General features: G+C 39.6%; 8 protein-coding genes and 1 long non-coding RNA gene across 14 annotated transcripts; 6 read left to right on the top strand and 3 right to left on the bottom strand.

Moving 5' to 3' along the window:
• The first annotated feature begins 481 nt into the window (after positions 1 to 481).
• LOC129731287 (apoptosis inhibitor 5 homolog) lies at positions 482 to 3,824 on the top strand. Its single transcript, XM_055691151.1, has 9 exons — positions 482 to 704; positions 770 to 931; positions 991 to 1,143; positions 1,261 to 1,434; positions 1,498 to 1,701; positions 1,763 to 1,963; positions 2,029 to 2,225; positions 2,287 to 2,479; positions 2,546 to 3,824. Exons 1-9 carry the CDS (start codon positions 624 to 626, stop codon positions 2,834 to 2,836), a joined length of 1,656 nt encoding a protein of 551 aa, XP_055547126.1. The 5' UTR covers positions 482 to 623; the 3' UTR covers positions 2,837 to 3,824.
• An 83-nt stretch (positions 3,825 to 3,907) lies between these two features.
• Positions 3,908 to 4,699, bottom strand: LOC129731288 (probable DNA-directed RNA polymerases I and III subunit RPAC2). The gene is made up of 3 exons (XM_055691152.1): positions 4,540 to 4,699; positions 4,379 to 4,479; positions 3,908 to 4,204 (listed from the first exon to the last, which is right to left on the bottom strand). Exons 1-3 carry the CDS (start codon positions 4,555 to 4,557, stop codon positions 4,009 to 4,011), a joined length of 315 nt encoding a protein of 104 aa, XP_055547127.1. The 5' UTR covers positions 4,558 to 4,699; the 3' UTR covers positions 3,908 to 4,008.
• A 135-nt stretch (positions 4,700 to 4,834) lies between these two features.
• LOC129731289 (uncharacterized) lies at positions 4,835 to 7,217 on the top strand. The gene is made up of 3 exons (XR_008728991.1): positions 4,835 to 5,466; positions 5,524 to 6,033; positions 7,111 to 7,217. It is a non-coding gene; the product is annotated as an uncharacterized LOC129731289 (long non-coding RNA).
• Positions 7,218 to 23,316: 16,099 nt separating this feature from the next.
• LOC129730898 (protein diaphanous) lies at positions 23,317 to 39,559 on the bottom strand. The gene is made up of 2 exons (XM_055690499.1): positions 38,970 to 39,559; positions 23,317 to 27,612 (listed from the first exon to the last, which is right to left on the bottom strand). The coding sequence occupies exons 1-2, from the start codon at positions 39,322 to 39,324 to the stop codon at positions 24,659 to 24,661; spliced, it is 3,309 nt and encodes a 1,102-aa protein (XP_055546474.1). The 5' UTR covers positions 39,325 to 39,559; the 3' UTR covers positions 23,317 to 24,658.
• A 4,607-nt stretch (positions 39,560 to 44,166) lies between these two features.
• On the top strand, positions 44,167 to 50,070 carry LOC129728357 (uncharacterized). Its single transcript, XM_055686794.1, has one exon. The coding sequence runs from the start codon at positions 44,167 to 44,169 to the stop codon at positions 50,068 to 50,070; it is 5,904 nt and encodes a 1,967-aa protein (XP_055542769.1).
• A 4,805-nt stretch (positions 50,071 to 54,875) lies between these two features.
• Positions 54,876 to 57,974, top strand: LOC129731035 (prohibitin-2). 4 transcript variants are annotated; one of them, XM_055690751.1, is made up of 6 exons: positions 54,876 to 54,984; positions 55,077 to 55,264; positions 55,589 to 56,247; positions 56,323 to 56,419; positions 56,873 to 56,917; positions 57,282 to 57,497. In XM_055690751.1, the coding sequence occupies exons 2-5, from the start codon at positions 55,132 to 55,134 to the stop codon at positions 56,899 to 56,901; spliced, it is 918 nt and encodes a 305-aa protein (XP_055546726.1). In that variant the 5' UTR covers positions 54,876 to 54,984; positions 55,077 to 55,131; the 3' UTR covers positions 56,902 to 56,917; positions 57,282 to 57,497. The 4 variants fall into 4 exon arrangements, with proteins under 4 accessions (XP_055546726.1, XP_055546724.1, XP_055546727.1 ...); XM_055690749.1 differs by lacking the exons at positions 56,873 to 56,917; positions 57,282 to 57,497 and adding an exon at positions 57,644 to 57,974; XM_055690752.1 differs by lacking the exon at positions 56,873 to 56,917.
• Positions 57,975 to 59,045: 1,071 nt separating this feature from the next.
• LOC129729339 (kelch-like protein 17) lies at positions 59,046 to 142,824 on the bottom strand. Of its 3 annotated transcripts, none has more exons than XM_055687851.1 (10): positions 142,650 to 142,824; positions 112,663 to 113,243; positions 91,795 to 91,987; positions 91,511 to 91,607; positions 91,076 to 91,197; positions 90,868 to 90,982; positions 65,492 to 65,598; positions 64,046 to 64,521; positions 60,814 to 61,326; positions 59,046 to 60,756 (listed from the first exon to the last, which is right to left on the bottom strand). In XM_055687851.1, the coding sequence occupies exons 2-10, from the start codon at positions 112,686 to 112,688 to the stop codon at positions 60,546 to 60,548; spliced, it is 1,860 nt and encodes a 619-aa protein (XP_055543826.1). In that variant the 5' UTR covers positions 112,689 to 113,243; positions 142,650 to 142,824; the 3' UTR covers positions 59,046 to 60,545. The 3 variants fall into 3 exon arrangements, with proteins under 3 accessions (XP_055543826.1, XP_055543829.1, XP_055543828.1); XM_055687854.1 differs by lacking the exon at positions 142,650 to 142,824 and adding an exon at positions 126,510 to 126,793; XM_055687853.1 differs by lacking the exon at positions 142,650 to 142,824 and adding an exon at positions 126,281 to 126,452.
• LOC129729340 (uncharacterized) lies at positions 97,868 to 103,408 on the top strand. Its single transcript, XM_055687855.1, has 2 exons — positions 97,868 to 98,735; positions 99,046 to 103,408. The coding sequence occupies exons 1-2, from the start codon at positions 98,644 to 98,646 to the stop codon at positions 100,556 to 100,558; spliced, it is 1,605 nt and encodes a 534-aa protein (XP_055543830.1). The 5' UTR covers positions 97,868 to 98,643; the 3' UTR covers positions 100,559 to 103,408.
• LOC129729341 (nucleosome assembly protein 1-like 1) lies at positions 115,125 to 116,096 on the top strand. Its single transcript, XM_055687856.1, has one exon. It carries the CDS (start codon positions 115,137 to 115,139, stop codon positions 116,052 to 116,054), a length of 918 nt encoding a protein of 305 aa, XP_055543831.1. The 5' UTR covers positions 115,125 to 115,136; the 3' UTR covers positions 116,055 to 116,096.
• Positions 142,825 to 144,179: the final 1,355 nt, after the last annotated feature.

Genomic DNA, 144,179 nt, shown 5'->3' with positions numbered 1-144,179 from the left:
GACATGTAGCCAGGATGCCTGACGAGAGAGCCGCCAAAACTATCTTCAGTAGAGAACCAGGAAGAGGCCGTCGACTCCGTGGTAGGCGTCGCACGCGGTGGATGTGCGCGGTGGTAGAAGATGCACGATCTGCTGGTGTACGGGGAGACTGGAGAACGGCTGCTCAAGACAGAAGACGATGGACATCTCTAATTCGTTCGGCACTGGACCGGTGAACGGTCCGTTAGCCAAAAAAGTAAAGTAAAAGTAAAGTAAGTAATATTCAAGGTTATCGTGGTTTAAAAATAAAAAATACCTGAAAATTGACAAACTCCGCGTTACGTAATATACGAGTTTTTCCTTAGGTGAATTTTGAATAGTTTCTGCTCACAGTGAAACTAAAATCTATTTAACGTGCATCTTTCGGTTTTTTAAATATATTGAAATGGCACCCCTGTTCGATTCGCGACTGTTTGACGTTTATAGTTTGCTGTATTCACCACTACACCCATACTGTTACTTTGCTAAACGTAAATTTGCAGCTGAAGTTTCAACGCGTGTACTCATATTTTCTCGGAAATAGCTAGATATTTTCTTAAACTATTGAATAAAGTGTGTCCAAAATCAGTAAAAATCGGCTCATTATGGATTCCAACGGAGATCGGATAGAAAAGCTGTATAAAAACTACGAAATTTTAACCGACGCTAAGGAAAAAATTGGGGAGGTAAGCTTCGTAATGGCGTACTTCAAAATGTTTTCAATCGATATTGAAAAATAATATGTTTCCAGCACGAGTTGGAGTATCGTGAAATTCTTGATGCCGTTAAGGGTACGGCGAAGGAAAAGCGATTGGCTTCGCAATTCATAGGAAAGTTTTTCAAGCATTTTCCTGCACTAGCCGAGATAGCCATTGATCGGCAACTGGATCTGTGCGAAGATGAGGATGCTCAAGTAAAGAAGAAGCAATATGTGAAGATTAGTGGCGGATTGATTGTTGTGTTTTGTTGTAGATTCGGAAACAAGCAATCAGAGATCTTCCCCAACTGTGTAAGGACTCGAAGGAACACACACCCAAAATAGGTGACATTCTTGCCCAGTTGCTGGTTACAGAAGATGTCACCGAGTTACAGCAAGTGCACCAGTCCTTGCTTACATTGGCAAAGGTACGTGTCTGATACTGGACTGTAGTTCAATAACTAAGAACATATATATTATGATAATTTTTAATGCACTGCTTTCGAGATTATTGGTTGTTGATCCTCGTTTTGTTTACCTCACAGTTTGATGCCATTGGAACATTAACCGGAATCTTCAGCCAAATTGTGTCGGGAGACGAAACTACACGTTATCGTAATTTCCAGTTTATTCTTAACAAACTAATGAAAGTTGGATCAGATGTCATTACAAAGGAGGTGGAAGATTTTGTTATTGCTGAAATCAAAAAGATTCTTTTGGTTTGTATACGATAGGGCTATGACAGTGTTTATTTTTGATTGATTAATTGTACTTTTAAACAGGACGTCAGTGCCGACGAGTTCCACCTATGTATGTCAATTCTCAACCAAACAAAGCTAAGCAAAACGGTAACCGGTCACGCTGAACTGGTTGCGATTGCGACCGAGCAAGCGGATCTGGATGCCGAACTTGGGTCACTGGCTAACGACGATGAAACTGTTGAGAGATTCATTCAATGTGCTAGCGAAGCGCTTCCGTATTTTTCAGTAAGTTAATAGACTACTTGAAGTTGAAAACATCTCACGACTCCGTCTTTTTTTTATGCAGTCTCAAGTTGAATCAACTCAGTTTATCAAATTTATGTGCGAGAAGTTGCTGCCACTAAATGTTTGGAAGTCAATTGGAGCTGGGGAAGACCAGCACACAACCCAATTACGTCTCCTAAAAGTGTTTGCCGAAATGTGTGCTTTTTGTGGATCATTAGATAAACCGACAGAGAACGTAGAGGCAATCTACAATGTGCTATTGGTCAGTAAGCAAGAAGCGTTTTTGAATTGACAAAATTGTGTTTATTTTACTTTCGTTTATTATAGGAATTTATGCCACTTCCACCGCTTGATGCCGATATGAACGAAACGCCATCGTTTCAATTTTCGCATACCGAATGTCTTTTGTATGCTCTGCATACTTTGGGTAAACAAGCAGCCGAGTATTTAACATTTCCCAATGATAATGGCAAACTAAAGGACTTCCGTTCAAGGCTACAGTATTTAGCACGAGGTACACAAGGGTAGGTCCAAATATGCGTTCTTAATTGATTAGAAATAATAATCATTTTATGTACGTTACAGCTACATCAAGAAGCTTCAAGAGACGGTAAAAGATAAAACTGCTGAAGAAAAGAAGTCCGAGGAAAATCAAATTAAAATCACAGCGCTGATAACCACATCCAACATCAGCACGCTTATTCGGGACCTGTTCCATACACCACCAAGCTTCAAATCAGTCATCCACCTGTCATGGGTGGCACCCAAGCCAAATGGGGTAGTTGTGGATTCTTGAGGTCGACAGCGCTTATTTTCAATGATCAAGATCTCGTTATTTTTCAAGGACTCCAAGTCACCGGGAAAAAGACACGCGGCAATAACCTTTGACGAAAACGGCAAATCCAAAGATTCCAAGGGACCGAAGCACGCAAAAGGCAGCACGGGAGCACAAAAAGTCTACACACCTCCTTCGGGCAAATATTCCGGCAAGGTGCAGAATTATTCTTCCAAAAATGGTGGCGGTAGCGGTAGTAGCAGCGGAAACAGTGGTCGTCGTTCGGGCGGCGGTAGTGGAAGTGGATTTCGACGCAGCAGCTTTGGCGGACGAGGCAGCGGCGGCAGGAGACGATACTAAGCAATCGCTGCTGATTGCGGACAATTGCCTCTAAACGGGTGAGATTGAAACACAAAGAGTGAACAGAGTACGAATTTTAGCGCTAACTTTGTCCTACTAACAGCAAACAAGCTATGGGAAAATTTGGGGGTAATTGGTTGACGGTGTTTTTATTCGGTAAATTTAAACTTATGCTGCAGTTTGTCGTAAGTAAATCTCGACGAATCGCCACCACTGGATAACTGGTGGAATCATCAACATGGGAAGCCGGTTTTTGAATCAGCTTGCAATAAACTTTTAAACATTTCTTTTTCAGGGCAGATGCTGTATCGAAAATATTTTCCACTCGTTATTTATTATTCCGACTTTATTGTTTTTTTCCTTTAAATCATCACATTAGTTGACAAACTTATTTAATGAAATGACCTTTCTCATATGTTTACCACATTCCTATTCTCCTATTCTTTCCATACCATTAGAAAGCTAAAAATTCGTACTCTTGTTAAATCGCCGAAATTTTTGAAAGAAAATACTCACCGTGGGACAAAATACAACAAACTATCTCTGGCTCAAAGTGAACCGGTTGATTCTATCCAAAAGAGCGACAAACAGTAAACTGAAAAAAACTCAAACAAGAGTGTGTGCAGCCGAAGATTTAAATTCTGCTCTCATAAAATAAAATGCACTCGCTCCAAGTGTAGTTTGTATTGGCTTCCATTTATCATTTTAAGCAGCAAACGAAGCCTATACTATGCATGACAGTGATTTCTGGCGCAGTGAAAGTTTTTTTGTTAAAAAAGCAGTTAATGTAACCGATTTGCACACTTTGACTTCAAATTTCGAGCCGCTGATTACAACCGCAACAAGAGCAACAGCAGTTGTTGGCCGCAAAGTACCAGCCTCACGGAGTTATTCTGATTTTGCACATGTTTTAAAATATTTAATTAACCCTTATATATGGCAATACGATACCTAATATGCAGGTTAATACATATTCTAGTGAGTAGAATGGTAGTGCTTCAGTTAGCTACAAGCATTCCGAAAACTGCAATTTCAACTTCAGCAGTCCATTAAAATATCAAAAACCAACAGTTTCTCAATTGAAAAAATATATATTTATGGTTGAATAGCTTACAATCCTTATACTAAACAGGTCCTTAACTCGTTTCCATTCAGTGACTGCGAACGGAAGTTTAGCTGTAGTTCTCCTGATGTATCGCTACCGCAGCCTCGAACGTGTCAATAGTATGATCGCAAATTCGTTCCAGGTCTTCCAAACCGCGCCTTAGTACGTCTATCGCACGAACATTCTTCGCAGCTTGAATGCGAAAATGCATTTTATTCTCTGCCGGGTGGGGCACTGTATATCCACAAAAATTCACATCAGGACTGCAAATGAAAAAAAAAACACCTTTTAAACTATTTTTTCAGAAAACGACGTTTTATTTTGATTATGTTGTATTGCACTGCTTAAGGATATAGTAATTTCTGCTGTGCTTTTGTGATAGCTGTGTAACACAAATTACACAGTATTAAAAATTACCAATTTTACGAAATACTTACTATTTACAAATGATACTTTTGAGAACGTTGCCCAACGTGTGGCCTTCGTCTTCGAAAACAAATGTCCGAGAGCTTTCTCCGGTACTTTCATCTCCAGCGAGCTGCGAAGAATATGTTACTACATTTTGTTTATTTCATGCTATTAAAGATAAATTTAATACCTCTGCTAAGATAGGCATTCTGGTTACACTTAAGGGATTAGAAAAGGTTTAAGCAGTTTAGATTTGGTCGAGTTGAGTACTGCTGAGGTTATTTATTTATATTTATGCTCCACCAGTTTCACGCGGAGCTGTCGAGTTGCCAGATTATTTTATTTTCAATTATTTATTCTGACAGGTTATGGTGCTGCTCTGCCAATGGAATATAGAATGGTACGGAGATGGTTTGAATCTCGGGTTCAAAAGGCTTAAATTGAAATAGTTGAAATTATTTTGAACCGAGATAGCTGACATTGTTTTGGACTGGAAAGTGAAATTTGAACTTTTATAAACTGTCATGTCCGATTAGCTCCGGTTCGATTGGCTTCGATATCAGAGTCCGCCAGACTGTTCATAGCAAGGGAATGGTATGGTAGCCTTCAAGCGTTACGAACATCTATTTCTGTACCGTTTGTCACAAAACTACTTTTTCTGCTGTCACAGTTTGCTTCACTTAGCTTTGGGACACAATTAATGTACTAGAAATTGCTCAAAACTGTCTGATCTGCTATTATTAATTGCAGTCAACATTTAGCCGGTTTGCCCGAATCTACATGAGATAAGGGTAAACTGCCCATTTTTCGGGTGCCAGTGCCAGTGATGTTGGTAACGCGTCAAATGTATGGTAGCTGACAGCGATGCCATTCCCGTGGTTCATAGAGAGACTGTTTTTCCTCGCCGGTTCGTCTACGATGTGTCGAAAGCAGCAGTCGAAAAACTGCTAGAAACAAATCAAAGCAAACAGTCGTAGACAAGTGCTGCGATTGTTTTCCTTGAGAATTGAAGTGAAAATATCGTTACTAAGCAGCCGAAACTATAATCAACAAGTCTTAGAAAAGTTTCATATGGTTTTTTCTTGCGGAGGAGCAGAACCTATTCGAGTTTCGCTAGGTAAGTTTACGATCCGATGTTCGATGGTTCAGGTTAATTGATTTCATTTTTTCACAGGTAATTCTTAGAACTTCTTTTCCAAATATGGTCAACATACCTGGAGATGAAGAAATTCCACAGCAGGTTCATATCTTCCTCCAGCATGATACGACTTGTGGCCTTAATACCGGGAGAAGGCTGCCCGCAACTTGACATCCCGCCTAATGAAGTCCCCTAGCTCCTGCAACTATGAAGAAAAGTGAATTTATGGTATTCAAACGCGCGCTTCTGTCAGCCACGGTTGGCTTGATTTCCTTCTTTCGTTTGTGGACGTCCAGCTTCTAGGTGAAACTTCAGAAAGGCGCGAGTTCGGTTCCGGATCCCACCATAATGATCGGCGTTTCGATCGACTTTTGCAAATAAAGATCAGCACTCTTGGCAACGGTTCCCCATTGACCGGATGCTTCTAGACGATGAATTGCTCACAGCGCCCGGTTTCATTCATACTGGAACGGGTTAAACGAGAAAGAAATCGAACAGTATCTAGTTATGATCTTATTTGTGATTGTTTTATCTGATCTAATACAGGTACTAATACTTTTTTGCTTAAAAAATTATTGAGTCCATTTAGCGTTACCCAGGTTGCACCACGGGGAGGCGGACTCTTTTGCAACCCACACGCACACACACTACAGACATACATGATACATACACACTTTCATTCGTTCACTACACACGCACACCTATTTCTAACTTATATTCCTAACTTTGCACTTCTTATTTTGTACTTTTAATTTCGAACTTATAATTTGTTATCTCACTTCTCTAATATCCAATTATTTATCATTTTCCTAGTACACAATTTCAACTAAATAATCATCTACTTAAAATTTTGAATTCAATTTTTATGATTTAGCCTCACAACTTTCAAACCTGTCCCTTGTAATTTCAAATATCTTATTTTTAATTACTCTAGCTAATACTATTTTATCATTACAAACTACAAACATATTTATAAATACACACACACATGATAAGAATATAAGGATAGGACGTAGTTCTCCCTCGATGATTCTACGCCCATTATCCTTCCTCCATTCATTTATTATCCAACCATCCATCATCCGAACGTTCTTCTGTTTGCCCATACAACACTCAAGCACACGCAAAAACAATTCTAAAACAAACTAACAACAAACGAACAAATAAATTAACTATAATCAACAACTAAAAAGAACAAACAACAACGAAATTGAACAAACACCTGAACAAAACGGAACTCAAACAATAGTAACAAAAGTAACGATTTCGACATCGCAGAACGACTCTTCCACCGTCCTAAAATCTGAAAAAAGATCCTCAGGGTACTCGAATTCGTACCGCTGGTATGAACAATCGTCATCGGTATCATCATCCCGGCATGGGACACAACATGCCACGAACTTCTGCATTAACTTTCGCCAAAAACTCATTTTTTCGACAGCTAGTAAAGAAATGCGTCCGTTCCCACCTTATCCTTATCCTCTTATGCTGATAATAGCGCTCGTCAAAGCCAGGTTTGCTGCGATTGAAAATCGGTAGTTTTGTTTGTTCGTCGCTAGGTCTATTTTGCATTTGCAACATCGCTTCAATTGCACTGTTTCCTATGATAGTTTTTTTTTTCAGCTACACCTGCTGCACAAAGTGGACCTGCTAAGACTTTCGGAAGAATGAATACATTTTGGAAGCTGTTTTAGAAATAATTTTATTGAAAAATAAATTGAGATTTTTTAGCACACACATATTTTATCTTATTAGTCGTTTTGATTGCCGAGATTTTACGCTCCATGTGATCTACTGCACCGCAGGCTAAGACCAAGTACCAGGAGTGGATCTGTCGAAATTGCCGAAATATTGTGCTGGATTTTCCCTCGTGTCATCTATTGATCGATAACATTTGCTGCTGCCTCGATGCTATGCAGCCGTTTAAAACCGAAACGCGCCGTTTACACAAAGGAGTTGTTATATCGTTGTTACATAGCCGAATATAATTAACAAGGAATTTGTCATTTCGTTTTTTTTTTTCGGAGGAGCAGAACCTGTTAGAGTTAGAGGTAAGTTTTGATCCGATGTTTGATGATAAATTGATTATTTTTTCTCGTTTAGGTAACTTGGTAACATAAATTTTCCACCCGCGGTTAACTATGGAGAAGTCTGCCCGCAGCTTGATGACAGCCAAAATACAACACGGTCTGCCCGATTTCCTTCCAATCCTGTGTGGAAGTCCAGGTGAAGCCTCGGATAGAAGCGAGTCCGATTCCTCGCCCTAACATGATGATAGTCAATTTCCGCCTTTGTCGGTAACCGAAACCGGCTCTTGCGAATGAAGAACTGCATTTGTGGCAATGGTTCACCATTAAACAGATGCTCTAAAGCGACGAATGTCGTTGCAACACCTTTGTGTGGACGGCGCGTGTTTTGGTTTTGTACTGAAGAACGGCTGCATAGCATTGAGGCTGCAAACGGCAGCAGCAAATGTAAGGGGAGATCCACCAATGCATGCACAATATTTCAACAGATCAACTCCTGGTACTTGGTCTTTGCCTCCGGTGCAGTAGAACACATGAAGCGTAAAAATCCTTTTTTTTTCGTCGCTGCAGAATTAAGAATGTGCGTTCTCGGTTAAGCTGTTATCTGCAGGTAGTGTGTCAGAGCAGTGAGATAAGTGCTCGGACAGGAGAATGGATGTTTTTGCAGTGATGATCTGCGAAATGATAACGGCCAAACAGCGTTTCGAATTAAATTTTTATGATTTGCACTCCATTAGGAATTTCGTTGGTACACACGGCACACTGCCCTCCTGAAACATTCTGGGGACTCGATATTGCTGTCCGATATTCTCGGTTGCCATCAGAGGAGTGCTGCCGTCGAAATTTTGCCTACCAATCATAAATTCATCATGGTATCAAAATTAAATTTAAAATGCTTACACGCAATATAAGATTTTCATTGAAAGTGCACATTATACTGAAAACAAACGTTAAGGCTTGGTTTCTCCATTGATAAACATATTTATTCGAAAATAGGTCAATAGCAATTAAAGGACGTTTACTCTATTTCAGCTATTTTAGGGCAAATCAACTAAAAAGTATAGGTACCAGAATTGTTGGTACTAGAATCAATAAGTGATATATGGAAAATGTAAGCAGTTCGACAGAAATATGGTTGCAATATCTCCATTTTTATTGACAGCATGCTTAGAGCGAATTTCCAGAAATTTGGGTGTGGAACTTCTCGGGGCAATAACCACCACATTAAACCGATCAAATGCGATGCCTTGGTGTTGCATTGGGATGGCAGAATCGATGAATTTCAGTAAAGAATCGGTGTTACATAAGCGATAACATGAATGTTCAGGTAGGATGCTTCAGTAACTGGCTGGTGATTAGCAAATGGATCAGTGACGATTAGGATACGCGGCTCACGAAACATCGGTTTAATCTGATTGGAAAATGCACCTTGCGTAAAGCGATCAGCAATCGGCCCGCTGTCGTAACGGACGAGATGAAATAGCAAACACTTCGCCGGAATATTCAATACTTAGGCATGAAACATGCTGAACGCCAACGCGACCGATCGGGTGAGATTCTTGCCGTAGGTTAATGAACAACTCTACTCACGGCTGTTTATTAACCTTCGGCAAGAATCTCGCCCGATCGCTCACGTTGGCGTTCAGCTTGTTTCAGGCCTAACAGAAAGCCAACCCGGTGGCATCACTGACGTTTACGTTCAACATGAGTGAAGCAGGAGGCTCTTGTGGCTGTCAAACTCCATACATTTTCCATCTACCACTCATTGATTCTGATACCAGCGTTTCTGGTACCCACTTTTTGGTTGGTTTGCCCTAAAACAAGTGAAATAGAGTAAACGTCCCATTTTTTCGGTAGACTTATTCTCGAGTAAATGTCGTTTTAGATGGAAAAAACAAGAGCTCAACATTTGTTTTCAGTACAATGTGCACTTTCAATGAATAAGATAAGTTTTATAAGTATTTGAAATGAAATATCACCGCCGTGATGAATATATGATTGGTAGGCAAAATGTTGACGTTTATAGGACCCTGGAGTGAAGCCAGCATTAGCTGGATCACTGGATCAGTTTTACATGTAATTTGACAGCTGATTCATCAAAACACGAAAAAAAGCAGTTTTCATACGTGCATACAGTATCGGTGTTCAGCGGCAGTGTGCTTTTGTATTGTTTTCGGGTGATGTATTTATTGCACGAAACGTCGAGTGCTTTGCTTGATGAAACAATAAAAAATGCGTTGCATTATTTTAGAATGTACACGACGTTTATTCTTGCCGATTGCGAACGGCGGTGTTTCCTGCAGGCAGCTGACATCGCGCGATGATTTGAGGAACAACATTTCAACGTACGTGTAAATGAGATAGCATATCAGCGCCACTTTTAAACATTTACAAAGCTAAGCTAAGCTTTATTTAAATAATTAAATTGATTCAAGCGCATAACTCTGTGCAACATATATTATGCTTCGCTCGTTGCGCTCACACTGCTGTGTGAACAAACCTTCAAAAACATAAATGAGACTAGCGCCACTGTCTTTCACGGCAGCTTCAGGAAACAAGGCCGATGCTGAAAGCCAAACAAAAAATATACACTAAAGTCGCTTTTTAAGCGGGGGTTACGTGCCGCGTAAAAAAAAACCGCGTAAATTCCGGAATCCGCGTAAAAAAAAAGCGTAAATTCCGGAATCCGCGTAAAAAAGCCGCGCAAAAAGCGACCTTAGCGCATAAAGAAAAATATCGATAAAATATCGATATTGGCGCGCAATATCGATTTTAATATTGATGCCGCTTTTGATATCGATAAAGCAGATATCGATATTCTATTTTTAATATCGACAACCCTAGTAGCAATACTCAGAGGGAGAGATATGCGAAGAGAATGTTGTTAGCCAAACGAACATGTCAAAATCCGAGCCGAACACCATCTGCTGCCGTGTACGCACTGCGTCCTTTTTTCCGACAACAGCGCTTGCGTATGTGCATGCATCAAATTGGGAACCACAAAAAATGAATAAGCACAGATAACAGACATCCAAGCTAATTTTGCTTCATGTGTAAAAAGACGCAACGGTTTTTTAGCATGTCGCAATACGCAGTATGGTGGCGCTAAGATCACTTATAGCGAATTTCTTTATTCCACCAGCTCACCTCGTTTTGACCAGGAAGCGCACTAACTGCTGTCAAAACCCTTCTTTATTCGCTCGATTTTGACCCAGTTTTGACCTGCCGTGCTGCCCGAAGCGCACAGTAAAATTTGTCAGCTTCAACCCACCACCGCACGTGCTAAGTTCGTAAACAATTATCTGGCAAAATCTCGTGGCGTCTTAAATGGCGTTGACGTTTTATTATTACTCGGCAGTTTTGCCCGCACACAGTGGAATAAAGAAATTCGCTATTAATGGTCAATGATTCGATAAAATCGTTAGTTTTCCAGCTCTTATCGATATTATTGCAATAAGAAGCGTTGCCGTTTTTTAATGTAGAAATTTTGAGCAGTCGTAATTTGTACATAATCGACAATTTTGTTCAATCCCAGTTTATGTTTGCGATAAATTTGTTTTTTTTTTTAGTGTTGCTATGAAAAAAAAATACACAAACCTCACAAAAACAGTGTTGTATCGTTGCAAAAACAGCGACTCTACTATTTGTGAGAACTTTCATGCGTCTGGCAGCTTTGACTATAATCGAGCGCTGGCATCACTAAAGTGGTTCAAGTCGCAAGTTGCAGAAAGATGTCGTTAGCATTCCAAACGAGTAAGAATTTGAAATCTTACTCACGATTTCTGGAGTTTTTGTTCTAGCTTGGATATCTGTTATCTGTGGTATAAGATTGCATGACAGCGCCCCAGACGGCGTTATCGTGCGACGACCGTTATTCGCTCTGACGCCTTCAACCTCTGCCATGATGAACGCGAACGCGAGCGATAGGGCGAGAAACTTGCCGTAGGTAAATGAACAGCCGTAAAGAGAGCTGTGTATTTACCTACACGGTTAAATGAAGCTACCTAATTATGAGTACGAAAACTAACTGTTTTTGAGTTCGCCTGAGCGAAATTCGATTTTGAGTAACTTTGATTAAGTGAAATTGGTAGAAAAAACTCACATGATGGATTAATACAGTATACTTATTTTTGAGTGAAATATTGTAGGTTGTATGAATTATGAAATTGGTAGTTTCCTTCGATCCCTTCCATCAATAATTTTTGCTGCTCGAGGGGTTTTGTTTTACCTAATTTTGGATGAAAGTTTTTCATTTGCCAGTGCTGTCAAGAAAGAAACATTTGTGAAATCAAGAGTGTTTTTTTTTCTACGAGTGCTAAAAACTCGGTTTTCTTGTGCAAAAAGGTTTAATTTTGTTTGCTTTAAAATATTCAAAGTGAATGTAGAAGGTAGAATCTTCATCGATTAGCGAAAGGTAAGGTTTGAGATTTTTAAATGCGAAATTCTCCATAGTCTAATATATAATAAATTCTGTTCCTTGTAGACAGAGCCGGATTTACGATTGTGGGGGCCCGGGGCCCAGTTTACAGTGGGGGCCCCAGAATATAACAAACCCGTTTTTTATCGTACGAGTTAAAAACACTTATTTCTCATTGGAAAGTTACCAAAAATTTGCTAGAATTTTTTCTTACGAGTTTTTTTTGCAGAGAACTTATTGATTGAATAATCAACATTCAGCTCCTTCAGAATATTGTACTCTCAACTTGACAATGCTAAGTTTGACAGCCTTTCACTCTTCATAGTCGTACGCAACCTATTTTCAATCAGTTTCATCTTCGATAAAGACCTTTCTCCAGTTGCGTTCGAGATCATTAGGCTCAAATAAATAAATGTATGCAACTGCTCGAAATCCGGGATTTTTTTCTTGATATCTGAAAAATAAAAACCTACCGCAATTCGAAAAAAATGCGATCCGCGAGCAAAAATTTGCACACAATTTGAGAAAGACTGCGCAAATATAAGGTTACGCTGGCAATAATCTACAGAACCTAGGAAAAAACTAGGGGGAAGCGGGGTAAGACCGCCCCCTTAAGCAATTCTGTTTATAGAAAAAAAAGTTGCGGCTGCAATTTTATTTTTTCTTCGCTAAGAGGTTCTTCTATTCAATACCCGCATTTAAAAAATAAGAACTGAAATATTTTTGTTTATTTTCCAGTTTTTTTTTTCAATTTTTAAAAATTCATTGAAAATGTGCAGGTCTTTTTCATGCGGGGTAAGCCCGCCCACCAGCGGGGTAAGATCGCCCACCATTTTTTGAGGATAAACAATATTTTTAGGGCCGAAACGGTTGATTTTATCGGTATAGTGTCTCTGACAAAGTTGTGGATGGTATTTTTTTTCTTTTTAAATAAAATATACACTGTGGAAAATCTGAAAAAAAATTTCTAAGTTCAACTTACTTTGTTTTCTGATTATTCAAGTTCAGATCAATGTTTAGGTAACTTTTTTGGTTTTCAAAATAAATAGATTTTTCAGAATTGGGGGTTTTCAAGATATTTAATTCATAATATACCTATCTTTAAGCTAAAAATTAAAACTCATTAAACCTGTCTGTATGATTCTTTTGAAGACTTATTATGTATAGAAAAATACTAATAATTATTCTTTCGTTTATTTATATTTTCAATTTTCTATGTTTTTTTTTGAAGAACAAAATTATCAACGACTCTATACACCAAACAAACCGTCCAAAAAAAAATTCTTCACAAAAATTTAGCTATTAATATTTCTTTTACTCCATGATCCAACAACCATAAAATTTTAGCTTACCTTTTGTAGATTTTACAGGCAAAAACATATTTTTTCAAATAAATTTAAAAAAAAATATATTTTTAATTCTATTCTTATATCTTTTCTTTAAATTTTTTTAGAGTGTGTATTTTTTTCGGAAGTAAAAAACTACTATTTTCAATTCTGCCAGAGACGTCATACCAATCAAACAAACCGTCATGGCTCTAAAATCATTTTGGTTCATTAACACCATTTTCACACAGGTTTACTTTTTTCAAAAATAGTTCTTGTTAAAATATATTACTAGAAAAGCTTCAACCAAATCGAAAATGGTCGATTAACATCGATGTCTTATGTGGCTTGAAGTTGCTTTACTGATCCTGTAAATATTCCTTTGTAGTGTCGAGGCATTTGGGTCTTGAAGTAAAACAACAAGCAGTTGGATACGTGGCGGTTTTACCCCTTGTATAGTGGGCGACTTTACCCCCAGTGGAACATTTTCATATTTGACCGAAAAAGTAGTCAAAATTACAAGATTACTCATGGCCTTCGATATTCCCGAAAGAAGATAGATTCAGGCAAGCGATTAAACGTATATTCACGAACAAAACAATAGATTTTTAGACTGAAAAACCTTAAGTCCCGTTGCCGCAAAACAATAGCGCATTGACTGGTTGCCAGCTGAAAGGTTGTTTTTGATTATTTCTGCGACCGTTCGCGCACTATCAAAACAGAAAAACGTGCAAAATGCTATGTAATTATACTGTGACAGACACGTTAAAGAAATTTTTCAATTATTTTATAACTTGGTAGTAAAACTACAGTGGGCGGTCTTACCCCGCAGGGCGGTCTTACCCTGTTTAACCCTACACACTTCTGCAGGTCAATAAAATCTGCACACGGACTCTGAAAATCTGCATTTTGCAACGCAAATCTAGTATCCCTGATTCGGACAGGTAAATTTATTTTCGGAATCAACAGCAATGTATTAAAAAAACTTGTGGATTATCTTCTTTCCTGCTTGATTTCCCATGCGCGCTGGTTCGATTCAAATGGTGTGTTAATGTGTGTCATTCCAAGAGAATCGAAGGTGAAATCTTATGGATGTGGTTGTGATATTGGCGTTCGCGAAAAAATAACACTGAAGGAAAGTTTCAGATTGAAATGGTCTGTTCAAATTTTCTTACTGTAAATTGAACTTTTGATTGAATCTCATTTTTGATAGAGAAAAGAACTTTTTCTCGTTTTGTGGGGGCCCCAAAAATTTGGGGGCCCGGGCCCCCTGGGCCCCCCCTTGAATCCGGCTCTGCTTGTAGACCTCCTTTCGAAGGCAAAACCAACCGCGCAGAAAGTGGCATCGCCTGCGGGGACACCAAACTGTTGGTGTGCGCCAGTGTGGCAAGGGCCGGATTTTGGTTTTCCGGAAATTTATAGCGTCGAAGATCCCACCAGGAAAACGAACGGCCGCACCTCTAAATCGATTGTGTGATAAGCAACTTTCGGTGGTTGAAGGGAAAATAAACAATGAAGTGTTGTCTTGAGTGTTTTGAGTCTTATTTATGAAAAATCAAAATTTTCAATTTTTATTGCAGGAATTCTCAGTGCTTAATTTGAGTATTTTGAGCTTTATTATGGGAAATTTTATCGATCGTTGAGTAATTTCTACCCAGTTTGCAGTTAATACCAGATGTGTAGGGATACTTTTGGGTACTCAGTACTATCGAATTGAGTAAAAAAAACTTAATTTTGGGTTGAATTACTTATTTTTGTAGAAATATGTTATTACAAGTTACTTAGTTTTGGGTGGAGTTTACTCACTGATATGTTAAAACTACCCACTTTGCATTACCATTGATCTGTAAAACAAACAGGGGCTAGAAGTGGCTGTCAGATTACATATAAAGTGAGCGTAACAAGAATCGCCGCCATGCTGAACCAACCAATGGTTCCTTGACGTTTCTTTTCACGCACAATAACGAGTAGGGGAGACTGGTAACCGTGGTTACATTTTCATACTTCCGAGTTTGTTTATTTAAGTTTCGGGTTCCTTCGTTAATTTTGTTGCGATTTTTTATAGAATATACCGTTACTGTAACGCTTATCGTGTGATGTTGTGAAAGATGAAGTACATTATTCCGTCCTGTGTGTGCTTTTTGCATGGAGTAAAGGTGAAGTTTCAACACACAGGTGAATAGTATAGATTGAACCACATGTAGGTCTTACTAATAGATTAACATTTAAGATTTCCAACTTATCACAAAAGAAAACGTCGTTGATGTCGAATTCTCTCCATTTCCGGACTATCAAATCTGCCTGCTGCTGGGAGCAAAACAAGCGCAAGGATTTGTTCTCGCCACTTCTGCGAACAAGATTTTTTTTAGTGAACGGCAAGCGTAAGTTATTGCCAAGTGCAGTTCCGATTGTTGATAGCAGATATCAACGAGTTGGATATCACCGAATTGGAAGTTAATTCAATTAAATAGAATTCTAGAATTTCCAACACCACAATAGAGGGTCAATCTCCCCTAATTAATGTAAACAAACGACGCCATATTGTGTTACGATAAAATCACTTGTCTTCAGGCCCCTGAAAACAAACTAGATGTAGGTTAAATTGACGAACTTAATCGTTAAAATTACCTGTTTTTGTTGATGATCATGAACTGAAACATCCTAATATGCGTTGAAACTAGTCATTTTTGTACCTGTTTTATCTCGTATGCTACCAATTTTTAAGTATATTTCGTTATGCAATTATAGGTATGATCATATAACTCAAAGGTAGGTACAGCCTCTCTACTCAGATTTTGAGTTTGTGCGCTTTAAGGGGATTTTTGAGTCATTTCTACTTATGTATAGGTTATTCCCGGTGAGCGTGCACGGCAAGTTTCTGGCCCCATCGCTCGCGTTCACGTTCACCGGCAGAGGCTTCTGACGGAGCTACGGTGCTGCCACCTTCAATTTGTTTACTCTATGAGTGCAGAGGATAGGAATTTCTTCAGAGGGGAATGTGATAACAACCATTAGGGATGGGCGATACTGTCTGAAGTATCGATACCTGAGTACTTGAATACTTTTGCACAAAACGATACCAAGTATCGTGGTATCGGTATAGAAAGTATCGATGCCAAAATACTCGATGCCTTTGGCCAAAGTATCGATACCGTTGGTATCGATACTGGAATCGCCTATCCCCAATAGAAGGCATTGGTGGTATCGGTATCGTTTCAAAGTATCGTTGGCAAAGTATCGATACCGCTACTCATCGCTAGCAGCAAGTATCGATGCCGATATACTCGATACTTCGGTTCCATGTATCGATACCGTTGGTATCGATACAAGTATCGCCCATCCCTAACAACCATTTTGGTATTCTCTCTAAAATTCGCTTACGGACAGTTCAATGTGTGTGAAGATGATTTAATTCCGTCAGGGCGAACTAGAATGAAAATTCGAAATGGTCGTTTTTTGTGGCGATGGAGTTTGGTTTCAGTGTTACGTCTGTGATTCGAGTAATAATTGGTTTGTGCAATGGAAAATTAATTTTTGGCAACATTTGAATCTATACGCACGTTTCCTAGATGATTCCGGACGAGACGGCCGAACGCCGCGGTTGTCATCTCACCATGAAGTGACTCCTGTAATACGCCCCAAAATGAAATGTATCTAATGTCGCATTCGGTTTTTTTTCGGAGCAGCTGTTTTTTTTTGATAATTTTTAAGACATCCACAGATTACGTAAGGACGTTTTTCGAAAAATCAATCTTTGCTCTAAATATTTACTGTGATTTATGTTTTTCATAAGGGCCTAATCGGAATATATATAGTTTCGTAAGCTGTCAGTGGTCACGCACTCGCCAAACGCAAGCTACTAAAACTGTCTTCTTTTCTAGCAAACTATGAACCTGAGTTACACCAAAGCGCAGACAGACGTCCAAGCTGAGTTCCAAACTTGTGTGAAGATTTTTGTAGTAGCAATTCGTAACCAGATAGCGCTACCAGTGACGCCAGCCTCATACACCAGCGAAAAAAATGTATTGTAGCGATAAGGTCACCAGGCGGCGCTAGTATACAAGTGATTTATAACGCAATTCTCTTGGAAAATTTACACGGAATTTTCGATCAATTTTGTTCTTGCTTGGACGTCTGTCTGTGACCAAAGTTTGTTATTTTTTTATGTGTAGCAACTACAAGTTACCATTGATTGCATTTAGTCCTCTTCACACCTCCTCTCGCCTGATACAGACCCATTGAAGCGTGAGGAAATCAGAGTGAACTGAGTTTTAACTTTCTTAGACACACGTGTTATTATTCGCACATGGCTAAATGTTCTGATCCAGTTACATCGACAAAAACCGCCAAAAATATAATGTTTCGCTGAAGACAGAGGAAGAGGTGTGATTTCGGGATGTAAAAGGAACGTAGTGTCATAAAAATTCAGCATGTCCCAGAGATTTTAAATTAAACAAAATACTATCAGTTGATTATGAACGTCAATCTATAGTAACATATCCAATTAGTCCTGAAACATTATACAGCTTCATCAAAATTAGGTTGTTGAGTGATCATAGGCGTAGACAGAGGGGGGCAGGGGGGGCCGTGGAATAAACGTAGCTTCGCCGCTTCATTCAGCTGGCCTGCATCGTTCTCGAAAAGGTCTTAGTAGCAGTTAAACAACAACGTCCGAACGTAACTCCGTTTTCTTCGTCAAAGACAAACTCGATGATGTTCGAAGAGATGGACTCCAAAATCTGCTCCCGGGTTTGATACTGACGCTGCTGCTGCTGGACCGCTACCCGCTGTAAAATTTGGGTCATCTTGTGAATCATATCTTGAATTCCCGGTTGCGGCTTGGACAAAGAATAATCAAATTTTCCACTCTGATGTCAAGGACAACTTTTCACTGGTTGCCTTGATGTGACAATCACTGAAGACTAGTATTTATTTCTATTTTTCAAAACACACCACGGCGTGTAAAAAGAACAACTTTATTTTTAAAAAATGGGCATCGCCAAAATCTTCACCATTTGAAAATATAGCTTTTTACCTTTCATTTGGGACCCTCCGGAAAATCATCCATCGCGGGCTTTCGAACAACTTTTTTTTTTCTTCAAAAAGTATTCTGACAGCAAAGCGTTTAACTACCGAGAGGATAGTACGGTGCTACAAATGAAAATAAAAATGCAAGAACTTTCGAAGTGACGCAGTGAAGATTGTAGGTTAAGTCAAGTGCAACTTTCGCTCATACTAGATTTTTTTCAAACACCCCTAAAATTTGAAATTGTGGTCAAAATGCTGGTTTTTTCACCTCAGCGCATGAAAATTGTGTTTAATTCATTTGTTTTTCAACCGATTTTGAATGTTTTAGCCGTTTTGGAAAGGGGAAAAATAGAGCTTTTAAAATATATACAGGTTTGTACTAACTTTATTAAAATATGTGAGTTATTCGAGCGTAAATCTAATTTTTTAAACTTCTCCATGCAAATTTTCAACTTCACTTAAAATTTGTCAGTTATTTTTGTAAGAAAAGTACTACAAGTACACAAACACTTTGAAACTATATTCAATATCGAATAAAATAGAAGCTGTTCTATGTGAATCAGGAGATATTTTGCTGAGTTATATGTTTCTTAAGAAAATCAGAACTTTTCACTCTCATCGAACAATAATATTTAGACTGTTAACGGTTATTTTACGGTACTATGAATGGAAAAGAATGCAAGTACTTCTAATGTGACCAAGTGTAGGTTGTAGCTCTAGTCTAGTGTGTTACTAAGGCCCAAACTTGAAGTTTTTCAAGTACCCATAAAATTTGAAGTTATTGCCAAAACTCCGCCTTTGGAACGTGGTTTACATGTTTATTTTCAACTCTGTTATTTTTCCATCAACTTTTTATATATAGATCGCTTTGGAAAAAGAACATCCATAAATGACGTAGCTTTTTTTGACCCCTCTCCCCCATCGTAGCAGATTTCTTAGTTTCATATTTACTACGTAACTTGGCTTGACCCCCCCCCTTCTTCCCCCCGTAATTTCGTCACAAAACTGCAACCCCACTTCCCCCCTCGAATGCTACGTTATTTTTAAATGTTCCCAAAGGCGAAAGATAGGGCTTTCAAAATGTATAGATAAATCTATAAATTTCACAGGTGTACGTGTAATGAGTAGTTTTAAAAATAATAAAATATATTATGTTTTTTTTTAATTCGAGAACAAATTTTCACACATCTTTATAAAAATGTACTTTAAATGCTCTATAATTTGTTAGAACCTACACTAGGTGGCATAAGAAGTTGTTGCATTTTCTTCCATTTGTAGCACCGTGGAATAAACAGCCCAAATATTATTGTTCCATGAAAGTCAAAAACTCTGCTTTTTCGCTTCTCTTTCGGTTCGGATTGCGACGCGCAAGGCGATACCTTGTTGCTTCACGAAATGAGCGAGACACCCGTGCTGTACATACTTGATACCAGTGTTGTTAGTCTCACTCATACTGTCGGTGCGTGCTTGCTGCTATTCAGAGGAATGCATGAAGAAGAAAAAGTATCTCGAAAGCGTGTGTGCAAAAGGCTTGAAAAGCGTAGCATATGTCTCGTCCTCAAGCAGAAAGGAGGAGAATGGTTTTGCTTCTCGCTCGCTTTGCAATGCTGCTTGAACTGTTTAGGTGTAGTAGTTTGAAGCTGCCAAATACATTGGAGAAACGCTAGAGCATTAATTGCGTTATGCCCAACACGCAATCATTGTACTGGTTCCGAATTACATCAACAATTGCTTTAAAAACGCACAATTTTGTACTGGTTTCGCACCATCCAACTTTTGCGTGATAGTGTACTTGTAGTATTTTTATAACAAAAATAACTGACAAATTTCAAGTGAAGCTGAAAATTTGCGTGGAGAAGTTAAAAAAGTTAGATTTACGCTCGAATAACTCAACATGAAGTTAGTTTTAATGAAGTTAGTATAAATCTGTATATATTTTGATAACTCTATTTCTCCCCTTTCCAAAACGGCCAAAACATTCAAAATCGGTTGAAAAACAAATGAATTAAAAATAATTTTCATGCGCTGAGGTCAAAATACCGGCATTTTGACCATAACTTCAAATTTTAGGGGTGATTGGAGAATTTCTAGTATGAGCGAAAGTTGCACTCGACTAACTTACAACCTTCACTGCGTCACTTCAAAAGTTCTTGCATTTTTATTTTTATTTGTAGCACCATTCTATGTTCTCGGTAGTTAGACGCTTTACTGTCAGAATAGTTTTTTATGAAAAAAAAGTTGTTCGAAAGCCCGCGATGGATGATTTTCCGGAGGGTCGCAAATGAAAGGTAAAAAGCTATATTTTCAAATGGTGAAGATTTTGGCGATGCCCATTTTTTTAAAATAAAGTTGTTCTACGATACACGCCGTGACACTAAAGTCGCTTTTTACGCGCCGCGTAAAAAAAACGCGTAAATTCCGGATTCCACGTAAAAGAGCCGCGTAAAAAAACTCGCGTAAAAAGCGACCTCAGTGTACCATTTTTTACTTCTAAAATTTTGAAGAGCTTGACCCCCCACCCCCCCCCCCCCCCCCTATTTGAAATTCTGGCTACGCCCATGTGAGTGATGGCATAAGACAGTACCCGACTATGAATAAGTCAAGTACATCATGGGTTATTTAAAACAAGAAATCCAACGTTCAACTATACTCTGACGTTCAAACTGTACGGTTATAGCGATAATTCATTTGCCGATATGTAAAAATATCACCAGTCAATACGTTATTAAATAATAAGATATTATGACATTGCTTTATAAATACAGATACAGTATAAGCTTACACTATTTGTCATTACTTTGAAACATGATGTCAAATTTGATTAACGGTTTTTATTTTAGATGTTTGAAATATCGCCATGTAGTTTTCGATTTTTCTAAAATCCAACATAGGTACTGTCCTATAAAAACTAAGCTTTTGATTTGTTTAAAAAATAACAGGAAGGTTGTGTGCAAAGCCACGACCGCAAGGTTGAAGTAGAATACTTTTACAAGAACGATCACCCGGCTGCTTGCGTGTCGGTCATTTTTTCAAGTAAATAAACGTTGACTAATCAGATCAATCGAATTTTGCGCTTCAACAACTTGACCAATTTCAATAATATAGTAAGTTGCTTGTCATGGTTGGGGCTTGACAATTTTTACATTTTTAGATGATTTTTTTTCGGATGTCGTGCTCATGACTTGAGGAAAAGATAATTCAGTACGTACTGAGACACGAAAATAAAGTAAAATTTATAACTTTTACAAATTTAAAAACGTGAATTAACTCATTAGAAAATATTAACTCCTCAATCAAGTTTTTATTTCATCCTGAAAAGGACAATTTAATGTTCATTTTAGTATCGGATAAGATGCCGGTCACATCTTTGCGTTATCACTGACAGGGCGAATAAAGTATTCCTTGTGATGAGGTAAACAATGAAATGCTGATATAACACTCAAAACTAGGCGGCTCACGTGTTGTCAAAATGAGTCAACTTTTCATTGATTGCATTTACTAGTGCCCACTATCGCACAGAAACTGAGATTCGCTGCAACTAGTTCGCCATCCATCGCCATGCCACAGTTGTGGCCGCTATACGCTGCCATTAGTATCCACTGTCCCTGCATCAGCTGGTCCAGCTGCTATCGTTGCTGGAATCCGCTACAATTAGTGCGCTATCCATTGCTACGCTACAGCTGTGGCCGCTTTCCGCAATCGCTGGTATCCACTGCATTGTTAGTGCTGCCCTATGTAGCCGAACTTCCAGAAAGAAGTATTCTACTTCAAAAAAAAAGAACAAGACAAATTCCGAAGTCGACGTAGAAAACCACACGAATTACGAAATTCGCTAGAAAACTTCATACTTTCGAAAAAGGATTAACAGCAGTGTTATTTCCACATACGAACTGAGCTGAACATCGAGGAAAAATATAAAACGAACGATCCTCAGACATTCTAAATAAGCGGTTTTAGATTTTTTTAAAATGCCGCGTCAAAAACGACTTTTCTGAAAAATCTGCGTAGAATCCGAAAGCCGTATAAAAAACCTGTTAATTTCGAAATCTGCGTAAAAAGACCTTAGTGTATTTCCTGTTGAAACCCTTATGCACATTCAAGGCTTACACTTCACACTTCAGGTTTAAAACCAGAAACAAGAGAACGCGGGGACAGGCTTTTCATGCGCGAAATTGATAATGTGTGAGGTTTTACCGGAGTATCAAAGAGTGATTTGAACAACCCAATAATGATTAGAAGACGTCAGTACCCAGTTATTCTAGGCTTTGCCATGACTATCATAAAGTACGGAGGTCATGACTATTATAAAGTACGGTTTGTTTTGTAAGTTTTACATGAAATGTAACATCATACAAATGAAAAATTGAACTCTTTTAAATTATACAGCTTAAACGAAAATTAATAAATCATTAGAAATTTTTTTAGAAAATGGTTAAATAAAGGAAAAAAATGTTCTGTGCAGTGGTTTCGTATGGGAGGCAAGATATTCATTCGTCTTCAAATAAACGATTAATCCAAGCATTTGCATAATACACTGAAAGAAGGATGTTTCTCACCGTCAAGATTAACATTTGAGTTCAAAATTAGTGTTGATCATCTGCATCGAATTGTCATAGTTGAATCTTGATTCCAAACTAGATTTTTTGAAGAAGCTTCACCATTTTAGAATAAATACCAGTATTTGTAGTGGGTCGAAGTAATAGTCCAACATGCATTTTAAAAGTGGCTAGCCACTACGGGTCAACTAGTAATGAAAATAAAATCAACAAAAATGTGACATCAATTTTTTCTCCGTCGTTCTGGAAATTTCGGTCAATGCTTCGTCTGGGTGAACTAAATAAATGAGGTACTTACGAATTGGCAACTACGGCCAAGTAGCGATCTACTCTGTTATCTCATAAGATTACGGTGGTTTTCGATCCTTCTGAAATCTGCTATGCGTAATAAGTCTACCTACAACAGCATTTTTTCTCAATTTTCACAATGGACTGTGATATTGTCTTATTTCACGTGACAACGGAACAACACCGTATGCAATAACATGGTTTAATTTGCTTAATAATATTTACATTCCTAGTAAAATAAAGTAAACATCTGTAACTTTAGCTTAAACTGCTACCAGTATAGAATAGTTTGTATGTGTGTAGAATGTTTTAGAAAATATATATACTCAAAAAATGGGCCGTAAGTATTTCAATACACTTATCACTTGTATATGGTACATGTGAAGCATTAACTATATTTGCCGTTGGTAAAAATGTACGCAAAAACATACGCATACTGATTCCATAAGCCTTACGTTTTGTTAGTATCGAGCTATAAAAAGTATTACGAACCTAGCACTAGAAGCGCCATTTTTCAGTAACCGGTAAATAATATTTTGTATAATTTATACTGCCATTGGAAATGTCTTTTAGTAAGCGCAAATGAGCTCCTTTTATTATACAAATGATTTGTTTATTACAATAGTTTTATGTAAGATATGTGGTGTTTATTTTTGACACAAGTCGCGTTAATGCGCTTTTGGTGCATCAGCACACTTTTATTATATTTTTAATGCCGTTTTATCGAAAACAACCTTCTCAGTTTTAGTCGATAAATCATGTTTCAACAATAGTATTTATTGTTCGTTTTGGTAAGCGTAACAAATCGACTACGCAACACTGCTTCGAATACACCGGCTGAGCTGTGTTGGATATTTGTGCATAATTATGCCAGGAGGTGACCGAAATATTAGCAACTTGGATAAACTACTATTTAGCATGCTGTCAATCAAATAAAAATATCGCAGTGGTGCCCGGGTTTTTTGAGCCTGTAAAAAATGTTTGAAAGCTTCTGGTAGATAAATTTCATCACAAATGAAAGCCGGATTACTAACCAACATGTACATGTAACATGTAATGCCTAGTACTTTAATTTATTAACATAGATGCAATCATTCCGGCTTTACCGGAAACACGACGAAAAGCTTGAACAGAATTTATTGTTAACTTATTCTCGACGAATACAAATGAGTTTTTGCATCCAAAAAACTGACAAAATGATTATCAAACGACAAATTAAGCATTCCTTTAACTGTTCTGAATAGTTTTATCATGTATTGTACAAGCTTAGCAATGCAACTAATCGGGAATGGTTTAATCTGACAGCATGTGTATTTTCAGTGTCATCGTTCACATCTTCATCGAAACTAACATATGTTTTCATGTCTATCTCGGTCACCCGTAGATTTATCAATATTCCTAGCCATAGGCAGGATTGTAGGACTGATAATTACTTTTGATACAAGTGGATCATGTTTTTTTTTTGTTTTGCAGATAACTATTACAATTATAAGACAGGCACATTGCGTTGTAACTTACTTGGACAGCGTTTTACGCTGGACCTAACAATTCCGATAGCATTTCCCTGCTGGAGAAAGCATTGGCTGTTATGCCGGTTCTAGATCGACTTCGATTTAGCTGAGCTCTTCTTTCAGCACCGGCAGGTCGCGGTCCTCTTCGTCGCCGTTGATCGCGGTTACCAAAGGCTGAACCAGTCTGTAGAGCCTCCAGCAAACTGTCCATTACACCTTCCTGGGTTTGTACAGCATCGATATCCACCAGGGCCAGTTTACGCTGTTGCCTCTCCTGCATTTCCCGCTGCGCCCGCTCCTTCGCTTCGGTTGTTCTACGTTTCTTGTCTTCTTCGTCACGCTGCTTCATGTTATCGGCATGTGCTTGTACAAACGAATCCTTAAACGTTCTGATATCGGTGAAGAACTCCTCCATAGTGTACTTGGCAGGATCGAAACAGTAATATTCGGACAGATTCTGGAACAGAGACTCCATTTGTGACAGCATACGTCCCAACACTTCCACCTGGGCGCGGCATTCGATGGCAAATTTTCCCATGACCTCCATAAACCGATCATCATCACTTTGAGGAATTTTGTTATTGTTCAGATCGGATTCCAGATTTTTAAGTGAGTTGTTTATCTGCCTCATCGTTTTCTGGATGTTGTCCAAACTAACCCGCGAGGCCTTATCAACGTGCGATAGATCTTCGTAGAATGTAAGTGCTTCGGGGAACTTTTTCTCCACGACATCTGCTATGTAGTGCAGCAGGGTCTGCTTATTTTCGTAATCTTTTGTGCTGCTCAACTTTGGCAGAAAACTGATTTCAAAACCAAATGCCGCTTCTTTCTTTGATCCAGAGTTCATATAATTGCCTAGTAAAAGGATCAATTCTAACACCTTAGCAAACTTTTTACTCGTTTTAACTTCCTCACAGGCAGCCGTTCCTGCTACAATGTCTGGTTTACAGTCTTGTACCATATCTGGCATGTTAAGTCTGAAACTTAAGCTTTGTAATCGAGCGCCTAGACGCTTGATGTCACCTATCGTCGCCGCGAAAGCCTCCGGTCCCGCTAGAACTTCTCCACGAGCTCGAATTTCTTGCAGCCGCTTCAGTTGATCAGGCGGTGGTATATATTGAATGAGCTGTTGCAATACGCTCGGCCCAAGCACTGTTGTATCACATCGTAGAAGGCACGTTCGAATTTGTTCGTGAGATAGATGCTTCAGAGAACCACAAAGTAAGATGGATAAATTTTGTGCGGTTTTAGCATCCAAGACTCGAAGATCGATGTTTTTCTTCGATGTCGGCGGTCGGTCAACCGAATCTTTATCCGCAGGTTTCATTGGTTTCGAGGAGAACTTAGCGGCCAAGCCCGACAGTATTTCATCGTCTGCCAATTTGTCTTCCTGCACCTTCACCCAGAAGGAATTTTCAGACAGTTTTTGTGGAATAATCGCTTTCCAGTTGGCCCGTTTCATGGGGCCGTCAGTGTCCCATTTCTTTTTCGGTTTCAGTCCGTGTGGTAGTGGTGCAGGTATAGGTGCCATTGGACGTAAACCTGGTGGTCCCATCATTCCAGGCATTGGTGGAGGAGGCGGTCCCATTCCCGGCATAGGGGGAGGAGGTGGACCCATTCCAGGCATTGGAGGAGGTCGGGGAACTCCTGGCATCATCATCGGAGGCGGTGGAGGTGGTGGTGCCCCTCCACTCCCTGGTGGGGGCGGAGGTGGAGGCGGACCTCCCATTCCAGGCACCTGCGGCGGTGGAGGAATATTAATTTGAGGTAGTTTGCTTTTCCCTTTAGGAGATATCACTCCGGTGGCTTCGATTTCTTTTAAGCGGTCTTCCAGTGAAGCTGCTCTAGCTTCGGCTTCTTGCTTAGCAGTTTGCAGCTCTTCCATTCGCTTCTCGAAATCTTCACTCTTTTTAATCTCCAGTTGCTTCGTTTTTTCGGCCATGTCTTCAAGCAGAGTCGATGTGTCTATGTGGAAATCTCGACTTTCGAAGTTCGGATCACACCCGCTTTTGTGTAGTACAATTTGTGAAACGCACTCTTCAATCAACTTAAAGTATGCCGGCCGGTAAACATAATCGTCCCGGATAAACAGGAGATGCTGCAATATCGATAAGAAGTACGGTTCACTGCTGGTATCGACGACCAGATTCTTCAGCAACTCAAAACACTCGTGCATATCGTCCAGATCTAATCGAACATTGTCAAACCTGTTACTGAATTCTTCGAAATCATCCTCCCGAAAAGCGTTGAAGATTTTGAAATGCTTTTCCAGATTTTCGTTGCTGCTTTTTTCCACAATCTCTGCCAGCTGATCCAACCTATCGTGTAACCCAGCACGCATCATTTCGCACCGCAGATGCAACCGAAAGTTTATATCCGAAGGAGTGTTAATCAGACAATTTATGAAGATCATCGTGTTACTTGCCAACTCCCAGTTTCGATCATGTTCTACAAAAAGACCTTCGACGATCGGCCGAAACCGATCACCACCTCGAGCCATCATCGTTGCGTTGGTGATCGCCTTCAGTACCTTCTCGTAACCGTTTCGTTCTTTCACCAGGCAGATAGCAGCCAGCAGCTTGACCGCTTCGCACATTGTGTGTGGCTTGCCAGCATCAACACTTTGCGCCAACAGCAGAACCGCCGCATGCTGATCCGGCGTTAGAATCACATTCAAACCCCAGGAGTTGTTCATAATGGCCTTCAGACAACGCAAACATTCGTATTCGATTTTCTCAAATCGACGAGGGTTCGATTTGCAGTGCCGCAGCAAGTTCACGATTTCGTCGATTCCGGTCTCACCGAATTCCTTGATCCAACTGATTGGATTACTGGTCAGCGCTACCCGCAGACTCTCCATGCATTGCAGAATTTTCGGAATTCGGCTGATGAACTCACCGTCACGCAGATACTGGATGTAGTCAACGGGCTTCTCGAAGCGCGAGTTGGCACGGTGTTCGGTGTTGGTTTTGCCTGGAAAATAGAAGATGCAACATGTTATTAGAAATGTTAATGTAAAAGTACGAAAGATAGAAACTTAGGTTTCTAGAAAATTTTCAATACTAATTTAACCCCTAGAGTAGTTAATAAACTTTGCTGCGAATGCTGTACACAACGGAATGGGTCAGTAACGCCAACTGGCAAGTTTTGCGGTTGAAACTAAATTCAATGGTGGTTCGCTTCGCTGTCTACTAAATAAGCTGCACCACTGGTATTTTTGTTAAAAAATTTTCTCGAGAGCGATGCCAATTATCATGTAGTAAAAGCAGATGACGACCTTGGGTTGTTCCAGTCCAAACCCGTGTAACACCTGCTCCAGCTGCTGGTTCCAAACACGGCTGGGTACAATGCTCTCTGAAGTCAGCACAAGGTGTTGTGTCTTGACTGCTGCATATGGGTTACTTCATTCTTGAGCTTCCTTGGCAGGCATGTCGTGGCGTCCATTTGGTCCACCTTAAGGTCAAACTTTGTGTCCAATGCCATCAGGAATCTTATCGTTGAATACCCTTGACGACTAAGCGGGCTTTGTATCGCTCAATCGACTTCCCGATTTTGAGCAATTCTTCAAGTGCCCACGTCTGGTTGATCTTCAGTGCGGTGATTTCGTTTCTTATAGCTGCCATCCGCAACGTGGTCCCGAGCTGCAGCATTTCGTGAATGAGAAACATGTTGGCCATTATACGTACTATAGGTAATGAAGTCATTATGCTTGCTTAGATGCCGGCGCTCTCGCCAGCAGCACCTCAATTCTGGCTGCATATCAACCAATTATTTAAGTTGTGGCGAGAGCGAAATTTTGTCGTTCGCATCTTCGAATCCATCCTAATTGATCTGGTTGATTGTCAATTGCTTCACTACAGGTCGTACTGCAGTCTGCAAATCACCACACGCTTCATCGACTGCCGCATTGAAAGATTCGATCTCCAAAATGTTAACTGGTTCAGCCTGCTCAGGTCTCACACCACATCGGCCTACTTTCACACGATCTTTACATCACGGTTTTTTTTTTTCCTCTGTGTGGACTCATCACTGCGACCAGAGACATTTTGATCTATTGTGATATTGCCCAGGTGTTTTCTGTACTCCGCACTTCATATTATTGGCAGTATCATTATTGAAGTGAATGATACGCTTTTTTTTATTTATTTATATCCGTGCTTGTGTGTGAGAGTTTACCCTTTCATTTCAAGCTTATTTCTCTACTATACTGCCGAGCCTCTTTTCTATCCTACCAATATGGCCATATTACAATTCCCTGTAGAGGGTGAATATTTCTGAAATCAGTTTTATCATAAGAAGGACTTATTTTGTCAAGAGGAAGGAGTATTATCGAAACCTCGTTCTTCCAGCCAAGACCGCGTAATAATTACAATTCCCTGAAAAGAACTATTATACGTTACTCAACACAGTTTTATTATAAGAGGGACTTTTTTGTTAGGATGAAAGTTAGCAAGGGGTACTATAGAATTCAGCTTGAAGGAAGGGTATGTGATTCTACTAAGATTCGAACCCACGACCACTCGCTTATCAAAGCGGACTCTGTAACACTGCGGCTACGAAGCTCTCTTTACATCACGGTTAATAACGGGTGTTAAATAAAAAATGAGAATCTTTTCAATACCTTTCAGTAACTCAAATACAGAGCGTAAAATTTTCTTTCTCCAAGAAAATTGCTCTTTGGGCTCCCTAGAAACAGTAGGCGTGTTTGGTTTTGCTAGTTTGAATTTAGTCAAAGCAAAGATGGCGTCGAAACAGCACGTGCTCCGCGAACGCATTGTACGGTTCTACGAAACGCATTTCCAGCAAGGAAAAAAGTTCACGGTGACACATTTTAGGGAGGAAAATGTACCTGTCAGTACGGTATATCGTATCCTGGGTTCCCTGAACGTAGAGCGGAAGGTCGGAAGTGGTCGTCCGGTGACGATAATGACGAAGCAGAGGAAGACATCGTTAAAAAAGCTGTTTGACAACAAGGACGCAACCAGCCTGCGTGACGCCGGTCGGAAATATGGCTGCTCCCACGTATTGATCCATCGGACCCTCAAGATGGAAGGAATCGTCTGCAGGAAGAAGACGAGGTCGCCGGAGTACACGAAGGAGCAGATTGAGACGGTTGAAACACAGTGTCGGTGGATGACCAAAAAATACCGCGGGACGTCTTTCGTTCTGGACGACGAAAGCTATTTTTCGCTGTCCAAAACGCATATTCCAGGAAATGATAATTACTACTCCAGCGACAAGTCATCCACACCGCCTGAAGTGAAATACAAGTTCAAGCACAAGTTTGTAAAAAAGGTTATGTTGTACATCGCCATTTCCGACCGGGGCATTTCAAAGCCTTGGTTTAAGCCGAGCGGTCTGGCAATCAACCAACAAATCTATCAAGAAGAGTGCCCCGATAAAATCCTGCTGCCGTTCCTGAACGAGCATCACGCGGATGGGAAGTACGTCTTCTGGCCAGACAAGGCGTCTTCCCATTAGGGAACATCCATAAATGACGTAGCTTTTTTAGATTTTTTTAACCACCTCCTCCCCCATCGTAGCATTTCGTCACAAAGTCAGGACCCCCCTCTAGATAAATACGTAGCTTTATAACGACCACATTTCACTAACCAAAACATACCTTGAGTCATAAATGAACAAGAGAAGACAAGGAAGTAAACAAAAATGACCCTTGACAGACAAAACAGTGATAAAAAAGAACAAATCCAATTTTTTTCTTAGTTTCATGTTTGCTACGTAGCTTGGCTTGAACCCCCACCCTCCCTCTCGTCACATTTCGTCACAAAACTGCAAACCCCTCCCTCCCCCCTCAAATGCTACGTCATTTATGAATGTTCCCTTACGCCAAGAAGACGCTGGCGTATCTTGAGCAGAAAAAGATACCGTTCGTGCCGAAAGATCGTAACCCAACAAACTTACCCCAGTGCCGCCCAATAGAGGATTTCTTTGGCTCACTCAGTGCCCTAGTATATAAAAACAATTGGAGGGCCAAGGATACGAAGCAACTGATGTAGTCCGGAATTGTATCCGGAAAATGGACGTAAGTGCCGTACAACGTTCTTGTGAGAGCATCGCAACAAAGTTGCGTCGAACAGCAGACCACGGCCCTTACTCAAACATTCACTGATATTTTTTTGAAGAAAATACATTATGTTATTAATAAAAAATACTGAAATCGATGAAAAAAAAAATTTTTTTTTATATGTGATTTAAAAATTCTCATTTTTTATTTAACACCCGTAATGACTTCGTTGATCTTCAGGTCGTATAATCTGTAGCCTTTTTTGTTTTCAGTATATCCAACGAAAACACATTTCGTCAATTTTTCCGGCAAATTGGCATCATTTAGCATGCACCTCACTTTCGGCAGCAATGCAGTGGTTGCCTAGGTTGCCAATTTTGCACGTAAATGAATAATTGAGCAGTGATTTAAGTGTTGAGATGAATATGGAAGCGTTGTGAAAAATGGTTTGTTTTACAAAATTCAGGATAAATTTAGCTAAGTTTACTAAATTTCCAATGCTGGACGATTCCATAAGAGCATGTCAGCGTATTTTGTTTATTTGTTCAATGATTTCGTGAAAATTTGGTGTTCAATCGGGGCATTCTTCGTGAATATCGGCCTAATGAGAGGAATAATGGAGCGGTTACCCTATTTAAAACAATATGTTGAAGGGTGGAAAACTGGCAGCCGCAAGGTTACAGAGGCTGCTTTGATAAGCAGATGGTCATGAGTTCCATTCCTGTTAGACGCAGGCCATTTTTGATTGTTTGAGGACTTAAGCATGGGTTTATTCTCAGGCTCCTCACCACCACCACCACCTCACTTGGTCCGAACCTGTTTGCTTTCTCACGATGGGGTAGAGAACATTTAAATGCTTCTGAGACAACGTCGCTCTCGCATCGATAGAACCGCGATACACATACCCCATCGCATCGCATCACAGGACATTTGTACGTCTCTGTAGTTGGGTACAGATGAACGCGCGTCCTCGGTCTCGCAATCGATCACTTATCAAGGTGAATCCTGATTCAACATTCACCCTTCCCTTTTAACAAAAAAATCTCCTTCTTGTGATCTTTGTGAAAATGCAGGTCTACAAACAGCAATTTTTACAACTGATTGCAAGGACGTGACCGGCGCCGTTATTGATCATTGAAAAAGTGTTGGGTCACTGAAAACTTGTACATTGAGAATGGTCGGTCACTCCCAGCCCCATTCAATTGATTCACTGTGCAATTTTACTGATTCGGATCAATTACGGAGTATCAACCATTGATATGCGCAGTCAGTCAAGCTAAGCAAGTAACCATTTAAAACAATATGTTGAAAAACAATGTTCTGGGGCAAGAAAAAAAATTAACAAAAATTTTTGACATAATTTCGAAACTTTCCTGGAAGTTTCAAGTTGATATTATTTTCTGTTAAAAAAATATGGGTTTCGAGGTTGGTGACCCAACGAGTTTTCAAACGAGAAGCGAGCGTTCGATAGAAATAAATTTCAGTCGTAAAGCGGTCAGAAAATGCTTAGTCTGTTTTCTAACTTGGTGATGAAGACAGTGCACAATGGTCCAGAAACAAAAATTGGGGGGAAATTTGGATCTAGAGCTCTATAGCAATATTTTGGAGAAGAACTTGATCCTAAAAGAAAAAAATTTTATCCTAAAATATCGAAAATCGATCAACTGGTTCAAAAGTTGAAATTTTTTGAAAATTATATACATCAAATACAGCCGATTTTCGATTTTTTAGGATCAAATTAATAGTAATAACTTCTAGTTTTAAGAAAAAATACCAAGAAAATAAACCGGTGTGCTTTTATATGCATAATATATGAAAATATTGAAACTTTTGCCATGTTCTTAAATTGAATTTACCCAAATTTAAAAAAAACATATTTTCAAAAATTTCTCCATTTATAGAGTCAAATGTGCCCTGTTAATTGAAACCAAGAGATATTTTTATGTTTGCCCCAAAAAGAATGACAAAAAAAAGAAAAACGCATATTTTTTGATGAGAAACATTAATAACTTTGAGCAGAATTGAGATATTCACGATGTCAGCATTGTAAACTGTTTCTCTTAAAAAGCCCTTAAAATCGTTCAAAAACGGTTTCAAGATGAAAATTAAAATGTTAGAGCGCAAAATGTGTTTTTTTTTTTCAATATAAATCGGTTGTTTTCAAAGATAGAGAAAAACTTTTTTTTACAAAGTTACTTAAAACTAACGGAGCTATAACATTGTAGAACAATTTTTTCTTCTATCTTTAATTTTTTCTATCTATCTTAAATTTAAGATGATTTTTCTATAAGCGCTTTAGCATATGTAACAACTTTGAAGAAGAAAGTTTTTCTACAAAATATTGCTATAGAGCTCTAGACCCAAATTTCCCCCTAAATTTTGTTTCTGGACCATTATGCAGTGGGATTACATCGCCCATGCTATCAATAACAGTCATTATTGGTTTATTTTTGGTATGAGAACTTAAAAAAGCTGGGTTTAGGAGCGTTTCTCGTTTGATAGTGCGTTGCAGCACCAACTTAGAAACCAAAACATAACACCAACTTGAAACTTTCAGTTTTGAAATTGGACTAAAAATACTCGTGTTTTTTTTTATTTTTCGGTGCCACAGAACATTATTACCTTAAAAAACCTTCATCAAATTCGATGGAGTATTTCTAAAGATACGCTTACTTTTAAGAAATATTGACAAAATTTCAAAAGTCAATAACAACTTGAAAACTTACTTAAATTCAACAAAAGATGGAGAATCAAGTTCTTGGGTAAAACTCTTGAAGTTTTTAATATTCATTTGAAATAAAAAATAGACATCGCTATTTTTAGTTATCCACGAATTCTGACCCATTGGTATTCGTAATGCGCAATGATTTTATTTGGCTTTCGCAGTCTTTTTTCACAAATATATTATGCGACAATTTATCTTAATTGCCCGACGTTTCTGCCGTTGTTGGTGATCTTTTGAAAAAAAAAAATTATTTATCTCGTATTTGTTTAAATAGTTGTTATCCAACAGTACGAGATCCTGTAAAGCTCTCGTATAGTTTATATTCAGCGACCATGTATTTTTGAAATACGATGATAAAACAAAACTTTCCTTCAAAAAGACCACCAAAAACGGTCGAAACGTCGGAAATTTTCATCACATGTTGCTTAACATATTCGAGTGTAATCCTTCAAACCTTGGTATTCTTTCACTAACTGTTCAATGAAAACAGCTATTCTGGAGATCTGTTCCATGTCAATACTTGGTCTTACGATAACCGGCGAACAAATTATCTACGTTCAATCCTCCGGATGCGCAAGAACCATCATCGTTGATTTGCATTCTGAACCAGAACAGTTTGAGATTGTAAGGCTTGGTAGTTTTAAGTAGTAGTAGAAGTAGTCGTTGACAACGTATGGTATGCTCAAGTTGATTGTGAAGGAGTCACTGGAAATTAGGTGGTAGAAAGCTACCATACTTAAAACAACCCATTAGTGGGAAGAAATGTTTTATTTCCGAACTAATTTTTCGCTCGGTTTGATACGGATTATTGGGAGTAATAACAGTTGCTATATTGCTTTAATAAACTCTTGTTTCAAAGCAAAAGAACGCCATCGACACGTAGTTCTATTATTGAGAGCAAATTTTCTTAACTTAACAATGGGGAAAAACACCGGATGAATGGTAACCGACTTTGCTGATTACGGATAATGGTAAAACAGAATAATGGTCAAAAACTAAAGCTGAAAACTGCAGTTTATAAAAGATTTCAAACCGAAAACAAAAAATGTTTCATTTATTTCGTGTTGTTATTAATCACGGTTATCACATATTTGAAGCCAAATGTGACCACTAATGTTTCATGCCAATCCAATTACAAGTATCCGACCGCCTTTGTATTCATTAATGCAAATTGAAACATAGCAGAAATAATTTAAAAGGAAAATCAATATTGTTGGTTGCTGGTCAATTAGTGAAGCCTATTGAGTGATTTCCTATTTAAGTGAAAAGAATCTTTTCCCGCAAATACAGTTGTTGTTTTGGTAGGAAGCGCACAGTTTGATTTTCGAAAAATGTTTGGCAAATTTTTCTTATGGATGGCCATTACCGTCTTTTACTTGATTTCGGCGATGGAAAGTTCGCCGACGTTTGGCTTGTTAGCTGATTACGTGCAGATGGAAGATTTGGAAAAAATGGACAAGGGTTTGGATGTCGCTATAAAAGCGGTGGAAGCTGCCGATAAAGTAGTCCACACTGCCGATGATGCCGCACATGGATTTCTCGACACTTTGAAATCGGTCAAGGAATTGGCGAAACCGGCGAGATGAATTAGACAGCGTGGAAATATGATTTTAAATACCATGTCATGTGTATGACTGATGTAATGTAAATTAAATGTATTTAAAATCACACGATTGCAGAATTTAATATCACATTCCTAATCAGAAACTATTTTTCTAGACTCAAACAGTGTCAAACGCTTAGTGGTAAACTACTAAAGCCTATAGTTCATTCACTAATGACAAATCGTCATGATTTATATGTGTCAGCAAATTTGTCCAATTCATCAATCAAAATATGATTGGAAAATGCAGGTTTATGGTATCGTAGAATACAAACAACCAGGTTCAGCTTAGTTTGTGTTCCCAAAAAAAAATTTTATTCTTTTTAAGCAACTTGCGCTGAATTGTTCCTAAGTACCATCTTCAAACAGTAGAACTAATACCTATAGTTTAGAACTTCGCTGGTTGCAGTGTGCACAGACAAGGTTTATCGGAGTTCTTGTATTTCCTTCGAATAGCACTTGGATTCTATCATATTTTCACGTGCACCGTTTTAACAAATATCCTATGTTTTATGCAACTAGAAATCAGTAATTGACTAAAACTAATTTGTCCAGCGAAATGTGACAAAAATAATGCCTGATCTAAACAAACAGAATATAACTTTTTGATCATCTCTACAAGAGATTGCCTGCAAATTACACTTGCTTAGTGACTTAGTTAGCTTTGTAAAAAGTACATGTACCGTTACAAATCAATATGTTCAAGGCGCTCGTTACAACGAACTATTTAAGAAAAAACGCACATACAAGGTTTTGGAACAGTCAGTACAAAACCATTCCTCGGTGCTAACAGGTTAAACCATTAGTGTAATCAAAATGCCCAGTAAAATCTCACTGATGGTAGTGATTGCATTAAATTGTGTACTTTTTCAATCGCTTCAAGCTGCTCCGATACTGGATTCCCTAATCCCATCGTTCATTCGAGATTATTTTAGCTCAATATCCAGCAAAGATCCTACCGATGAGTTGACTGCGCTTAAAGCTAAAAATGCAGCAATGGAAGCCCAATTGGCTCAAGTGCACGACCAACTAAAAAATGTTACGGAACAGATGGAAAAATCCGAAAAATCTGGGGCACCAACAGCTGCCGTACCGGCAGTTGATAATAGAAATGAAAAATCCTCAGCAAAACTACCAGAAGCGACAGCAACGAAAGCGCCACCAGTAGCGACTACAGAGACCGCAACAGCAGCCTTAGCAACAAAAGTATCATAATCAAAACTCCGAAAAGAGAGAAACAATAAAGGGATGTGTTATTTTATATCAATATTTTCCTCTAAGAGTAGTGATCGACTTCTAAAAGTTAAGCCCGCGTTCTGTTACTGATCCAAATATGAGTGCAAAATCTCACTCAAATCAGAAAAGAAATTAAATTTTGCGTATTTTCATGTTATTGTGGCAGATAATGCTCGCCAGTGAAATCTATTGACCCGCCGATTCTCTAATGAATTGAGTGCCGAGCTGTGGTGCATGGAGTGGATTATATGATGTTTGGCTATTCGATTGTGCTGGCGATATTGGTCAGTCGAACTGAAATCATTGCAGGTTGAGATAACGCGCGAATTTAATTTAAGTAAAAGCCGCGAAGGACCTGCCGAATAGCATAACATAGCAATTTCACTGCTGATACGTGCTGTTGTGTTAACTAGTGTGCGTTACTGTATAGGAACTTCGTTTTGTTTGATTCTATCGGTCATTTCTTATCTCAAAGATTTGCTTAATGAGGTCGAACTGGTCTTGAATATTAGATGCTTTCGTTTTGTGGTTTTCGATACACTCAAAGACATCTGATGTTATTTACAAAAACAAAAATTTTCACTGCAGCATTGCACAAAACTGCACTGAACTGTACGCAAATAATTTTTCTGTTAAACTCTGTGTTTTACCCATCAAAAGTAACCGAGAAATCGGAACGCAGTAACGCGCACACAAGCGAGCTATTATTGCAGGGACAGCACGTGTCCTTCACAATCGCCGGTATGCGCAACGGTGCCAATCAAAGTGGTGACAAGCCATGAGTCAGCAGCCGATAATGAATATTTCTTATAATGCATTCTCGTTCGCGTTGTGGTAACATTGGCACTGACGACGACGTGTCAGGCTTATCATGTTCAACAGACAAAATTGCTGAACACTTTTCACGAACGGAATTCACCTTAAGCTTCAGTTCATCTTAGATTATCGCAACGGTTTCGGAAAGAAACAAACCTGTCTTAGGTGGTGCATCTTCATAGCGGGAGCGATTCTAGCGCAGTGTCTGATAAGCGAGGAATGAACAAAGGCGTGTCCACTCTACGGACAGTGTGCGACAATAGAGAGGAATTGCTTTTTTTAAATACCTGCGATAATTTCTTGCATCATTTTATACTTGAGTTTTAGGCCCAGTCGATTTGATTGCGGTTCTATTGTGGTCCAAATTTGTATATAAAACGTTGAGCTTTGATAAGCAGAGATAAAAATATCTAGTGTAGTTCGAAAAGCAAAACGGCGCTCTTTTTTTCTGACACAGACTGTAAGAGTAAGACGATAAGGTTCGTTAATTGGTCCACCACTTTTTAAAAGGTTGGTAAATCACACTACAGACTGTTAAGATTGGAAATGTGTCATTCTTAAGAAGAAAAACGACTTCAAAACTGTCAGCAAACAAGTAACTGAAAATGATGTCTGTAAATGGTGGTAATGAATGAAGCACAAAGAATTCAAATAATAATTCATCCTACCAAGAAATAGAGCAAATTGCTCTGCATGAATATTAACCCATGCGCAGCCGAAAATTTTCAAAAAATAACCCAATCCACCAATTTTAAAGCTCATAATAAAACGGAATAAATTGATTGAACGATTATTCAAAGCAGCTGTACCGCGAGCCGACTGCTTACATCATCTACTAAATGATCACCGTCGCGGTGATCAGCCTCTCGGCAGTCATCGCTTTTTAAAGGTAAAAGTGCTAATGAATCAGCTAGCGTACCTTCCTACAGCGAAAGAAATAAAAGAAACTGAAGAAAGAATCATCATCCACATCACTCTGAGAATGCGAGTTCGCATTCAATATTCAATACCACAAGACAGCGAAACAGATTGAAAGCGAACCAACAAAAAATGACTTGGGTTTAAAGATTATCGACAGTTGAACCACAACAAAGTGTTAAAATTGAACTGGGAAACAGATAATTCTGTGTTTAGTGTCTTTTCGGGTTCACTACGCAATGATTCTTTAGTTTTTTTATACCAAGATAATAACTAAGATAAACATAATGTCAGATTATTGTTTATTGTACTAATTATACTGGTTGCGATGATTAGGATGATTGCCCATGGCCGCTTAAATACAACAAGTAGAACACATCAAACTTCACACTCAATCAATAATATATTGTTATTTAATAATATCCGATCGGTAGACGAATAATGCAAAAAATAAATCAGACATCGATTACAATTTCTCTATGTTATGCGCAAAACAAATTAAAAGCATGGGAAAAATGAAAAGCAAAACCATTCATGGCACCCACGGCGTATGATGCACTCTGTATGAATAAGCTGTTTTGGAAGAATACCAGCGGCAAACACAGCGAACAGGATTGCTATGAGACAATCTTTAATTTTATCCCATCTGCATTTTGCAAGATATAAATACACATTACACGAGTGAATCTCATTTGGCAGGAGTAATTTCACGCTAACTATTTGCGACAATCCAGCGACCGTTTCCAAGGACTCACCAATACAGAACTATACAGAATCAAGGTCCCTTGAGAGGGATCAACAAAGAGCAGTCGTTTTTGTTTGCTTCCGCATGATCATCATGTATTGCAATCGATCTCGTTCGCCTTGACTGTGTCTCGCAAATCCACTTGTTGATATCCAAATCCCTCCAAAAATAATGAAAAACTCCCACAACTAGACCGATGGTTTGCGCACCAAAACAAAAACAAATAATTTGCCCCAGCCCCCGCCTCAGACCACTAACTAACCTTTCACGTGCATAAGAATCATTTTTTTCTTCTCGTCTAGCGATTTCAGCAACAGTGGATCGCGCTTATCCTTTGGGATATTCATGTCTTCCAGTATCTCAAGGAATTTCTGATTGACTTCCGCCTCGTTCATACGCTTCATATCGTTGTTCAGCTCATCGAGGATGGCCAGTTCAGATTCCGCCCCAGACAGCGGTCGGCCTCCATTAATGCTGTAGCCACCGTGGCCGCTTCCACCGGCTGGACCACCAGCTCCGTAGTTACCGGAGCCGCCACGACCACCTTTTTTGTGTGGTCGACCGAAAAACAGCGTATCGAGCAAGCCACCCGATTTAGCACGATCATGTTTCGACATTTTGCAGCACACACCCAGCACATTAAATATCACCGCCTGGACAAATGCCTGGCCCAGCACACGACGCACACACTAAACAGCAGATTTTCCCAAACACGACTTGATCAAATGCGAATTAAGATTTTACAAAACGCGACATTAATAACTGACATCATTTCACTCCGCGGACTTCGTCACTCTTTTGACATTCTACGATTAAAACAGGTTCGCCAGTGGATGATGCTTCGCATTTAAAAAAAACATTCCACTGCTGGCGATTACGTCAACGGTAGGGTTGAGTTCAATGCTGGCAGCATTGTTTACGAAAATCGACAAATATTGTACGAAAGTTCAGAAATGAAACAAGTTTACACGGAGAAAATTAAGCTTTCGAAGAGATGGGTAAAATAATACTAATCCCTTAAACAGAGTGTTGAATAGTTTGTATTTTTGCAATTTTTGACGTTGACTAACGTCTATATCGAAGTTAGGAACCTGTTTTTGAAAATCTAGTAATTCAACCAGGAATAACCAGGGAAAAGTGGTCAGGTTTTGAGCGCTTATTTTTCAGTCATCTATAATCAGGTTTTCGAGGTTTTGGCATCAATCGATCAGAATTTTTTTTACGGTTTAATTTATGTAACAAAAACAAACTATTGTTTGAGATACACTATTGAAAAATTGGTAATTAATATCGATTGTCTAAATCATACCGCACAGCCAATCACTACCTCTCTTCCCAAGCACAGTCGACACTAATGAATACAATCGATTTGACTTTGTTGTTATTGTTGTTGTCACTTTCTGTTTCCGATGTTTATTTACGTTCCTTGTCATTTCATTATCTACTAAAGGGCACCGTTCGAACATTTCACCCCATCAGTTTACTAGCAGCAGGCAGCAGCAGCGGACATCAACACCGATGGCAGTAGGCGAAGTGGATCAGCACCGGGCAACAGCGGCGGTGGTAGTGGTTAGCTGCAGTTCTTACCTCTTTCAGTTCGGCTTCCCTTCGATCTGAGTTGGACCCCACCAGCGGTAATCCGATTCAGATATCGTTGGGTGAATACAACCCGAAACTGAAAGAGACTCGCACCGCCAGGTGGTTTGAGATGCCACCATCATCCAGCGTATGTATATATACGGGGTGTGTGCACATAACGTTTGTGAATATCTGTAGCGTGTGTCCCTAATATATAAGGTGTGTGGCTTGCTATATAGTGTGTGTGTGTGTGTATGTTTATGGCGTGTATGCATGTCTGTAGCGCGTGTGTGCATGTTTATAGCGCGTGTGGCACCGCCAGGTTTGAGAAGCCACCATCATCCAGCGTATGTCTTTGGGCTATATAAGAGACTGTTTCTCCTCCAGCAAAGCAGAGGGACGAATGACCGTTTGGGGTTAAAGTTCCTTCAAAAGAAATCAATCAATCAAACCCCATCAGTTTCATTACTAAATCGTACCGGTTACATACGGACGCTAGGTGTTGGCAGCTGAAGGAGGAAAGACAAAATAGCACCGGTCATCTCGTGCCGGTTTCACCCGTAATACTGGTGGCTGTTAGTAGTACATGGCTACTGCAAAATACTAAAATGTCTGGAATTCTGGACGGACCAACCAGTAAACAAGAATAATCGGCAACTGGTGCCTTTTGGTGCCTCGAAGTTTTGTAATAGAAGCGTTGCAATTCCCTCTACTATTTGTTTTAATGGAATATAAGAATACGGTAGTTAACGTCAACGTCTTGAATACCACCCTCCTACTATTTAATTACAATTATCTTATTATTATTTTTCAACTACTTCAAAAGCAATTAAATTTAGTCGTAGAGAGCAAACAAATCGTAACATAGAAACAGGAACCTATATCAAATCAATAAAAAATGTAAATATTTGTAATTAAAATTTGGAGTCTCGATTTTAATTTAAACTACATTCCCTTACAAAATATCTTGATATTGTTTTGGATAAAATTGGACGGAAGATCGCATACCTATGCGAGTGAGATAAGAAAATACGTGCGTCTAAACAGGCTTGTCATTTCACTAGCCTGTAGGGGAGAATATCTTTCACTAGGAAAACAACTGCTCTCACACTGGTGGACAACAATTATCTTTGACAATTTTTTTATCTGTTTAAAAGTGGCAAATATTGGACGCTTGGTCAAAGAGTAAATTAGAGCCTTAAGGCTGGTCAAAGATAGTTGTTTGTCATTCTCCAATTTTTACATGTGGCAAACACGGGAAAACAACAATCATGATGTCAAAAAACTTGGACTATTATGTCAGAAGGTCAAATATTAGACCATTGATCAAAGAGTGTAATACAGACTTTAAAGCCTGTAGTGCACTCTTTGACCAAGCGTCAAATATTAGTCACTTTTTGACAGAGAAAAATTTAGTCAAAGATAATTGTTTGTCACTCTTCAATTTTTACATGGGGCAAACACGGACAAACAACAACCATGCGGTCAAATAAATTTGACCATTATGTCAGAAGGTCAAATATTTGACCATTGGACAAAGAGTGTAAATCCTGTAGTACATTCTTTGACCAATGGTCAAATATTTGACCTTCTGACATAATAGTCAAATTTATTTGACATCATGATTATTGTTTGCCCGTGTTTGCCACATGTAAAAATAGAAGAGTGACAAACAATTATCTTTGACCAAATTTTTATCTGTCAAAAAGTGACAAATATTTGACGCTTGGTCAAAGAGTGTAATTCAGCCTTAATACAGGCTTTACAACCCGATAAAAAGACCCTCATATTTTTCCTCATATCTAGTACATTCTCGTAGGCACAATTGCCCGATTTCGATTCCGACGAATCAACTGATTGTTGCAACAACTCTTATGGGAGTTTAACAGGGGGGTTGACTAAAGCCCTAGAGTTAAAGTTTGGCCGACTGTCACTGAAAAGTTCCAATCGAACAGTCAACAGTTTTTTATCATAGTTTTAACATTGCTGATGTTCGATTGGAACGAGTTTTGACAGTTCGATTGGAGTTTTTAGTGACAGTCGGCCAAACTTTAACTCTAGGCCTTTAGGGTTTACCGATTGATCAGTATACGACAGGGCTGCCAAGTATACAGATTTTTCTGTATTATACAGATTTACTGACCACGATACAGAAATTATACAGAATACAGAATTCATACAGAATTTTGATTTATAATACAGATTTATACAGAACTTTAGCAATCGAATTTTTTAAGTTTCGGTTAAAAATCGTGATGTTTCAAAAAAATGCTCGAGCAATGCAAAAAGAACTGCTACCTCTGCCTCACAAACATTTCATCCGAACATCAGTTCTCAGTTTCCGAATGGGGTTTCCACATAGCCGCCAAACTGGCCGATTCGCTTAAGGTAATCCACGGGTGACGCTTCGTTGCTTGTACGTTTGTTATTGCTGCTGTTTTTCAAGTTGCAAAACCAAAATACAACCGAACACGAAATTTTTTAATGTCGGAGAAAAAAATCTCTAATCTTTCAGACAGGACGAGGAAAATTTTTTCTAAGTCTAAATCATTCAAATAAGTGCCCGTTTCCGCATCACATTTTTCGCTTCCTCGAGAAAATCACATACATTGTTGTTTGAAGGATTGCCATTTGCAATACTAGAGCAACCGATCGGACAACGTTTGTATTTCACGCTTCTCGATCCGGATTGCATCCAAGTTGCGATCACTTGAACCAACTTGAGGCTGATCGCAACTGTCTCGTGGATTACCTTATCCACAGTACGCAGTGTTGTTGCAAATAATTTTGTGTGAGAGAAAAAGAGAGTAATATTTTTGCTTTGTTTCCTCGGTTTTCACAAGCAGTCTGACTGTTTCGAATAAGAATTTTTATAGGTGCGAACGAGCTATTTCCTCGTCCAAAGTGGAATATTTGCAGCTGATTATATTTATATTGTATTTGCGTTGACGACAATCAACGCTCTTCTTTTGCCGACAATCACGCTTTTCTTTTACCCTTTTATTGCTTCTGTTTGACTTCTGCTGGGCGTCTGGCATTTTACTAAGCGGAAAATTGCTTTTCCTTGATTTCTGGACATCCGACATTTGGCTAAATGGGAAAACTTTGGAACAAAAATACCTGATTCCATTGCTTTCATAAAAAAATAAAACCCGGCTGTAAACAGAAGTTTTCTTTCAAGAATTTTACCCAACTTTTTACGATTTCAGGCGAGGTTTAAGGTCGGATTCCAAACCCAGTAACCCCAAACCCGAGCACTTCCAGGCACTCGAATTAGATACAGTAAAATTGTGGTGACGAACCCCCCGTTGCAGCAGCGCTGTCCAAACGCAACGCTTCTACTGACCATCGCTGACCACTTCAGCTCGCTGACCGACAGAACGGATCAAGAACTGTCATAAAACCGAGATAAAAGAAAAAAAAAACGAGGAGAGCAAAAACGTGCATAGAAAGCGGACTCGTGCAGTGCCTCATCATAATAATCATATTCATTTAAATTAATACTTATTAAATATTATTCCATACCGTAATTGATTTACCTACATTAAACTTACCGCTAAACTTATCCTACGAGAGTAAAAGTAAGTGGAATTTACCTAAAATTAATCTAAAACTAAGCAAACAATCTATCTTAACCTAACTTAGCCTAAAATCATCCAGGATCAATTAGAGAATCCGACGACTCACCGCGTTAACCCGTATATAGTCGGTTTACCAAAATTGTAAGTGAATTAAAATTAGGAATGATTAACGTGCAAATAAAATTATTTAATTTTAGCTTAAAGCTAATCGCAGACAACATTTCGCGTTTGCTGTCGAGATTTGGAGAAATCCGTCAAACCCCACAACTTCACCCGTACATTCTTTAAGAATTTTGTACCATGTTGTGTCGGAGTAACGATATGGTGAAAGACCGTCGAGTAAGTCCACTCAACTGCCAGTCCTGCGATGCCCCGGATGGCGCGGAGGCTGAGATGATAGAATGCAGTGTCTGCAAGCGCTGGGAACACCTCGAATGTGCAGGTGTCAACGATAAGGATGAACTCCAAGATAACCAATACATTTGTAAAACGTGTATCAGTAAGCAAGGAACAAGTTCCAAATCACGTCCACTTTCCGCTGTTAACATACAGCCTGCTCGTGTTACAAGGGCGAGTTCGAAGAAAAGTAAGCAACAAGCAACGTCGGTTGCTAGTGTCTCGTCGAGCGTGCGAGCGACTATGATGGAAGCCCAGTTGAAGATTGCAGAAGAGCAACTTCGTCATCAGGAGCAAGAGCTGCTTGAGCAGGCAGAGATGAAAAAGAAGGAACTAGAAGAATCTGAACGTCAATTCGAAGAGAAAAAGAAGCTGGCAATAGAAGAAAAAATCCTACGCGAACGCAAGTTGAAGGAGGAGAAGGAACTTAAAGTGATGCAGTCTCAACTGAGGAGAGAGTCGATGCAAAAGCGGCAGGAAATTATTCGGCAAGCAGCAGAAGGTAGTAAAAGTCGATCGATTCCGGATTCCAGTCAAATTGTGTCTGATTGGCTCGACCATCAAACTGGTGCGGAACATTTAGATGGGAGTGAACATTCTTTGAAAAGTAACCACTCACCTCGGCAGCAGTCAGAATTTTCTGGTGAATTTGGTAATAGGGCCAAATCAACTCCACAAATCCACACGAAACCTAATCGGGATAATCAACATGCATCCAGACATGAACCCGGCGGTAGACAGGCGACGGATTCGGTTCCTGCTATGCTTACACAGCAACACCTCGCTGCGCGCCAAGTACTGGGCAAAGAGTTACCAATATTCAGTGGAAATCCTGAAGACTGGCCCATCTTTATCAGCAGCTTCCAGCAGTCTACAATCGCCTGCGGGTACACGGATGCAGAAAACCTCATCCGCCTTCAGAAGTGTTTACGTGGCCGAGCTTTGGATACGGTTAAGAGCCGATTGCTTTTACCGTCAGGGGTGTCACATGTCATAAAGACTCTGCGCACGCTCTACGGGCGACCCGAACTTTTGATCCATTCACTAATCGACAAGATTCATCACGTGTCGGCGCCTAGGCATGACCGACTAGATACCTTGATTGATTTTGGCATTTCGGTGCAGAACCTTGTGGACCACCTCGTCGCAGCCGATCAGAGTGATCATCTTTCAAATCCGGTCTTGATGCGAGAATTAGTGGAAAAGTTACCGGGCTCGATACGACTGGACTGGGTCACCTACAAAAGCCACTTTCGGACAGTAAACCTGGAAACGTTCGGTAATTTCATGTCGGGACTAGTAGACGCAGCAAGTGAAGTTACTTTCGACCTACCAGGTTTCGCTAGCATTCCTAGGTTGGACAAGCGGAAGCAAAAAGATACAGGGTCTATTCATACCCACACTCCTGATTCATCAAACCCTTCAACTTCGGGCGGATCACATGTAAGCTCAAGCAAACCAGCCAAGCCTTGCGCATCCTGTGGGCGAGACGGGCACCGGGTAGCAGATTGTCGGCAGTTCAAGTCGGCCAACTTGGATGAGCGCTGGAAGCTCGTGCAACAGAAAAACCTGTGCAGAACGTGCCTCAACAGCCACGGCAAATGGCCCTGTAGGTCATGGCAAGGTTGCGGAATAGAAGGGTGTCGGCAAAAACACCACACACTACTTCACTCTTTCCCTGCTTCTGCTGATGTCAACATATCAGCAAGCCATGTAACATTTTGTGAGCTCTCGTGGCCGCTCTTCCGCATCTTACCGGTCACTCTCTTTGGAAATGGGAAATCACTAACTGTGTTTGCTTTTATCGATGAGGGTTCATCGTACACACTGATAGAGGATTCCGTCGCGGACAAACTTGGTGTTTCGGGTCCGACGAAAGCACTCACTCTTCAATGGACAGGAAATGTCAAGCGAATCGAAACAAAGTCGCGCGTCATTGAGGCTGAAATCTCGGGAAAAAATAATTCTTCCAGGTACAAACTGGTCCATGCCCGGACAGTTAGTAGCTTGGTACTGCCATCTCAGACTCTAAACTACCGTGAACTCTCTCAACGATTTCCTCACTTGCGCGGCCTCCCAGTAAATGATTACGAACTTGTTCAACCAAAGCTTCTGATCGGGCTTGACAATCTCAGGCTATGTGTTCCACTTAAGCTTCGCGAAGGGGGTAAAGATGATCCTATTGGGGCCAAGTGCCGCTTAGGATGGAGTATCTACGGGTGTATTCCAGGTCAATCAGCCCCCCAAGTTTTCGTCAACTTCCACGTGGCGGCGGCGCCCAGTCATGATCAGGAAATGAACGAGCAAATGCGCGATTATTTCACACTTGAGAGTGCAGGAGTGACCGTTTCAAATGAAAAGCTAGAGTCTGAAGAAGACAAACGCGCGAATAGAATCCTACGTGAGACGACACGACGAACGATGGATGGTTCCCGCTTCGAAACGGGATTGCTCTGGAAGGCGGACGACCCGGCTTTCCCCGACAGCTATCCAATGGCTGTTCGGCGGCTGGAAGCTTTGGAACGAAAACTCCAAAAAGATCCACTGCTGGCTAGACGTGTGCGGGACCAGATAGCTGACTATCAGCGCAAAGGCTATGCGCACAAAGCTTCCCTCGCCGAATTGACTTCCGTTGACGCTAGTCGCGTCTGGTACCTTCCACTAGGTGTCGGGACCAGTCTAAAAAAGCCGGACAAGGTTAGGCTAATTTGGGACGCGGCGGCCAAAGTAGGAGAAACCTCCTTCAACTCCAAGCTCCTTAAAGGACCGGATCTACTGACTCCGCTGCCGAAAGTCCTCTGTCAATTTCGACAATTTCCCGTCGCCATTTGCGGAGATTTGATGGAGATGTTTCACCAGATAAGAATACCGTTTCCTGACTGCCAGTCTCAACGGTTTATATTCCGTGATAAGCCCACCGATTATCCGCAAGTCTACGTCATGGACGTGGCCACTTTTGGGTCGACCTGTTCTCCAACCTCGGCCCAATACGTGAAAAATCGAAACGCCCAAGAATTTTCCACGGAATTCCCTCGAGCTGCTGCGGCAATTGTCGATAAGCATTACGTGGACGACTATTTGGATAGCTTCAGAACAATCGACGAAGCGATAGAGGTGGTGAATGAGGTAAAGATGCTGCACACTAAAGGCGGTTTCACTTTGCGGCACTTCCTGTCCAACAAAGTGGAGGTTCTGCGAGGAATTGGTGAAGTTGCCGAAGGAGGTAGCAAACACTTGTCGTTAGAAAGAGGAGGAATATTTGAGTCGGTACTGGGGATGAAGTGGCTGCCCAGAGAGGACGTATTCACTTATTCTTTCGCGCTGAGAGATGATCTTCGATCGGTACTGGAACAAGGACACATTCCATCGAAGCGCGAGGTCGTCAAAGTGGTTATGACGCTCTTCGATCCACTAGGGCTGATCTCGTTCTTTCTCGTTCACGGCAAAATCCTTATTCAGGACATCTGGGCCAGAGGTACAGACTGGGACGAGACTATATCCGAAGATTTATACGAACGGTGGCAGCAGTGGACGAGTCTTTTTCCAAAACTGGATAAACTGCGCATTCCTAGATGCTACTTTCGATCTGCAATCCCAAAAAACACTAACTGTTTGCAGATGCACATTTTCTGTGACTCCAGTGAAGCAGCATACGCTTGCGCAACATACTTGCGCTTGGAGACAAGCAGTGCGGTAGAAGTGGCACTCATCGGCTCGAAAACGAAGGTTGCCCCACTTAAGACCCTCTCCATCCCGCGACTCGAATTGAAAGCCGCGGTTCTGGGGATTCGAATGTTGGAAACTCTTCAAAGCTACCACTCCCAGCTGCCGATTTCTCAAAGAATCCTATGGAGTGATTCAAGTACCGTGTTATCCTGGATTCGGTCCGATCACCGACGGTACAATAAGTTCGTTGCCTGTCGAATAGGGGAAATCCTAACAGCCACCGATCCGACGGAGTGGAGGTGGGTCCCCACTAAACTAAACGTCGCCGACCAAGCAACCAAGTGGAATAGTGGGCCACAACTTTCAACGGATAATCCGTGGTTCCGGGGACCAAGTTTCCTCTTCGATTCTGAAGAAATGTGGCCAGTCCAACGCCCGATTACGCCGACAAAAGTAGAACTCCGCTCAGAAAGCAACTTGATGTGTCACTTCACAACACGTGTGAACGTTCCGATTAAGATTTCCCGTTTCAACTCGTGGACGAAGCTACAACGAACGGTCGCATTCGTATTCCGCTACGTGGACAACTACTGCCGGAGCAAGAAACAGAAACCATTGCAGCGAGGAGCCCTCACCCAAGATGAACTGAAACGTGCCGAAGAGCTTCTGTGGAAGATCGCTCAGAAAGAAGCCTATCCAGAAGAACTGTCTATCCTTGTTGAGTCGCAGGGACCACCGGAAAAACGCCACCGCAGCGTTCACAAATCCAGCCCGATCTACAAAACATGGCCCTTTCTAGACGACCGTGGGATCCTGAGAATGCGCGGCAGAATCGGTGCTGCCCCTTACATACCAACCGAAGCTAAGTTTCCTGCAATCCTTCCAAAAGCTCATCCAATAACGTTCCTCATCGTAGATTGGTTCCATCGCCGCTTCCGCCACGCCAACCGCGAGACTGTCGTCAACGAAATTCGCCAGAAATTCGAGGTCCCTAAACTTAGATCGTTGGTTGAAAAAGTCATGAAAAGCTGCATTTGGTGCCGGGTAGTTAAAGCTGCTCCAAGGCCTCCTGTCATGGCCCCGTTACCCAAGATGCGTCTAACCCCTTTTCTGCGTGCCTTCACATATGTTGGACTAGATTATTTTGGACCAGTTTACGCCAAAGTCGGTAGGAGCCTCGCCAAGCGTTGGGTCGCCCTATTCACCTGCCTCACGATTAGGGCAGTTCATATGGAAGTGGTACACTCCCTTAGCACGGAATCGTGCATAATGGCCGTGCGCCGCTTTGTGTCTCGCCGTGGACCTCCGAGAGAATTTTACACGGACAACGGCACATGTTTCCAAGGCGCAAGTCGGGAGCTCAAAGAGGAAATCGATCGGAGAAATCATGCCTTAGCCGGGACATTCACAAGTGCAGAAACAAGTTGGAAATTCATCCCACCGGCTGCGCCCCATATGGGGGGTGCATGGGAGAGGCTTGTCCGATCGGTCAAAGTTGCAACTGGGGCAGTTTTGGAATCAGCTCGCAAACCAGATGACGAAACACTGGAAACTGTCATTCTTGAAGCAGAGGCTATGATCAATTGCAGGCCACTCACATTCATACCGCTTGAGTCGGCCGATCAAGAGGCACTAACGCCAAATCATTTTTTGCTGGGCAGTTCCTCCGGGGTCAAATTACTTCCTATGACCCCAGTGGATAATCGATCCACGCTCAGAAGCAACTGGAAACTGGCTCAGTGCATCTGTGATGAGTTCTGGCGACGATGGGTGAAGGAATACTTACCAGTCATCACCCGTAGGTGTAAGTGGTTCGAGGAGTCCGAGAATCTGGCAGTTGGTGATCTAGTGTTTGTGGTTGGTGGGTCGGCGAGGAACCAATGGCTACGAGGGCGGATCGAGAAAGTGTTCCCGGGGAAGGACGGAAGAGTTCGTCAAGCGTTGGTGAGGACTTCAACGGGGGTTATTCGACGACCAGCTGTAAAGTTAGCTGTTTTGGACGTCACCGATGGTGGCAAACCTAGTCTAGTAGATTCCGGATATCCAGAAGGTAACCAAGGTTTACGGGCGGGGGTATGTGGTGACGAACCCCCCGTTGCAGCAGCGCTGTCCAAACGCAACGCTTCTACTGACCATCGCTGACCACTTCAGCTCGCTGACCGACAGAACGGATCAAGAACTGTCATAAAACCGAGATAAAAGAAAAAAAAAAACGAGGAGAGCAAAAACGTGCATAGAAAGCGGACTCGTGCAGTGCCTCATCATAATAATCATATTCATTTAAATTAATACTTATTAAATATTATTCCATACCGTAATTGATTTACCTACATTAAACTTACCGCTAAACTTATCCTACGAGAGTAAAAGTAAGTGGAATTTACCTAAAATTAATCTAAAACTAAGCAAACAATCTATCTTAACCTAACTTAGCCTAAAATCATCCAGGATCAATTAGAGAATCCGACGACTCACCGCGTTAACCCGTATATAGTCGGTTTACCAAAATTGTAAGTGAATTAAAATTAGGAATGATTAACGTGCAAATAAAATTATTTAATTTTAGCTTAAAGCTAATCGCAGACAACATTTCGCGTTTGCTGTCGAGATTTGGAGAAATCCGTCAAACCCCACAACTTCACCCGTACAAAAATACATCTGGCAGCTCTGATCCGTTGAGATATCGAATTTTGCCGTCGGATCACTAGCACTAGATCACCTAAAGCACTTGATTTCACACAAACTTCTGCTGGGCGTTCGGCATTTAACTAAGCGAGAAATTGCCTTTTTATTTCTTCTGGACATCCAACATTTGGCTACGCGGGAAAGTTTTGGAACAAAAATACCTGATTCGATTGCCTTCATAGGAAAAAATACGGTTATAGACTTGAGTTTCCTTCAAGAATTTCACCCAACCTTTTTACGGTTTCAAGCTAGGTTTAAGGTCGGATTCCAAGCCCAGTTACCACAAACCCAAGCACTTGTAGGCACACGAACAAAATACAGAAAAATACAGATTTTTCACGGGTGCATACAGATTTTTCAAAATAAAATCTGGCAGCTCTGCATCTGTCAACATTTTTATCGGGAATTTCTGGCGTCGTTGCATACAAGTTCAAAAACCGACAGCCTGTTTTGCACAGCCGGAATACAAAAATTGAATACACGGCAATGATGCCAGCTGTGAAGACATCCTGGTTTGCAAAGGCAAGTGAAAGATAATGTAAGAAGATATCCGCAATTTGCAAAAGTGGCGACCTTTTGTCCCAGCCTCCCGATGGCCAAAGAAAGACATTGAAAAGAATCACTTGGCATTTCTGATGTTAAAACTGTAAAAACACTTATGTTCGGTAAGCGGAAACATTTCAAAAAATGACTTGGCATCTCTGTTGCACGGCTTTAGTGATGTTTTGTTCGTTGGTGTTTGTTTGAGAAAATAATAATAGAATGTTTTGAAGTAGAATACTTCTCTCGGGAAGTTCGGCTACATAGGGATGTGAAATGAAAATCTAAAACCGAAAAAAGTGGAAAATATGTCCAATTTCAAATGCTAATAAATCGGTTAGTATTCGATGGATTTCCTTCTTTCTTGCAGCAATAGATTGAAAAATCTTCTTAGATTCTTCCCAAGAGAAGATAATTGTAATTTTTTTATTCACACTATTGTACTATTGAAAATAGTCAAGCCTTGTCAAAACGAAAAATTCGACCTCTGATTGGTCGTTATATGATTACTTCCCAAGCACGGTCGACAGAATCATATACCTTACAATTTAAAACATGCTATTTGGCCTATATAAGAGCCTGTTTTAGCCGTAGCCGCTCATAATAGGTCTAGACAGCGACAATAGCAGTCGTCCTCCCTTAGCTGCAGCACTAGCAGTGCAGTGGATACCAGTGATGGCGGAAAGCGGTCACAGCTGTGACGTAGCAATGGATAGTGACTATTTGCAGCGGATTCCAGCAACGATAGCAGCTGGGCCAGCTGATGCAGGGACAGTGGATACCAATGGCAGCGTATAGCGGCCACAACTGTGGCATGGCTATGGATAGCGAACTAGTTGCAGCGGATCTCAGCATCGATAGCGGCTGATGCAGTGAGGCACTTTAGTGAAATGCAGTCTCTGTACTATAGTGGGCACTAGTAAATGCATTCAATGAAAAGTTGACTCATTTTGACATCACGTGAGCCGTCTAGTTTTGAGTGTTATATCAGCATTTCATTGTTTACTTTATCACAAGGAATACTTTATTCGCCATCGGCATCTCATCCGATACTAAAATGAACAACAAATTGTCCTTTCCAGGATGAAATAAAAACTTGATTGAAGAGTTAATATTTTCTAATGAGTTAATTCACATTTTTAAATTTGTAAAAGTTATAAATTTTACTTCATCTCCGTGTCTCAAAACGTACTGAATTATCTTTTCCTTCAGTCATGAGCACGACATCCGAAAAAATTTCATCTAAAAATGTAAAAATTGTCAAGCCCCAACAATGACAAGCAGCTTACTATATTGAAGTAGAATACTTCTCTCAGGAAGTTCGGCTACATAGGGATGTGAAATGAAAATTTAAAACCGAAAAAATTGAAAAATATGTCCAATTTCAAATGCTAATAAATCGGTTGGTATCCGATGGATTTCCTTCGTTCTTGCAGCAATAGATTGGAAAATCTTCTAAGATTCTACCCAAAATAAGATAATTGTAATTTTATTATTCACACTATTGTACTATTGAAAATAGTCAAGCCTTGTCAAAACGAAAAATTCGACCTCTAATTGGTCGTTATATAATTGCTTCCCAAGCACGGTCGACAGAATCATATACCTTGCAATTGAAACATGCTATTTGGCCTATATAAGAGCCTGTTTCAGCCGAAGCCGTTCATAATAGTTCTAGACAGCGACAACAGCAGTCGTCCTTCCTTAGCAGCTAGCCCTGTGGTTGGTCACCACGTCTCAGGAGCAGCGCGGTTCTTCTCAACTTGGGGCAGCATGAAGATTGCCATCAGGAAATTCAATTTCGAAAATCAAAATGCCTTTTTAAAGGCAAATAAACAAGTCATTGAAAGTTATTAATTTTTCACAACGCAAGCAAACATTCTGTGTTGGATCCTAGCAATTTAAATCTGTCGCACCCGTTTACTGAATGTGAAATAGCTTCCACAGTGCATGTTGTCCGTGTATCTTAATTCCCCCACTGTTAGGGCAGCTCAAAAGTTGTGATCAGCAACCGATTTTAAACCGCAAAATGCCTTTTTCAAGGCAAATAAACAAATAATTGAAGGTTAATAATTTTCTGGCATGAACACAAGCAGACATTCTGTGCGGAATGCAATCAAGTTCTGTTGTAGTTGTATATTTTTTTTTACTTTATTTAGTAAACCCCCCACTGTAGGGGCAGCGCAAAGGCTGCGATCAGCATAACCGACTTTGAATAACAAACTACCCTGTTATACCGCATTCACAAAGACAGTTAGGCCTCTGCGAACGCGAGCGATGGGGCAAGAAACTTGCCGTAGGTGAATAAAAGGTTTCTTTACGGCTGTTCGGCATTCTGGATTTTGGCAATCAAAACTTCTGCTGGGTGTCTGATTTTCAGTGTGAAAACAGCCTTCAACTTTGTTGTCAGAGTGCCTGACTACGATTTGGTAATATTGTTTGAGTCAAATGTTTACAACATTTTGCAATATTCCTCTTTCTCCCATTTAATAAAACAGGTAATACGATGCCTTCGTCATACGCAAGTTCACCATAACTCCCGCTATCGGCGTAACACAGAGATGCAATCAGCGGCATATCCGATTTTAAATTCAACAACAAACTGTCCTTTTTAGGACAACCAAACAAATGAATTGATGATTTAATATTTTCTCGTTCTAAGCTTTAACCAAAAGTTATATATCTTAATTTGAATTCACATGTACATGTACTCTGACTGTTGAAACTTGTTTGTGCCGCAAAGAGTTTGTTCTTTTCCTGTTCAGTGAGGTCGTATTTATATGTGCAAACTGAAATTGAGTAGTACTTCAACTTTATTTGCACAGAATTTTCAATACTGCCATTGAGCGGTCAACATTTATTTGCTAGGAAAAAATACCGACACGCAAACAAGCCGGGTTATCTTTCTTGTAAAAGTATTCTACTTCAACCTTGCGGTCGTGGCTTTGCACATAACCCTCCTGTTATTTTCTCTTTTTTACGTGTATATGACAGTTTGTTAAGGGAATTTGTAGTGAGTGTGAGTATGACTATAGACTTTGTAATACATTATATTGATCGCAATACTTATCTAGTTGGTGGCAGGGATGCCACATGTACAGATTAATCTGTATTTTACAGATTTTTGGCCGAAGTAACGGTACAGAATCTGTATATATCAGGGGCCTATAAACGTCAACATTTTGCCTTCCAATCATTAATTCATCACGGCGATAATATTTCATTTCAAATGCTTACAAAACTTATCTTATTCATTGAAAGTGCACATTGTACTGAAAACAAATGTTGAGCTCTTGTCTTTTTCCATTTAAAACGACATTTACTCGAGAATAAGTCTACCGCAAAATGGGACGTTTACTCTATTACTAGGGCAAACTATTATTAGGGCAAACCAACCAAAAAGTGGGTACCAGAAACGCTGGTACCAGAATCAATGAGTGGTAGATGGAAAATGTATGGAGTTTGACAGCCACAAGAGCCCCCTGGTATATACAGATGTATAGATTTTCGTCAAAAAGTACAGATATGCAGATTTTTCGAAATTTACATAAATTTTTATAAACACTCCAAATTTTATTTAATTAAATTTTAAGCAAATTGAACATATTTTCATCTCCTCACACCTTTTTTAGATAAAAATTATGTTAATGTACCATAAAAACTTGAAAAAATACAAAGTTCTTTATGTTTAAACAATACAGATTCTTTTGTTCTAGATACAGATGCTCAGATTTTTTCAAGGGAAAACACAGATTTAAATGTGGCAACCCTGGTTGGTGGTGAATAATTCTTGTGGTGTGTTGCGTTGCGATTGCGATTTCATTGCGCTAGGTACATATTTTATTCGTTTTGCGTTTCCCAATATTTCATCATAAATATTCGGAATTTTTAAAACTGCAATTTTTTTCCCTATATGTTTGTAGCTTAAACGTTGGAGTGTAGTTCGCGTATTGCTGATACTGAGCGAAGAGACAAAGTATGGCTCAAAGTAAATTGAATGATTTGGCCGGAAAGTTCGGCAAAGGTGGTCCACCCGGTTTGACAACAGGGCTTAAAGTACTGGCCGCAGTAGGTGCTGCAGTATATGGTATCAATAATTCTATGTATACTGGTAAGTACCGGTGGGAGTTTATTATGAGCTCCGTCCCATATTCTCTCGACACACATAACCTCAAAACACCCGGTGACTATTCCGATTGTTACTACACATGTTGATTACACAACTAGGATGGTTTCTACCATCCTTAGCGATCTGTCGGACTCTAGTGATTTTAGGCAAATAGATGCGATGTCCTTATTTCGACAGAGACTAAATTTCAGTAACATTCAGCAAAAATGAAATAAAAACAAGATTGTTACATAACATGTCGGGATTTCAGTTGATAAACAAAATTAAATTTTTATACCTATTAAAATGAAATCTATATTTTTTTAGTTGATGGTGGTCATCGAGCAATTATTTTCAATCGTATCGGTGGAATCGGGGACGATATCTACAGTGAAGGTCTGCATTTCAGAATTCCTTGGTTCCAGTATCCAATCATCTACGATATCCGATCACGCCCAAGAAAGATTTCTTCACCCACGGGTTCAAAAGACTTGCAGATGATAAACATTTCATTGCGAGTTCTCTCCCGGCCGGATGCTCTTCGTTTGCCAGTAATGTATCGGCAGTTGGGATTGGATTATGACGAGAAAGTGCTTCCTTCAATTTGCAACGAAGTGTTGAAAAGTGTGGTGGCCAAATTTAACGCCTCGCAGCTAATTACACAGCGACAGCAAGTTTCGTTGCTCATCCGTCGAGAGCTGGTGGAGCGTGCAAAAGACTTCAATATCATTCTCGATGATGTTTCGCTAACTGAGCTTAGTTTTGGCAAGGAATACACGGCAGCCGTTGAAAGTAAGCAGGTCGCTCAGCAGGAGGCACAGCGGGCCTTTTTCTTGGTCGAACGTGCCAAGCAAGAACGGCAGCAGAAGATTGTGCAGGCCGAGGGAGAAGCTGAAGCTGCCAAAATGTTGGGATTGGCGGTCAGTCAAAATCCAGGTTATTTGAAGTTGAGAAAAATTCGTGCTGCCCAAAACATTGCCCGAACGGTAAGTTTCAGAACACATCATTTTCTTTTTTATTACATTATACAATGCTAATCTTGTATTTGTTTTTCATTACAGATTGCCAATTCACAAAACCGTGTCTACCTCTCAGCCAACAGTCTGATGCTAAACATCTCCGATGCTGAGTTCGACGATATGTCCAAAAAAGTGTCAAGTAAGAAATAATACGGCATGCTGCTCGATTCCACATCATTAGTTTATCATTTTGCACAATGCTTGCGGGCAAAAGTGGCAAAGTTGCATTTCATTTGTTTTTCGGTTGTCGGTTGCCAAGTCGTCGAATTATCCCTACAGAATAAGGCTTGAGACGTTTGTTGTTATTCGCGTTTAAGCCTTAACGAGTGGTTTAACGTTATGCAAGAAACCAGTTAAATTTCTTTTATTGATAAACTCTAGTGACTCTCTGTGATCAAACTGAGTTCCATGAGTTTTGTCATTGGCATTCTACTGTAGACAGTTTCAATCTTAATTTGCAATTTGAATGTAGCTGGTAAGCAGCTGATATAAGCATTTGGGCATAAAGTCACTAATTAGTTACAAGTACTCGAATAAAAACAAAAATATAACAATTTATTTTGTTTATTTTTTTCAATATTTCGCGAGCTAGCAATGATGACAGTTGAAGAGATAGAATAATCTGATCAAATATTAGGTAATTACTGATTAACGTTTTCTTTCTTTTGTGGATATGTCATCACAAAGCATTATTACATTTACGGTTCAAATTACACAGATTTTATGCAATTTTAATATATTTTACAACAACTTTGCGTATTTTCTATAGTTACTAGCATGTTTTTAAACCCGTTTTTTATAAATAATCACCAGCTCATTGAATGCGTGTCATGATTTATTGCATTTCATGTTTCATTATCATTCTGAACATTGAGTAAGTACCTATTCAGTATTTCAACCAGTTTCGTTCAGGTGTTGTAGACATCACTCTTCTCATTTCATACAGGCAAGAATCGTTTGACTAACATTAATACCTACCTATTTTTTAATTTTTTTCGAAGATAACTAAACATCAAGGATCAGCACTGCCTCGAAATGAAATGCTTGATACATTTTACGATTAAACAATTGGCACTGACGTAAAATGCACTAATAAGATTGAAAAATTTAATTTTCCGACAAGGACCGTACAACTGAAAAGTTGAGAACAGTTTGAGCGTTTATAGTTAGCAATACAAATATAGTATGTTATGGAATAAAGATACGTGCTAATCATGCCTACTGTCGTTTCGACAACATTGCCTTCGGTTCTTATCTGGATCAACATTTCATACATTTGACAAGTTCGTTAGTGTCGGTTTATTAAATCTGTTTATGTTTTTTCTTTCTTTTATCGTTACAAATTGTCCGTTACCTGATCCAGATGAGACTCGAAGTCGATGGTACCATCCGGTACAAATTCCGAAAGCCTCAATCGAAAGACCTACAACAGTGATTAATAGTAATGCTGATGAGCAGGACTACGATACTGGTTTAATTACGGTTATCGCGGAAGCCACTGCAAATAGGATCAGTAGCAATCACTGAAATCAAGTTTAGCCATAGCCACATGCATAATAGCACAAAGGTTAAAAGAGTTTATCTATTGCTTTATTTTGAAATAATGGACTTGCATTTTACATTGAAATAATTCCTGACAATGTTTTTTAACTGTCTATAATACATTCTATCTCAATCCGTTTTTTTAATTTTAATCTCTGCAGCTAGTTTCTGCGAAAGAAATTTCCTTTTTTCAGTTTCCTATTGAAAAAAGTCTAGGCATATGTCTATGCAAGAAGTTGTGATTTTTTATTTTAGATAACTCATTTCGCTGTTCGCTTTGGTAATTTTATGTGAAAGCTGTCGGTTTCACTCTTGCTTTCAAACTGTTTTTTTATTATTGTCCTTTTTTTGGTTTGGTAGTAATTTCTTGATTATTTGTAGTTGATTTTGAATCCACCATGCCACCTCCCTACACCTAGGTGATGGCTAGTCTCGTGACAAGACTGACATTTTGGGTGGAAATGGTAGTATTTCGTAGATCTACCACCAGCAGCAGAGCAAGCTCTATAAATATGGTAAAATAGCGAAAGCGCACTGGGTTATCGGGCTGCATTAAGTACATGAGGGCACGTTTCGTGAGAGAGAGAGAGAGAGAAACATCTGTCTTCCTCCTCGGTTTATCGTAACAGGCTACGATCTCGAGGTGATCGACGAGTTTGTGTACTTGGGATCACTGGCGACCGCCGACAACAACACCACCTGTAGAGAGATCCAAAGGTGCATTTCGAAAGACCTATGATTAAATGTGTGATCCTGTATAGCTATGCTGCTCGCACTGATCCTGAGCGTCCTTGGAGTTGAAAACGGAAGATGCTACGGACTATCAACCCAAGACAGAATGGAGACGAATCCTTGATACAACACGAGCCTCTGCTGAGTTAAGGTAAGTCATGACTTTTTATTGTATGAATTTTGTTGAAATTTTTTTTTATTTGTCAATTTGTGATTCTTCTGAAGGTTTATAACTAAAAAGAACAATAGATGTATCTTGTATTTGAAATTTGGATTCGTTGCCACTAATCTGTCAATAATTTCTTTGTATATTCATTGGTTAGCATTTTGAACTGACAAGCGAACAAAATTATGTTACCCATAATGTTAAAAAAAAAATTCAGATGACTGTTGAAGGTTACGTGAAAAGTATTGTGCAACTCGCGCCGGTAATCCAACATGCCCCCAACTCCCATCCTCAAGGTTTTTCTCAATTTAATAATCACACCGTATTGCATATTTGAAACATTTTATTTAAATTCGCTAGCTCGATAATTAATAAGAATTGTGTGTGTGTGAAATTCCGTCTGCTTTGTTTAAACTTTGCACCATATGTTATGACGCGTGTAGAATGTCAAATGGAATGCTGCTTAGTGTTTTACCTTGGAACTGTTATGTTAGACCTGCTTTTGCTTGCTTGTTTTGTTTCACAATTGAGAATAAACTGTTCCCATCTGTTTTTTATAGGCTATTGGTATGCTCCTGGTTTCAGTCAGTTAGTTTGGAGGTGGTTTTTGTGAAAGTATCTTTCAAAGATTTACATCGACTAAACTACCCTGAATTACAAAGATAGCGGCAGTGTAGTGGTTTCACTGTTTTCAGTTCAGTTTTCTATTTGGTTTCTTCTTTAGAGTAAATGTAATACAATGTTTTACTTTTATGATTTTATGCATATGTAATATGTATACTGTGAGTTGGCCTCAGGCCAGCTAGCAATTGTCATCCGTTTTGCGAATCCCGGATACATTCTTTTATGGAAGCCATTAATTGTAGAAATTTGAAATTTGCGGTTCGATGTTTGATTAAAATTTCCTAAATGTTTTCAAAACAGATAAAGATATTTTTGCGCTTTATTTTCCAGAATAGCCTAGTGATGGTTTGGACCACAAAGTGATATTTTCCTACAACTGCAATGGTATTTTTTTTGTATATGTCGATATAGAGCGAACTTTGTAAGGCTTCTAATTTTGTTTCACTGTATGCTGTATCTGTTCGTTAACATTTTGTAATGTAAACTAGCGGAGTGTTTTTGTAGGGATAAGAGTTATGGTGGTATGTTCGTTTGTTATGTATTTCGGAGGCTTGGCAGATGCGTAAATAGGTAACAAAGATAAGTATCACAGATAGAATTCGAAAGAGATTCAAAATCAATTTATGAAATAGTAGTTGGAATGCAGAAAGAGGTTATAACAATGTATGAATAATCTAAATTCGTTTACAAAGGTGCAGTTGCTTAAAAAAATAGAATGAGAAAAACAGTGATTTTTCCTGCTCTTCATCGGGCTCCTGTCTTTAGTAGTAGAATTTGAAATAATACAAGAAGAGTAGAGCATAGCTATTATGAATTAAGTGAAAATTTTGCTTCCATTTTTGCTTATTGAGAACAACGAAAGTATAGTTTAACAAACAAATTGCGATAAAGTTATGCGTGTTACTGCCTAAATTGGCTTCTAAAGCTATTCAACGGGTTGAAACCGACCGGTGGCGATAATGTGGTGGTTATGACACTTAGATTGCAATGCTCGCATTAGCTAGCTAAAATGTAGTTGAACTTTATCTAGTTGACAAAAATGACGATGCACGAAATTACTATGCTGTATTTGGGATCCTATTTTTATTCATATCAGCATTTGTACTAAGGGGCAGCCGTTTATGGTAGTTGTTGTTCACTCGGATGCACTGCTACCGCTGGTTCCATTTGTATCTTTACCGGCGGAATGGACGATTACTGGTCATATACTGGTTTGTAATAATCCACGCTCTAAGTTGAAACATTCCAACACAGAGGCGCCAATGGAGCTGCGTCTTGTCAGCATCGATGTTACGAGCGTCCATTTATTGAGCTTCGGTTCGTATCGTTCAACGGAGTTAAGAGAGGAAGAACCATCGTTTCCTCCCAGAGCGTAAAGAAATCCGTTCGCTTCGACTACTTCGTGAGTTGATCTACGGTGCAAAAAAAACATTACTTTAAATATAAGAGTTTTTTTTTTATTCGGTTACCTTCTGGAATGCATTTGACTTATGGGTTCCCAACTGTTCGCCCTCAGGTTGAACCTTTCCCCTGTCTGCATGCACATCGTTCCATCACTACCACCAATGCAGTATAAATACCCATCTAGAGCGGCCACACCGCAGCTGCTTCTCCTCGAGGTCATGCTCGGAACAGCTGACCAACTGCCCACTCGGGGATCGAAACGTTCCACTGACGATTGATAGTTACTAGAATCGAAGCCTCCCAGAGCGTAGATGCAGTTGTCCATCACTGCAACCCGACAGTATCTTCGTCTCGTGTTCATAGCTGGGCATGAAGTCCAAACCGCAGTTAGGGGGTCATACCGCTCCACACTAGCCAGACAGGATGCTCCATCGTAACCTCCGCACACGTACAACAGTCCATCGAAGGCGCACGTTCCCAGACAGGAGCGTTTCGTACCCATTGGTGTTATATTGCTCCATTCATTCGTAAGCGGATTGTAGCATTCGGCTGATGCCAAATCATTTTCACCGTCATATCTAGTGGAGAAAAAAAAGGTTTGATATAAAACTACGATTGGTAGAAATGATTGGTTATGTTTGAAAAAAAAAATCTAATATTTCTATTTAAATAAGATCAAACCTGATGATTCAATACTACTATCAGTTGTATTTACGAAACTTCAGTTAACGAAGGCAAATCTATACGCTTTTAGAAGGTTTATCAAAAAAACTCCGTTAGCAATCAACCTACAACTTTCAGAAATTTGAACATTTGTAGCGATTCAATGAAACTAGCTCGCAGTAAAAATAATAATTCTCACAGCAATATTAACAAAAGCTTAAAAATCTTATTCACAAAAATTTATAATTTAAAAAAAGTTTTTTCCTTCAAGACATCAGTTCTAGGTAAATGCAAACTGTTAATCATTAAATTGATTGAGACAACAAACTTGTCAAATAAGCTTCACTTTCGGGTCATCGAACTAGTGGAAGCAGACATTCGACCCGTTGGGATATTCTTCTGATTTTTTTTTCACTAAATCACAATAAGGTAGGGCTCATTGATTGCGTAACTTTTTGTATAAAGTTTATGGACTGTTCTCGAAAAAAATACAACAGACAAAAAAGATCGGACTCGGTTATCCGGAGTATCGCAATTTTTTCACCCCGGATAATCGAATTTTTCGGATAACACTGGTCGATAAAATGAAAAAAAGTGCATTCCAGGACTCGAACCGGTAAAATTTAATCTTTTATTAATTTTGGCTATTCAACCATTCCTTTGAATTTTGATGCCCTAGCCATTACCAAAACGCGTTAACTCACGTGAGAGTGTCGCATAGTAATTTCTCGCCGGGTTCGTCGCTTTAACGTTTAATTTACGAGAAAACTCATTTAAGTCTCTAAAAAAACGATAGTGGCTAGGGACACTTAAATTCACAGGAATGGTTGAATAGCTATAATCTTTCATTTTTTTCATTTAAGCTTTTGAAGTGCACTTGTGTTGCAGTGCAGTGTAATCGAATTAAAAAAAAATTATTCAAATCTGTGATTTTTTTTTCTTCATCTAAATTCAAATTTGTGATCAACGAACTTAAAATAAATATTTCTTCTTGTTTTTTCACCTGCATGATGCAGTGGCCAGAAATTACTTTCGAGGAGAAAAAAGATGGGCATTCGAACAAAAGTAAAATGTCTGAATAATTAAAAACGAACGGCAAAGAAATATTCCGGATAGTTGAGTCTCTGGATAATCGAGCCCCACCTGTACTCTTCTGGTACCACAATTCTATACTGCAGCTTTCGGCGAGAATGTGAGTGACCACGAGAAGTCGACTGAGGTGGAAAAATGAGCCAGAAAGAGCTTGTGTGGCAGGTAATCTGCTCCTGCGGATTGAAGTCGGCGAGTTTCTTTATGAAAGGATCAATAAATGCCGATATTTATCCGAAGCAGTGTTTGCAGAAAAGGTTACTTCAATCATATAAAAAGCATAAGACTCCACCACTGTTCTGGCCGGATTTAGAGCCGACCCACTACGCTAAATCCACCCTTAAATGGTTTAAGGACGAAGATATCGATTTCGTTGAGAAAACATTGACCCACCCAACTGCCCTCAGCTTTATTCCATAGAACGATATTGGGCTATCGTCAAAAGGATTTTCAAGAAGGATGGTAAGGCCAAAAATACCATGGTAGACTTCAAGGAAAACTGGAATGCCAATATGTTTGATCAAACAGCTGTACAAAACCTGATAACCAAGTCGAAAGTCTGAGGATATTACCAATAAGGTATTTTCCTTTTTTATAAACTGTAGGAGTAAGCTTCTTAAAACACTTCCGAACTGTTTCTTTGTTCGAATGATTAAAAAGATGAATTCTGTGATAATAAATAGGGCATAAATTTTAAATATGAAACCAAGGCAATTTTAAATTAAAACTTATGCTGAGAGGAAGGTATAAATATACGCCTCGAATATATTTAAAAAAAAAATTTCAAGCACCTCTCGAATATTTCATTCCAAACAATTTAAAAATTTTCATAGAAAAAAAACTTTGAGATCTTTGAAATGTGCAATTTCGACAAGTATGGGTTTAAAATAACGTTCTGATTTGCCGTATTAAGTTTTCGTCTTACATGTGGTGAAACAGTGAGGGTTATCAGATTTGGCAGTTTTCAATGAGAGGATTTCTGATAAAGAACGATAGAATTTCGCACATTCCATTGAAGAATTTGAGAGCAAATAAAACCTAATTATTTTGAAAAGCTTAGAACAAACCTTTTTAATGGTTGCATTCTTAGTGAATCAGTACATTTTTGGACTGCGAACGAAGACTACATTTTTAATAAAAATATCACAGATAGCAGGTTGCAATAATACGATGACGCACAACGCAGATCATTTTCAAAGCTTTCTTTGTTTAGTTTGTTTTAATTTAAAAAAGACAGCGACAGTGATTTGGTATTAATTATAATTGATAAGCAATGGTAACAAGTTTGTTCAATTTACTGATCAAATCTTCTAAAATGTAATGAAATTTAACAATGTTTTATGTGTTGCCTAATCCTAATGATCACTTTCTGTCTGAGAAACTAGCCCCGTAATCATATTTCAAAATGAGCTCCGCACAAAAACTGTTTATGCAATTTTGAATTTTCACGCTGAAAGTTAGACGTAGTTCTACGTCACAAAACCACATACCAAGCGTCTCCACGGAAAAATATTGTAGGTATACATTTGATGAACACCAACTTACCCGCCAACAACGTACAACAACTTTCGCAGCGCCGTTACCCCTGCCCTCGATCTTCTCGAGATCATCGGTGAAATTGTCATCCACCCGTTCGTCTTCGGGTTGTAGCACTCACATTCATTGTGGATGGCAAACAGGCTGCCTCCACCAACGGCGAAAATGTACTGTCGCATACCCTCGGGGCGGCGTTCCAGTGTGCGCTGGCTTACCAGTGAGCTCCGTTGCTCCGGTAGCAAATGATACTTCATAGCTTCCAGCAGCAACTCTTTGCAGTGGGAATCCTCCCGAACTAGGGGTTCGGTTTCAACGCAGCTCATCAGAAATTCGCGGTTCACCAGAGGCAGACGCACGTGCGACATCAGCTCCGAGATGTGCTTCTTGCGCTCGTTCAGATCGTGTTTCACCCAGTTCAGAACAGCCATGAAAACCTTCTCCTCCGAACATATATTTAATTGACTGTTTGAAATGAGATCTTGAACCTGTGCAGTGGAAAGTGGAGAAAAATTAATTATAGCATGGCTTTAGTTACGCTTCCGTTTGTAAGTTCTTGTTTTGGGCAGTTCTAGTTGCTGTTATGATAAATAAATTTCCAATTTGTTTCTGAATCAGATTTTAAGAAAGATTAGGCTTCAATTGTTGACTAGAGTCGACTTGTTTCGATTTATGCTTCAAAATCGAACGTAAAAAACATCAAACTTTTACCTCAAATATAGCCATAAAGACGCACTAGACCATTTTCATATGTATGTGTGTGTTTGTATACATATAATAAAACGAGTTAGCTCGGTCGTATATTTAGGACAGTGCGTGACGAACAACAATACATCCCACGGGATGCTCCATTTAGCTATAACCGTAAACCAGACAATGGAGCTCGAAAAACAACAACACTGTGGGAGGTTTTGCTTCTGATACTTATCGGTGCGAAGCATCATGATTTAGGTAATTTACTGTTACACTTCGTTAGATGATTACTGGAAAAAAAGGATTCTCGAAGAGTGGATAGTACCTTGAAACAACATTACAAAGCAGGAAAGGTTTGACTCTATGAATAGGGTCACTGATAGCTAAACTGTAACATAAATTTTTACATTTGTTGTCTGTATTTACCTGGAAGAATGGGCATTTGATGGCAAAGCTGGAAAATTGGCAAAAATGGTTTGACAAAGCTTATTTGCAAAAAGTGTTGTTGGAGTACAGGGGTTAAACAACAAAGTATAGTTGAATGTTACAATCATTTAAAGCTTGTTTTTCTGAACTACAGGGTTTTCAACATCATGTTATCAAAACGAATGTGCCTAAGAAGGATTCATATCTTAATCCTACAGTTATCTTAACAGCAACGCACGTTTGTGCCACCCATAACACAGGCCCCGGGCCCCCTCTAGCTAATAACGCCAATGCCCTCGAGACTGAATCGAGCGAAAAGGGAATGTTTAGTTTATTTACCTCACAAAATCCTAGTAATAAAAATTCCTCCGTGCCGACAACTTGTTGAAAGTTTTGTAGAGCATAACGATGGGAACGTGAGTGGAGTTCCTTACACGAATGGGCATCTGAAACGAACAGAATGTTAAGTGTGAGTCACGACAGGAACAAGCATAACTCGTGTAGAGATACCATCGCTCGGTTGGAATGGAAGACACCTCCCCATCCTTCCAAACGGAACGAGGAATATGTTCTGCGGGTCTGGAATATGTGACGGAGAAAGCTGCTGAATAATGTATGAACAAACGAGCATGAAAGCGTTCTCTTTTTTTTTGAACTGATGGTAACATATGTTGGATATGGAATAATTATTCCATAGAGAGAAACAACAGAAATCATAAGCGATTATTCGGTTCGATTATTGCTTATTGATTTTAGCCCTATGACTTTTATTTATGTTAGAAAATTTGGATGAACTTAAAAGAATGTATAATTGTGATGCTAAATTATTAAACTTCATAAAACGCATGGATTATAAATTGAAAGAATAGTATAACTAATTTATGAATATAACAGAATCCTGACAGATCAAACAGGAATCATGTCTTCAAAAACAGTGAAGCACATCATGTGACAACGATTAATCACTGCTATCAATCACTCGAAATAACGAGTATGGAAATGCTCCTCTCTCGGCTCCCGGGGGAATGGTTGCAAAGTTTTTTTTTTCTTTTTTTCTGTTAACACACGGACTTTTCGAGTTTTTGCGTTTCCCTCGATACTTGTACTGACCGAACGTTCTGCTGTTGAGTGGCAACTTATCCTCAACTCATCACGCAAATTGAATTGGCACTTTACCGCGATAGCGAACATGTTCCTATGTCAGTCAGAGGTTTTTGGTGATTTTGAGCTTCAAATCTTGTGATTCATCGCCGACACGCAACGTGTTTGAATTAATTTGTTGGCCAAATTGGGTGGATGGTTATTTTTTGATACGTGTTAGCTTATTGGCGTATGAAGACTTGTGGTTCTTTTGATTGAGTGTCTATAAGATATTTGCGTATACTTTCATTACTTAAAAACATTTGACATGAACTTAGTACGAACATTCGCGCTGATTAACGGGTTACTGAAGCACGTTTATTAATCTTTGTATAAGCAAAAAATCATGGAAGTTTCAAACATTAAGATTAGACAATGCCCGTACGAGATTAAGAATATGCCCGTATTTAGTACCTTTTTCCAGTATAATAGCAAAAAAAAAAGTGTTGAATTTATTTATAGTAATCTTAATTGAAGGTTAATTACTTTAAATTTTGAGAAGTGAGTAAAGTTTGATAAAAGCTTTAAAAATATAATTTTCAATATTGGGTATTCCATATCATTGAAGTAATACTGATGAATTCGCAGGAAACCACAAAGATTTTCATTTTAGAGCTAGTTTTTGAGGTTTTGCAACAAACCGAATAGAAATCAATCTAACGATGATCAAATGACAGCAAATTTAGCAAACTGCAGCTCGTGAACCAAAATTAATAAGTTTCGTTATTTTCGAAATATCGTTATTTTCGTTTTCAAACTAACTGTGATTGATATTTTTTAGTTCAGAAATCATCATTGAAAATGAATTCATCGAAAAAAGAGCACATTTCTTATAGAATGTATGGATTTCAAGGGTGATCAATTTCACCCCGATTTATCTCATAGCACCTTATAGAATTCTCCAATTTGTTTTATGAAGTACACAATAGAAATTTCACCAATAGCCATAGAGGTTTTCTAGAGCACATACCAGTACTTGTTTTAAAAATAAACTATTTCTGGAAAAATGTACATGAAGCTAGTTAATTAAAAAATATTATAAAAATTGATCAATTTCACCCCGTTCCATGGTACACCTGGTGGTTCCCTGAACAAACAGAACCGCGCTTCTCGAGTATCACCGACGTCAGCACCAACCGAGGAACTGACATCGAATCGATCCACTACCTAGTAATAGTGTAGAAGTGCCCGAAACCTAATTATAAACGGCAGGACAATGCGTATTATTTGTACATTCCGTACTTGCAGGTAGAAACTACATCACTTGTGGTCCATTAGTTTTTTGTCCCTACATCCCCGACTGGTGTACGAGTAACCTTAGGAAAGATAGGGTATCCAACCCCAGTGGGATCTCTAGTTGTATGTTGACATGTAAAGGAACTTCTTCACGATCCGAGCGACCTCCATGTTAGGAGCGGTTCGAAACAACATCTGTTCTCCATTGAAGGAGCAGCTTAATTACTGTCTTGTTAGTGCACTCACGACTTTAAACTCGAAAGTCGAAAGTCTTGGTGGTTTTCGGGACTTAAAACAGCGGTACCACGTTGGTTATGCTGTCAGACAGTGGGGTTGGTTGCGGGCCTTGCGAGCATGCGTGGTACGTACGTCTCCAATCGCCCCTAGTATCCACTGAATGGACATTCTCATCCACATCACACATCCAATGAGTACGGGATCTACCACGGAGTCGTCGACCTTTATTGGGCTCTGTGCTGCATATTGTCTTCGCTGATCGCTCCTCCGACATACGTGCCACGTGGCCAGCCCAGTGTGGCCTGCCATATCCGCATGTTGGTATGTTTCCCAAGTAACACACGTTGTTAAAGAGCAGTTGAGATAACTCTTATAATACAACCTTCAGTTATAGATTTCAGTTGAAATTACCTTTTCCATGACATCTCTATCACCAGAAAAGCGCAAAAATCGAAGGCTACTAGAACAAGTACTGGTGCTATATGAAGTATTATATACCTTCATGAAAGCAAGCCAACTTGCTAGACTGAAGCTGCAAAATACATCTCGAGTACCAATGCGGTTAAAAACATGGAAAACAAGTTATTTTCAAGTTGTAATTACTAACTAATGAAAACATCGTTGAAGCAAGCATAAAACTTCAAAATAAAAATATTGTAGAACAACGCTGCTTTATATTAGGAACTACAAAGGAAAAAAATAGTGATTATGGCGTATCGAATATTCACCAAAAATAAACAATAATATGAGACCAACTATTTGATGCTTGTAGTACAAAGTTCTACGTGCGCGTCAAATTTCACGGTGAAACATTGCATTTTACTTCTGAAAAAATTATGCGCCATTTATTGGATACGGTTTTCTGTTTGTAAATCAGTGGAAAATAGATTATTCATTACAGAATGGTTGCTGATTCATTTAATTGCGAAGAGTCTCAATTTAGCCCAACACCGCATGAGCTTAATTCGTAAACAACTATCTGGCATCTCTTTCTCACTTGCCTAGTAAATCGCAATGTCGTTTCTTTTTTCCTATGTTGATCTGCACTGACCTAATGGAATAAAAAAACTCGCGCATTCATATGTTTCAATTTCAGATATATTCGAACTTTCGAGTCATCATGAAATGAATTATTGAAGGTTTGTAGTTGCCTTTATATAGTTTTTTGTCAACCTATAATGTGTCATCATATTTGAGGTAGAATCTGAAATATAGTTTTAATGTTATTGTTTGTGATAAAATATTTCAAATAGGAACATTGTTCAATTAAAGATTAGTTGGTCATGTTCCCTTTCTAAGAGCTCCTCTTGTTTAATTTTATACCATTTAACATGAATACTAAACGCTTACTTTTGTTTAAAACACTGTTCACCCAATAACAAATTGTTTCCTAATACTAATAATTATTTCCGAGGGGTCTTAATACTACTGGACGTCAGTTTCAAAAGGCCCCCGAACACAATCATGGTCGTGTTGCATACATCGGCATTCAGCAAAGCGTATTGTAGGAAAAACATTGATACGGACTAAGGCTGTGCGAGATTTCGAATGATTTCGTATAATTTCGCAAAACTCGAAATTTCGTTGAATTTCGCTAAATTCCGCCTAAAATTTCGCGAAATTAATCTTCCAATTTCGACGATTACGAAAGACCACGAAAAATCACGCGGTGGTGTGGGGGTTAACGAATACCACGTAGTCTTTTTTCTGACTATAATTTATTATTGCCACTAAGTCAAGACGAAGCTTTCGCAATTTTTTAATTAATAAATTTATTTGACACGACTTGATAAATAATAAGTGTCACGGAAAGTTTGAGAGTTGTCAGCAATTAACTGTAATCAAATTTTTGAAACATATTTCAAATTTATCCGAACGAAGAAATTTTTTTTTGTTTTGAACAGGCTTTGCCTCATATGGAATTTACTTCTTTAGAATAATAGTTCTATTTTGCAATGCGTCGGGATTTATGACATTTTTCCTGGAAGTATATTTCAATACTCAACGACCGGTAAAAAAATCAACGTTTTGGTCTTTAAAACAATATATAAGACCTGGATGCTCGTGAACTGAAGGAAGAAAGAAAATGTTTATATTTTGTTCGACATTCAAAAACTTTGTAATTTATTATAAAAACACTAAGTTACAAATCCGATACCTGAAAATCACTAAAAGTAAGGTTTCACTTATTATCAACTAAATATTTTTCTAGATGATTTTTAGATGAGTACACAGTTTACCATAACTATAAGCGAAAAATTGATCGTAGATGATCAAACTGCTTAAACAAATTTTATTTATTTTGATACTCAACAACAAATTAAAAATTATTTTGAATATACTCAACAGAATAGCGTATTTAAAATTACTTTCAGGTAAGGAAATTATTATATTTGTTAAAGACAATAAAATTTTTTTAAAAATTAAACAACCATTATCTATTTTGGTTTTGAGAAAATGATATTACTGAAAATTCTATTTACAATTTGCGCAATAACTAAAAATCAGTTTTCTTAAACCCTCATTTTTTTTATAAATTTTTCATACTTTATTGTACATATATTTGCAGAATAAGATCACAAAACAAAAGAACACGAAAGACCACGGGGGAGTAGGAGGGTATAAAAGGGATCAAAATATGACCCCGTAGTTTAGGAATGGTCCCAAATGCATTTTATTATTTTTGGTATCGCAGAAAGTCACAGGGCACATTTTTTAGGACAAAATTATTTTCTAAAACCTTACCAGAGACACTAGTTATGCCAGTCAAACAAACCGATTTAGCTGAAAAAATAATTTAAACTCCAATTGGGCACTCTGTGGGTAATTAAAATATTTTTAAAATCGAAACAGTTGGTTTGATTGGCATAAGTTGTAGATAAAAATATTGTCTTTCCAAAAATAAACATGTTGTAAATTTTTTTTTTGAAAAAATATAACTTTTTTTTGATTTCTTCATCGCTTCGGTATTTTTTTTTGTAATTTTTATACAAAAAAATAAGATTTTTGAAAATAAGCTTTTTTATATTAATTTTAATGTTTTTTTACATTAAAAAAATGATTTTTTTGAGTTTTTTTTATCGGAAAGATAAAATTACTATCTAAAACTTTTCCAGAGACGTCACACTGATCCAAAAACTTTTTGCCTCTGAAAATATTTATAATCACAATAATCCTCCCAAAATAGCATTTTAAATAGCTGCTCAGCCTATAGAAACGTTTATGCAAAGTTTAAGCCAAATCTAAAATGACAAAAAATATTGAAACTGGGACATTTTTTGTGGAACTGCTCAGTTAAAAAGTAATTTTAAGTTATATTAAAAAATGTGCAAACATATTTAAAACTTCAAAGTTTACAGAATAGTTAACTTAAATTTTGTTTTCCTCGAATTGATAAAGATGTCACTTAGTCTAGTCTGACTGAACGTTGTTAAAAAAAATCAATAACACTGGTCGACAAAAGCGAAAAAAAAGTTGACCTAAAGCTCAAAATGGTTGCCCTCCAAAGGTTTTACAGCTTTTTAACCATTTCTGTGAATTTTGCTGCTTTTAGAGAATGCAGAAATGCATCAGAAGGCCGCCGAGGAATTGCTTATCGGATTCGACGCTTTTACGTTTGCATAGGGAAAAACTCTTTGGAAAAGTTATCTTTGCTAGGGACACCAAAACTCACAGGAATGGTTGAAAAACCTACCTACCATCTTTCATTATTTCCAATTCGAGCTCTGGGACAAAACTTGGATTTTGAATAATGAAAGTGCTATGAAAGAAGGATTAAGGTGCCGCCACACGGACGCTGATTCCCTTAGTTTCTAAGTCTTAGTTGATTGTAAAAAACATTTTTTCAACACTGAATAGTAGGCTATGAACTATTCGGGCATGCCGGAGTAGTTCAGGGTTTCTATGTTTTAGCTTTTGACAGTACAATCCCGCGTTATGATGAAAAAAATGCTTTTTACAATCAACTATGACTTAGAAACTAAAGGAATTAGCGTCCGTGTGCCTGCACCTTTACTATTTTAAACATAGTTGCATTCAAACCAAAAGAATCAGTTCAGAAGTTTATTGAATTATTATTTACAAAGACATTTCGAGTTTGACCTTCATATCATTTGTATCTATCGCGCTACTATTACCTGCAATATAATCTGTATAAATGAGTGCATCAAGATTTTAGTTTTTAACATTTTTGATTTTCTCGTCATTGTCGGTTTATCGATATCTGAATACCTACGTTACTCATCGTCGACCAGGTAAGCACCTTGCGATCAGCTGGTGAAGGGAACTTCGTTAGCGTACGCTCCAACGTTTCAAATCATTGTAATGCTATGTTTCAGAAACATTTATTTTATTTTTCGAAATTTCGCGAAATTTAGAGACCAATTTCGTTTTGTCTCGAGAACTCGAAATCCACCTTGATTTCGTTTCGACTAATTTGGCGAAACCGAAATTAAGGGTTAATTTCGTTTCGTTTCGTTTCGACACCAGAAAAGTCAGTTTCGCACACCCCTAATACGGACACTGCTGATTGACGATTTTTTGCATGAATTGACATGAAAACAATCGTTGCGAAAACTCGAATTACACGGTAAGTCGCAACTAGTAGCAGCTGATTTTTGGTTTAGTACTAGCCAATACCTTGTAATTTAGTGCAATAATAGTGTCGTAGCAGAACAACGTAGAACTTTATGTTTTTCATATTGCCGAAAATGAGGAAAAATTACAAAAAAAACTTGTTTTACACACTATGCCTCCCACGAACCTATTTTCAACAAATCTGTCTTAATATCACATTACCTATTAGTTTATACTGTGTTTCATGAGGATCATATGAGTTAGCTAATTAATTTCTAAGTATTTGCATGCCCTACTGGAAAATATCTGTGAAATTTTTTTCTTCCATTTTACAAGCCTTGTAAATCCTCACTTTCATAATATTATAGCCATGGGCGCAACTAAGAAAAATTCCTAGGGGGGGCTAGTTTTCATACACTTCATTTAAAAAAAAATAGGAAAAAGAGTTACAATGCGCCTATTTAAAAACGCATAAAGTAGTGTCGTAACAGAAGACAAAACCACTTCAATCGGGAATAAATCTCCGAAGATGTATTGAATATCTTGACCATCTCTTTCAGCTGACACTGATTCGATATTAAGGCGAACTTGGTTTGGTAAACGGCTGGGCAGTGCGTACCAGCAGTACACCCGTGCTAGTCGGCATAAAATAGATCCCAGTGTGGTCCAAGGCATAATGCCATATTCTTAACTCCACGTGGAACCGACTGGAATACGAGCAATCATGAGAAGATTGGGGAACCGGTGGGAACTTGGTCGTATGCTGACAGGGAAGCGGTAGTTGTTCTCCTTGGAGAGCAGCTTGTCTGAGCGTCTGTTTTTTCAAGATGGGGGCGGCTCAAACAGCGACTGATCCGAAGTGGGCGGTGAACTGTGAAATGCGGTGTCTCGCCTCTACACCCAAGACGGCGGCCCCGTCGCGAGACTAGGTATGGCAGCCCTAGTAAGGCAGCATGCTAAAATAAACATACTACGAACAATCAAGAACTGAAAACGAACCGGAATTACCCGCAATGATCTAGTGACGCTTATTTCGTCACTAGATCATTGCGGGTAATTCCGGCCGACGATTAGAAGCACGGTACATGTAACAGTAGATCGCTTAACGCCTCGGATGCCGACCGGATCCTGCTGGATCAGCTAGAACTTCACCAGTTCGGCATCGTTGCGGCCCAGAAGCTTTACCGAAAAGGAGAGAAGGTACGGCCAATTTGTGGCCGCAGGGCGGCACAAACAATGAGCTGGGTACCGGTTTTATAGTGCTGGGCAGGATGCAGAGTCGTGCGATCAAGTGGCAGGTGTTCAGCGACACGTTGTGTTTGTTGAGAATAAAAGGCCGGTTCTACAACTACACCATCCTCAATGCCTACTGCCCTCTCGAAGGACGTCCCTATATAGAGAAAGGAACGTTCTACGCACAGCTGGGGAAACTCTACGATAGCTGCTCGCGTAGAGACATCAAGATCGTCATTGCGGACATGAACGCTCAGGTCGGTAAGGAAAACATATATAAGCCATATATTAGCCCGCACAGCCTGCACAACGTCACGAACGACAACGGCCAGGGATGCGTCAACTTCGCAGCTTCCCGCAGACTGGCAGTCCGAAGAACCTGCTTTCCCCAAAAAGACATCCACGAAACCACCTGGAGACCACCTGACCAACGTACAACAAACCAAATTGACCATGTTTTCATCGACGGCTCTTTTTTCTCAGACATGCAAACTTACACACCAATTGTGGTGGTGGTATTGGCATGACCACTTCGATCGAGTCTAGTGCGACGAAGTGAAAAGTTGACGATGTAGCTGATACGACCGGTAGTTCTCTACGGAATCGATACATCAACGCTTCTGGCCTCAACGCTCTTGGAGTTTTCGAACAGAAGGTGCTGCGGACTATCTATTGTGGAGTACAGACAGACGACGGATAATGGCAACAGTGCATGAACCATGAGCTGCACGCGCTGGCGAAAGTCAATAGGTTGCGGTGGCCCGGTCGCGTCGTAAGGATGCCGGACGATGATCCTGTGAAATCACTTCTCTTCAGCAACCCTGTGGACTAGGGGGCGCAGCGTGCGCGATGGCTCGACCAGATCGAAAGAGACTTGCGGGTGATGAGACGTCTGAGGAACTGGCGAAACACAGCCCAAAACCGAGCAGCATGGCAACAACTCCTTGATACAGCACGAGCCACCACGGCACTCGTCTTATTAGTGAGGTAAGTAAGAGAGCTAGGTTTGAGAATCGATCCTGGGCACAGTACTAGTTCTCAGCCAATGAATGATGACTTCTCAATTTGTGTTGATTTTGATGCTCTGATAGGAAGTATGGGATGTATTTATATTGACTTCAATTATTCTCTGGGAAATTCTAGGGGGGGCTTAAAACTTGCTAGGGGGGGCTGTAGCCCCCCTTAGCCCCCCCCCCGTAGTTGCGCCCATGATTATAGCACATTTTCTAAATTATTTTTCAAAGTGAATTATCATGATTTCCTGTCGATAACATGTCTACTGCAAGTAGAAAATAAAATGAGGCATGAAAACTGAATTTCATTTTTTTTAGTTTTGTCGTGACTTTTCTGGGTTCTGCCCCACAGTGCGACGTCAGCACCAACCGAGTCGCTGACATCGAATCGATCCACTACCTAGTAATAGTGTAGACGTGCCCGAAACTCGGTATCGGCGGCTGCAATTCGACGTCGCTAAGAACTACGCGTACTTGTTCGAAATCGCGCTGCTGGGAGAGGGTGAACTGATTAAAACCCATCTAGCGGACTATTGGAGCAACGTGAAATCAGCCATCAACAGCGTAGCAGAGTACGTTCTGGGGTATGTAGAACAAAACCGACGGAATGAGTTGTCCGACGAAGAGTGTCGGCAGGTGTTGGACGAGAACAAAGCTGCGGGGGTACTAATGTTCCGTCAAGCTACCCGTAAGAACGTGGAGCGATACATACAGAAAAGGAGACAGCAAAACCAACTCTTCCAGGAGAAGAAGTACCGTCAGAAAGAGGAAGTGTTCGTGGAACTGGAACAGCTAAATCATTCTTATGTGACATGAAAGTTCTACCAGTAGCTCAGCCCGCGAACCGCAATTTGCCGAGATAAGTAAGGGGGTATTCTGAAGAACGATCGTGAGGTGACCAAAGGTGTAATGGCGCGCAGTAGTAAAAACATGGGACCGAACAAGCTGGTGGATTAGAGGCGGAGGCCTAGCGTGGCTGGTAACGTCTCCGACAACCACGCTCGACGCCTGTGTTCGAATCCCAACGCCGACATAGGTGTCGATGGTTGTGGGGTGGCGTGATCCACTCACAGCCAACCCAACTGGTCTAGATTCAACCCTAGCCGATACTGGGAGATTTTCTGAGGCGAAAAATCTCTGGGATCACGCCTTCCATCGCATGAGGAAGTAAAGCCGTTAGCGCCGGTCCGTAATTCAACAGGTCTTAAGTTAGGGTCCTGGGTGGAGTCTCCCCCCCCCCCCCCGGGCGTAGGTGATTGGCACAACAACAGTGGCGGTACTAGAGCGACGGCAAATAAGCGAGATTAAAAAGAAGTTGGTGGATTGTCTTACTCGACTGATTGTCAAGATTTGGGATACCAAACAGCTGCCAATGGAGTGGAATGAGGGAGATGGGACCTTATTTACAAATAAAAAAACACGAATAACTCGAGGTGGTCGACGAATTTGTTTACCTTGGCTCACTGGTACACTGGTTTGCACTGGTTCACTATATACTCGATTCGGAGGCGTATTATTAATGGAGGTCGTGCATATTATGGGTTCCTCAAGCATCTCTGATGGAATACGCTTAGCTTATAAGAACTGTTGTCCTCTACAGGTACGAGATGTGAACATTGCTCGAAGAGGACCTTAGAGCACTAGGAGTTTTCGAACGACGCACGCTAAGAACCATTTTCGGCGGCGTGCAGGAGGACGGTGTATGGTGACTCGAGCAACTCGAGCAACTTGCATGCGAACCCAGTATTTCGAAATTCTTCAAAGCCGGACGGATACCTTGGGCTGCCGAACAACTACCCTGCAAAAGTAGCGTTCGCTGGGAATCCGTTTGGTACATGACGAAGAGGAGCTTAGCACGCAAGGTAGTTGACCAAGTGGAGTAAGGCTTGGCGAGCATAGGATGCCCGCGGGATTAGAGAAACGCGGCCGTTGGGAAAAAATGGTCACCCAAATTTTCTGCCTAAGATGTCACTCAGTCACGCTATGGTTGCTTGAGTGCTAATAGTCGCTGGGTGACTGTGAGAATGTGAGAAAATTGGGGAGGACGGACAAGCTGTGGTGTGGTCCCCGTGGTTCTGTGGTTAGCGATGTCGGTCGGCTAGCTCTCCCACACGGTTGTGTTATCGGGTTCGATTCCCGATTGAGTTGAGGATCTTTTCGAGCTGGAAATTTTCTCGACTCAGCACTGGGGCACGGTGTATCGTTGTACTTATCCTACACATGCAAAATGTGCTAAAAACAATATCGATAACGAATTCTCTCAACTAATCTAGTTGATCGAGACCGCTATTAGCCCCAAGGCTAAGCGTGCGATATTGTATTGGACAAGCTGTGGACCCACCAACATTGGACGAGGTGAAGAATGCTTGCAAAGAGCAAAAGAACCACAAAGCCACTTGGAAGGACGGCTTACCGATCGAACTTTTCAAAGTTCGGAACGTGCGACTGTGTAGTGCAATTCACCAGATTATCCTAAGGGTATGGTCTGAGGAACAACTACCTACGGACCGGTTGGAAGGACTCATATGCCCTATCTACAAGAAGGGACATAGACTTGACTGATCTACAACGGACCAGATGTTTACCTAGAGACAGATTTTCGACAAGTTACAATAACACAACTTGCAGACGCATCATCTGTTTATTGACTTTAAGGCGGCGTACGACACATGTCCCGTAGCCTACAGATCCGTACGAAATTTGCACTCTATAGGACTCTGATCCTCCCGGTAGCGCTCTATGGACATGAATCGTGGACGTGGAAGGAGGCCGATCGACGAGCGCTTGAGGTCTTCGAGCGTAGAATCCTGCGATTAATACTCGGAGGCAAACTAGAGAATGGGGTGTGGCGCAGTTGCATGAATCACGAGCTGTACGAAGTATACAAACACGCTGATATTGTCAAGCTGATGAAACACGCCAGGTTACAGTGGGCTGGCCACGTAGCACGGATGGCGGATGAGCGACCGGCAAAGATAATATTTAGCAGAGAACCGGATAAAGGCCGACGACTTCGAGGCAGACCTCGCACGCGCTGGATATGTGCTGTTGACTAGGATGCCAGAGCAGCGGGTGTAAGGGCAGACTGGAAAGTAGCAGCCCAAGACCGAGTTTTGTGGAGACGTATTCTGGATTCTACATAGGATCTCAATGATCTGTCACCATAAAAACAGAAGAAGAAGACTGTGAGAATCGCAAAACAATTTGCTTCTTTCTCACTACGATTGGTGATTACAAGAATAAGGTCCAGTGTTCCAATAAAGCTTTTTTTTAAGAGAAGAAAAACAGAAGCTTGTGCTGGTTTAAAATCAAAGAGTCAAACGAGTTTGCAGTATCGTCAAATCGCTGAATGATGAATGATATATTCTTTCACCGGATTTTCGAGCGTGAAATAAACGAAGATTATCCTGTACTATAACGTGTATTGCACAAATCCCCGGTTGCATTAAATTCTAAAAAATTTGTTTTGCAGACTATTGTGTAATTTTACCAACTTAGATTTTGTGTAAAAACACTTCGGAGTTCGCTAGGTCTTGAGTTAGATCAATTGGGTCTAGGTTCAAACGACACCACCAGAGAATATTCGCACGCCGGAATGCTGCTACAAAACTCTGTTAGACTGGTTCACTGTGATCTTTAACGAAGGAGTCTACGCATTTTGGATATATTGGAAGGACTTTTGTAATCTTATTTTGTAATCTATTTATACAGTCCCTCTACAATTATGGGTCAGTCAACGTGTTGTCTGAATTTTCAAAAATAAATATAAAATCGTAAAAATTATCAACAACGAAAGTTTTACTATCTATCTCTGTGTTCTGATGTGTACTTTCGATTTACAGATAGTTTCACTGCAGTTGATGCGTGTGAATCGGTTGGGAAGAAAAATATCACTCACATAGCAAAAGACACAATTATGGGTCACTTTTGGCATCCAAAATCATTTAGTCGATAAAATCGTCAAAATACATAATGCAAGTTATTTTATTGTTGTAAAAGCTTGATAATTAGTTATTTTATTAAGTCTTGATGCATTACCATGTAAAAGTAATAAAAATAGCCAAAATATGGACTGACCCACAATTGTGCACCGCAAAATGTAACATTATCACAATTATGGGTCACTTCACTTATTGCACCGAGCAGAATTATAGTTTTTAGTGACATTTTCAACTTTAAATTATTTTAGTCGTATAAATGAGGTTACAAGTGAGTTATAAAAAATACCACTGCTAATGAAAACTGTTCAGTTTCGTGAGAATAGACATATTTGCGTAAAAGTGACCCATAATTGTAGCTGACCCATGACTGTGGAGGCACTGTACAGTACGTCCCAAAAAATGCGAAAATCCACACCTCAGTTACAAATAAGTGTTTTTTCATAGAAAATGATACAAAAAATCATAATTTTATTTTGAAAATCGTTTATTAACAACATATGCCAATATTGTGTAATTCAAAGGGTTCAAGTCCGGGCTGCTAGGAGACCAAATATCCTTTGACCAAAATTCCACGTTTTGCTTCAGCCACGCTTGAGTCCTTTTTGAGGTATGACACGGTGCCCCGTCCTGTTGGAAAACGACGTGTTGGCGTGCTCCAAAGTAGGTCTTCATCCATGGTAGATCGTGATCCTTCAAAATGTTCAAGAACAACTCGGTATTAATCGGCCATTGAACGAAACTGCTCCGAAAACCATGAATCCGGCCGGATGTTTAGTTGTAAACTTGAATTTCACGTTCTTTGGAATATCCTCAATCTTCTTCGGCAAAATAAACCTGTCTGTACGTGTGTTAGATCGATCGATGATAAACATTCTCTAATCGGATAATACGATGGTATGCTTCTTTTTTAATACTGACACCACAAGTTTCGAGCGCTCCAGCCGTAGTTGTTTGATTCTCAACTTTGTTCTTTGCGAACCACTGTTTTGTTTACATCGTCTCAGAGTATAGAGTCAGATGATTACACACACGCATCAAAACAGTAGAAATAATGTTTAAAGCTGCCCAAAAATAAGTATTAAAAACTTTCGCATTTTTATGGGACATTCTGTATATAAATAAAAGTAAGTTGGAACGGACAAGTGAAGTTAAATGATTCTTTCTATGTTAGATTTTTTTACTGAAAAAAAAACTCAAAAGGTTTAAAATTCGTGGAAGATTAAATGTGTTACGTTTTGAGTAACTTCTACTACAATTTCTCGTACGTTTTCGCGACTCGAATACTTGCCCGCTCTGGGTCGTCACTTTTGGTCTCCTGGTGGATAATTCACTGGGCGGACTTTCAACCCACCTATGGTCACTGAGTGAAAATTTAACGAATATTTCAAGCAGAAACAAGCAAAGAACTTAGAAAAAACAGTTAAATTTCGTTACTAGACCAGACATGTTTATTTTAAACTGTTTGTATTAAACACTATTGTTAGTAAGTGGGGTAAATTTTACTTGCGCATATTGATGAAAAATCGTTGCTTCAGCACACCGCGTGCTGTTGGCTGCTGGGCTGGTTGGTCGACTGAAGGGATGCGAGGGGGCTCCGGAACGATGATCGATGCTCGTTGTTGAAGTTGTCTCCGTGATGCAACGGACGCAGTGGCGTCCCGCTTCAGGTACAGGAAATCTCGGATTTTCAGCCAGTCTTGGCCTGATGACGAACGGCCGATGATTGCTGGATTTACTGGCGAATATTGGCCTAATGACGAGCAGCCAATTCACCGGAGGAGTTGCGGGCACGATGAATTTCTTCCCACCGGTTGGTTGCATAGGCTTGATGTCCCAAAATGGCGTAAAAGTACCGCCAACGAACGAAATGGCGTTTTCGAGCACACACGACACTAACTTTGTCGAATAACTTGCCTTGGTTGGCCACACACAACTTACACCTCCGGGTGAAATATTATCAAGAGAGCGAGAGTCTGTTGTCCGCCCCCTTTTATCCCTTAACAGTCCGCTTTCCATCGCAGACCCTCCCTGCCTCGCATCGCACCGCCCTGTCCTTCTCGCCGTATCAGAGTTTAAGGGTTTACAATTTTTTTATCGTTTTTGTTTGGGTTGGTGTCAGGGTTGAATATAGAATTTTATTCTAATTTTAGAACACATGCATTTTGTTTTGTATACTAACGCTTGTTTCGTTTTACCAATACATATTTTATTTTAAATTTAGTTACATGAAAATTTATTTAATAGATTTTTAGCATCATATTTTTTTTTTAATTACGAGAAACGCAAATTTAAATATATATAATATTAAAGAGAAAAAATGACGTTTGACCAAATGAATCGAATATTTACAAACCTTAACTCTAATGACACCACCCGTGGCTATTAAGCAAAAATTAAACATAACTCAAACATAAAACTATGGAGCGTTGACAAATAATTTTAGCTTAAACATTTACTGACAACAATTTTTACACTTAAACTATTAACAATATAAATACATGTAACGATCTAGCCGACCCAGTGACCAAAGGATTATATTGTGACCGTTGCAAAAATTGCGTCACAATTTTCCCGGAACCGGATAAAAAAAAAAACTGGAAGTTTTTTTTTTTTCGAGTATCGACTTCTGATGCGACTACTTCTCTCTTAGCGTCTGTGCAATTTGTGGGATGATTTTTCATGGCAATCAGAGGATCTCTTTCCCACCTATTGTAAGATGCTAAGACAGTGAGCCTGTCCACCTTCAGTCAGCGTCAGATGCGACTACTTCTCTTCCAGTTTCAGTGCAATTTCAGGGATGATTTTTCCGAAGGCCAGAGGAGCTCTTTCCCATTAATTGTGTGATACTAGAACAGTGAGCCTGTCCATCCTCCTCAGATGCGACTACTTTTCCTTCAGTTCCAGCTCCATTCGTGAGATGATTTTTCCGTAGGCCAGAGGAGCTCTTTCTCACGAATCGCCTGATCCTAAAGCAGTGAGCCTGTCCATCCTCCTCAGATGCGACTACTTCCTCTGCAGTACCAGTACTACTCGTTGAATGATTTGTCCGAAGGCCAGAGGAGCTCTTTCCAACGAGTTGTATTGGGCACTACAGCGGTGAGCCTGGCCACCCAAATACTCTATCCGAAAAGTGTCAAAATCAGAATCAATCAAAACTCTCCAACTATCAGTATAAATGGTTTAATTCGTTTCGAATCTAGCAGTTGCGTCAGATAACCGCCTTTCCCGCCGCCGCTTATCATGTTGAGTAGAAATGCCAAATAGTACCGTTTTACCTTACTCAATTTAATTACAACTAAACATCATTTGTTTTTTCTATCTCTTTTGTCGCAAACTTTATTTTATTTGGACCACACTATAATTTTTTGTTTTAATCCTATCTCGCTCACGCGGTCTCATGTCATTCATATTATTCCACATTCTTATATCGCATTCAACACTACGTTCGCCATTATATCATTCATCTCATTCATTCTCTTTTTCCATTTACACTTCACACCCAAAACCACTTCCACTTGTTCACTCATTCATCTCATTCATTCTTCTACACACACACACAACAACCTTATTCTCTCTTTCACACAAATACACTTTCCAACCGAAACTAGTAACCTATTTGTTGTTGTGCAGCTATTATGCTAGGGCGCCCTATAATTATTATTTTTATTATTATTCGTATCAGAAACAGGATACACAATGTGATCTAGTTCACTCTTCACGAGCTTCAAAACTCCCTCAACTAATGAGGAAAAAAGCAGAAGTACGCAGAATGTTACTATTCACAAATGAGAGTGCATAGTCGACTTTGCTGCGTACGTGCGCAGACTACCTCATAGTCAAACACAACCTACCATAGTCGACTAAATGTTTACATGTTATCTGGTACTGTCAAAATTTTCTCAACATGAATCTCGACTCGATCTACAAACGTGGTTACTCGCTCCAGCAAAGAACGGAGTGAAAAAGGAATTTTGGTAAGTATAACTGCATAATAGTTAGTTTTTTTCTTTTTTGTAGGGTTAAACGAATAAAGGATCCAAAACAAGTACCGAAAATTGGATGGATGAAGCAATGACGGCAAACTGAGCGTAGAGGAAAATCTAATTTTCACCAAGAAACCAAGAATACACGATGATTTTTTTTTTTTTTTTTTTTGACACGGAGAACATATTCGCGAAGTTTTTCGAGTCAACCGGGTTTCAAATGTACCGCTGGCCAAACGCCGAGACTTTTTCCGGTCAGATCCTCTAACTCATAGGAGGAAGAGCCTAGCTTTGCCTTCACTCGGCACGGTAGATACTGTGGCCCGTACTTCGAGTTATAATTATTCGCTGCGCTGGACGGTTTCATATTTTTACGATATACCAACTGTCCTTCAACGAACGATTTCGCGAACCGGCGGCTGCGTAAATTGTACCGATGCTGAGATGATGCATGTGCCTTATCAAGATTTTTGCGTACGGTCTCGAAGATGCGATTAAACATTTTCTCACGACGTTCGTGCAGTTGCTCGGGAGTTAATTTTTCGTTAGTGCGTTCTAGTTTGTGGTCGATTCCCGCTTCGAAAAATTCATGTCCGTGTGTTATAAAAAACGGAGTGAAACTTGTCGAAGTATGCACACTAGTGTTAAGTGCCATCTCAATTTCGGAGACTCGTGTGTCCCACAGACGTTGATCTTCTCTTACGTAGGTGCGGATAGCTGCGTTGATTGTACGGTTTACGCGCTCCACAGGGTTGGCCTGGGAGTGATACCGTGTGTTCAACCAATGCGTGATTTGGAACCGATCTAACAAACTTTTGAACTCCTTGGACACGAAGCTACTACCGTTGTCCGAAATTATAATTTCCGGGACGGAATTACGAAGGAACCACTGGTCTCTTAAGACCGTGCACATCGGTGCACTGCTGACATTTTTAGTGGGGTGGATCATCACCCACTTGGAAAAATAATCGCAGACAACCAACAAGTGTTGATTACCGCGACGACTGCGTGGTAAAGGACCGATAAAATCCACCGAAATTATCTGCCAGGGTCGAGTGGCAATTTTCATCTTTCCCATTTCTGGCACTACAGGGACAGAAGTGGCCTTTACTTCCTTGCATACACCGCACTGTTGGACGTATTTTCGTACTTCATTAGCCATTTTTGGCCAATAATACCGCTGTCGGATCCGCCCTACAGTTTTTTCGTAACCGGGATGAAAAACATCGTCATGGCATCTTTTCAAAATCGTTTCGATGTCTGATGGAGGCGGAATTTGCTTCCACTCGAACCGCGAATCATGAATTTCAGGTATGGAGACAAATTTAAACAATTTACTACCGTCAACTTTGAAATCTACAAAATCATCGGGTCGGTTGGACACTTTATCGAGCATGTTAGTGAACCACGGAGAGTCGGTAACCGCAGCGATACTTCGAGAAAGTGCATCAGGCACTATGTTTTCTTTGCCTTTGCGATGCCGTACAGACATGTCGAACTGCTGTAAATTTAACGCCCACCGACTACACCTTGAACCTACCTTCCACTTTGTGGTCAAGATATGGGTTAGTGCGGAGGAGTCGGTTATCAGGGTGAAATGATACCCTTCAACGTACCCTCTAAAAGCATCGATGGAAAGGATGGCCGCCAACGCTTCCTTTTCTGCGGCATGATAATTCTTTTGTGGCGTCGTTAATTTATGCGAATAGTAGGAAATAACGCGTTCCTCTCCCTCGTGTTCTTGTGTAAGCACTCCCGCAATTGCCACGTCACTCGCGTCCGTTTGGATTGTAAACTCCCTACTGAAATCCGGGCTGCCCAGGACGGGTGACGAGATCAGTAGCTCTTTGATAACGCAAAATGCTTCCTCAGCAGCATTATTCCACTGAATGTTTTTAGTCTTGCTCTGTAGGAGATCCGTCAGAGCAGAGGTCACCCCGCTGAACCCGGGAATGAACCGTCGGTAGTAATTGGCCATTCCTAGGAATCTCCTTAGTTTTGTTATGGTATTAGGCCTTTCGTATTCTACGATCGGACGAATTTTGTCAGGATTGACACTAAGACCGTTAACACTCAGGAGATAACCTAGGAATGGGATTTCAGACACCCCGAACTTGGATTTCTCCAGATTTATGCTTAGATTTGCCTCTCTCAGCCGATGGGCAATCTCTTTGAGCAGACGCAAATGTTGCTCGAACGTTTCCGTGACTACGACGATATCGTCCAGATACACGAAAACGTGCGGTTCAAGTACGCCATGGCCAAGAACCTTGTCCATTAGTCTTGCTAAAGTAGCAGGGCTGTTAATCAGCCCAAAAGGCATTCGGGTGTATTGAAACAACCCTTTCCCTTGCACACTAAAGGCGGTATATTTCCGTGATTGCTTCTCTAAGGGCACCTGTAGGAAAGCTTCGGAGAGGTCTATCGTGGATAAATACCTCGCCTCCGGAAGCTGTCCCAGGATTCGCCCAGGATGGGGTAACGGGTACGCATCTCTAACGGTTCTTTCGTTGATCTTACGGGCATCAAGGCATAATCTAACTTTGTTCGGTTTGATCACCGGCACACAGTTCAATGACCAATCCGAAGAGCTTCGTTCAATGATTCCGAGATCAAGCAGACGGTTAAGTTCCACCGCGACAAGTTCTTGCGTCTTGGGGGACATTACATATGGGAATTGTCGCACGGGTGGTTTGTTTTTCCACTCTTCTCCTAAAACTATTTTATGTTCTGCCCCCTTAGCCAGAGTTAACTCTCCCTCTCTAGCAGGCAGAAACATTTTTCTAACGTTTTCGATAGCAGCGATTTCTGTCTCGTTTAATATTGAAGCGGACTCCTGGTTTGATGTCTCGTCAATCGTAGTCAGTAGTGTTTCCTTTATTTCCTTTTGCATAATCGGTTGAATTTTGAAGCGGTTCCAAAAATCCATTCCACAGATACAATTAATAGAAAGGTTTTTGATCACTAAGGTAGGTATCATTTTAATGCTCCCTTTAAAGTTAAATGGAAGTTGAGCTTGCCCTAGGATGTTAAGCTCATCTCCACTAGCAGATCGTAGAGTTACCCTTTTGAACGGTTGCTGTAACTTTTTGTTACTGAGCTTTGAATAAACGGTTTCACTAATCAGGGTATAGTTACTACCGCTATCCAGAAGCGCGTGTAACGAATATTCATAAATTTTTATGTTAACGAACGGTCGGTTGTCATTCGCTACCGGGTAAGAAATGTGCAAAGTTTCTGAAGTGTCAAGATGCGAAGCATCGTTCGCGGGTATCCAGAACGGTGGTGGATTACTCGCTTCAAGGTAAGTATGTTTTACGCGTCTGTACTTTGCGAACCGCGATTTTGGGTCGCGCGCGGACCGTTTTTTAAACAGTAGGGGCAATAATTTGTTGGAAAACCGCGAAGTCCACACAAGCTACAAAAGATATTGCGTTGCTGCCGGCACATAGCCATATGATGTCCGGCTCGGCCGCAATTAAAGCAGGTGTTACTAGCTGGCGGTACGTGTGCGTTCACCAGGTTTTCTAGGTTGAACTGTTTTTGGGGTCCTGAAGGTCCCGCAATGGGCTCGGGCCTAGAGGAACTATTCGAGGAATTCGGTTTTTCTTGTGAGTTTACTGTTTGTTGATTATTTTTGGAAGACTGATTAAATCGGGAGTTACTTTGCGCCAGTGACTTTGGATACTGCTTGATGTGGCCGGGCTGCGAACTAACTGCCGCTTGCGCGATACTTTTCTGAGTCTGTGGTTGCTGTTTGTCTTTCTTTTTAGATTTGGAACTCGTATCTTCGACAATTTGCACCGTCCTTTCGTTCCCTAAAAATTTATGGTAAGATGAAAAGTTGATCGAATCTAACTTTTGAGCAGCTGAAACCAGCGAGAATAAGTCTACGATCGGAGTGAACGCTAGGGCACGTTTGTAGTCCGGTCGTATATTTTGAAGTAAAATTTGTAGTTTTTCGTATTCGGGGATTTGTACATTCATTGTGCGAAATAGTTTTTCGACTTCAAAGTAGAATTCGTGAAATGATTCATTTCTCTGCTGAAGTCGGTGGTAAATTTTCTTCTTTATCCAGGCGTCGAGCTCTGGATGCATGAATGTGCGTTTGAGTTCGAATACTAAATGCTGCCAATTAAGCAGTCTACCGGTTGCTCTCTGTGTCATATACCACTTAAGGGCAGAATTAGCGAATAAATGAATCGCTGATTCGAAAAGTTCGGTTTCAGATACATGTTCGGCTTGCGCAAGTGCGTGAACTAGTTCTAAGAACTCGTTTAGTTTCCAGCCTTGATCATCGCCACCATACTTGGCTACGTTCCATTTTGAGACGGGTAGTGTGTGTCGATTTGGCATCGAGGGTAAGTTGGGATTAGGATGAGGTAAGTTGGGCATAGCGGAGGAATATTGGGCAGGATTTGGAATGCTGGATCTTACAGGATACTCTGGAATATTTGAAAAGTGTGGATAAGCAGAGACCCTAAAAGGATTAGGATTCGAGAAATAAGGATAGTAAGGGTGATGTAGAGAACTTTGAAGAATGTGGGGGTTATCGGGAACTGTTTGTCTTAGGATGGGATTTGAATTTTGATTGGGAATTGTGTTGTCAGGACCATTGGAAACCGGATGGTGATTTCGGGAGAAAGGAAAAGGATTTATTTTATGTGAATCGGGACGTAAACCGTCCGCAATTTCCCCTTCGTCATTTACAGTTTGAGTAACTGCATTCTTGGTGACTTTAACTCGTGCCAATTCGGTCTCTAACTCCGTAATTCTAGCTTGTAAAGCATAAAACCGTGCCCAATCATCTTTATTAAATTCAATCGCGCGCGAATCTATTCGATCATCATCGGTGAGGTCAGGACTATCAGTAGAATCTAAATTCTCATCAGTCGGAACGGGATCATTAGGAATCATCTGCGATACGATATTGTTACCAAAGACAGTCTCTAAATTCTCAGCTAGTTCTACAATCGTATTTTGTATTTGCCCATGCAGATTGGGCGAGCCCCGTGAGTCGGTTAAAGCTGTTAACATGCGAATACATAAGTGTAGCATCCGTGTATATAAAATTCTATTTTCCTCTTCACTCGTATTTATCTCTAAGTTAGTTTTCAAATCAGTAAGCTTGGCCATACATTGCTTCAGCTCTTGATTTGGATCGCCCAAGATCCGTAAACATTTATCACTACTTCCCTCCTTTTCCTTCTTTAGTTGCTCTTTTAACCATTTTCGTTTACGTGGTTTGTCGAGACTCGGAGAAATATTTACTGCGCGGGAGATTAGTTCATGGTCTAACTCCTCATCAGTCAAAAAATCCACTCTCATAGCATAATACCACCCAAACAACAACTCACTTGCCTGATCAAATGTCAGACGTGCAACAGCCATATCCAAATGATTAATTTAAACCTACGAAATTCTTAAAAGCGCTGCAATTTTTCACCCTATTTCGAAATATTAAACCCTATGAGATTATCAAACTTTTGCTTGAAGAGTATAGAAAAACCAAATTCAATTTAATTTCCTACGAAAAATGCTACCAGCGAAACAAATGATCAAACGGCGATTGACATTTCTATCGAAGCGATATAAACGATAACTATATCTGACACTTCTACTCAACCTGACGCGGTTCTGACGGCACTTGACACAACGGATTTATCATCACTCGCAACGATTCTGATTTTTTCATAAACCACTTTTTCTGATTAAATTTCGAATTTTTATATCAATCTGATGACAATGAATAAAACGATAGTTTAATGAATTTTCCCCAGGAGACCATCTAAAAAGGGATTTACTTCTGGTCTAGGAAGTAAATCACTTTTTATCAAATTTTGCGTTGGGCGCCAATTGTTACGTTTTGAGTGACTTCTACTACAATTTCTCGTACGTTTTCGCGACTCGAATACTTGCCCGCTCTGGGTCGTCACTTTTGGTCTCCTGGTGGATAATTCACTGGGCGGACTTTCAACCCACCTATGGTCACTGAGTGAAAATTTAACGAATATTTCAAGCAGAAACAAGCAAAGAACTTAGAAAAAACAGTTAAATTTCGTTACTAGACCAGACATGTTTATTTTAAACTGTTTGTATTAAACACTATTGTTAGTAAGTGGGGTAAATTTTACTTGCGCATATTGATGAAAAATCGTTGCTTCAGCACACCGCGTGCTGTTGGCTGCTGGGCTGGTTGGTCGACTGAAGGGATGCGAGGGGGCTCCGGAACGATGATCGATGCTCGTTGTTGAAGTTGTCTCCGTGATGCAACGGACGCAGCGGCGTCCCGCTTCAGGTACAGGAAATCTCGGATTTTCAGCCAGTCTTGGCCTGATGACGAACGGCCGATGATTGCTGGATTTACTGGCGAATATTGGCCTAATGACGAGCAGCCAATTCACCGGAGGAGTTGCGGGCACGATGAATTTCTTCCCACCGGTTGGTTGCATAGGCTTGATGTCCCAAAATGGCGTAAAAGTACCGCCAACGAACGAAATGGCGTTTTCGAGCACACACGACACTAACTTTGTCGAATAACTTGCCTTGGTTGGCCACACACAACTTACACCTCCGGGTGAAATATTATCAAGAGAGCGAGAGTCTGTTGTCCGCCCCCTTTTATCCCTTAACAGTCCGCTTTCCATCGCAGACCCTCCCTGCCTCGCATCGCACCGCCCTGTCCTTCTCGCCGTATCAGAGTTTAAGGGTTTACAATTTTTTTATCGTTTTTGTTTGGGTTGGTGTCAGGGTTGAACATAGAATTTTATTCTAATTTTAGAACACATACATTTTGTTTTGTATACTAACGCTTGTTTCGTTTTACCAATACATATTTTATTTTAAATTTAGTTACATGAAAATTTATTTAATAGATTTTTAGCATCATATTTTTTTTTTAATTACGAGAAACGCAAATTTAAATATATATAATATTAAAGAGAAAAAATGACGTTTGACCAAATGAATCGAATATTTACAAACCTTAACTCTAATGACACCACCCGTGGCTATTAAGCAAAAATTAAACATAACTCAAACATAAAACTATGGAGCGTTGACAAATAATTTTAGCTTAAACATTTACTGACAACAATTTTTACACTTAAACTATTAACAATATAAATACATGTAACGATCTAGCCGACCCAGTGACCAAAGGATTATATTGTGACCGTTGCAAAAATTGCGTCACAAATGTTGACTTTTTTCGGTCATTAATTACCACACACTTAAAACTGGATCTCGAGCTCGGCAAAAAAACATCCGAGTTCACTCGGCAACTTTGGATTCAACCGGTATTTCAGCAAAAAAATGCCGGTTGCCGACAGTTGTCAGATCATTTTGCCGAGACTTCGTCCAAAAAACTAAGCTTGACGAATCTCGTCTCTATTTTTTGCAGAATTTATCGTTAAACACTGTTGATGCCGAGGTCAGCAAAAACATTACTGGTATCTCGGCACAAATTTTACTCGTTGCCGTGTTTCGGCAATACAGCTGTCATTCTCATGAACGAGTTGCCGCCATTTTGCTTAGTGCAAATTTATGCGTGTTACGGGTGAGCAAACAGGAGTCGGATACGAGTTTGGCTGAAATTTGTGCAAATTACAAATGTTTACAATCCGGTAGCCGAAAAAAATGTAGTACAGTTTGGGGGAAGTGGCTGGAACTCAAAAAGTGTAGTTTCAAATCGTGTGAATACAATATTTTATTTGTTTTAGGGATAGGCATTAGACGTAATTTTAGATTAGATGTTTAGCTCAATGCCCTACTGGCGAGCAAGATAAAGATAGGTATTCAAGATTTAGTATGAATAAATTTCTTTACTTACTAAAACTCATCGAGCTTATAATTTATCTTTTGAAAGAAAACTACCTGATTCACAGCAGTATAGAGTCAGATGACAATGCCAAGATTCGGCACAAACAATGCCAAGATTCGGCGAAATTTTTTAAGTGTGCAGAATCAGATTACTGAACCTGGGAATATCAAACTGGAAACTGGATTACTTGTCAAACAAATGGTCTATACATTCCCATGATAAAAGAAATATAGTACATAAATCGTTACTTAGCTGTGATTCAGCAAAAACATTTGTGTTGTGTAACCGACTGTTTTTTTTTTGTATTGACTGAGCTGAGTGAAAGAATTTCAGTACATAATGCTGTTGGTAAGCACTTCCTCTTGACGGCGAAAATATGAAAAGATATAACTCCCTAGGCGGATGCTAGCATACAGAACACTGATAAATATATAAAAAGTTCTGCTGTAAAACTATAGTCTTCCTCGGGGTGAAAGGTAAATCACTGGTGAAGCGACAAATGCAGATTTAGAAACATAGGTACAAAGCGACTCACCGGCAAAACTTCGTATCCCCAGACAGTTAGAAGGATGAAGCTGACGGAGCAAAAACTTGCAACATGCTTCTCGAACTGATTGAATCTGCAGCAGGCTGGATGCTGGTAGCAAAACCTGTAACGAAAGAAAAAACGAGAAAATAGAACATACATTTTCAACAAAAAAAAAAAAAAAAAAACAGCATGCCCATTAGAACAAAATTTTTACCTGAACATTTTCCTCGGTGATGGTGATTTCCCCACTGTAAGCATAGTCGATTAGCTGCTTCAACGATGATGGATCGAGGTCGTGCAGTGTAACAACATCCCTATTTCGTTCCAGCATATCGTCTGGGGGAAGCGAGGGTAAATAGAAATACGTAAGGATTAGTGTCGGATTAAATAATTGGAACAGTGTAATTCCAAATTATAAGCTTCGTTTGATCGATCGGTACACAGTGGTCAGTCGTAAAAAAAATCGGTTTAATTAGTTTTTACTGGCAACGTTATCACGAATTTCATTTCAACTCTGTCCCCCGATGATTGCTACGGCAAATATTGGGATTACTCAACCTCGTGTGCCATTTCTCGAACGAACAAGCAGTTAATAACAATTGGTTTTCCGAGATTATGCTGTTGTTTGCAATGGATACTGTATGCTTACCGTTGAACATCGCATAGAAATACGGGGAAACCGAAGCCAGTATGACCTTATGTGCATTTATGGTTTCACCTCCAACCTCCAGGGTTACGTCACAGAGCTGCACCAATTTGATTGTGTGAATGGTGTTGAATGAATCGGAGCGCATGAAACGAGCAAATTCGAATGTAAAACAGACATGAATAAATCAGAGTTCACCCGCAGCCAGAGGTGCTGACGCTGTCGATGAAACGTGGGTTTTAACACCTCCACTAGTGCTGATCGAAAACTGATTGCATTGGGCTTACCTGTGCGTTTTGTCGCATGCGGTTGATGGCTGAAAATGAGGCTATGCAGTGGCCGGGATTTTGGTGGTGGGCTTGCGGCAGCATGTCATCACCGGACATGTTTGGCGGGCTGAGATCGCTCGGTGTTTGCGTCGAGTTGCTGGTCACTGTGGTGACATCCTCTCCGTTAGTGCCCTCGTTGGAAACTGGGGAGCTGAATGGGAAAAAAAGTTTGTTTGAAATTAATCTGAGTGATCCGACGTCTGCGGTGGTAATCAAATCGATGCAGACAAATTTAGGTGCAAGTTTAGGTTTAACACAGCGAATGGTTCATTAAACGTATTTTTCTGTATTGGGATTAAAATTTTCGAGTGCTGACTATTATAAGTAACATATTATTTAATTTCTATTTTAACTTGGTTGGCGGGTTGTTTTAAACAATTTCATTAACATTTATGGGTCGACGAAAGGGAAAGGAAGTAATTATTGTTTGCTTGTAATTGAAATATGAATGCAAGCTGCACTATAACTTGCTTGAGGGTTCATTTGTTAAAACCGACATCCAAGTTGATTGCGATAGTTAGTAGAGATGGTCGGGTTTGATGTTTTTCAAACCCGTACACGACCCAAACCCGAATTTTTTTTTTCGGTCGAAACCCGAGCCGGACCCGAACCCGAAACTTTTTTTTTCGTTCTAAGCTGAACCGGACCCGAACCCGAAAATTTTATTTCCATGAAACCCGAACCCGAGATTTCATAGATTTTATAGTCGGGTTTCGAGTTTTCATACGCAAACCCGACCTGAACCCGGCATTTTCAAACCCGAAACCGACCCGAACCCGAATTTTTTTTTTCACCAAACCCGAACCCGACCCGTACCCGACACTTTCAAAAATTTTCAAACCCGAACCCTACCTGAACCCGTCGGGTTCGGGTTTCGGGTTCGAAAACCCGAAACCCGACCATCTCCAATAATTAGATCACTCTATGTTACGTTTTTTTATGAAAATGCCAATAATACATTATTCACCAGGATATTTTAATTGGCGGTTGTTCCAACTGGATACGGAAAATATCAATTACTTCTGTAACGGTTCTGCCCTCGAAATGGAAGGCACTGTTAAACCCTTGGAAACGTGCCATTTCTTGATTCAAACGGTGTTTGATAGTTGATTTGAAGGCTTCTTTGCAATGGAAATAATAAAAATATTTTACGGTGACAATTTTTACTGAAAAGAGTGGAATCTCGAGAATTGTATTGGGTGTTTTGAGTTACGCCTAACATTTTTGAAGTTTACATGAATGAGGCCACTAGACGATAGATCGCGAGAACGGACAATCGCCTATCGAATTTATGGGTGGTGCTTTCGAATCACTGGTACGCTTTAACGCTGCAACCACGCTTTAACGCAAATGCTATTTTGCTTAGACGTCGACGATGTGCTCGTCGATAAAGTATTGGACTGGTTTTAAAAGGCATGGAATTATTGCAAATATTTTTAAGAGTGTTGCTCAAACCAAGTTTTTGTTGAGTTGGAAATCTACAATATAAAAACTAACCAAAAAGCAAAAAAATAAGTAGGAGGGTGGTAACCAAGACACGACTGCATGGTTGACGTAGGACTACTATAGTTTTATATTCCATTTTGAGACTGCAGGCTCTGTTTGGTTTGAGCCCATTTTACTTTTGACACGGTACGATTTTGGCACACATATGCCAAAAACGAGCAATAATGTTTGATCGTATTTTTAATTTTTTTTGTTTTTTTTAACCAATTTAAGCTTAACATCCTCCACAAGAAAGGTATTTTGTTTCTTAATGTTACCGAAGCGGATGACCGACTTGGAACAAAAACAATTTCATGGGTGGCCATATCTCCTGTTAAGGTCGTCATAGGCCACTTAAAAAGTAAAAAAAAGTCATGAAAAAGAATTTCTGGCAACGGGGTCTGTATTTTGATTCTTTATCTGCAGCACTCTATATAAGAAGAAAAAATATTATCTTTAACATTAATGAATACCTCTCATCCTAATACAGTCAATTTTTTTTTTCAATACGCTAAGAGGCAACCTTTCATACAGATCTTAGTTGAGTACGATTTAGTAGAAAAAGACTACTTTCTATGCTTAATTGTCTAGTAAAGGACGGCTCACTCATCGATTCCAAAGCAGCATCATTGTTTACTTTGACTGTCTGTATCTCACAACTGCCAAGCAAAGATATTACATAAAACTTTCTCCTGCATTTACAAGTTCATGGTAAAAGAAACGATGAAGAATCACAGTTTTAGTCGAAATCAGTAAGCAGAAATTTTTTTAATCATTTGCAAAATACCAAAAACAACGAAGATACCATATATGAATCGGTCTGTTACCTTCAAAGTAAACTGGGCTAGAATGATAAACAACATTAGCCTCAGCCCCCCTGGAAAGATAGTCTGCTACAATTTGACTCCTCGCTTTCAGCAATATTGCGCTCATTTCTTCTAACAGTGTGTCTGTTTTTTCTTAATCATTGAAGAGATGATAAAACCTGAATTCTGGTTTTGTTATTCATCGATGTATTAACGTCGTAATGACTAACCATAGAAAATTAAAAAAAAAACTTGTATTTTTAATCATTTGAAAGTTGGGAAATTTAACGCATGGTTATCCTTTTACGCACATCAAATTATGATTACCTCTCAGGGTTAATGTTTACATTGTGTTGTTCAATTACAAGTAAGGTTTGGAAGATAATATTTTATTGCAGATGCTGAAAAACATAAATATGAATGTGGAAACCCTAATATCAAGATGAAATGAATTTGGTTTTTCTCTATACCGCAACCGCGAGTTTCGACCAGGATTGTCGTACTGAATTGAATTCATTTCACTAGCAAAATATAATCATCAGTACAGCTCGTTCAACTACCTGTTCAAAGATCTGTGTTGTCTCTTAAATACGCTGTGTTTAGTTATTTAAATGAATTTGAGAAAAGTATAGTTCAAAAATAACCAACGAAATTTATCTGTACAATGCACTAAATTCAAATACCCTGCTATCTGCCTCTACCGACACGTACAGAATTTTGTTGTCCCCGACGGCACAAGGTAGTGTGCGGCACCTTCTGATGTTTGCTTCTATACGAAACAAAAAGAAGAAGACAATCCAAACGGCAATTCGATTGTTTTCCAGGTCACAACACGATACCTGCGCGTTAGCCCAACACGCCCCACTGTGCGCCGACAGCGCCAAGGTAGTACTGCACTGATTGGCGACGAGTAACCAGTTCTCTATTCATACAGGGTTCGCTGCAGTACTATTGCCTGTGCCAGCATGTGTTCTTTCAGGACATCAGGTTTAATTACACACGCAAAAGTTGGATGGTGCGAAACCAGAACAAATTTGTGCGTTTTTAGCGCAATTGTTGATGTAGTTTGAAACCAGTACAATGATTGCGGGCAAATCATGCTCTAGCGTGTTTTCAATGTATTTGGCAGCTCCAAAATACCACACTTAGAAAGTTTCCACTGGTGTTAGTATCGTCATGTTGATTTGTATTGGTATTGACATTGTTTTTAAGCAGGTTGCTCTCGTTGAAACAGTGCAACCAGCCATCAATCCTGATAATTTGGCTACTGACTAGACTAATGAAAATATTAACTGATCGGTTCACTTCCATGAATACGGTCATTTAAAAACATCATTGAATCATTAACAATTAAAAAAAACATAAATTTGTTCAAAACATTTTACATTTAGCTATGACTCTGGTTTTGTTCATATGCATATGATTCCACGTTACTGGTACCAGCGTCACTACATTGTGTGGGGGAACGTGAATAACTGAAGGTTGTTTTGGCTGCAGAGTATTATTAGGGATGAGCAAGTCGTTCATATGACCCAGCGCACGAAAATGAAGTACGATTTTTCGAGCGCCCCAAAATGATCGTTCGCCCGAAACTGAAGTTCACCGGAACATCCCGATTCTCGTGTATATGATATATATATTCTGATTTCAATCTATTGCAATATATTCGCAGTACAACTTTTGTGCTATGCATTTCACACATTTATTGTGCGATTTTAGTGCAAAAATTTGTAAACTGTCTGATAAAGGAGGTTGTTACGAATTTCCCGAAAAAGCTTCACCTTCAAGACATTAAAATAGTCTACGAAGCAAACATGAGTTGACCTATTGGGATGGGTAGATTCTGACATTTTTTTCTGATTTGCCAATGATATAGAGAATATCACATTAAGCAGTTGGTGTCTACTCATGAAGTCTGTATTAGGCGTGCTCGCATGTGATTGGTACATTGTTCATGAAAATTCGACCCTGAAACTTTTACTCAATTTTCACTGTTTAACAATGAAGTGATGATGATAACTGAAGAATCACAAAATTGTCCATCATTTTATCAATCCAATGACATATAGATTATTGTGATCCGTCATATGGTTACATCAGTATTACCGTTTGAAATACACTAAGGTCGCTTTTTACGCAGTTTTTTTACGCGATTTTTTTACGCGGATTTCGGAATTTACGCGTTTTTTTTACGCGGATTCCGGAATTTACGCGTTTTTTTTTACGCGGCACGTATCCCCCGCGAAAAAAGCGACTTTAGTGTATTTCATTAAAACGTCATACCTTGGTTTTAGTTTCCGCAGAATCTATCTCGATATAGTGCGGAAGACGTAGTCTTATTTCAAAAGAAATAGTAAGGTGACCAAAAAAAAAAAAACACATAGCTATACCTTTGAAAATAATTTCACAATGACTTCTTGTTGTCGAAACGCCAACCACGTTGGTGACTGAAGACTTATTATCAGGCAGTGTACGATTCAGTTAGGGACCACACGATCGTGACCAAATTGTTCAAGTTATTGATGCTATTCTGATTTCAAATCATGAAAATTCTTTCATGTTAGGGCACCGATCGTTTCAAAACGAATTTCAGGAGAAACTGTTGAACTCGTACTCCTGGTATTCAAGAGAGGAGTAGTTTGTATCAGAAAAGAGATTGATGTTGCAATCAATAAGTCGTATTTCTTTTGAAAACGATTGAAACATGTCAGGGAAAATGTTTTTTCATGTTTAATTGTATTTAATTTCGCACAAGGCATGTGTGAAAAGCATAGCGTAACATTGTTATAGTGTTGATATGTCAGTTAGTTTTGGCATGTTTGCAGGAAGGGAGTTAGCAACATACAAGTGTAACAAAGAAAAATAGATGTTGATTAAACGGTAGAAAAATTTAAAAAACTGCACTCCAAATTGAGAGTGAAACAGTTCTAGTATGTGTAGGAGATAGCTCAGGTTATCAGAAAAAAACCACAAAAAACAAAATAGAATAAACGAAAAGTTTGAGTTCAACTAATTACAACTCTTCTTATTAAGGTTCCTTAGGAAGAAATTCGTAAATCTAAACCAATTCGGGGCGGGGCTACTTCCCTTTCTTCTGCATTTTATATCGAGGAAAACGTATATAAGAGGCACAAAACAGCTCGAGGGTTTGATTAGTACTATAGCATTGGAAGGCGACACATCTCAGCCAGCGGTGGAATATAAGCCGCAGTATTCGGAAGAGTTGATTGAATAAAAGCGCGCCTGTCTTCGCGCTTCTCGTTTATTCGTGCGATAGCATTGGAAGGCGACACATCTCAGCCAGCGGTGGAATATTAGCCGCAGTATTCGGAAGAGTTGATTGAATAAAAGCGCGCCTGTCTTCGCGTCTGTTTTCGCGCTTCTCGTGCAATAGTATTGGAAGCCAACACATCTCAGCCAGCGGTGGAATATAAGCCGCAGTATTCGGAAGAGTTGATTGAATAAAAGCGCGCCTGTCTTCGCGCTTCTCGTTTATTCGTGCGATAGCATTGGAAGGCGACACAACTCAGCCAGCGGTGGAATATTAGCCGCAGTATTCGGAAGAGTTGATTGAATAAAAAGCGCCTGTCTTCGCGTCTGTTTTTGCGCTTCTCGTGCAATAGTATTGGAAGCCGACACATCTCAGCCAGCGGTGGAATATAAGCCGCAGTATTCGGAAGAGTTGATTGAATAAAAGCGCGCCTGTCTTCGCGCTTCTCGTTTATTCGTGCGATAGCATTGGAAGGCGACACATTTCAGCCAGCGGTGGAATATTAGCCGCAGTATTCGGAAGAGTAAATTGAATAAAAGCGCGTGTTCTGCGTGCTTCTCGCTCATTCGTGTGACACCTCTGGAGTTGCTACGCTCTGCCAGGCCTATCGGCAGATTTCTCTAGGCGGCGTGATGGCTGACAATTTAATGGATGCAGTCAGTCACGACAGCTGTAAAGTGGCTAAATATTCCAGATGCCATCGCTTCCATATTATCAGGAATTTCTTCTGAACTAGCTGCCAATTAGTGAGTCGATTGCAAGGAACTTCCGCAAGGTCGAAATCAGGAACGGATTTGAGTGCGGACCCAACCAAAAAATGACCAGGAGTAAGGACCTCGTCGTCAGTTGGGTCATCGTTTAGGAGTGTAAGAGGACGTGAATTCAAGCAGCATTCGATCTGCGTCAATAGTGTTTCCATATCATCGTGGGCGAGTAGAGTACTAGAGTAGTGCCGAGAACCCGCACAAAATGCTTCTGTGCGGAGTGGATGGCTGCCTCCCACAGGCCGCCAAAGTGTGAGGCCTTGGGAGGGTTGAAGATCCAGCGTATGTTGTTGGCTGCACATTCGGTGGCTAGTGCTTGGTGGTGTTGCTTGTCTTTGATTAGGTTGTGCAGCTCGTTCGCTGCACCGATGAAATTTCGTCCGTTGTCCGAGTAGATTGTGTGGCATAGTCCTCTTCGTGCCACAAATCTTCTCAAAGCCTGCAGGAATTTGGCCGTAGTTAAGTCGGTAACCAGCTCTAGATGAACAGCACGGGTAGCGAAACAGACGAACACTGCAACAAAAGCTTTTTTGGGACCGGCGCAGACGGTGGGGAACTATTGACGCTTAAGAAGTAAGTATTGAAAACCGACTCATGATTGTATAATTTATTCGAGTTTTGATGAGAGTACAGAGCTCATACCTAAGTATAGTAGAATGGAAATATGTTTTCCGATGAGAGGACGGAATTCAAATAAGTATGGTAGAGAAAAAAAAAGTTTTCCGATGAGAGGACGGAACTGAAAAAAAAAAGAAGAAAAACTTGAGTCATTTTGGCGAGAACATTAATCTCGCTTAAAGAACAGAACTCGAACTATGCGTTATAAGATATAAAAAAATAAAACAGAATGATAATATTAGTTTTTATTGCTCTGTGATTACAGGAAGCCATCAAACAAAAGATTGCTGAAAGAGCTGAAGGAAGCTCTTGTAAGAAAGAACATGCTGCGTGAGCAAGTGATACAGCTGACAACGGAGCAAAATTTGACGGACGAACGTTCTGAAGGGTGCTCTAGCATAACTCAACCAACCGGTAATGTTGCAAAGGGCGATTCACAATTGCTGAGTTCTATGAATAATTGGACTTTGGGAACTCTTAACATTCCGGAATGCACTCCCTCAGTAGGTGAAACGGACATCGATAAACGAGCATTCGAGTACTGGAAGGACCTTCTGACTTGTTCATTGGAATTAATCAGTAATACAAATGAACAAATTAAGTTCAGTGTTTTTAAGGTCAAGGCAGGAGTAAAACTGCGTGAGGTATACATGACTACCTGCACAACACCCGGAATGCCCGATGAAAAAACGGCACCTCTTTCGAATGCAATAGCCCGACTCGATGCCTACTTTGGATCGAGAGTATACATCCTGTCTCAGCGTGGAAAGCTTATGGTGATGTCTCAGCAAATCAACGAAAAAAGCATCGAATATGTCCGTCGTGTGGCTTCAGCAGCCAAACTTTGCAACTATGGACCAGACGAGGAAATGGAAGTGGTGGTGAGAGTTATTGTTAAAGGTGCTCGTGATGCTGCGGTTCGAAAGCTGGCTCATCGTAATTTGGTAAAGAAAGGCACCATAAAGGACCTTATCGACCTGGTACGTGATCATGAAATTGAGCAGTCGAACGAAGATGAATTTCAGAGAGCACATGGGTATAGCGGTAGACTTGTAGCAGCTGTAGCAACTCAACACTATCCACCACAACAGAACTGGAGAAACAGGGGTGTTTTTAGAAATCGAGGTGCCATTCGCGGAGCTCATCGGGGCGGTTTTTATCAAGGTAATTTCCAAAACCAGGCTAAAGGAAATTGTTGGAGATGCGGTGGAATTTATCATCGACCATCAGATTGCTCGGCGATGAATAAGGATTGTCGGGCTTGCGGTCAAATAGGTCATCTTGAACGCATGTGCTCAAATCCACTGAGACAATTGAAACGTCCCTTCCAAATAGAAGAGGCAACAAGTGAGAAGACAGTTGCGGCCATTGAAGGTGTTAAAGATGAACACGCTGTTGATGCTAAGAAAATACGTCGAATATCTTCTGAATTTGTTGGAAGTGAGATAAATTTTGCTAATGAAAATGCGGCTTTCATAGAAGCAAAAGTAGCTGGAATCAAAGTCACATTTCTCATTGATTCCGGTGCCCAAATTAATACGATTACTAAATTCTCCTTTGATGAAATACTCGCCAATGAAAACCCCGCATCTAAAATCTTGGCTTTGCGTTCCTCCACTGATAAACCTTTAAAAGTCTACGCAATGAGCGACCAGATCAAGGTTATTGCTAATTTTTCTGCGGAATTATTTGTGACGAATGACAGACCAGTCATGATAGAAAAATTCTATGTTGTGGATGAAGCAAGATCACAAGATTGGGTTTCAACACTGCCATGAGATATTCTGTTTTAGACGTTGGGCTACAAGTACCAATTCGCCTTCACACGGCACCCCCTCAAGAGTATTTGAATTTTTCGGTACAAACTATATCATTACCACAGGAATTTCCAAAATTCAATATACCACCTATATCACTAAAGTACAATAAAAACATGCCTCCAGCACGAAACGTGTACACTTACGTTTCTGCAGTGTTCAAAGAGCTCACAAAACAGGAACTCAAGGACTTATTGGCAGACGGCATCATAGAGAAAGTGACACCAAGTATGGATCGATCATTCTGTTCATCAATGCTTGTTGTTCCGAAAGGAAAGGATGACATTCGCATTGTAATAGACCTTAGAGGACCCAATCGCTGTATTTATCGAACTCCGTTCAGGATGCCGACGCTTGAGTCTATACTTTTGGAGCTTCATGGTGCGAATTGGTTCTCTACAATCGATTTGGCCTCGGCCTTTTTCCATATTGAATTAGATGAGGACTCGCGCCACCTTACGAATTTTTTTGGTGGAGACGCACTGTACCGATACCGGAGACTTCCGTTCGGTCTCTCAAATGCTCCTGATATATTTCAGGAAGTTCTTCAAACGGTCGTCCTTGCCGGATGTGAAGGAACAGCAAACTACCTGGACGACATTTTGGTCCATGGTAAAACGAGAGAGGAGCACGATGCAAACTTGGCAAATGTTATGAAATGTTTACAGAATCATAACGTCTGAATAAAAAAATCTAAGTGCGTGTTAGCAAAACAATCGGTGAAGTTCATTGGATTTACTGTATCGTCTCAAGGATGGAAAATTGAGGAGGAAAAAATCGCAGCTATCAAGAACTTTCGGGTTCCCGAAACACAAGCCGAAGTTAAAAGTTTTTTGGGTTTGATTAATTTTGTCGAAAGATTTATCCCTAGCAGAGCAGACAAAACCCGTAGACTTCGCGACTTAGCGAAAGCAGAAAAATTTTATTGGAATAATGAATTAGAAAACGAGTTCAATTTCTTGAAGAATACTGCTTGGAGCGCAATCAAGGCACTTGGATATTTTAATAAGCAAGACAGAACAGAGTTATTTGTAGATGCTTCTTCATACGGCCTAGGTGCGGTACTAATACAGTTCGATGCAAATTCAAAGCCTAGGGTAATTGCTTGTGCTTCGAAAGCTTTAACAGCCACAGAACAAAAATACCCACATACACAGAAGGAAGCATTGGCTATGGTATGGGGAGTTGAAAGATTTTCAATATATTTAATTAACATTTTCTTCAAGATAAGAACTGATGCTGAGTCTAATGAATTTATTTTCGGCGGCCTGCATCGAATTGGCAAGCATGCGGTCACCAGAGCAGAATCATGGGCATTGCGATTACAACCCTACAATTTTGTTGTTAGTAGAATTCCGGGTGAAATGAACGTTGCTGACGCATTATCAAGGTTGGTTAAGCAGTCGGAGCCAGCTAAATCTTTCGGCGAGGAAGCCAACGTTAAACATTTACTTTATTTAATCGACTCAGGGTGCATAGAGATAACATGGGACGAAATTGAACGTTTTTCGGAGAGTGATAACGAACTGTTAGAAGTAAGACAGTCTATTGAAACGAATAAATGGAAAAAATGGTTTTTCTAGATATGAATCACAAGCAGAAGAACTTCATGTTTTCGGAGCCTTGGTGTTTAAAGGCAACAAAGTAATAATTCCTGCAGATTTAAGGACAAAGGCTATAAAATCAGCCCATCAGGGTCACATGGGAGTTGGTGCTACTAAGAGAATATTAAGAAATCATTTTTGGTGGCCAGGCATGAGCACTTCCGTCGAAGCGTATATTAAGCGCTGTGAAACATGTTTGCAATTATCAAAAAAGAACCCTCCTTTACCATTATCAAGCAGAGAGCTTCCACAAGGAACATGGGAGATACTGCAGATAGATTTTTTTACGGAAAAAGGATTTGGATCTGGCGAATTTCTTGTCATCGTCGACATCTATTCACGCTACCTATATGTTATCGAAATGAAGTGCATTGATGCTATATCTACAATAGAGGCGCTCAATAATGTGTTTGCCGTCTGGGGATACCCATTGATTATACAGAGTGACAATGGTCCTCCTTTTCGAAGCGACAAGTTTGTTAGTACCTGGGAAAACAGAGGCATAAAGATTCGTAAATCTATACCTCATAGCCCACAAAGTAATGGTGCAGTGGAACGTCAAAATGAAGGAATCAAGAAGGTATTGGCTGCTTCTAAACTAGATAACACTGATTGGAGAACAGCTCTAGATACTTACGTACATTGTCACAATATAGTCAGACCGCTTACCCGGCTTGGTGTAACACCTTTTGAGTTATTGGTCGGTTGGAAATTTTGGGGAACATTCCCTTGTCTTTGGACTGATGCAACAACTGATTTAGATCTCGAAGAAATTCGAGAGAGAGATACAGCATCGAAACTTGAAAGCAAGCAGTATGCTGATCGCAGAAGAAGCGCCAAGGATTCTGATCTGGTTATAGGAGATAAAGTAGTCCTTATTCAGCATAAACTACATAAAACAGATCCTACCTTTGGTGCTGAAAAATTCACCGTGATAGCTAGAGATGGAGCAAAATTAGTAGTGCAGAGCGACCGCGGGGTTGTGTACACCAGGAATGCAGGGGATGCTAAAAGAGCTATTCAAGTTTCTAATGCGAACCTACGACGAGATTAATCGAAGGGAGATAACTCTGATTCTGGAAAGACCAGTGGAGTAGGAGGAAAAAATCAAAACATGTGTTCAGATATAAGACCTGAACGAAATAGAAGAATCCCAGAGAAGTTGAAAGGCATGGTCTTGTACCATATATTTGAGTAGAGAGTAGAGAAAAAGGGAATTGTAGGAGTAGCTCAGGTTATCAGAAAAAAACAACAAAAAACAAAATAGAATAAACGAAAAGTTTGAGTTCAACTAATCACAACTCTTCTTATTAAGGTTCCTTAGAAAGAAATTCGTAAATCTAATCCAATTCGGGGCGGGGCTACTTCCCTTTCTTCTGCATTTTATATCGAGGAAAACGTATATAAGAGGCACAAAACAGCTCGAGGGTTTGATTGGCTATCTTGGGCTGCTATTCGACGAGAAGCTTCTTTTTCGATCGCATGTGGAGAGGACACTGGTTAAGTGCTCAGCTTTGGTTCGGTCACTATACCCGCTTATTTGTCGCAGATCTCGCCTCTCAAGAACAAACAAACTGGCAGTCTACAAACAAATAATTGCCCCCGCAGTCTTTTACGCGGCTCCGGTGTGGGAGTCATGTGCACAAACTCACAGGAACAAAATACAGATTGCGCAAAACCGAATCTTACGGATGATCCTCGATTGTCCCTATGACACCAGGATCACAGATCTCCACCAAGAAGCAGTTACTCCAAAAGTAGATGCCAGAATAACAGAAACCAAAACCAAATTTGTACATAAATGTCAGCATTCAGAATACGCTTTAATAAGCGGTTTGTACATAGTAGGTTAAGTTAGTTCTAAGCTGTAAATAGTAATCTTAAGCTGTAAATAGTAGTTTTTAGTAGTTTCCTTTCTTTTCTTTCAAACAAGCGCCACCAAAGTGGACAATCCAAAATTCAAAATCTCTACAATTAGAAAGCTTAGTAAAACGAAAATCAAAACTCGCACATTAAAGACGAAAACAGTAATGTGAATCACTTATACTTGTAAAAAACATGTATTATACCCTACAAAAGCATAAAAATACAGATAAACTTAAACAACAACTCGAGGGTTTGATTAGTACTATAGCATTGGAAGGCGACACATCTCAGCCAGCGGTGGAATATAAGCCGCAGTATTCGGAAGAGTTGATTGAATAAAAGCGCGCCTGTCTTCGCGCTTCTCGTTTATTCGTGCGATAGCATTGGAAGGCGACACATTTCAGCCAGCGGTGGAATATTAGCCGCAGTATTCGGAAGAGTAAATTGAATAAAAGCGCGTGTTCTGCGTGCTTCTCGCTCATTCGTGTGACACCTCTGGAGTTGCTACGCTCTGCCAGGCCTATCGGCAGATTTCTCTAGGCGGCGTGATGGCTGACAATTTAATGGATGCAGTCAGTCACGACAGTATGAATCAACAAAAGGGCGTCAGTATACGACTTGAGTGAAAGTTGTTTGCCCAGCAAAAAGTAACTTTCTTTCACTATTTGTGCACTTTTGCTCTTCACTTTTGCTAGTTCCTGTCACAGTGTACCTGAAATATTCAATTACCAATGCTGGATATATCAATTATTTAAGTTTAATTATTTAAGATATTACATTTCGACTCGTTTTCATGTATCTCTACACTTTAACGCAAATTATATATTTGTTTACCGTCGACGATTTGATGGTTCTAATACATTTTGTTAAATAAAAAGACGACGGTATCATTGTATGTATTTTTTCAGGGTGTTGCTCAAACTACGTTTTTGTTGATGACCCAAGTAACGCTAATTTTCAAGTTGGAAAAATTTCATATGAACATAAACCGCATTCGAAAGTGTTTACGGAAAGTGACATGTGATTTGTATAATCCAAAAAGTGATGCCGAACGGAAGTATGAAAACAAAGAAAATTCACATTCAATTTGTATGTTCTCAACATCACTAATTTCAGAGTGGTTGTGAAGGATATGGCGAAAACTTGGCTTCTTGGAGTTCTGTTCGTAATTGTAGCGTACGGAACGATCTTTTTTTGGGCTATTTCGCCTTTGATAAAGGCAGATGGTAGCTTACCATTATTAGCTGGGTATCCATTTGACTACAGAAGCTCGTCAGTAATATATGGAGTACTCTACGTGTATCAAATATTTGGAATTTTGGTTAGTGCTACCTACAGTTCCTCAACGGACACATTCGTAACTGGATTATTAGCTCAGGTGCACGGACAGATTGAACGTCTTGGAATACTAGTGAGCAAGGTAGGAAAAAATCATCCTTCAGATTATTTTTTATATTAGCCACTTGGATATTATGGCCATTTCAGCTAGGATACCAACAAGCCGGTTTAGGTATTCGCCACCATCGGGAAATGAAATATTTCTCCAAAACACAGTGCGAATTGTGTAAAGAAACATCACAGAAAAGAGAGGATATCATCAATTTGACGAAGCTATATGGGGATACGTATGGCGACCTGGTTGAACTCGTTATATTTCATAGAGACTTAGTGAGGTATTTATACAAGTGACTCGCCTTTAGATGCAAAGATCCGAAAGAGTTTTTGAGTATTCTCAGATCGTTGATTTTTCGAGATTTTTTAGAAAAATCTGTTTTTGCAAACAAGACCAAATTGATAAATTTCAAATGATTGTAATCATAAAAAATGTTTAAAATGGTTGATGTTTAATTTATATTCCTAGTGCAACAAATATTTTTTCATATCAAATTTGCAATTGGAGAACACTTTTTTAATTTATTGGTGAGGCATTCCATAGAAAATGAAAAAAAAAACTGTTTTAGCATGTCATTTCCGATTTTGCTGAAAAATGTTCCTTCTCGACAAAGAGGCTATTTTATGATAACAGTTCTTTATGTTGACTCTCTCGACAGCTGTTTTAGAAGGACCTATAAAAATGTGACTGATGGAAAAAATATGCTATATCGAAAAAAAAAAAAAACGGTTTGTTTGATTAAAATGCTGTCTTCGGCAAAGTTGTAGGTAAAAGGTTGCGGTTCCAGAAAGGTAATGTAAAATTTATTTTCATGTGCAAAATTTTCTAATCTGTTACAGAATATTGCAGTTTAAAAAAATCTATTTTTTCTCATATTGAAGTTGATAATGTTTATACTACCTGTCAAAACTTGGTACTGGTGGAATAAAAAACAAAACAGTTGAAATTTTCAAAAAAACACTAATTTTTTTTATTGATTCATGTTTTGTCTTCAGCAAAGTTGTAAATAGTATTTTTGTCGTTCCAGAAAAAACTTACATCATAAGAAATTAAAAATTCTTCTTGGAAAAGGTAAGAAAATAGTTATAAATCGAAACAAAAAGTATACTTCGTAAAAAACATTTTTTTGCAAAAACTACACAATGTAAGCTAAACATTCGAATGTGGTAAAGAAAATCTAAAAAAGTTGAGATTTGTTGAAAATTTTACCTTTTTTTGTTTTTCCTTCTAAACAAAACAATATCGCACGCTTAGCCTGGGGGCTAATAGCGGTCTCGATCAACTAGATTTTAGTTGAGAGAATTCGTTATCGATATTGTTTTTGGCACATTTTGTATGTGTAGGATAAGTACAACGATACACCGTGCCCCAGTGCTGAGTCGAGAAAATTTCCAGCTCGGAAAGATCCTCGACTCGATCGGGAATCGAACCCGATATCACAACCGTGTGGGAGAGCTAGCCGACCGACATCGCTAACCACAGAGCCACGGGGACCATAAGCTGTTTTTCCTTCTACCAGCTTCAAATTTTGACAGGTATCTAGTAGTAAACGTTGCTAAATTCAACATGTGAAGATAATAGATTTTTAAAAAATGTCTTCTTGAGACATTTGAAATTTTGTGACAATCTGGCACGAAATAAAAATCCCACAGTGTATATTATTTTTGTAGAAACGCAACTTGATTACTTTGCGGAGATGATATAAATGATATAAAATATTTTATTCATCAGTCACATATTTGGATATACTGGGGTCGCTTTTCACGCGGTTGGTTGTACAGCATTTAAAAGGATAGATTCGATATATTTATACTAAACTTATTTGATACCGCGTACAAATAATCTTCCGAAACGAGTAAAAATAATCCGCGTTTTTGTAAAAATATCCTGTTTAAAAAACGCATAAAAACAACCCGCTTAAAAAGTGTATGCCTTTTTGAAATAACAGTCGTGAGTCAACATGAAGAACTGATATCATAACACGACCTCTTTATCGAAAAGGAACAACTGTGAAAAGTTCCAGCGAAATCAGGAATGATTGATCAGCATCGATTTGCGAAGTAGCATGAACTGCCGTTAGTGTAACCCAACTGTTTAACTTTTATTTACAGATTCCAACACGAAATAATTGACATCTTCAGTCTTTCAATCTTTGTTCAGGTGTTCGCTTCAGTTATTATTATTTGCATGACAGGATTGCTGTTGTTCGAAGTACGGATTTGTTAGGAATACTGTCTGCATTGTCTTACTTGGCAACAATGGTGTGGCAAATTTTCCTCTATTGTTTAGTTGGCAATGATATCTCCTTTTCGGTAAGTTGGAATTTTTGGCCAGAAAAAGCAATTGTTCATATATTCTCGTGTTTCGATGTAGAGTGAAAAGTTAACTGAGCAAGCAATATTCTGTAATTATGCCGGGCTTAATCTACTGACATCTAAGGCGTATTTGTTTTTTCTCTTAAGGTATAGTAAAATTAATTAAAATATTTTATTTATTATGAGTAATGTTTTTTATTAGGGTTAAAACTCGAATGGAGGTAGAACCGGGCTTCGTTTTCAAGTTCTCTTTATCATTTCCAACCTTTTTATGGGTAAGTTGTTAGCTTAATCGTTTCCTTTTTCAATAACCAACAAACTGTCATTTTTCAGATTTTGAAAACATCGTATTCATACTTTGCTCTGCTGAACAGCGTTCAAAATTAATTTTTACTGGTTATTCAAATAACTAGAATGAAATTGCATTCACAAATATGGCTGCATTAACGCAAATACAGGAAATTGAACTCCACAGTTTCGGGAAGTTGAGTGAAAATTTTCCACCTTTCAAATAGCATGAACTGTAATAAAACTAAGCACAATAACAATAACATGCGAGGGCTGATGCTGTTTGGATATTTTTGTTCGTTGCGTTAAAAAGAATTGTTTAGAGCCGAAAAACTCCAGGTCTGGAAACCTTGATTTTGCTGATTTTTTGTTTTTTTTGTTTTGTATTTTCGGAAATAACGTGTGAGGAAAAAAATCCGACCAACTTTTAAATTGGTCTACGATTTCAAAGTGCTGCACAAATCGAAAAATCCTTCTCCACAAAATGAAGATCCAATTTTATATAACTGGTAATACGACCAGTCGATTCTGTCAAGTGAGCGAAATAAAGAAAAATCTAAAAGTGAAGTGTTCCACTACTCTAAAGATCATGGATATATAAAAAAAAAACATTTATATACATTACTAGCTGACTCGGCAAACTTCGTCCCGCCTATTTTAGTGTTTAATTTAATAATTTTAAACATTTCAAATACATTGATTCCTTGCGATTGGATTAAATCGTTTTAAAATGATTGGTTTTGGCAACATCCTTGACTTTTGGCTTTTGTACATGACCTCTATTCCGGATATATATTGGGTGCATTTCAGTTATTTTCGTTGTTTTGCAGAAACAGAAAGTGGTCATTTCCTAATTCAAAATGGTGTCCAGGGTCAATGCTTGGCTTCTCTACATCATTTCGATTACGGACATATCCATATGTAGTAGTATTCGGTTATTTTCGGCTGTTTCCCAGAAGTTGCCATTTTTCAATTCAAACTGTTGTCTAAGGTCAATTTATAGCTCCTTGCTTCATTTTGGATCCGATGATACTCATATTGGGTGGTATTTGGTCACTTTGGGCTGTTTTCCAGACACCGGAAGTCGCCATCTTAAAATTCAAAATGTTGTCTGAGGTCGATTTGTGGCTTCAGTGCGTCATAACAATCCCGGAAATACCCATATTGGTTGGTGTTTGGTCATTTGCCGATGTTTTTCAGAAACCGGCCTCTGAGCGTCAATCTGGTTTAAGAAACACCCATATTGGGTGGTATTTGGTCATTTTCGGCTGTTTTCCAGACACCGGAAGTCGTCTTCTTACAATTCAAAATGTTGTCTGAGGTTGATAGGTCGATTTGTGGCTTCAGTGCATCTAACAATTCCGAAAATACGCATATTGAGAAGTATTTGGTCATTTGCCGCTGTTTTTCGGAAACCGGAAGTTGCCGTCTTGGATTTTAAAATGGCGTTTGGAAACAATTTCCGGCCTCCGTGCGTCAATCTGGTTGAAGAAACGCTCATATTGAGTGGTATTTGATCTTTTTCGGCTGTTTTCCAGACACCGGAAGTCGCCATCTTACAATTCAAAATGTTGTCTGAGGTCGATTTGTGGCTTCAGTGCGTCATAAAAATCCCGGAAATACCCATATTTGGTGGTGTTTGGTCATTTGCCGCTGTTTTTCAGAAACCGGAAGTCGCCATCTTGGATTTCAAAATGACATTAGGAGACAATTTTTGGCCTCTGAGCGTTAATCTGGTTGAAGAAACATGTGGCTTCAGTGCATCATAACAATCCCGGAAATATTACCCATATTGGGTAATATTTGGTCATTTGCCGCTATTTTTCAGAAACGATAAGTCGCCCTCTTGGATTTCGAAATGGTATTTGGAGACATGCCAGAAGAAGGAAGGGTGTCGAAACATTATGGACATGTTTGTTACACCTAAAAACATTCACCTGCCAAATTTGGTTATATTTGCTTGATTGGTTCTCGAGCTGTGCGTAATTTGAGTTTCATTTGTATGGGACCCTTCCCTTGTAGAAGTGGGAGTCGAACCATTATATGTGTTACCCCTAAAAACAATCACCTGCCGAATTTGGTTCCATTTAGTTGGTTAGTTCTCGAGATAAGCAGAAATTTGTCTTTCATTTGTTATATACCCCTCCCTCACAGAAGAGGGAGGGAAATCGAACCACTATGGACATACTTGTTACCTCTAAAAACATTCACATACCAAATTTGGTTGTATTTGGTTGATTGGTTCTCGAGCTGTGCGAAATTCGTGTTTCATTTGTATGGGACCCCTCCCTTGTAGAAGAGGGAGGGGTGTCAAACCATTATGGATATATTTGTTGCCCCTAAAAACATCCACCTACCAAATTTGGTTCTATTTGCTTGGTTAGTTCTCGAGATGTGCAGAAATTTGTGTTTCATTTGTATGGGACCCTTCCTTACCAGAGGAGGGAAGGGTGTCGAACCAACATGGACATATTTGTATCTCCTAAAAACATCCACTTGCCAAATTTGGTTCCATTTGCTTGGTTAGTTTTCGAGATATGCAGAAATTTGTGTTTCATTTGTATTGGACCTCTCCCTTGCAGGAGAGGGAGGGGTCTCGAACTATCTTAGTCACCTTTCCCGGCCCCTAAAACCCCTATATACAACATTTCACGCCGATCGGTTCGGTAGTTTCCAAGCCTATATGAATCAGACAGACAGTCAGACAGACAGACAGAGCTGTATATGTTTAGATTGGATTGACAAACTCTTCGAGAATGGAAATACCTTCAAAAGAAAATCTGGTTCCGGGCGAAAATGCACTTTGCAAGAGAACAAAGTTCGAGCGAAATTGAGGACGGAAACGCCTGGTCGGTCGGCGAAATCATATCGTGAATGAGCAATAAATATCAGATTTATCCAAAAACGGGGAATGAGTATCTGCATAAAATGGGTTTAAAACTTAGTATATAAGTACCATAAAAATGACAAACTAGTGTTTTGGCCTGACCTTGCATTGTCACACTATGCTAATTCCACTTTAGCGGATTTGCGGTAAGGCAATATCGGGTTTATTCCGAAAAGATACAATCCTCAAAATGTGCCACAGCTGCAGTCTATTGAAACTTTCTGAGAAAATTTGAAGCGAATGGTCTACCATAAAGGTTACAGAGCAAAAAACGTCGATTGTTTGATAGAAAAATTAAGAAGGAGCTCAAAACAATTGAAACATCCGAAATTAAGGAAGTTGTAAAGCAAGTACTTCAGAGGATCAGGAAATCAGCGCGATGAAGAGATGAGTTTGAACTTAAGACAGGTCTATTTTATTTAAAACATATATATTGATGGAAGTTTTTTTTAAATTTTACTATGTGAAGTAAGGAAAAATAGAGATACGATACAAGTTGTAGCTTTTTTTTCAATGAAGACGCATGGTGGTGATGGTGAACATTAAAAATTGAATGAATTCTATCTCCAAAACAATCAAATGTACCTCCTGTGTCTGTACCTTTGAAAATTTTGTAATTTATGCGAAATTTCCCAACGAATAAAAAAAAATGAACGACACGATTTTCTGAGTCTCAAACCTTCCAAAACGGCAAAGAGCGGCGTGTTTCATAACATTCTCATAGTAGCTAATTTTAATTTTAAAGCCTTTTTGGTGTATCTTTTTTTGAAATCGGTTGAACGGCTCGAAAGTAACAAATTTTTAAAATTGAAACTTGTTAAAAATGTCGATTACTGGGCAACCCAATGACAGAGAGCATCATTCCAAGGGCCAAACAAAAACACGTTATTATTTTTTCCAATTAAAACCAAGTATAGCGATTTTGCGTGTGATCGGAGCAAATAAATTTTCGGATATAATTTTTATGCATGGAATGGCTGAATTAATACATAAAGATGAAAACGTGCATTGAGTTCATACCCCCGTGACTTGCGAATCACAGCAATCACCGAAATATAGTCGTCCCTGAGGGTGGATGGCACTCTAACCCTACCGATTTTTTGTTTTCGAGAGCGCTGGATTTTGCAATTTAGGTTCCAAGTGTCAAACCAGACGTTAACAAGAGCACGGGAGGGATACTTTGACATGCTTTTAGGGGCAAAAAATGTACTTCTGCACACTTAACACACAGTTGAATGACGCCACATGAAGGGAAACCACATTAAGCCAGCTCACGGTTGCCAGTGTTCAAGAACGGACACATCCTCCTTGTTTTGTTTCATGCTGGAGGATGGAAATGGCTAACGAAATTATAATTTGTGCGCGTTCGTTTCCCTGTCAGTTTCGCGAGGTACGATGCCTTTCCAGTAGGCCCGTTGATGGTGAAACTCGTGTCGAAAAATTTAAGGTCTATTTTAAGCAAATGGGATGTTACAGCATCGCACCCACGTTGTCAATCATGATAAAGTAACACATATTAGAATATAAAAAATTAGTCCGGCGTAAGACTCTCTCCGCTTTACTGTGAGAAAATCGCAACATGTTAAATAGAACTTAAATAGTTTGGTAAAGTGTGCCTTATGAACAATTAAAAGTTCTAATATCGGAAAATCCTTATTATTTAAATAAAATTTGAACATGATCAAAACAAAAATACTAAAGACTGAACTCACGTGTTTGACTTGACCGGTAGAAACATCTTTTTGTTGCACGACACCAGCTTAGAGAGATGCTTGATGAGAAAGATTTTCACTCGCAGTGTGCATACTCCTTTCGAAGTAACGAGTTGCGTGGTAGTGGTGGTGGTAGTAGTAGTTGTGCAAGTCGTGATATCCGAGCTAAGCCGTGTGATGGCAACTTTGGGTGCCGGAGCTGTCGTCGCGTTCAACGATGAGGACGACGGCGATGCTGAAGCTGGCAGCGATGATGACGGTGCAAGTGAAGCGGACAGCGGTGCCTCTATTGCTTTTCCTACTACTTCCTGTAACGATTTCCGCTTATTATTATGGCATTCCGTAGGCGAGCTGGATTGCTGTTTCTGTCGGAGGTTATCCACCTTAACCGCAGATCATGAACGAAGGGCAGAAGTTGGGGACGTTCCGTCAAAAGGTTTGCTCACCTCGACGGTTGCTGATGTATCAAATTTCTCTCTGTTGTGTCGTCCGGTAATCGTTTTATGGGGTAATATTTCAGTCACCTTGCTGTATTATATTGTTAGATATAATATTGTTGCAAGCTTTGGTAATTGTCGCGTCTGGAAAAGGTGAAGAAAACCGGTGTTTATACATCGATTATTAGAGCTGATGTGAAATATAGCTTACAATTCTAAATCATAATTTGTTATTCAGTTGTAATAAATGAATGAAAGAATGATCGCATTTGAATCCACAAGCTGCAGATTGACCAGTAAGCAGACATGACCGTGCGCCTCCATATATTATGTTTCAAGTGGAAGCAGTGGTTACCCACCGAGTGATGACACGCTGTTAATGCTAATAAGTGTTTCGTAATATTCTATAACAAATAAGTCCAATAATTTATAAAATATAAAAGTTGCAAGTTGCAAATTGAATCGGAAAAGAAGTATATATATTATATATAGAGATGACAAATTAGACTCACACAACAATGTGGAAGAACAGCAAAAGAAAATGAAAATAAACTCTGATGAGCTCATGATCCACCCTGCTAGTTCCGTGTTGTGACGCTGTTTTCTTTTAAAGAGCTATCCAATCAAGAACTGCTGAGAAAACATTCCCGTCAAAAACATTGTATTACAAAGATAAAAAAAACTGAAAACCAAACATGAACTTGATACTGTCTGCAACAGATATTCAACACTTTGGTGAGCAGAATCATGTTATCTAATCACTTCTATTTGCGCTTCCGATTGAAGGATTTTCGAACCCTACAGAAGCGCATATCTAATCTTAAGCCAACAAATATATTGCTTATAGACAAGAAAAGTTGGAATCCTCCGTCGTCTGTTTGTATGTTTATGATGGGGTGAAAACCAGGAGACGGTTGTGTTTGAAGAAGGAAACGCAAACGGAAAATCGCTCATAGAATGTACTTTGTATGCATGGTTACCCACTCACAACATAACGAGAATTTCAGCCGAGATATTTTTGTGAGCGTGTTTTTGTTTGTGTGTACGTTTACGATGCGTAAGATAGGAGGCAAAATTTTCCTAGCCTCAAAGTATGCTCGGTTGACGGGGATGAAAAGCATAGCACATTGACCTAGATTATTTTACCGCTTTGCCCTATTTATTTTATTATCGGACTGTTGCTGTTGTCGAGGGAAGCTCAGATTGTGTACAAGCAAGAAAAGTGTTCGGAGGAATAGCACCGAAAAATGTGCGTTTGTGTACACGCTATCCTTTTATTGATTTTGCATGTCGACGTGGTTGGGTAATAAAGTTCGTGGGGTGATATTTTTACAAGTTTATTTAATCCACTCACCGTATGGTGAGGAAAACTTTTATTATTACTCAGGGAATTCCTTTCACTGTAAATTGAAAATAAAAATTCGTTTTGATAACAAACCCGCAAGTAATTGAAAGAAAAATTGCATCGTGATTTTTTGCCTTTCTATTAGAAAGGGACGTATACTCGAGTCGAGTCTCTAATCTCATTCATTTTTCTCAGAGATGGCTGGACCAATTTTCACATCTTCTTTCTTTTTACTTTCATGATAGATTCATGATAGATAATGATAGAGATCATTATAATAGGACTGTTTGTTTAACCATTATGTATCAACATGTGTAAATAAGGAAACGCTATTAACTCAGAGATTGCGATACCCAAGCCCATTTGAATAAAATTATTGTCCAAAAGGTCTGACTCTTGAATATTTACTAATGCAATTCATGAAGGTTTCTTCCAAATTTACACCAAAATTGCATTGAACTTTTAGTAGCTTTGATTGAACATGTAGTTGGACAATCTCCATAATTGTCAAATCAATGCTATAATCCAAACTGGATTCTGGGTCTAATGATCTTTGTAGTGTTGTTATTTGTTGAAAACACACGGCATGCCGGTGTGTTCGTTTATTTGACATGCAGATGGCTATACACGATGCATTTCGTAGTATAAATTGTGGCCACTCAAATCAGCTATGTTTCAAATCTTAGGTAGTCATGATTGAAAAATCATTCCTCAATTTTTTCCAGCATTTCTTCTGGTTTTCTTTTTGCCAACGACAGTCAAACCACCTAGTAGAAAACGACCAATTTTATCATCGATTTCTGGATTTGAGTATCAAAATAGAGCAGCTGCAAGCGATTACCATGCTTCCCCCCAGTATTAACAGCAAAATTGAGGCATTAAAACAAATCCAGCTAGATCTTCTGACCAAGGAAGCCGATTTTCACAAACAGATATATTCGTTGGAGGTTGAGTTCCAGAAAAGTTTATCAGGTGTCTTCGAAGAAAGACGGCGCATAGTAAATGGTTTCGAAGCTACGGAATCGCAGCAGCAAGAAGTTGCTAGCGATGCTAACGGGATCCCTGAATTTTGGTTGACTGTGTTCAAAAGGGCTCCATTTTTGCAAGATATGCTCCACGAGCAAGATGAACCAGCATTGAAGTGCCTCCTGGACGTTCGGTCCATTTCGATCAATCAGCCGCGGTCTGGATTTGTACTGGAATTCGAATTTGGTCCGAATGACTACTTCAGTAATCATACTCTCACCAAACGATACGAAATGGAATGTGTTCCAGACGTGGAGAAGCTTTTGTCGTTCGACGGGTTTGAAATTTACGATTCTACTGGATGCGAGATTAACTGGAAAGATGGACGTAATCTTACCTTGGCTACAGTAGACGGAACTGAGCGTTCCGTGGATTCGTTTTTCAATTTTTTTGATCCAAAAAAGTTACTCGCCAAAACGGATTCAGCAACGTACAAGCAATTTATGGAGTTCGATTTCGAAATAGGCTACTACATTAAGGAACGAGTTGTGCCGCGTGCCATACTGTTTTTCAATGGAGAATTTATTGATAGTGAAGACACGGGTGAGTTCCAACCGCAGGTTGCGGATGGACAGAAAAATTAGTTGATGTGTATTGAATAAAAGAAATGCGAATGGAGCAGTTGTACAGACAAATTAGTTTGTTTTGAATTGAAAAAAATATTTTGAATAAAACTAGCACTACCTTTTGCTTTCGTAGATGTCCTAATTTGTTTTACTTTAGACTTAAAGATATTGATCGAAGAATATTAGTTAACATGGGACATTTAACTTTGAACACAAAATGAATTCGAGGCCTGTAGGGTTTAGTGTCTTATACTAATTGACTTCTCCGGTTTTTCCTCTCTTTTTTCTCGCTCCGCTTTTCCTTTTCTCTAATTATGAATCGAACATTAATCGAACAAAGTACTTTCAATTGAAGAGAGATATTTTTTTTCATTTTTCCTTACATTTTCATTTATTTTTCAAGAAATGGCTTTTTACCGTAACTATTACTTACTATATTGAGTAAGAAATAGTGAGGGTTTTTATGGATTTCTGTCTGTCTGTCTGAAGTCTGAAATACGTAATCGACCAGGGTGAAAATTTGGAATGTGAAAGATTTTTGGAGCAAGAAATAATGCTATGGTGGTTTGACATCCCTTCCTCCTCTGGAAGGAAGGGCTCTCATACAAGTAAAACACAAGTTTCTACTTAACTCAAGAACTAATCCAGCAAATGGGACCAAATTTGGAAAGTGAGGATTCCAGTGTACAAGAAATATTTTTGTGATGGTTTGACACCTCTCCCTTTTCTGGAAGACTGGGTGGTCTCACATGAATGAAACACTTATTTCATATTTTTTCCGGAAAACAGTTTAAAATGATCGGGATGATGTACAGAACCAAAAATCAACCCCTGGATCCATTTTGAATTTTAAGATGATGACTTTCGGTCTCTGAAAACAACCCAAAATGGCCGAATACCACACAATATCGGTATATCAACCTTAACCTTAATAAAGCCCAATCAGGTCAGAAATTGACTCCAGATGCATAGCCTGGATGCTGAGATTGCTTCAGCAGATGTACCGCTTAACTTAGGTGATCTAAATACATTTGAAATTACTGCGGATATGATAGTGGCAGCTGCGAAAAAAATTGAAACTTGTTTTCTGTGAGGCCCGATGGAATTCCAGCAGTAGTAAAACAGTTTTAGCTGAACCTCTACATCGCATTTTAACCGATCATTCGAGCAAGGAAAATTCCCGCAGATTCGGAAGTAGTCTAACATGTTTCCTGTATTCAAAAGCGGGGGTCGGCGTGACATAAGGAATTATCGGGGCATAACCAGTCTTTCTATGTATATGGAGCAGAAAGTCCAGATCGACCTCACATACACTGATATGTAAGCAGCTTCTGATCTAATTGATCATCGAATACGTTCACGAAAGCTCGCAACAATTTATTGATTGGCTACTGAGCACCTGCTCATCCACCACATTATCTAATAATTCTGGAATACCACAAGGCAGTAATACGAAGCCGCTTTTTCTGCTTTATTTCAACGATGTGACATTGCTATTCGGCGTTGGAAAGAACACTTCAGTGTGCTGTTGAATGGTGAAGAAAACAGCTAAGTCAAAAGGAGCAGGATAGTGATTGAGGATGATGGCAAAGCTGTGGACCCACCATCCATAGACGAGGTTAAGAAAGCAGTGAAAGAGCTGAAGAACTGCAAGGCAGTTGGTGAAGACGGCATTCCAGCCGAACTTTCTAAAATAGAGTGCGAACAGCTGTATTGGACCATGCTGAGAGTGTGATCCGATGAAGAATTACCCTCGGACTGGTTGAAGGGTCTCATATGTCCGATCTACAAGAAAGGCCACCGCCTGGAATGTGGTAATTATCGGGGTATAAACCTTCTCAACACCGTTTACAAAATTTTCTCCCGTATTCTGTTCCATAGACTGAGGCCTTTGTCCGAGACCTTTGTTGGCGATTACCAATAAGGTTTTCGAGGGGGAGGCTCTACTACGGACCAAATATTCACTCTGCGACAGATCCTCGATAAATTTCGAGAATTCAACCGGCAGACGCACCATCTGTTCATTGAGTTCAGGGCAGCGTACGGTACAGTTAAGAGAAATGAGTTATGGCGAATTATGCTCGAACATGGTTTCCCAACAATATTAATTAGGCTGATACGTGCCACCCTTGAAGGCTCTTCATCATGCGTCAGGATAGCCGGTGAGATATCGGACTCCTTCGTGACGTTAGATGGTTTGAAGTAGGGAGGCGGGTTGTCAAACTTGTTGTTCAACATCGCATTGGAGGGTAGAATACGGAGGGCTGGTGTGCAAAGAAGCGGCATCATCATTACAAAGTCTCACATGCATCGTTGGTATTAGGGTTTGCAATCCCGGGAACGATTTCCCGGGAATTACCTTTTCCCGGGATTCCCGATTCCCAGGAATAGAAATATTGATTCCCGAGCTCATCGAAAAATTTTCCATACAATATTGCAATATAACTAAATATCGTATCGAAACACGAAACTTACGTCGTAAAAGTGTAAAGCAGCATCAAAGTGTGCATTATACGAAGCAAATATTAGCTTGAAATAACGATCAATATTTACTTGCCGTGTAATATCAAATTATTCGTTTAAATTATTTGTCAAAAATATATGCTGTCTCATTCGGTAAACGAAAAATTAAGAAATATTTTCTTCGTCTAATGTCTTTTTTCGCTATTAAGTTTACTACTAAGCGGATAGTTGCTTGATTTTTTCTTTGTTTATTGACAAAAAATTTTGAACCCTATAAATTGATAAAAAAAAAATTGAAACCCGTAAATCAATGCGTCCAGAAATAAATAAATTAATAAAACTCAGTCAGTGTAACTTGGGTCGTGGCCGCGAATTCACATTAATTACATAGGCATTCAAATGCTCTCAAACATGTCTGCCAAACACTCAGCTTTATCTTCAACAAACTAAAAGTGTTGGACTCTTCAGTTTCTAATGAAATGTAGCAAAAGCTGGAATCGGTGATTTAGAAGTATTCTAGAAATCAGACACCATCGGTGATTTAGCGACCTTAAGCAAAGTTTCAAAGAAGGGAATTACATTGTTTGGGCTTGACGAAAAATTGTCAGCGTATCTGAGGCGATTGTTCGACGGCATAAAAACCCTTAAACCTACTCTTCTGCTAACATTTGCTACGAAAATCGATCATTAATTTCTGTTAAACTTGAGAAAGTTTTGTTTTTCAATCCGTTTTTCATGCGAATTGATAATGAAATTGTAAACGATTGTTTGATACCTTTTCTAGTCTAGTCTACACTAACACAGCCAGTACATGAAAGGATCCTGGAAAATGATATCCACCATTTTTTAAAAAATGATTTCAATACATTTTTCTTGTCAACGGCCAGGCCTACTGTGTAGCGCAATATAATACAATGTAATCTAAGAACGGGGACAATCCGTACCAACCGATCCGTATCTATGAAGTAGGTAATATAATTCGTTGGGAGTGACAAAGCTAAGAAATTGCACTCCTTTGTTGACCAATCTCCTGGGATGGAACATAGGTATTTCCTCCTTAAGTTCGGGTTTCAAAACCAAGGATATAGCGCCTTTACTCGCTTCAACTGTTACGGTTGGAACCTGAGTACTAGCTCTAGTCCTAGCTTTTTAAGCTTATGGTTATAGCGCCATTACTCGCTCTCTTGAAGGAATATTGATTAGTAAATAAGAATTAAGATAATGTTTCTTGTTAGCTGAGCTTAGCTAACATCGTGCATCGTGCAATTTTCACTGGTTCACAATACTTATACCACTGATCAATAACGACACAGGCCACGACCAAAAGGCGGTATTACTTAGGAAGGAAAGGGATGGTGATACTCGTTTTGTTTAGAGACCGCGGGTACCACTGCATCTCTACGAGTATCACAGGATAGGAATTGTTTTAATAAGGTACAACTCTGGTAACTTCGTGATAACTGATGCATATTACGCGAAATAAAAATTTGAAAATTTAGAAGCCTATTGCGCGATCAAAACCGTTATTTGTTTTAGTAAGATGGGGTGAAACAAAATCAGGATTTGCCATGGTAGGCAATGGGGAACAAGAATGTATGCTGAATCTGAATCCGTTGTTTGAATTATGTACTAGCAAACCGATGAATTTTTGTCGAGTTAGTTTGATTGGTACCCTTAATAAGTTCTATAAACAACCCGATACAGATCTGCAGAAATCTACCTGCCGTACTGCATTAATATTAAACACTAGCTGACCCGGCAAACTTCGTCCCGCCTATTTTAGTGTTTAATTCAATAATTTTAAACGTTTCAAATTGATTGATTCTTGCGATTGGATTATATCGTTTAAAAATAATTGGTTTTATCGGAGTGGCATCATCCTCAACTTTTGGCTTTTGTACATGACCTCTATTCCGGATATATATTTGGTGCATTTCAGTTATTTTCGTTGTTTTCCAGAAACTGAACTGAAAGTGGTCATCTTCTAATTCAAAATGGTGTCCATTGTCAATGCTTGGCTTCTTTACATCATTTCGATTACGGACTTATCCATATGTAGTAGTATTTGGTTATTTTCGGCTGTTTTCCAGAAGTTGCCATTATTCAATTCAAACTGTTGTCTAAGGTCAATTTATAGCTCCTTGCATCATTCTGGATCCGGTGATCCGGAACCGTAGGTCGCCATCTTGGATTTAAAAATGGCATTTGGAGACAATTTCTGGCCCCTGAGCGTCATTCTGGTTTAAGAGACACCCATATTGCGTGTTATTTGGTCATTTTCGGCTGTTTTCCAGAAACCGGGTGTCACCATCTTCGAATTCAAAATGGTGTCTGTGGTCGATGCTAGCTCCTGTGTATCATTCTGGTTCCGAAGATACTCATTTTGTATGGAAATCGGCCATTTTTGGCTGTTTTTTAGAAACCGGAAGTTGCCATCTTACAATTCATAATGGAGTCTGATTTCAGCAATTTTCAGCTTCATCCTCGTTCCAGAGATACTCATACTGGGTGGTATTTGGTCACTTTAGGCTGTTTTCCGGACACCGGAAATCGCCATCTTGGATTTCAAAACAATTTCGGGCTTCCGTACGTCAATCTGGTTAAAGAAACGCTCATGTTGAGTGGTATTTGATCTTTTTAGGCTGTTTTCCAGACACCGGAAGTCGCCATCTCACAATTCAAAACATTGTCTGAGGTCGATTTGTGGCTTCAGTGCATCATAACAATCCCGGAAATACCCATATTGGGTGGTATTTGGTCATTTGCCGCTGTTTTTCAGAAACCGGAAGTCGCCATCTTTGATTTCAGAATGGCATTAGGAGACAATTTTTGGCCTCTGAGCGTCAATCTAGTTGAAGAAACATTTATATTGGGTGGTATTTGGTCATTTTCGGCTGTTTTCCAGACACCGGAAGTCGCCATCTTACAATTCAAATTGTTGTTTGAGGTCGATTTGTGGCTTCAGTGGATCATAACAATCCCAGAAATACCCATGTTGGGTGGAATTTGGTCATTTGCCGCTGATTTTCAGAAACCGGAAGTCGCCATCTAGGATTTCAAAATGGCATTTGTAAACAATTTATGGCCTCTGTGCGTCAATCTGGTTAAAGAAACACTCATATTGGGTTGTATTTGGTCATTTTCGGCTGTTTTCCAGACACCGGAAGTCGCCACCTTACAATTCAAAATGTTGTCTAAGGTCGATTTGTGGCTTTAGTGCATCATAACAATCCCGGAAATACCCATATTGGGTGGTATTTGGTCATTTGTCGCTGATTTTTAGAAACCGGAAGTCGCCATCTTGGATTTCACATTGGCATTAGAAGACAATTTTTGGCCTCTGAGCGTCAATCCGGTTAAAGAAACACTCATATTGCGTGTTATTTGGTCATTTTCGGCTGTTTTCCAGACACCGGAAGTCGCCATCTTACAATTCGAAATGTTGTCTGAGGTCGATTTGTGGCTTCAGTGCATCATAACAATTCCGGAAATACCCATGTTGGGTGGTATAAGGTCATTTGCCACTGATTTTTAGAAACCGGAAGTCGCCATCTTGGATTTCAGAATGGCATTAGGAGACAATTTCTGGCCTCTGAGCGTCAATCCGGTTGAAGAAACACTCATATTGGGTGTTATTTGGTCATTTTCGGCTGTTTTCCAGACCCCTATATACAAAATTTCACGCCGATCGGTTCGGTAGTTTCCAAGCCTATATGGATCAGACAGACAGACAGACAGACATACAGACAGACAGACAGACAGACAGACAGACAGACAGACAGACAGACAGACAGATAGACCGACAGACAGAGCTGCATTTTTATATGTTTAGATAATTATAGAGAAAAATACTAAGCTAGAAAAAGAACGCTCTCACCATCTACAATTCGATCCAAATCCTATTCAGTCAATCCTTATTTTGTGTCCTTAATCGATCATACTCATCTGTCGAGTAAAATTATAGGACATTCGTTGGCTCCTGTTGCGAAAACTTCTCCTTATGGCGGTTTCAATTACTTCCTAAGTTTCAAGAGGCATTTTAATCCGCTTGGTCTTCATGCACTTTGACTAATACTGTGACCTGCGTTTTGACTAATATCGGCTGTTTCTTCGTAAACGATTGTTTGATACCTTTTATTAATAAACTTTATTTGAAATCTCATTTTTGCTAAGAATTTTTTTCCCATTCCCGGTTCCCGCAGTCCCGTACTAAACTTGCACTCTACAAAACACTAATCCTTCCCGTGGCCCTCTACGACCATGAAGCATGGACGTTGAAAGATGCCGATCGGCGAGCACTTGATGTTTTTGAGCGTAGGATTTTGCGTTCAATCCTTGGCGGCAAATGGTGTTTGGCGCAGACGCATGAACCATGAAGTGTACCAGGTGTACAAATCGGCGGATATAGTCAAGCGGATGGAACACGGCAGGTTGTAGTGGGCTGGGCATGTAGCTAGAATGCCGGAAGAACGACCATCGAAGACTATGTTTAGTAGAAATCCCGATAGAGGCCGTCGACTTCGAGGCAGGCCTCGCCCTCGTTGGATGTGTGCTGTCGACGAGGATACCCGCTAAATAGGTGTTAGGGGAAATTGGGGGATAGTAGCCCAAGACCGAGTGACATGGCGACGTATTCTGGATTCTGTATTGGATCGATAATCGGTCTGTCGCCGTAAAAGTAAAGTAAGTAAGTGTATTTATAATTTTCGAAACAGTCTATAATACCCCTTTAGAAAAATTCAGTTGTTAAGGATATGTGATTATTTGAACTATTTGATTTCTCTGTTTTCGTATCCGAATACGATTGGCAATGAGGAACTACCAGCTGTGGTTTTTGTTCGATTGATTTCATTTCCGCAATATATCTGCCGCTTAATATTGACAAAAGAGACTCGTATTACAAATGTGTTTCCAAATATCTTTCAGTACTATGTGGCACTTGCAATCGTGGCAACGAAAAACAAAGATGTCAATGATTTCAAAACAAAATTTGTGGAAATCTGGTATGAATAAATCATTAGATTGTAAGGAAAATCTCGAGGATGTATCTAACTATAAAGGTCAATTGTGAAAGTATGTGAAAGTATGTGAAACTAATTAGGAATGATATAACTTTTTTAGATAAAAAGAGCATCCAGTGTTTTTTATTCATTCTAAAAACAGAAAAGAAGCCACGAAAAAGAAGAAAAACACGCTACAAAAAATGAAAACAAAACATAAAAACAATACTTCAATAATATATGGGAGAAAGCCACTAAAATTGGTTAAATTTTCTAATAGGTTCATGAGATAATAAATTCGATATCCTATATATACTAGGATGGGGAAAAATGATCGATTCTCCAGAACCAAGTTTTTTTGGTTCCTTTTGAGGTCCCATACAACCCCAAACTTACTTGAAGTCGATTGGTTTTGTCTCCGCTTGGCGCATTGCATTTCAAATTTGTATGAAAATTCGTATGGGAAAACCTACTTTTTTGCATTTACCTTCCTAGAGAGCTCAATAACGCTCTAATAATGCACTACATTATGTTAAAGTATAGTATTTTAGATGCCTAACAACTTTGCAAAAGGCACTGAAGAGCTAGAATGTCCCTAAGAAGAGCCATAGCTGTTCACAGTTGAGTATGTCGATTTAAATGCAAAAAATCTTGTTTTCTGCCAACATTACCAATGTACCGACGTCAGTTGGATTCCCATCAGAAGTAACCTGTCGTAACGAGTTTCTACACTCAGCTGGACCAAGCAAACAAATTTAGGTCAATATTCTAGGCGTAAATAAAATCTACAACGTGTTTCAGAGGTAACTACTGATGGAAATCTGACTGACGCCGGTACACTGGCAGTGTTGGCAGAAAAATGATTTGCAACATAAATTTCGACATACTCAACTTTGAACAGCTCTAGTATTTTTTTGGCACACCCTCTTTAGTGTCTTCGGCCAAGTTGTTAGGCATTAAAAAACCTACCATATGAAGTCATGAAACCTATGGTTTGAGCCATTTTGAGCCCTTTAGAATAGAAAATGCAAAAAAGTTGGTTTTTCCATACAAATCTCCATATGAATTTAAAATGCAATGCGCCAAGCGGAGACAAAACCAATCGACTTCCAATAAATTCAGGATTGTTTGGGGCCCCAAATAGAACAAAAAAACTTGGTTCTGGCTTTCTGCTATCAAATTTCGTTTTTTCCATATAACGATTCCCCACCCTAATATATACTGAGCTACATTATTTCGAGACACATTCAAAAAAAAATGTTTCAGAAGAACTCTTTTGAAATTGAAGCGTATAAATTCATTTCTTTCTGTTTCATATAACATTAGTGTTCTCAAAATTGAGAAAGTTTCTGATGTTGAGGTTTTGAGCCAAACTAAGACTTAATGGTAAGCGCCTAAGCATATTTGTAGTCGATAACACTATTTAACACAGGTGCACTTCAAAAGCTCGAACCAGAAAAATGAAAGATTAAAGCAATTCAACCATTCCTGTAATTTTTGGTGTCCCTAGCCTTGTTATGAACCCGGCGAGCAATTTATATACGACACTCTCACGTCAGTTGACGCGTTTTGGTAATGGCTGGGGGCAGCAAAATTCATGGGAATGGTTGAATAGCTATAATCTCTAATTTTTCCGGTTTGAGCTTTTTTAATGCACTTTTTTTTTCATTTTGTCGACCAGTGTAATCTGTGTGTCAACATGCGAATGTTGACATACTTACTAACGCAAAAAGAACGCTTTTGAATAGAGCTGCGCTCATGGTTCAATTCAGATAAACATGGTGCCCTTGCATTATTGTTGAGTTGAGAATTGAGATACATAATGCATGACGCGAACATGAATTTACATATTTTCACTATTCGGTTGTTGACCGGCACTAAATTATAGTGCGATATAGCGATAATGTTTATATATACATGCAACAGAGGCTACGTGATTCTTTCGTAAATATATGCAAAGAAAATCGGCATGCAAATGTTTACTCTGGCTGTACCTATAGAAAATGGCAAGAGAATTACCCACCGAAGAAAATAATATAACAAAACAAAAGTGTTCGTTCCAGATTTCTGATTGTAAAATCAGCGGTGATAGTTTGCCAGTAACTTATTGATTTGCTATTTTTTCCTTACGCCCTATCGATGGCAAAGAGGTAGAACACATGAATCGTGATTTGCTATTGAGAAATAAGGCCCAATATTTCTTTCGTCATCTAGCTTCTCACTTTACTCATCAGAGTGGTTTCCACAGTCACTTGGATGACGTGTTGTGAATAGAGTCATGATTTTTTTTGAATTCTTAATTTGCATGAAAATCGGAATAAAATTTTGTTTTGTTAGTTAGACAAATCCCCGTGGTACCTATATGAACTTGCTGTGAAATATTTTTAGTAGTTCGGATATTTTCCCAATTTTTGTTTTTCTTGCGTTGTCGGAGTTTTCAAAGTAGTTGATGCCCGTACAAATTAGACCAATCACTCTTAACCCTCTAGTGCCCAGTGCCAACTTTAGACGGTCTTCAGTTAAACGTCTAAAAAAGGCTTTAATGAGTTCTTATTAAAAAATGTTTATGTAGCTTCATAGTGATTTTTTCGAAGTTCGTCTAAAAACTAATTTGGGAACTAGAGGGTTAATTTTCTGTTGGAAAATTTGCGAACTAGATTTTGAAATTTGACTTTTGGTCAAAACTGTAGGAAAAATTCTAATAATATTTATTAATTTTGTACCCAGGCCCAGGGTTATTGCTCTGCATGATATAGTCTAATAAAAAAGAAATGAAATTACCAAGTCAGGCTGCAACCTTGTAGCTCCAAATTCGAACCGTTAATTCAATTAGTAGAAAATTCCGGGCAACATGCGATTGCCAAAAATACTATTAGATTGATTGCTGGGCGGCTACAGAGAAATTCAATCATTTGTCACTTGCTACAATCACTTGCTGCTATGCAATGTTCTGAACCAAAACAAGAACGGACTTCTCCACAAGAGGTCAATCACCTGTTCTTTGGCTTACTTTTTTTGTTTTGCTGTCAGCTTTGCGCTAATTTCCAAGCACGTCGGTACCCTTCATTAGCATAGAAAAATACTGCTATACACACAACAATTCCATACACGAATTGTCACTTGTTTTGGTTCCATATGGTTTCACACGATTTCTACAGTTGAGTGTACAGGTAAAGCGAGACACACTTATACAGTAGCTAGATTGTACGTTTAACGCTAGCATTGATTCATTGACTACCGAACAAAAACGAAAACTATTATAAATGGGAAAGTTTCAGATTGGCGACCGAATTCAGCAAGTTGCTGTTGTCAACTGAGGTGCTCCGTGCAGTAAAAGTTCTACGAAAAGCGGCTTCCAAAAATTTAGCGCGTCGACGATAAACACACCTAGCTGCTATACGTATAATGGAATATTTACACAACGGGCTTCACCCGTTTGTGAGAGCGCTCACGGCTGTAGAACTGAATGGTAGTTATATGTTGGTAAAACGCACGCGGTTGAATAGAAGAGAATGCACAATATACCTAGCCGACAGTGATGTCTACAACTTTAGACATAGCTCCAATGCCTACCCAATTCCACCCAAATCGGTCAACTCTTACAGGCTGGGATGAGTGACCAACCGCGGGGGATGGAACCGCTGACGATGGAAGTGTTTACAGTTACTTTACTCGTAGAACAGGCAGAGCTTTGACATCAGGAAATGGAGGGGGAAGTTCTTTCTATTATGTGACTTAATGGGAATGCTTTCGTGCAAATTTGAATGGTTTTCTGATTTAGATGTCTGCAGATGTAGATGCGTTCTACGTTTGTCATGAGAGAAATAGAATTGTATACCAGGAATGTCTAGCCACATAATTACAGTAATTTCAGTATGACATGAGAAAAACTCATTTGTAGCAGAACGAGTGATTATCTGGTACATTTAAGGTAGACACAAAGCCTTGGTGCTCATTCCTACTCTCTAAATATGTAGAACAATTACACAACTAGTGCTATGATTGTTTTGACTTTAAAAACTGTTTAGACCTAGTCACAGAAAACATTTCGACTGGAATATTAGCAATTTATGAGGTTTTTAATGACATATCTGCGTAATACTACGCTCTTTTAATTAAGTTACACGTTCTCAATTGAAATGCTAAGAAATATGCAAGAGTAGCTAAGGTAAATGCCTTTTCACATCAATGCATAGTAAAACCGAGCTACTATTAAACACCTTCGATACTACTGAGTGATCATCATGAACACTAAAAGTAAATTTGTACTTTCCTGATGCGAAAATTACCCTGGTTCTAGATTAACTAATATGTGTTATCGATATTGCACCGATAACGGTGTTCGACTGGGTACAAAGGAACAATTAAACAGGAAAATCACTCATTTTTGCTGTGAAATTTCTTAAAATATATCTTACTACGACAAACTGTTCATAAGCAACACTGCCGTTTTTTTGATGCCCCGGTCGTTATTGTAAAAATGATTATTGAGAAATACATGAAAATTTAACACTAGTTGCGAAAATTCTCATAATTCTTATCTTCAACCATTCATAGTTCTGAAAAGAACCGATTTCATAATTTTCAACTAGAAATGCGTGCTACAGAATGCTGATGATCGCACCACCGAACAGTGGAAAGGTGGACATTAGCTTTTACGAAGAAACTATTAGTTTTCTGATAATGGTGTCTTCCCAAAAGTTTTATAATTCTTTGAGTATTTTTATACTGCAATGTAATATTTAAGATTAAGTGGTATGTGTAAAGATCTTGAATAAATTATTTTCTTTTCGAATTACAAATCAAAAATTTTTATAAAATGTGAAATATCTAGTGGTTTGAAGAATGTTTGTCGAAGGAATAAAACTTCTATCTCTCAAGGAAAAAAAGTTATTGAGCTCCAAATTAATGACCGCCTTAATGTTAAAAATGTTAAAATTAACATGCTCGTATCTGACATTTACAACGCAACTTCATTATAGTGCAATATTTACGTGTGAGTCAACATAAACTGCTATACAAATCGAGGAATTTAATTTGCAGTTTTCTCAAAAGTTCCAAAATGTTCCATCGCGATACGTATATGGAATGAAAGGTACTTAACCATACTACTGAAAGTCACTGAAATCGGCTGCGCATACTTGCACACTTTCAAAATGAACCCCTTTAAACGTTGCCTGAAAATAAGATAAAATTCGCAATAAATCAGAAACCAAATAGCTAAAACTACACTTCTCGTTGCTGAAAGATGTATTTTTATAATATTCTTATTTCTTCGGAACATCATTTTTATGTAAAAATTGGAATAAAAACCTAAATTAATCCACCTAGCGGTCAGCCTTTCTCATTCAAACTTTTATTTGTAAAAATAGATTTACATGAACGCTCCAATCCATAAAATGTATGTCACTCTTTAGGTTCTAAAATATTGATGTTGTAATCTATACATATAAAAATGTAGTTCGGTCTGTCTGTCTGTTTGATCCATATAGGCTCGAAAACTACCGAACCGATCGACGTGAAAATTTGTAGGTAGGGGTTTTTGGTCCCGATAAAGGTTCTTATGATAGTTTGAGACCCCTCCCTCTTCTGAAAGGAGGGGTCCAATACAAATGAAACATACATTTCTGCACAACTCAAGAACAAACCAAGCAAATGAAACCGAATTTGGCATGTGGATGTTTAAAGGGTAATAAATATGTTCATAATGGTTTGACGCCCCTCCCTCTTATGGAATGTTTTTAGTGGTAACAAATTATTCCATAATCGACCTCAGGCAACATTTTGGATATTCATTCCAAGTCGAACAACCAAGCGCATCAGTTGTGTTTATCGGTCGTCTCGATATATTCGCAAAAAATAATCGAACAAAAGGCATCGCTTGCCCGGTCCGGTCTAACGAGTGCTGTGCAGTGCAAAATAAATCCGCCTGAAGGTCAACCGCTATTGTTTGCTTTGTTGCTGCGTAGCTGCGCCGCCGCTGCTGAACCGAACGTTTCGGTGTTTAGCTGTGTTGAAGACAACCAGAGCTACAAAGAAGAAAGTGTAAATCCGCACAGCTGCCGGCTGCCGGCTGCTGCACCCAACGATTGCGTGACCACATTGTCGAAGACAAAGCATCGCTCGAAATCAAAGGAAAGATACGTGTTTCTTGTCGGTGTTAGGGTGCTAGCCTTAGCACAATGGAAGTGGATACCTCAATCCCCGATCCTCCGACACCGAACCCTCCTGACCCTGTCCCTCCTGCTCCTTCCCCCGCTGTCCACTCTTCAGTTCCCCCTCGTGCCAGGCTCTACCTCGACGAAACAGCAGGTTCACGTTTCATTGTATATTTCCGGCCAAAAGCAGGACCTGAGTCGAAATCCCTGAACATTATACAAATTTCGAAAGACCTGACGTCACGCTTCAAGGCCGTGACTGAAATAATCAAGGTTAGACCAAACAAGCTCCGTGTTGTGGTCAATGACCTGAAACAGGCCAACGATATAGCTTGTTTCGAGCTCTTTACTCGGGAGTATCGCGTATACATACCGGCCCGAGACGTGGAGATCGACAGCGTCGTGACCGATCCGAGTTTGTCCGTCGAGTGCCTCTTGAAGGATGCTGTAGGCTGTTTTAAAAACAGCAGCCTTCCTGAGGTTAAAGTTTTAGAGGTTAAACAATTGCGATCTGTGTCGCTCGTCGGCGACAAAAAAGTATACACCCCGTCAGACTCGTTTCATGTCACGTTCACCGGGTCTGCATTGCCGAGCCACGTCTTGATCCACCGGGTTCGTCTTCCTGTGCGCTTATTTGTGCCCCGTTTAATGAACTGCACCAATTGCAAGCAGTTAGGTCACACAGCCGCCTACTGCTGCAATAAGGTACGGTGCGGTAAGTGTGGAGAGAACCATGCCGACGATTCCTGTAGTGCGAATGCTGAAAAATGTATCCACTTCGGGGAGAATCGGCATGAGCTCTCCACATGCGCGGTGTACATGCAGCGCAAGGATAAATTAAAACGGTCTCTCAAAGAGCGTTCAAAGCGTTCTTACGCTGATATGCTCAAGAAGACCACGACCACTTCTACCATAACAGCGAACCCCTTTGATCTGTTGTCTTCAGATGAAACCGACTCTGACGAACCACTAGAGGGAACTTCTTTTGCCAATCTTGGGGAGTCTAGAAAGAGGAAAAATCTTTCCTCCCCTAAGCTTCCCAGAAAAGGTCCTAAGATTTCCCAAAGTGGAAAGAACAGTACAATCAAAAATAAAGGTGCTACGGAAAAACCGAAGCAAACCCCTCCTGGGCTTGCAAATTTAAAGTCCCAGAAGGAGTTCCCAGCACTGCCAGGAACATCTAAAACCTCAGTTGTTCCTTTTGCACATCCAGTTGACAAAACAAATGCCGGATTGGTGAATTTTTCTGATATTGTGGACTGGATTTTCGAAAACTTCAATATACCTGATCCAATTAAAAACTTTCTTACAGCATTCCTCCCAACAGTCACATCATTTTTGAAGCAGTTGACTGCCCAATGGCCCCTCCTTGCAGCGATCGTATCCTTCGATGGCTAATTCAACTGCTAATTTGAAGGATTCTATCTCTGTTTTACAGTGGAATTGCAGAAGTATTTTACCAAAAATCGATTCATTCAAAGTTTTGATAAATAAAAACAAATGCAATTTATTTTCCCTTTGTGAAACTTGGCTTACTTCGAATACTGATCTTAACTTCCATGATTTTAATATTATTCGCCTTGATCGAGACACCCCATATGGAGAAGTACTTCTAGGTATTAAAAAGTGCTATTCTTTCTATAGTATTAACCTCCCCTCGATTCCAGGTATCGAAGTCGTCGCATGTCAAATGACAATACAAGGTAAAGAGCTTTGTATTGCCTCAATATGTATTCCCCCCAGAGCACAGGTTGGGCAACGGCTGCTCTTTGATTTAATAGAACTCCTTCCCTCGCCACGTTTGATTTTGGGAGATTTCAACTCTCATGGTGTGGCTTGGGGTTCCCCTTACAATGATAACCGCTCCTCTTTGATCTATAACCTTTGCGATGACTTCGACATGACAATTTTAAACAACGGTGAAATCACACGTGTCCCGAAACCTCCAGCGCGCCCAAGCGCTTTGGATCTCTCTTTATGTTCGACGTCGCTACGGTTGGATTGCACATGGAAGGTAATCCTCGATCCCCACGGTAGCGACCATTTGCCTATTCTTATTTCGATTACAAACCGGTCTACTCACATGCGACCAATTGATATTCAGTATGACCTCACACGGAATGTCGATTGGAAGTTATACGAGGAAATGATTTCAAAAGCGGTCGAGTCGATTCAACATCATCCACCACTTGAAGAATACAACCTCCTCGCGGGCTTGATTCTCGACGCCGCGTTGCAAGCCCAAACGAAAAAATATCCCGGCGTAACGATCAAAGAACGGCCTCCCACTCCGTGGTGGGACCAAGAGTGCTCCGATGTCCGAGTGTCTACACGCAAAGATCCGACGCGTTTTTGGCCTTCCAGAAGGGAGGTATACCTGGCGACTATATACGGTATTCGGAGCTTGATACCAAGCTTAAAAGCTTGGCTAAAGCAAAGAAACGCGGATATTGGCGTCGGTTCGTGAACGAGACGTCGAGGGAGACATCGATGAGCACTCTTCGGAACACAGCCCGAAGAATGCGGAATCGCGTAACGGTCAACGAAAGCGAGGAGTCTTCAAGTCGGTGGATATTTGATTTTGCCAGGAAAGTATGTCCGGACTCTGTTCCTGAGCAAAACATTGTTCGCGATGCGTCTCCGGGCCACGACGCGATAGAATCACCTTTTACGATGGCAGAATTTTCGGTTGCCCTCCTGTCCTGTAACAATAACGCGCCTGGGTTAGATAGAATCAAATTCAACTTGTTGAAGAATCTACCCGGCAATGCCAAGAGGCGCTTGTTGAACTTGTTCAATAAGTTCTTGGAGCAAAACATTGTACCGCAGGATTGGAGGCAAGTGAAGGTGATCGCCATCCAAAAACCAGGGAAAACAGTTTCTGATCACAACTCTTATAGGCCGATTGCAATGCTATCCTGTATCCGGAAATTGATGGAAAAAATGATACTCCGTCGCTTAGACCACTGGGCCGAATCAAATGGTCTGCTATCAGATACTCAATTTGGCTTCCGCTGTTCCAAAGGAACGAATGATTGTCTTGCGTTGCTTTCAACAGATATTCAGCTGGCGTATGCTCGCGAAGAACAAATGGCGTCTGCGTTCTTGGACATTAAGGGGGCTTTTGATTCCGTTTCTATTGACATTCTTTCGGGCAAACTTCACCGACAAGGATTTTCTCCAATTTTGAACAATTTTTTGCACAATATGTTGTCCGAAAAGCACATGCATTTTACGCACGGCGATTTGGCAACTTTTCGCATTAGCTACATGGGTCTTCCCCAGGGCTCATGTTTAAGCCCCCTTCTTTACAACTTTTATGTAAATGACATCGACGAATGTCTGGCAAATTCATGCACGATAAGACAACTTGCAGACGACAGTGTAATCTCTGTTACAGGAGCCAAAGCTGCAGATTTGCAAGGACCATTGCAAGATACCTTGGACAATTTGTCTGCTTGGGCTTTACAGCTAGGTATCGAATTCTCTCCGGAGAAGACTGAGATAGTAGTTTTTTCTAGGAAGCATGAACCTGCTCAGCTCCAAAGACAATTAATGGGTAAAACGATTTCTCAGGTTTTGGTACACAAATATCTTGGTGTCTGGTTCGACTCTAAAGGCACCTGGGGTTGTCACGTGAAGTATCTGATGAAAAAATGTCAACAAAGAGTGAATTTTCTTCGTACAATAACCGGACAATGGTGGGGAGCCCACCCAGGAGACCTTATAAGGCTTTACCAAACAACGATACTGTCTGTAATTGAATACGGGTGTTTCTGCTTCCGTGCTACCGTTCCGCAGCAAACACACATTTGATCAAACTGGAGCGAATACAATATCGTTGTTTGCGTATCGCCTTAGGTTGCATGCAGTCGACCCATACGATGAGGCTGGAGTTATACCATTGAAAAACCGCTTCTGGAGCCTCTCTTCTCGTATTCTTATCAAATGTGAGGTCTTGAACCGTCCTGTGATTGAAAATTTCGAAAGGTTCATCGAACTCAATTCTCAAACCCGCTTTATGACATTGTATTTTAATCACATGTCCCAAAATATTAACCCTTCTTCGAATATTCCAAATCGTGTCAACTTATTACTTCTGATTCTACTGTGTTTTTCGATACATCCATGATAGAAGAAATCCGTGGAATCCCGGATCATTTACGCGTGCAGCAGATCCCTAAAAATTTTTCCAATAAATATCGAAACATCAACTGCGACAATATGTTCTACACTGACGGATCACTTCTGGATGGGTCCACTGGCTTCGGTATCTTCAATAATCATTGAAAAAATTCCCACGGACCATTATTTCATCTTTACGGACAGTCTCAGTTCTATTGAGGCTCTCCGATCGATGAAAGATGTTAAGCACTCTTCGTATTTCCTGGGGGAAATACGGGAACATTTGAGTGCTTTATCCGAAAAATCGTTTCAGAATACCTTAGCGTGGGTCCCTTCTCACTGCTCGATACCGGGCAATGAGAAAGCGGACTCTTTGGCTAAGATGGGCGCAAAAAACGGCGATATTTATGAAAGACCAATTGCTTACAATGAATTTTTCGCATTTGTACGTCAGAATACGATCATCAGTTGGCAAAATGCTTGGACCAGAGGGGAACTGGGAAGGTGGTTACATTCCATAATTCCCAAGGTATCGACGAACCCGTGGTTCAAGGGGTTGGATGTAAGTCGGGATTTCATTTGCGTGATGTCCCGGCTTATGTCCAATCACTATAGATTTGACGCGCATCTCCGTCGTGTTGGGCTCGGGGAGAGTGGTATCTGTGCCTGTGGTGAAGGTTATCACGACATAGAGCACGTTGTTTGGTCATGTCCTGTACACCGTGACGCCAGGTCTAAACTTGTAGCTTCCCTTCAGGCCGGAGGTAGACGGCCAGCTGTTCCTGTTCGTGATGTCTTGGCGAGCCGTGAAGTACTACATGACCCGTATATACGTTTTCCTGAAATCCATCCACGCCCCAGTCTAGTCCCGTTCCCCTCCGTCTACACCCAACGAAACGACAAGAACACGCTTGAACCTTAAGCACAGAACCAGCATCCAGACCCCGCACAATAGAACCAGGACCCAAGGACTGCAAGCCTCTGTCCCAACTCACGACATCGTGGCAGAACGAATCCATACGATCGACGATTATCAGACGACCATTGAACAACAAAACACTGATTGGAAAATCCATGCTAGTTTTAAGTTAGACTTAATTTCAGCTCGTAGTCGGCAGCGAGGATAAAAAATTTGCTTTAGTTTTTAAGTCATCAGATATAATTGGCGCCGTTAAACATTAAATTGTATTTGTGCCGTGTCAAATAAATGTTATGTGAAGAAAAAAAAAACATTTTGGATATTGTTTTTGGCACATTTTGCATGTGTAGGATAAGTACAACGATACACCGTGCCTCAGTGCTGAGTCGAGAAAATTTCCAGTTCAAAAAGATCCTCGACATCGCTAACCACAGAGCCAGGGGGACCACAAGAAAGATACACAGGAGCTAACTTCGACCACAGATACCATTTTGAATTCTAATATGGCGACTTCCGGCTACGGAAAACCAGCGGCAAACGACCAAATACCACCCAATATGGGTACTTTCGGAATCGTAATGATGCACTGGAGCCACAAATCGACTTCAGACACCATTATGAATTGTAGGATGGCAATTTGTGGTTTCTGGAAAACAGCCAAAAATGGCCGATTTCCGTCTAACATGAGTATCTCCGGATCTAGAATGATACACATCAGCTGAAATCGAAAATGATCAAATTGCACCCAATATGGGTGTTTTTTTAACCAGAATGACGCTAATAGGCCAGAAATTATATTAAATACCATTTCGAAATCCAAGATGGCGACTTCCGGTTTGTGAAAAACAGCCTAAAATAAACAAATGCCATCCAATATGAGTATCTCTGGAACCAGAATGATGCAATGAGCTAACAATTGACCTCAGGCACCATTTTGAATCGCTAAATGGCAACTTATGGGAAACAGTCGAAAATGATCAAATAATACTCAACATGGATATTTCCGTAATCGAGATGATGCATAGAAACCAAACATTGATCCTGGACACCATTTTGAATTTAAAGACGACCACTGTTAGTTTCTGGAAAACAACCAAAATAACTAAATACCTCCCAATATGGGTATTTCCGGTGTTAGATTGATGCCAGAAAATTTGCTGAAAATGACCGAATACCACCCAATATAAATATATTCAGAATTAGGGCGATGTACAGAAGCCAAAAGTCGAGGATGTTGTCATTTCGATAAAACCAATAAAACCGATAAACCAAACGATTTGTCTTTTGGCTTTGATCATATCCTATGGCCGATTCGTCGTGCATTTACAGACTTTGAACACATCGCAAGGAATCAATGACTTTGGAACGTTCAAATAGTACAAAACCACATTTAAATTATGTTGAGGCCACATAAATATATCAATCAAAACAGGTATAGTTTTAAATAGTCTTTGAATTTCTTTTCTTTCCATAACTTTTGAGCCACATATCAAATTGTTATGAAGTTTGTTATTTGTAAGTTTGAGAGATGACTCGTTCGTATGACACTAGTTATATTCAAATAAGTCATGTGAAATAATAGACGTTCATTGTTTTATTAATAATTTAATACATAACGGTTGCTTGAGTTCAATTATAATCAGATGAAATGGGAACGTATAGGGCAGCCAAACTTTGAAAACCACGTGTTCAATCATAATTTATCAGTTAACCCTTAACTAGCCCGCTCATCTGATAATAATATTGATCAAATCGGTTGTGCAGTTTTTGAGATAATGAAGTTTCGTGATTTTCACATTTTAGTACTTTACAGACGAAGTTACAGTCCGATTACAGTGAAATTCAATAGTGTGTTACAAGGCAGCTAGACTTATTAGTTGACACTAATTTTGTGGAAATCGGATCAGCCATCTCTGAGAAAAGTGATTGAGTTCAAGTAGTCTTTGGAATATTTTCCTTTTCATAGCTGGATTTCACATTTTTTGTTATCCGTTCTCAGAAAGCAGGGCGATAGCGAGGAAAGTTGATGTGAAAGCTCGACCTCGAACCTTTCACCTACTTTACCCATTATGCAATAAGGTAACAATGTCAAACATTATGTAAATTTTTTTTTATTAGTGAATTAGAATTACGTTATCCATTGATGTGAACTTTTGTCATATATCCCAGTCAATTGCTATACGTGTCCCCTTGCAAAATTTAATGACCACTATTGTTGAGTGATCAGATACCTGCACCAACACGCTCCCAGTATATGGTCCCAAATATGGTTTATGACCTTCCCAGGATTCAAAGATCAAATCTCTTTGGGCTGTAAACAGCCACTGCCAAGAAGCCTTGATCTGCGTTTAAATAATGCACCACAACTGCACAGCAGATGTTCCGATGTCTCGCTTTCCATATAACAAAAGCGATATCATCCTGAACCCGGCCAATGTTCTTTGAATGATATCTACTCGGACAGCTCCCCGCTACTAGGCCGACGTATGTACAAAGAGTTCTTTTGTTGAGCTCTAGAAGCTTTTTCGAATGATTCTCGTTTGGTGTTATAAATCTTTTAGATTGGGAACACTTTTTGACATTCAACCAATTGGTTAGCAACTTCTTTTCCTCCAAGCGTTTAAGCTCCATTTTAACTGCACAGTTTGATATACCGCAGAAAGGTTTTGGGCCGATAAACTGTGAGTTAGATCCTTGTTTTGTAAGTTCGTCTGCCTTTTCATTCCCACCAATGCCATAATGTCCTGGAACCCAATACAAATTTACTGAGTTTGTTTGACATAGCTGTCGCAATGTGAGAATACATTTCCAGACAATCTTGGATGTACATTTATAAGCATCAAGTGCTTCCAGCGCTGCTTGACTGTCAGAGAAAATTCAAATATTTGCATGTTTGTATTCTCTAGTCAGACACACATTTAAGGATTGCAAAAATCTCCGCTTAAAACACTGTTGGCCAGTGTCCCATTGCCACTGAAATATTAATTCCAGGGCCGAAGATTGTAGTTCTTGTACCTATTTTTGAGCCGTCTGTGAAAAATATCGTTGAACCGGGACGGACATCAGGAACTCCGACTTCCCAGTCTGTACGCGACGTTTCGCATACCTTGTAGGGAATATCATGATTATCATGAAGTGCCATCCAGTCTCCATTTATACTCATCACTGGCCCTCTTTTGAAAAAGTCCAGTATAGTCAGGTGACCCACAAGATCACCTGACAAGATAGTTTTTGTTCGTTTGAGCCTCAATGCACTCTTTTCTGCTTCTAGTTGCACGTATTCGTACAACGGCAACAGATGAAGAATTGCATCAAGAGCTTTTAATGGGGTGCTGCTCATTGCTCCTGTTATAGCAATGCATGCAAGTAGTTGAACTTTATCTAGCTTTGTTTCAGCCGTGGATTCTTTGGTTTTTGGCCACCACACTAACGCAGCGTAGGTCAGTTTTGGACGTATAATAGATGTGAATATCCACATCACCATTTTCGGTCTCAAGCAGCCCCACTTTCTCCCAACGGTTTTGGAGCACAACCATAATGCACTGACCGCCTTGTTGATTGCATAGTCAAGATGTGTATTCCAGTTTAGCTTGGCATCAAGGGTAATTCCTAAACATTTAACCTGTTTACTAAATGGTATTTCTACTCCTCCGAGTTTGAGAGTTTTTAAATTGAATTCCTTCTTTCTAGTGAAAAGTACGATTACAGCTTTTGTCGGATTAATGCTGAGACGCTTCTTCATACACCAAGATTGGGTATACTTCAGAGCCTCCTGCGTTTTTTTCGAAACTATGTTATCGAACTTTCCTCTTACCAAGATAACTATGTCATCTGCAAAGCCCACAACATTATATCAAACAATTGTCACACATTTTATCTATCCACCGACATCGCTTGCTATATTCGTTCGAAATCAGACACAACATTTGCCAGTTTGATTTTCAATTTTACGAAATTCTAGTATGTATAGTAAACAAAGACGTAGTCGTACGTCAAATACGTCCCCTGAAAAGGCAAAAAATGTTCCATCTGCATCATGCAAATGTTTATGGCATTGGTTTTCTAAGATGCGCGTGGAATATTTTTCTTCGATTATCACCGTAAATAAAAAACAATCAACGGCGATTTGTAAGCAAAAATCATCAACCACCTAAAATTGGTTAATATTGTCAACACATCCATGTTCCAACCAGTACTCTTTAAATAATAAACGCTAACAAGAAATGCAGCTGAAAATGTGCAAAAAATTCCTTTAGTGTTTACAAGCCGGCACGAGCATATAATAGTAGCTATTTCTTATGCGCACATGAATAAAAAACTGAACCTACAATGTAAGAATCGCACAAGGAATCGTTTAGCAGCAATTTGATGCTTTGAGTCGGTAGGGCTGCACGTTGCGAAAATTACTGTTATCAACTTTCAGTACCAGGTTAGTAGTCATCCTGTCATTGATCTATGATATGCTAGACTAACAATTTATGCTTCCAGGCCTTATAATTTTCTCATCCTATTTGATTAGCAGCAAAACACTTGTATCAGTCGGAAAATAGTGTATTATGCAACCTCTTTGCTCCTATGTTTAGTGGACATTCTATTTATTTTGCAGTAGACATTCGAATCTAAAATAACTAATTGTTTCAGAATGGGTTTAGAAAAGAGCAAAATCACACTAGGTATGCCTTGTTCTCGTAGTATCAAGTAGTATCAAATAAAATCTAGTTAATAGTAAGCAAGAAAAAAATCAAGATTTATTTTGAAGTTAATTTTGATGTGGGACTACGTCTCTGTTATCTATACTGGTATGCATTCTGTAAAATTGGAAATGAAACTGGCAAAAGTTGCATAAGATTTCAAACGATAATAACAGCATAACCACATGATGGATAACAAAAACTAATTTGTTGGTGGATATATAAAATATTGAACAATTCTGTGATACGCTAGTTATCATTATTTTTTCATTGCAAAGCGGTAAAAATTGATTTGAAGTGTCAAGGACAAATTTACGCGAACAATTAACCAATCACATGCGAACATTCCTAGTACAGACGACATGAATAGACACCAACCATTCCCTTGATATTCTCTGTATAAATATTAAAAAAAAATTGACAGAGTCTCCCCGTCCCGAAAGGTCAATTTATGTTTACTTCCTTGAACCTAGACTAATTTGATGTCTCGAAGGTAAAGGTTTTTCGAAAAGTTTGAAACAACACTTTTCTTGAACAATTTCTAAATCTGCTGTTAGAGCGCAAAAGAAACTGATGTCTTGAAAGAAAACATGCTGGTAAAAGCAACGGTAAAGTAGAGTATATGTGGAGCAGAGTGCCTTTTAATTTTTTGTTTATTTACCAAGATCTATTCAAAATCTTTTTTTGACATTTCAACATTGTTAGATATTGCTCTATTTTTAACTTTACAAATAAAATAATATTCTTATATTAGCTGTCTTCGTAAAACAATGAATGTAATTATTGGCAAATGTAACAAACTTGTGAAGCAAAAAAAATGAATCTTTTTAAACTTCAACTTTGTTTTAATTGGTAAATGTTGTTTGCACACAAAAAAACACTACAGGCACATCAATATCGCACGCTTAGCCTTGGGGCTAATAGCGGTCTCGATCAACTAGATTAGTTCAGAGAATTCGTTATCGATATTGTTTTTTTTTGGCACATTTTGCATGTGTTTTCTCGACAACGATACACCGTGCCCCAGTGCTGTGTCGAGAAAATTTCCAGCTCGCAAAGATCCACAACCTGATCGGGAATCGAACCCGATATCACAATCGTGTGAGAGAGCTAGCCGACAGACATCGCTAACCACAGAGCCACGGGGACCACAGGCACATCACCAAGTGTAAATAAGGTTCTTTCGAGTGTAATTAAATATATTTCTGAATGAACGAAAGGAAGCTGAAAATAAAAATACGTAAATCATTAAACAAACGAATTTATTGTGTCTGTAATTACAGTTATTACAGTGTTAAGTCCCACGTCACCATTCCATATAACCCTAGGGCTGTATACCTTGTAGTATTTTAAGTGTGTATTAAACACGAAAGAAAAACAAATACCTTTGTGTAATTTCAAGCTCTATGGTGTTTTCACAATTCAATCGTATTTATATCTTTACAACATCGCTTATTGTTGATGATCAAAAAAGCTCGAGCTTGACCGACCGCACATTTGCTTCTTCTCGGTGGATCTGAGCTAGTAAAGATTTACAAACAACCACCGTAAGATGCTTAATTTGGAATTAATTCACGATATCCAATTACAACAATCCAGTAGCTTTCGCTTTATACGGATACGTACTCACAATTGGTTTTGGAAGGAAGTGTTACTATTGTTGTTGCTAGAGACCGAGCTAACTTATGCATCTCTAACGACTGTTATGGGAAGGAAGTGTAGGTAGTGACGAAAGTTACTACTGCTCTTCTTTATCGAGCCTTGTTAGTTATCAAGTATCGTTAGTTATAATTGCTTGGATAGGTATGTATTCGTTCAACTGTATGTCGGTTTACTCTTTTTAGCGTGGGGTAAGGGTCAAAGTAGGGGGGTTTTGGAGGAAGCCGGAGAATAAACCTATACCTACAAGTCCCCCTGACATCGAACGGTCTAACTCTACTAAGCTTCGAACTCATGACCAATCGCTTATCAAAGCGAACTCTTTAACCTTGAGGGTACGAGCTTCTCTAGTAAAAAGAGGAAGTAGCGAAGGTAAACATTTCATCTAGACACCCTAATCTCTAATAAATCTGATTACAGGAACTGGAAAGATTGTGAAGAAAAAGACGAAAACAGGTGGAGCATTACCAACTCGGTATACACTTGATTACCGAAATACATCAGGTTTCAACTTAACGCTTGGGAGTTAGATAATTGTATTTACCATCTTTCAAGCTTTAGTTATTTCCATGTACCTTTATTGAGAAGCTATCTATAAATACAATGTACACTAATTGTAATCCTTTTCAGAGTTTAGAAATGATAATAAGTGGTGACAAAAGTTTACGAAAATGGTTGGATTTGAGTTTAGGAATTGAAACATTGGCAATCAGAATTATTACAGATTTTTTCCTTTTCGCCATTTGATTGTAAAACGTCAATCAAAATTAATACTCGGCGCTGACGATTAGTTTTTTTTTTATCACTTCGACATGAAACGCGAACAATTCAATTTACTGACGCGCGCTTGCTTCAGCAAGAAAACCTACAGCCCATTATTTTTTTCCTTCGGAAAATTGCATTTGACAGGTCGTTGTCCTCTGGTATCATGCAATACATCGCGTCTACCATCGTCATCCAATACATAGGCACGTGGAACGATTGCTCTCACGAATGTGGCTATAAATCGTAGTATACAAGCACACATAGGCAGTTTTAATCATGAACTTCACCCGCGTCTCACGGTTAACATCATTCAATATTCAAGCATTCTCCTCGTTCTCGACGTCGCCCACGTGCAAGACTACCCAGCCTATTACATAAATTTCTTTTCTTTACACTTCTGCCAAGCCCATTTTTTTTTATTTCGCTCCCCACCCACACCTCCTGATCAGTGGCAGTTTTGACCCATTCACAAGGGATTTGAATTACTGTGGGAGAATTCTTACCACGCACCTGCTTGTGGATGTACAACGTCATCACTGATGATGGGTGGAAAATCTCCCGAATTCCGTTCGAAAAGGATATTGCGTTTACCAATACTGTTAAACAAAAGAAGTGTTTTTTTTGGTACCAATACTTTTATATGGGGTATTGGACGCGAATTATTCAACAGTAAACATAAAATGCTGTTATAACGCAGTTGGAAACAGTTACTGTATAATGTAATAAAAGTTTCCTTCACCAGTAACCGAGTTTTTGAGACGATCCGTCCAAAAGTTGAATCAGTAGCTGGGCGTCTCCACCTAAATTGTCTGTGAACAATCATATCCATTTACCTGTGAAATAAATCCGCTGCTGTTGAGTGACGCCGTGACACGTTCCAAACTGCAGAACTTGAGCACGTAGTGGGGTAATTATAAGTTCACTTTTCCCAAATAGCTTAATCTACAGAAAAGACTTTCACACTATTTCGCGTTCCGAAGTAAAACGCCCGATTTTCACTCGATGAAAGCGCCCGAACGACTGAACAAGAGTAAAAATTCCAAACGCACGCACATGCACACGGAATCCTGATGATCCTGCAGTCGAGGAAGTAATTCGGGGCTGGGTGGGTTGAAAAAACTCTCCAAAATAGTATACTCTCGCCGCTCGCAGTAACCAGCCGACGAGAGCCTGCATATTGCGGAGCAACCAAACCAATACAACCAAGGAGCGGCTGGGTGTGCATTCGAATGAATGAATTTTGTGGTAGATTGATAGTTGTCTAGCATGTGCTTATTGTGCGGTCAGGGATGGCAAAAGCTGACGGAGGAGACGCTTGATGACGACGACTTGTTGTCGCGTCATAGCAGCGCGACCGGTTGGCTCTGAATTACACGCGGAAATAGCGTCTCGCTTTGTGTGAACATTCGTTGGGGTTTTTTTCTTCTATACCTATAATGATAAAGCATAGGGAGAATAAAAAGTGTGCTCCACTGTTCCGCTGGTGCGATACGGTGAGCCAAAGTGAAGATTATTTCAGTAATCGTGACTCTATATAATTTTGTATATTATTCACTTTTCAATAGTTCATGAAGATATCTTTCACTATGTCGTTTTTAAAACGTAACGACTGGAAAACACTTAGTAAGGGAAGGCACAACAATTCTTTTACTTTTTTCGCCAAATTTCCATACTCTGACTGATTGATATTGCGCTCTCTCCCAGCTGGTCTCGAGGTACGATGCTGGCCTAACAAGCCAGTCGTCGTAGGTTCGAGTCTCGGCTCGGGAGAGACTGTTAGTGTCAGTAGGATCGTAGCGCTAGCCCCGCAATTGTCCTGTACACTTAACAGTTGGCTGCGAAGTCTGTGTATAATAAACAGAAGGTCGAGTTCCGATACGGAAGGTAGCACCAAGGCTTTGCTTTGCTTTTGCTCATTGATAGACATGTATTAGAATAGTCGGAAAGGTTGTCTAAAAAAAGCAGAATAAAGGGATTTCATTATATCAACTTACATCAAGTCATTGCGGAAGAATTTTGTGAAAAATATATATGATATTTGGCCGGCGTGCGACCAGACCGAGCCAAGCGCCAAACACATTGTTTTGAGTATTTAGCATTTGAAGTTTGACCACCCATAAATTAATCGTGTTTGAACTTATCGTTAATTCAATGCAAACATGTAATGAACAGGGCTTAATGAATGTCCTTTTATCATAAATACACGAAAAATAGCAATGATTGATAAAATATTTGGTTTTTATTTTAGACACCTATGCACTCAGTTCACTCTGGTCGAACAAAAATTTTTAAAGTTGGTCTTCAGTTCGGTCTGGTCAAACGTATTGACTACAACATATCAACTTGTCTATAAAACAAGCTAA

The sequence above is a fragment of the Wyeomyia smithii genome, chromosome 3 (genome assembly GCF_029784165.1).
Source record: "Wyeomyia smithii strain HCP4-BCI-WySm-NY-G18 chromosome 3, ASM2978416v1, whole genome shotgun sequence".
Taxonomy (NCBI): Eukaryota; Metazoa; Arthropoda; class Insecta; order Diptera; family Culicidae; genus Wyeomyia; species Wyeomyia smithii.
The sequence above is the reverse complement of the archived record's forward strand: the minus strand, read 5'-3'. Positions and strand labels throughout refer to the sequence as shown.

Bases quoted from the DNA above. Each gene is read 5' to 3' on its own strand.
- LOC129731287 (XM_055691151.1), top strand. From the start codon at position 624: ATGGATTCCAACGGAGATCGGATAGAAAAGCTGTATAAAAACTACGAA. The intron at 1,435-1,497 runs GTTTGTATACGA...ACTTTTAAACAG, and splicing joins AAATCAAAAAGATTCTTTTG to GACGTCAGTGCCGACGAGTT. The intron at 2,480-2,545 runs GTAGTTGTGGAT...TTATTTTTCAAG, and splicing joins TGGCACCCAAGCCAAATGGG to GACTCCAAGTCACCGGGAAA.
- LOC129729340 (XM_055687855.1), top strand. From the start codon at position 98,644: ATGAACAGCACGGGTAGCGAAACAGACGAACACTGCAACAAAAGCTTT. The intron at 98,736-99,045 runs GTAAGTATTGAA...CTGTGATTACAG, and splicing joins GAACTATTGACGCTTAAGAA to GAAGCCATCAAACAAAAGAT.
- LOC129728357 (XM_055686794.1), top strand. From the start codon at position 44,167: ATGTTGTGTCGGAGTAACGATATGGTGAAAGACCGTCGAGTAAGTCCA.
- LOC129731288 (XM_055691152.1), bottom strand. The intron at 4,205-4,378 runs GTAAGTATTTCG...TTTCATTTGCAG, and splicing joins AAAAGTATCATTTGTAAATA to TCCTGATGTGAATTTTTGTG.
- LOC129729341 (XM_055687856.1), top strand. From the start codon at position 115,137: ATGATTGAAAAATCATTCCTCAATTTTTTCCAGCATTTCTTCTGGTTT.
- LOC129731035 (XM_055690749.1), top strand. From the start codon at position 55,132: ATGGCTCAAAGTAAATTGAATGATTTGGCCGGAAAGTTCGGCAAAGGT. The intron at 55,265-55,588 runs GTAAGTACCGGT...ATATTTTTTTAG, and splicing joins CAATAATTCTATGTATACTG to TTGATGGTGGTCATCGAGCA. The intron at 56,248-56,322 runs GTAAGTTTCAGA...TTTTCATTACAG, and splicing joins CCCAAAACATTGCCCGAACG to ATTGCCAATTCACAAAACCG.
- LOC129730898 (XM_055690499.1), bottom strand. From the start codon at position 39,324: ATGTCGAAACATGATCGTGCTAAATCGGGTGGCTTGCTCGATACGCTG. The intron at 27,613-38,969 runs GTTAGTTAGTGG...TCTATTTTCCAG, and splicing joins GATTCTTATGCACGTGAAAG to GCAAAACCAACACCGAACAC.
- LOC129729339 (XM_055687851.1), bottom strand. From the start codon at position 112,688: ATGTTTCTACCGGTCAAGTCAAACAC. The intron at 90,983-91,075 runs GTAAAAATTTTG...CTTTCGTTACAG, and splicing joins TCACCGAGGAAAATGTTCAG to GTTTTGCTACCAGCATCCAG. The intron at 61,327-64,045 runs GTAAGTTGGTGT...TTTCTCCACTAG, and splicing joins TTGTTGTACGTTGTTGGCGG to ATATGACGGTGAAAATGATT.